The sequence below is a fragment of the Pelodiscus sinensis genome, chromosome 10 (genome assembly GCF_052426305.1).
Source record: "Pelodiscus sinensis isolate ZL-2025 chromosome 10, ASM5242630v1, whole genome shotgun sequence".
Classification (NCBI taxonomy): domain Eukaryota; kingdom Metazoa; phylum Chordata; order Testudines; family Trionychidae; genus Pelodiscus; species Pelodiscus sinensis.
Genome location: NC_143061.1, coordinates 4632631 through 4771345, shown reverse-complemented (window position 1 = coordinate 4771345; position 138715 = coordinate 4632631). Strand labels below are relative to the sequence as shown.

The window sequence follows — 138715 nt, the reverse complement described above, 5'->3', positions numbered from 1 at the left end:
TGCTACATCACGGCTGGGCTCTCCCAGTACATTGCCAATGAGAACTGAAGGAGCATGTTGATTGAGCTACCAACCGGCCCCCCTCGGAGCGCTTCTCTGGGAGCCAGGGCAGGATGCTTGGGCAGAGGGGGAGCAGAGGTACATACAGAATAAGTGACGTGCCCAAGGTCACACAGGGCAGCAGTGGCAGAGTGCAGACCTGAGCTCTAGCCTCCTGCACACGCACCTGCTGCCGTAACCACTAGGATAGCCTTCCTAGGTACAGCTACACCTAGGACAGGCTGCAGAGTGTAGACACCGCAGGTCCGGCAAGCACAGCAGCAAATAACAGTAAGGCCCAGTGTATGTGGGCAGACCAGAGGGTCCTACATGCCTGAACACCAGCGTATGAACCCTGCCTGGCTGTCTACATGCCTGAGCCATGGCACCCTTGCTCACCTTGCTGTTTTTAGCACTGTACTGTCTTGCTACCTTGCTGGAGCCGTTCTCCCATGCCAGAGCCGTTCATCGTGGCAGGTAGCTACATGTGTGGTGCCTGTATACCCCCCCCCCCCCCCCGCAGGCTTTGGATGGAAACAGAGAGAGGACCCTTGAAAGCCAGATGTGGGGCAGAGTGGGGTGCAGGGAGCCTGCAGCACATAGGGAGGCCCCCAAGAGATTGAGCAGTTTGTGTGGTACAGGGAACAGAGAACTACTGGGCCCTGCAGGGCAGGGGGTGGGCATGGCTGATGGGTGAACATTGGGGAGACTAGGCCTTGGCCCCTCCTCCACCCTTCCTCTTCCACCCTCCTCCCCCACCAGAGCCTGGAGCGCACATCCCTCTGAGGCAGCTCTGGCCCCAGACTGGTGGTGTGGCCGGAGTGGGCAGGAACGTTGGTGATGGTGGGGGGGGACGGGGGACGGTGCAGTCCCAACACCTCCAGATGGGGGAGCACCCCAACCTCAGCCTGCCTGCCCCAGTCTCTCAGCCACAGAAGAACTGGGAACTGGGGAACTACTGGCTGCAGGCAGGAAGGGGCCTGGAGGCAGAGGGTGGGCATGGCCACGCCAGGCAGTTTGGGGAGGCACAGCCTTCCCCTTCCAAGGCTACCCACTGCCCATGGGGGTGGGTCACAAAGAGAGGGAGCCAGAGGTGACTGGAGGCCGTGGGCTGCTGTGCCCCAAGGGAGGCCGGATAAGAGAGAAGGAAGAAATGGAGGGGTAGGGTGAAGGAGAGGCCTGTCAGTTAGGAACCCTGCCTCATCAACAGCGCTGAGGTTTGATTAAGACGGATGCTTATTTTTATGCACAAACAGTTTCAGGGGATGTGAATCAGCAAGGAAGCCACACGCTGGCCAGGGGTGTCTGTCTTTTTAAAGCTCCATTTATTCTGACGAGCAGCCATGAATGAGGTAGGGGCAGGCCTTCTACCCCCCCAGGAGATATCACCACTGGTACTAGAGGGGGAGAGTGCTTCCGTTTCCACGGCAACTGCCGGGAAGAGGCAGGGCGCCTGGACAGGGCTGGTAGGTGGACTAGGACGTCATCACACTTTCAGCCTCGTGGGCGGTGATAGGAAAGTCCCCTGTAGTAACAGCAAATCAGAGACTTTAATAAGCCCAGCAGTGACTCTGGAGTCTCAGGACGCGAGGAGTAATGATTTGAGTGTTGCGACTAATAACAGTGAGGCTGATTTCCATGACACCCACTTTTCTAAGGTGGGGAGTATTTCAGGCGCAGGGTCTAGAAAGAGATGCTGGGTTACTTTCGATCTGCGACAGGCACTTTTTTCAATCACCAGTTTGGAGATTAAAGGGCATTTGAAACCCATTACTTCGGGGGGGAAATAGAGTCAATTACCACGCTCCTTCCTCTGCAGCAGTAGCAGAGGCTGGGGGAAAGTCTGTTGTATCCACACCACATCTACCCCTTCTCGAAAGGCAGGCTTATAGGGGTACAAAGAAGAAAAGTTACAATGCGCAATGGCTAACTTCATGGGCATTTTACTACCATTCAAAAATACACTGAGATTTTCAGTCCAGCCTAGAGGATTTGGACACCTCTGCCATTAAAATAAATGGAAGGCACGTGTCTAAATCCCCTAGGCCGCTCTGAAAATCTTCACCAATAATACCAATAGAAGATGAGTGGGTACTATCACCTAAGTGTCAGAGGATAGCCGTCTTAGTCTGTGTCAGCAAAAACAACAGCTTCACATCCCACAACACTAATCCAGGAACTTATCCCTGCAACAAACCCGGTTGCCAACTCTGTCTACACATCTAGTCCACCCTAGTGACACCATCACAGGACCTAACCACATACACTAATGTGATCTATGCCACCATGTGCCAACAATGCCCCTCTGCCACGGACATTGGACAAACTGGACTGTCTCTACGCAAAAGCTTGACCTGCTGCTCACAAACAGGGAGGAACTAAGAGGGAAAGTAGACGTGGGTGGCAAGCTGGAAAGTAGTGATCATGAGAGGGTTGATTTCAGGATCCTGACAAAAGGAAGGAGTGAAGCAAAAGAGACACCCTGGAGTGCAGAAGAGCAGACTTTGACTCCCTCCGAGAACTGATGGGCAGGATCCCCTGGGATGCTAACATGAAGAGAGAAGGAGTCCAGGAGAGCTGGCAGTATTTTAAAGAAGCCTTATTGAAGGCACAGGAAGAAACCATCCCGATGCTCAGTAAGAAAAGCAAATATAGTAGGAGACGAGATTGGCTTACCAGGGAAATCCTTGGCAAGCGTAAACACAAAATGGAAGTTTATAAGAAGTGGAAACTTGGACAGATGACTAGGGAGGAGTATAAATATATTGCTCAAGAATGCAGGGGAGTAATCAGGAAGGCGAAAGCACAATTGGAATTGCAGCTAGCAAGGGATGTGAAGGGTAACAAGAAAGGTTTCTACAGGCATGTTAGCAATACCAGGGTGATCAGAGAGGGTGTGGGGCCCTTACTGGATGATGGAGGTAACCTAGTGACAGATGATGTGGGGAAAGCTGAAGTACTCAATGCTTTCTTTGCCTCTGTATTCACGGACAGGGTGGGCTCCCGGACTAATGCACTAAGTGACACAAGATGGGATGAAGATGGACAGCCCTTGGTGGGTAAAGAACAGGTTAGGAACTATTTAGAAAAGCTAAACGTACGCAAATCCATGGGTCCGGACTTAATGCATCCGAGGGTACTGAGGGAGTTGGCAAATGTCATTGAGGAGCCTTTGGCTATTATCTTTGAAAAGTCGTGGAGATTGTGAGAAATCCCGGACGATTGGAAAAGGGCAAATGTAGTGACCATCTTCAAAAAAGGGAAGAAGGACGATCCAGGGAACTATAGGCCGGTCAGTCTTACCTGGATTCCTGGAAAAATCATGGAAGGGACCCTTAAGGAATCCATTTTGAGGCACTTGGAAGAGTGGAAAGTGATTAGGAATAGTCAGCATGGATTCACAAAGAGAAAGTCATGCCTGACCAATCTGATTAGCTTCTATGATGAAGTAACTGGCTCGGTGGACATGGCAAAGTCAGTGGATGTGATATACCTTGACTTTAGCAAGGCTTTTGATACGGTCTCCCACAATAACTTGCTGGCAAGAATAAGGGAATGTGGATTGGATAAATGGACGGTAAGATGGATAAAAAGCTGGCTAGAAGGCCGGGCCCAGTGAGTAGTGATCAACGGCTCGATGTCAGGATGGCGGTCGGTTTCTAGCAGAGTGCCCCAACGTTCAGTTCTAGGACTGGTTTTGTTCAATATCTTTATTAATGACCTGGATGCGGGGATGGATTGCACCCTCAGCAAGTTTGCGGATGACACTAAGCTAGAAGGAGAGGTAGATACGCCTGAGGGCAGAGATAGGGTCCAGAGTGACTTAGACAAATTGGAGGATTGGGCCACAAGAAATCTGATGAGGTTTAACAAGGACAAGTGCAGAGTCCTGCACTTGGGACGGCAGAATCCCAAGCATTGTTATAGACTGGGGACCTACCAGCTAAGTAGCAGTTCTGCAGAAAAAGACCTGGGAGTTACAGTGGGTGGGAAGCTGGATATGAGTCAGAGTGCCCTTGTAGCCAAGAAGGCCAATGGCATATTAGGTTGCAATAGGAGGAGCATTGCCAGCAGATCCAGAGATGTCATTATTCCCCTTTATTTGGCACTGATGAGGCCACATCTGGAGTATTGCGTCCATTTCTGGGCCCCCCACTATAGAAAGGATGTGGACGTATTGGAGAGTGTGCAGCAGAGGGCAACCAAAATGATGAGGAGGCTGGAGCACATGACCTATGAGTAGTGATAGAAATGTAGCCGTGTTAGTCTGGTTGTGACAATTTTCTTCCACTATTTGATCTGAGGAAGTGGGTCTGGCCCACGAAAGCTCATCACCTAATAAACCAGCGTGTTAGTCTTTAAAGTGCTACATAGTCCTGTCTTTTGTATGACCTACGAGGAGAGGCTGAGGGATTTGGGCTTGTTGAGTCTGCAGAAGAGAAGAGCGAGGGCGGATTTGAGAGCAGCCTTCAACTACCTGAAGGGAGGTTCCAAAGAGGCTGGGGAGAGGCTGTTCTCAGTGGGGGCAGGTGGCAGATCGAGGAGCAATGGGCTCAAGTTACAGTGGGGGAGGTCTAGGTTGGAGATTAGGAAAAAACTATTTCCCTAGGAGGGTGGTGAAGCTCTGGGATGGGTTCCCGAGGGAGAGGGTGGAATCTCCATCCCTAGAGATGTTTAAGTCCCAGCTTGACAAAGCCCTGGCTGGGTTGATTTAGTTGGAATTAGTCCTGCTTTGGGTAGGGAGCTGGACTTGATGACTCCTGAGGTCTCTGCCAGTCCTAGGATTCTATCAGAAGAATAAAGGGTCACAGATCAGACATTATGAACAGCAACATACAAAACCCAGGGAGGGAGTATTTTAGCCTCTCTGGGCACACAGTTTCGGACTTGCAAATTGCCATTCGCAGACAGAAAAACTTCAGAAACAGGCTGCAGGGAGAAACTGCTGAGCTGGAATCCATATGCAAATGTCACACCCGAAACCACGGTCTAAACAACCACATGGAATGGTTCTCACATCACAATCGGTAATTTCCCATTCAGGTATTCTCAGCTTCTCACCACTGTTGGAGATGAGCCACATCCACTCTGGTTTAATTAGCAGTGATGTCACAGGGCCATCTCTGCATCTGTTTTTTTTCTATGTTTCTTTTTCTCGTCAGTCTCTGAGGCTCTGTCTACACTGGGAGGTTTGGCAACATAAGTGCTGTTGACATGCAAAGGTCACCAAAAGTGAAAGCCGGTCAAACCAGATTTTTCTGCCTCGCATTGTCAACATTTTGTGGCCACATAGGTAGCTCTCTGTGCACAGAGAGAGCAAAGCATTGTGGGTAAGCATCCCAAAGTGCAGTGCTGTGGGAATGCAGAGCTGATCCCTGTGCTTTTTGGGATGCCCTCCTAGCTCTGGGAGTTCTCTGTGCTGAGGAACGTCAAAGCAGCAGCCGTCTCTCCAGTCCTCCCCCTGCAGCAGCAGCCTCCCTGCCGCTGTGTTCCTAGCAGGGCAGAACAGGAGCATTCCAAAGATTTGCTCTTTGATTGTTCCCCAAACAGAGCAGCTCACTCAGCTATCAGATACTTCCCGGAACTTTGAAAGGGAAGGGGCACGGGCCTGCAGGGCCACAGAGATCACGAAACACTGAGCAGAGCCATCGGGGCAGGCATTGTGGGACACTGATGGAAGCCAATTCTCTTGACTAAACAAACAGCAGAGTCCCCATTGGCTCTTTGTGGACAATAAAGGGAGGGGAAAAGACAAAAGTCTCTCACAGGGCTGGAAGTGTTTTGTCGCCACAGCTGTGTTTTTCCCGACAAAAGTTGCATTCTCATTGTTTTGTTGCCAAAAGACAGTTTTTGGTGACAAAACGTGCCGGTGTAAACAAGGGCTCTGTTGTAGCTCATGAAAGTTTACTCTAAAACCCTAATAGATGTGTTAGTCTTAAGTGCCACGGAACTACTTGTTTTTACTATAACCTAGCAGTGTTATCAGATCTGCCCAATACTCCGAGGTATGCTCATTGATTAGGGTTACTCTGATGGGGCTGGGGGGAGGTTCACAATTCTATCCGTGTGCTGCTTGTGCTTACTTGTGCTCTCATATGGAGCCGAATTTTCCCTGCTGCCAATTCCCCCTCCCACTGGAGCTTTCCTGCAGGAACTAGGTTCCTCAGGACGGGTTCTTCCCACCTTAGCAACACACCCAGACACTCACACCCGCTAACAGAGCGCGTCTGAGAGGACTGGGTACTCAGCACTCACACGCTGACCCCTCATATGTCCCTGGACTCAGCAGACTGGTTTAACAGCAATGCCACACTGCACCCTCCTGAGCCTTTGGACTCAGTGGGTTGAATTAAACAGCACGTTAAGCTGCCATCCTCATACGCCCCCAGGTTCAGCACCCCCTATCCCCACTTTCACCCCACAGTCATTCACTGGTCAACCACACGATGAGCAAACCCCACAGGATTTTGGGCACTACAGGGATCTGTAACTTGGGTACATGAAGCGTTGTTGCAGAGCAAATGGGGAAGCCAAAACACCCCTTGAGGAAGAGTGAGCGAAAGAGAGAGAAAGAGAGAAGCAACCAGCTTAACAATGGAAGTTATTATATATACACACTAGCCAATTAGCCCGTCATGAGATGGGATTTTCAGATCTCTCCTCCTCGTCAGCCTTCTCTCCTGAGCCTCCGGTCTCTCGCTGCGTCTCTCTCTCCTCCTGCCTTCGGCCCGCCCCTCAGCTCTCCTCCGCCTCCTGCCTCTCTCTCTCTCTCTGCTCTCCTCTATCTCTGTTGGGGATGCATGCTTGTCCAGGCCCCGCTCCCTGGGTATGTACGTCACCGCCCCACCCCCCCCTTCACCTCCCACCGTGGCGCTTGGCTGACTTCTGCGCCACTCAGCGGGGCTGCTGCGCAGAAGCAAGCGGCTGTTTGGGCCCCGCGCTCCCCATGCAGCACCCCAGCGCTGCATGGGGAGCACGGAACCCAAACGGCCACTTACACCGCTTGCTCCCGCGCGGCGGCCTGGCTGAGCGGCGCAGAAGTCAGCTGAGCACCATGGCGGGAAGCAACTGTGCTGCCCAGAGGGAACAGCCAGCGTTTCAGCATTACAGAGTCACAGACATTGGGCTACTATCTATCTATCTATCTATATATAGAGAGAGCGCCAAACACACAGAACAGTTACCATATTAAATCTAAATTGAAACTGATTACAAATGTTAGGGCTAGCTAACCATATAACAGTTTACATAGGGAAGAGTCAGGAGGCTGGGCTTGGAGGGGAAGGGGGGGGGAAACGGAGAAGGGGGAAGAGAGAGAGAGACCTCACCACTCTGTGGAGCTTGCACTGATTGGGGTTCCCAGATGGTGATGGGAGCCGGGGTCCAGAGGGCAGGAGACAAGCAGGACAGAGCCCCCCGCACGATCAGACAGGAGATGAAGAAGTCTCAATGGAACCGATGCAGTTTAAATCCAGGTATCAGAACAGTTTTTCTTGGGCAAGAGGAGGAGTTTTGATAGGGCTAGGACAATAGTTCAAAGAGAGACACTAGAGACGGATCACCCTGGTTCTGGGGGATGTTCCTTGAACGAGCTCACAATGCAACTGGGCAGTTTGAGTATTTTGGATGTCAATAGGATCGTTACTAGAATTGGTCTGATAATGACTAATTGGGGTGTGAGCAGGCCTGGGTTCATTAGCATCTGGAGCAGGGATTTCCCATCAGGCAGTGCTTCTCTGCTTTCGGTATCCCATAGTTCAGTGCGGTTCCTGCTTTGGAAGAGCTGCTCTCCATTCTGTATGCTAATGAGATGTCCCTCTGTTCTATCTTCAATGCAAATGAGGCTGGGGTGTTTCCTTAATTACTTTCCTTGCTTTGATTCTAGCAGAGGGCTGGGGGAAGGGGGGGGGATGGTTTTCCATGAATGTCACCCCCTGACTCCCCAAGAGCACAGGGCTGGGGTAACAGCAGCCACAATTTGTATCAACTACACCAGGGGTTCTCAAACTTTGTGATACCACGACCCCCCTAAAATGCTAAATACATTTGTGACCCCCCCCCCCCGCCCTGGGTCGCTTCCTGCCCCCTTCTCACCAGACTTCTTGCCCTCCTGGGGTTCCTTCACGGCGTTTGCGGACCTCAACGCCCTTCCCCCTGCAGGCTCCTTCCCCCCATCTCTTTCCCCTCTGTGCCTCTTTGCCGCTCTGCATCCCGTTGCTTAGTTGGCTCCTTCCTCTCCTCTCCTGTGTCTCCTCTGCCTCCTCCTCTGACCCCCACGTGCCCTTATAGACCTCCGGGTCCTCTGCCCCCATCCAATCCCCATCCCTCTGTCTGAGGGACCCCGCCCTCTCCCAGCTGGAAGTGTTCGGTCGCCCGGCCCCTCATGCGTCCGCTCCTGCGCCGGCCTCACTCTCCCGCCGCCTTGCCTCCTGCTGCAGCTGAATCCTGGAATCCCACAGCCCCGGCCACGCTGAACAGCTTGCCAGCGGCTGCCTTCGGCTGCCCTGCCGCTCTTCGCAGCCCGGGGGAGAGGGGTCGCATGTGCCAAACCGAATCCAGCTGTGACCTTCCTCTTAGTTGCTTGCAACCCCCCCGGGGGCCGCGACCCACAGTTTGAGAAACGCTGGGCTACACGATTAGTCGATAAGGGAGACTGAGCAGTCCTGGCTTGTGCCAGGTCCCGGAGTGCTGCACCTCTGCCTCCCCAGCGCACCCGCTCCTGTTCCCTCCTCCCTGCTGTCTCTGATATCGAGGCAGCAAGGGGGGGAGGCGAGTAGTTGACTCGACTACCCGAGAATCGACTAGTCGACGACTCTTTTACATTCCTCCCATCTCGTCATTTGCACAGACCTGTGATCTTGCATGCCACGCGCATTGTGTAAAGGATCAGGGGGACAATGAGGAACCACCGAAAGTCACGGCTCAGGCTAATTCTGCCTGTCTTTAGAGCGTGTGTGACTATGAGAAGTGAGAGTGTTACTGTCGCGGGGCGAGTCCGCCTGTTCCCCTCAGGGGGGGCGTCAGGCCTCTGAGTCCCCTCCTTTGGGGCTCAACTCTGGTCTCCTAATGTCCAAAGTTAGTGGCGCCGCTTGTGACGGGGTGCGGTCACAGACGACCCCTCGGGGGCACCTCCCGGGGTGCTGACATGGCCACTGCCTCTCGCCTTCCCATTCTCCGTGGCCCCTCACCGCCCGGTCCTGCTGGGCCAGCTCCTCTGGTCTCCCCCAGCCCAGGCCCCGAGCTGAGGTCCCTGCCCCCATGGAGACGCAGCACAGACACTGAACCTCCTCAGGTCCAAGGAGAGTGCCGTTCAGGGCCCAGCCTCCGGAGAGACACTCCCCAGATGGGATCAGACCCCTAAGAATTAGGTGAGCCCCCTTTAGCAAGGAAAGGGGGAATGTGCACATCGGTTGCCCCCCCGCCGGTAACAATCGCTTCCACTGGGTTTGATAGAAAATAAAAGTGGTTTTATTAAGTTGAAGCAGCAGGATTTCAGTAGGAATAAGTGAAAGTCGGCAGAGCAAAGTAGGTTACAAATCAAAAGACACAAAACCGCTTGACTAATTCGCCACTGAAACCTCAGCGCAAACTTAGTCAAACTCACCCTAAAACCTCTTTCCAGCTGCCCCTCCAAACCAGGGCTCTCGCCCCCACCCTGGGGCCCCTGGCCCCTTCCTTCAGGTGCAGCCCAGCCAAAGGACCCCGGCATCGCCTTTCCTATTCCTTTTGTGAAGGAGTTGAGGCCTCTCCCTACCAACCACTGCTCGGACTGAAGGGCAAAGATTGTTTAACAGGGGCTCAGCTAGAAGTTGCAGGTAACACCCTCCGTGTCTCCCATTCACACATTGGAAACTCACCGAGTATTCCCCACTCCACGTGTCTGATTTTACACACACAAATGATACATACAACAGAGTAAGATCAACAGAACCAGCAGGTCATGACATGAAGTTCGATGGGTTACATGAAATAATTCGCTCAAACCACCTTTGAGTTATGTAGATTCATGTCCATGAGTCCATTTCATAAACCATGGGGGTGGGAAGAGGGGGAATCCATCACCGCTCCCTTGCCTCAGGGCAGTGCGGCCTAGCAGCCAGAGTCAATAGTACCGCTCCCTGCACACAGGGCAGTGCGGCCTAGCAGCCAGAGTCAATAGTACCGCTCCCTGCGCAGAGGGCAGTGCGGCCTAGCAGCCAGAGTCAATAGTACCGCTCCCTGCGCAGAGGGCAGTGCGGCCTAGCAGCCAGAGTCAGTAGTACCGCTCCCTGCACACAGGGCAGTGCAGCCTAGCAGCCAGAGTCAATAGTACCGCTCCCTGCGCAGAAGGCAGTGCGGCCTAGCAGCCAGAGTCAGTAGTACCGCTCCCTGCACACAGGGCAACAAGGCCTAACAGCCAGAGACAGTAGTACCGCTCCCTGCACACAGGGCAGTGCGGCCTAGCAGCCAGAGTCAATAGTACCGCTCCCTGCACACAGGGCAGTGCGGCCTAGCAGCCAGAGTCAGTAGTACAGCTCCCTGCACACAGGGCAACAAGGCCTAACAGCCAGAGACAGTAGTACCGCTCCCTGCACACAGGGCAGTGCGGCCTAGCAGCCAGAGTCAATAGTACCGCTCCCTGCGCAGAGGGCAGTGCGGCCTAGCAGCCAGAGTCAATAGTACCGCTCTCTGCACACAGGGCAGTGCGGCCTAGCAGCCAGAGTCAATAGTACCGCTCCCTGCGCAGAGGGCAGTGCGGCCTAGCAGCCAGAGTCAATAGTACCGCTCTCTGCACACAGGGCAGTGCGGCCTAGCAGCCAGAGTCAGTAGTACAGCTCCCTGCACACAGGGCAGTGCGGCCTAGCAGCCAGAGTCAGTAGTACAGCTCCCTGCACACAGGGCAGTGCGGCCTAGCAGCCAGAGTCAATAGTACCGCTCCCTTGCCTCACGGCAGTGCGGCCTAGCAGCCAGAGTCAATAATACAGGAAAGGCTAGAGCCCCTTGTGGGGTTGGTGCACAAGGGGTAGGGGGACCCGGGCCCACCCTCTCCACTGGGTCCCAGCCCAGGGCCCTGTCAGTGGTGGAGCAGACCACCACTCGCTCAGCAGGGAATCCTGCCAAGACACGCCAAGCACCCATGCTACAACTCCCCACCTTGGGCTACTTCCTGCCTGTCTCCTTCGTCGGCTGCTCCGTCTCCCTCCTCCAGCCTGGGGGCCTCTGCGGCGGTTCCCTGGCGACAGCGTTGGGGTGCACCTCTGCTTCTCCTGCGGGAGCTCCCGCGGCACCTCCTTCCTCAGCGGCGGCAGGCCTAAACTGAGCTGCTCCACCAGCCTTTATAGCCGGCCCCCAGCTGGAGCATGCCCGGCAGAGCTGTGGGGCGGGGCCTTCTCAGCCAGGTCGCCCGGCTTAACCCAGTGCGGGGTCGGTGCACCCCGTCCCTCAGACAATTCCCTGATGCCCCTGCATGAGGCCACACCGGGGGACTTGTTCAGCCTTCCCTGGGGACTCAGCAATGCCCACCAGACACGCTGGGCTTGCACCCCCCAAGGGACTGAGGTTACAAAGGTGAGCCCAGGAGTTCCAGGCTGGGCCTTTCTCCTTTCCCCACCTATGCTGCAAGCCACGAGGACACTCAGAAGACTCCAGTGGGGGCGACTGGCCTAAATTTCCAGTCTGGTTGTGGGTTCGAGTCCTACCTCCCCAGGGTCAGGTCAGGATGGGACAGGACAGGTCAAACCTGTGTCCTACACGCTGCAATATCCAGTGGGGTGAGAAAAAACAGATTCATCTAGGCCCGCAGTTGCCCAGTTGAATTGGATGGAGAGTTTAGAGCCTGTGCGCTTGTATTTTATTTCTTTTGGGAACTAGCTAACCCTGACTTTGTGCCTGTCCCTTACAGTCACTTCAATCTTGTTTGCAGTCAATACATGTGTTTTACTCCTGATCTGTACGAGGGAGCATGCCTGAAGTGCTTGGTAAATCTGCTCAGGTTTGCACAGGCTGGCGTGTATCCACCGTCATAAGAACGGCCACATTGGGTCAGACCAAAGGTCCATCTAGCCCAGTGTCCTGTCTGCTGACAGTGGCCAACGCCAGGTGCCCCAGAGGGAGGGATCACAACAGGTAATCCTCACATGATCCCTCCCCTGTCACCCATTTCCAGACAAACAGAGGCCAGGGACACCATTCCTACCCATCCTGGCTAATAGCCATTGATGGACCTCACCTCCAGGAATCTATCTAGCTTTTTTTTGAACCCTGTCAAAGTTCTAGCCTTCACCACATCCTCTGGCGAGGAGTTCCACAGGTTGACTGTGCACCGAGTGAAGCACAATTTCCTTTTGTTTGTTTAAAACCTGCTGCCTATTCATTTCATTGGGTGAAATGAATCATTTCCACCGATGAAGTGGTGAACCAATGAATACCTTTGCACGGCTCACCTTCCACAGTGCAAGGTCGTATCTTCCTGAGCTACAGTGCTGGGGGGATCTGGCTGGTGTCCCTCCCCCTCTCCCCCCGTGCCATTCAGGAGTGGCTCTGCGATCTAGCCGGGCATGGGCTTCCCATGTGGTTGTGCAGAGCGATCACAACTCCTGGAGGGGTATGCTGCTTGTCACTGTGGGAGACAGCCAGAGCCAGTCACCCCAAAGAGCCCAGCCCAGCGTATAGAGTTAGCCTGCCAGCACTTCGGGGCAGGGGCGGTATCTTTGTTTGGCTCAGTGTCTGGCTCACGCTAAGGCACCGCATACACGCTATAGACACGCATGTCTCGGAGGGCAGCCGTGTTAGTCTGCAACCGGAAAAAAATATTCAAAACAACGGACGGTCCTGCAGCACCTGAGAGATGAACAAAACATGCCGATGGGCTCGTGAGCTTTCGTGGGCCCAGCCCACTTCCTTCGGTGAATGGAGCAAGGGGTCCCCAGGGACAAATAAACCGCAGAAACAGAGGGGAGATGGGGAGGGAAAGAGAAGGAAAAAGACTCTTGTCAATGAGAGTGCCCCTGCTAACCGAGCGGGCTGTAAATGCCCGATACTGGATGTCAGAACCACAGAAGCATAGCACGCTAGAACGGGAAGGGATCTCGAGACCCACCAAGTCGTCTCCTGCCCTCATGGCAGGACCAAGCACGGTCTAGATCAGGGGGAAGGGGGGGGAGGGAAGTGCCTTCGTGGGCTGGATTTGCCCCGAAAAGCAGATGGATCCGGCCCACAGAGGCTCTGCTGCTCCTTTGCCCCCAGACCAATTAAAGCCGAAGCCTTCTCGACTCTGCCCCCATCCTGCGAGGAGCCCGGGCACTTCAAAGCCCATGATTGGCCTGGGGGTGGGGGAGCGTGCCAAGCATCTTTCAGGGCATGGGTGCCTAGTGGGAAGCGGGGACAAAGGGGCTCCCCCTCCCCCAGACCAATCATGGTGTGGGGGTGGGGCAGCTCCGCCCCTTCTGGGGTGGCCTGGGGCAGTGGCCCCCAGGTAAAAATTATTGCCCCTGGTCTAGATCATCCCTGTCAGGTGTCTGTCTAGCCTGCTCTTGTCCTTAGGGCGTTGAATGTAGCGGCAGATCCAGTTCATGTCTTTGTTCAGCCCTTGATGACAAGGGTGAAATTGGCAAATGCTAATCTATGGCCCTCTAAAACCCGGATCAGCGAGAGAAACGGACAGGTGCCCGGGGCTGTAATGCTGCCAGTTTCTCTTCCCATCCCTACGGACCTGGGGCTTGCGGGCCCCACGACGGGCTTGCTCCCTGGCCCACGCAGAGACCATCGGCCCACGGGTCTGTTGCCGGGATCAGAGGGGGAAATTCATGTCCCGGGCTTGTGCCAAGTTTTGGGTTCTGCTGTAGGCAAGGCTGAAGGCGAGTCTTGCCCTCTGGGAGAGGGGCTGTGCGTGGGGCTTCCATGGGGATGATGGCTAACTGGCCAGGCCTTTCCTTCCTCCTAATGCCACTGATCAGTTTATTATTGTCCCCCCGGGCTCCCCACATCCAAACACCGGGGGCTAGATGAACCCATGCGAAGAAGCCCCGCTCAGTGTTTGCTTCCCTGGCGTGCTCTCGGCATTACAAGGAAGGGCTGGGTATGGCGAAGACCGTTCTCACCCAGACACAGCGTGCGTTAGCTGCCAGAGCACATCAGTTTCCACTGTAGGAGGGAGACGCGTCTGTCTGGGGCCCATGCTCTGGCTGCAAAGGTCAGGGCGCTTTGCTGATCACCCGTGGAAGTTTGGCTCTGGGGGGTAAGCGCTCTCTAAGGCAGACAACACAGCCCGTCTTTGCCTGATCGCTCCCCTGTCCCTATTGGCAGTGGCATCCGAGCCCCCAAGGAAGGGTCCTCTGGGGCTTGTCATTGGGTGCAGGGGCTGCTGGAAAAGGATTGGTCATGGGAACGTCTAGAGTTTCACACTCTGTTGTTGGGGTCCTGTTCTGGTGTCCGTGACTCGCGTGTCCCGGGAACGGCCGCGGGGTCCCTGGCGTCCCCCCAGACCGTGGCAGGAGCTCGGTTTGGGGCCGGGGCGTCAGCTACCAGTGCCACTGTGAATTCAAGGAACACGCTGAGCAGGGGAGAGGGAGGTAGGCGGTGTTTTGTCTGGCCTGTCGTGGAAACAAGGGGAGAAAGCGAGCAGCCCACAAACGGCTCTGCCCCGGCTGCCAGCGTGGAAAGTCTGTTTCAGGGCACAGCCCTCGAAAAACAGCTCCGGGACTCGACGGGACCACATGAAAGGCTCCGGCAGCCAGAGAGCGAGAGCTGGGGCTGGCAGCAGCCGGGGATGTACACGCTGGGGGTTAACAGCCTCTCCCCGAGCAGCGAAAACAAGGCAGCTGCCCGCCCCTGCTATGGAGAGCGCCGCGCGGGGGAAAGCGGCAGGTAGAACCCGTGAAAGGGGAGCAGTGAGCATAGCCAAGCCCTTCGGGAGAGAGCTGGACTAGGGTGCGTGCGGAAGATTGCACGCGAGGAGCCCTCCTGGGGACGGACCGTCCCTTTGGATTGAGGCTCTGGCTTCCTGCAGCCCTTTTGTTTCCACCCAGGATGCGTCTACACCGCAGCGTGATTCCGGAATAACACCGCGCGCGTCTACGCGGCCATTCCGCTATTTCGAAATGGATCCGAAAGGACGGGCGGCTGATTCCGGCTTCGGAAAACCTCCTTCCACGAGGAATAGCGCCTCTTCCCAAATAGCGATTTCGGAAGAGCCGTAATGTGGACGCCCCACGGCTGCTATTTCGAACTAGCTCCTTCCCAGGGCCATTCAGAGTAATGACTCTACGGCACCTCCTAGGGCTCTCAATCGAGGTAGCCCGTCCACATCAGGGGAGCCGGCCTTAGACTCATTTTGGGCATGTTTACACTTGCACCCCCTTTTGAGAGAGGGATGCCAATGAAGACATTCGAAATTGCAAATGAAGCCGGGATTTAAATATCCCGCCCTTCATTTGCATAGTCGCGTTATGGCGCTATTTCGAAATAACAGACGCTGTTGAGACACGGTTATTTCGAGAGAAAACTCTCCTCTCGAAATCACCGGTAAACCTCAGTGTATGAGGAATAAGGGTTATTTCGAGAGAAGGGTTTTCTCTCAAAATAACCGCGTCTACACAGCATCTGTTATTTCGAAATAGCGCCATAACGCAAATATGCAAATGAAGCGCAGGATATTTAAATACCGACTTCATTTGCAATTTCTAATGTCTTCATTGGCATCCCTCTCTCAAAAGAGGGTGCAAGTGCAGACATACCCTAAGATACTTGCATAAATAGGAAACACCCTTACGGAGGAGACCCGTCCCCACCTAAGCATGAGTAGTAAACTTCTGCTTTTATCTACTCTCCCTGGACACCCTAAAAACCCTGCACTGAGAGGTTTCATCCCTCCAGAGCTGCCCTGCTGTGTGCTGCTTTCCAAACACATTTCAAATTCAGCAGGACAGGCGCGGCAGCATGTTCCCCCTCCAGCCCTCCGCTAGGACTGTCGCAATTGTTTCCCGGTGCCTGTGCGGCACCCGGCACAGGGCAACTCTGTGCTGCGACTGAAGACGCAAGTCACGAGTGCAATATGAACATGAACAAAAAACAACACCCCACGGGGAAGAAAAAAATCGTTTCCCCTGCATGTGTAACTTGTTGGCCAGGTTTTTGCTTGCTCATAGGAATGATCCTAGAGAGAAGGCTGAGGCCAGCCAAAGACATTGCATTTCAAAAGGAAATGTCATTGGTTCCAGGCAGCGTTTCCTCTATTTTTTTCCAGCTATGTGCAGAATAAATTTTACTATGTGCACCGATGTGCGGATGTGCACCACCAGTAGAAACACAGCCTGCCAGCTGGGGGCGCTCTGCTCATTGGAATCTCTCTTGGGTGGCCGCCCAAATGCTCAGCATACAGAGGACACAGGGCAAAGGTCCCTAAGAGATGGGCAGGATCAAAATGGCAGCGTCAGGCAAGACGTGGCGGAAAGGAACATGAGATGCAAACAACATTCTGGTAAGAACCTTTGCAAGGCATTTGTGGCGGGGGAGGGGAACGACCCTAAGAGGTTATGGAGGTAGGGAGGGGAAGTCGTAACAAGAGGTGATAAAGGATGAGCCACATAGCCAGTGTTGGCCTACGGAGATTATGCACCTTAGCTTGGGGTGGACAAATTTGTAGGAAGTGGGTTAAAACAAAATGAAACTAGCAAGGAACGGAGTGAGGGGCGTTTGCTGAGTCCTCTCCTGAGTGTCATCTATCTTGATTGTCAATTCTTTGGAGCCGTGTTTCCTCTTACCTTGTTTCCATATCTGTGCAGAATAAATGTTGTTATATGCACTGAGGCATATGCAGATGTGCACCACCCGTAGAAACACATGCTGCCAGCTGTAGGTACTTTGGGCGTTTTGCTGATCAGCTGGGCGCCATCTGGGTGGCTGCCCAAGTGCTCAGCTTGCAGGGAACACTGGCAGAGGTGCTGGAACTAGAGGTACAGGTGAGTGCTGAGCTGACGTGGGAAACACACAGAGGCACAGTGAGACAGACCCACCAGCATGCACCTCCACTAATTCACAAGAACATCAGAACAGCCAGACTGGGTCAGACCAAAGGTCCATACAGCTCAGTGTCCTGTCTGCCGACAGTGACCAATGATCCCTCCCCTGTCACCCATTTCCAGCCTCTGACACACAGAGCTGAGGGACATCATTCCTACCCATCCTGGCTAATAAATATTGATGGGCCTCTCCTCCATGAACATATCTAGTTCTTTTTTGAACCCTGTTAAAATGCTGGTCTTCACACCATCCTCTGGCAAGGAGTTCCACAGGTTGACTGTGCACTGCACAAAGAAAAACTTCCTTTTGTTTGTTTTAAGCCTGTCAGCTATTCATTTCATTTGGCAACCCCTACTTCTTTTGTTATGGAAGCAATTAAGTAACTTTTCCTTATTCACCTTCTCTACACCACTCATGATTTTACAGACCTCTATCCTATCCTCCCTTAAGTCTCCTCTTTGCTAAGCTGAAAAGTCCCAGGCTTTTTAATCTCTCCTCATTCCAAACCCCTCATCTTTTTTGTTGCCCTTTTTGGAACCTTTTCCAATGCCAATCGATCTTTTTGGAGCTGAGGCAACCACATCCGCCAACAGGATTCAAGAGATGGGCATGCCGTGGACTTATAGAGAGGCAGTAAGATAGTCACGCCTCCAAGCTGCAGGTGCAAAACCAGCAGGCACCTTCGGTGCGCTGTTCTCTGTTTGGTCACATTCTGCCGGGCTGGCACCCCATGGAGCCCTGGCAGTGTCACACCCCCTCGGGGTGTGGCTCCGTATGGCGTGGACTTTGTCTTGGGAGCAAAGGTCCACCTTCCCGACACACCCAACTTGGTTCTATGCCACGGGGTGGACTTTTTTGCTGGGAAAAAGACAACAACCCAGCCACAGACGTGGAAGCCACAAGCCAAGAGACCCCATTTCGGTTTCAATTCCTTTCGCCGATCCCTGTCACCATCCAGGACCAAAACCAGCTTCACCGGCAGAGCGGGTAGGACCATGGAGCTCTGGAAGCAAATATTTGCTCAGAAGATTGAGCAGATGAAACCGGGGGACAGGTGGACTCTGAAGGAGGATTATAACCTTCAGTCCAACGACCTTGATCCCGGATGGAAGCAATTCCTGCAACAGCATGCATTTGCCAGGTGAGGGGGAGGTAGTGGGCGACAGGGTTAGGAAATGGCTTTTTGAACCGCTTCATCTTCCTTCTGCCGCACTAACAGAGGCGGTTAAGAACCGGTTGAATAATAAAGAAAAAGCTGGTGGCAAATCTTCCTCCTCGCTGATTATTTGAAAGGAAGTGGCTTTTTGGACTGAATGGAAATGCTCATGAAATATGGCGGGTGTTTAAAAATCTTGGAGGGTTTTCCATCAAATCAAAAATGTTTTGTTTTTTTCGACACCCTCTTAAAATTTTTCACGGGAGGGGTGGGGTGGGGGGGGGGGGGGGGGAATTTGCCTGTTATCAGCTCTAGCACATAGATGGTCACTGACAAAAGTTGTGGGCGTGTCGCACCCCTTTTGTTGACATTTGTGAACTTTTCCGGCAAGAGTAATATTCTTGTGACTAGGGACTCCAGGTTCCATTTCCTGGGAAGTGTGCGTGGGGGGGGGGGGGGGGTCACATTATTCAACACCTGCAAATATCTGCACCCCTGATGGGCAGGTGTCAAACTGTGTGTGAGACCCAGGAGTGTCCTGAGTCGTCACCTGAAACGTCACACCTGCGCCCGATTGGTTGCCTGCCTCTGCTTTAGAGTGCTCGCCATCCAATCAGGGAGCTGAAGCAATACGGTGCGGCTCAGAGGGTGGCAAGTGGGTGAAAGCGTTTCAGGGGGCAGAAAGACTTTTAGGGTCAGGGGCTGCTGACCCACAGGAAAATCAGTCGGGGGCTGCACCCACGTGAGAAGCCCGAAAAGACCCTGCCCACATTCCCCTCACACTCCAGAGCCAACGGAGGCCCAGGTTAGTAGATTTCGTGCGTTCCAGCCCTGCGGGTGGATGGCAGGAGCGCTAGTGCGGACTCCCCATTGCTGAGCTTTGGGGGTCTGAGTGCTGCATCCAGCCCCCGGGTCTGAGGTTCCCCACCCCTGGTTTAGGCCAGACTATTAGGTGAACTCTTACAAATAGGGAATCAGTGGGGTTGGGGGGGGGGGGGATGTAGGATCAGGTTATGAATGATTCACTAACCAAAAAAAAAAAAAGCCGTCGTTGATGGTGCATAATCTTCAGGAATAATGACGTGACTGATGCTAGGTACCTAAATATTTGCAGTGCGGCCATGGTGGTCGGATCTGGCTGCTGGGTTTTTATGGCAATCAGCGAGTGCTCTGGAGTGTGCTAGGCCCGAGAAAGCCCTGGGAGGCAGGGGGAGAAATATCTTGAAATCTGTCTCAGGGCCTCTGAGATTTTCATCCCCTGTGGCTATTTCCCCATCCCCAGGGCTCCATGCCTACAGCCTTATGGAGGCTGAATTAGGCTGAGCTAGCTCTCCTCGGGGTGCCCACGGAGGCACCGTGCCCCAGCTGCGTCAGTTTTGCTGCCGACTCTTTATGTCTCAGGGCCAGGCATGGCTTGGGAAGGAGAGGATGCTCCTCAGGGCTAGTGTGGATCATAGAACATAAGAGTGGCCAGACGTAGTCAGACCAATGGTCCATCCAGCCCAGTGTCCTGTCTGCCCACAGTGGCCAATGCCAGGTGCTCCTGAGGGAGTGAACAGAACAAGGAATCATCCAGTGATCTCTCCCTGTCACCCATTTCCAGCCCCGACTCATGGAGGCCAGGGACATCATCCCTACCCATCCTGACTAACAGCCATTGATGGACCTAAGATCCCTGGCTGTGTCTAGACTGGCCAGTTTTCCAGAAAATCAGCTGCTTTTCCAGAAAAACTTGCCAGCTGTCTACACTGGCCGCTTGAATTTCCGCAAAAGCACTGACTTCCTACTGTAAGAAATCAGTGCTTCTTGCGGAAATACTATTCTGCTCCCATTCGGGCAAAAGTCCCTTTTGCGTAAAACTTTTGCGCAAAAGGGCCAGTGTAGACAGCTCAGATTTGTTTTCTGCAAAAAAGCCCTGATCGCGAAAATGGCGATGGGGGCTTTTTTGCGCAAAAGCGCCTCTAGATTGGCCACGGACGCTTTTCCGCAAAAAGTTCTTTTGCGGAAAAGTGTCCGTGCCAATCTAGACGCTCTTTTCCAAAAATGCTTTTAACGGAAAACTTTTCCGTTAAAAGCATTTCCAGAAAATCATGCCAGTCTAGACACAGCCCATGAGTTTATCTAGTTCTTTTTTGAACCTTGTTAAAGTCTTGGTCTTGACACCATCCTCTGGCAAGGAGTTCCACAGGTTGACCGTGTGCTGTGTGAAGAAAAACTTCCCCATAGAACAAGGGACAGGTCAGCAGGAGCCTGGGGCTGGTAGCTGTGGCCATGCAGCAGCCTCAGAGCGGCTTGCGGAAGGGATTCTGGGAGCAAATACGGAGGCAGCAAACAAGACGTTGTTCCACTGAACACTAAGAGGATCATTATCATCAGCGCTCTACTCTGCGCTAATTAGGCCATGGTTGGAGGATTGTGTCCGGTTCTGGGCACCGCATTTCAGGAAAGACGTGGAGGAATTGGAGAAGGTCCAGAGAAGAACAACAAAAATGATCAAAGGATTCCCTTGTTCTAGGCACTCTCCAGCCACAGAGCAATGAATCTCTGCCCTAGAAAGCGTTCATTAGACTGGGCCAAAGGGGATGGTTAACCCATTATGATTGTTAAGCCATTGGGAGGCACTGCTCGGAAGCCTTCTTGGAACCGTTGCTTTGGAGGAGGGTTGTGAAGGTGGCCAAGGGTGCTGTGGTGCCAGACACAGCAGGGGCCTGGCATGCGGCGGGGCTGGTCACGGACCGGTCTTCATTTCCTCACCCTACTCCCAGCACGTGGGTCAGGGTTGCAAAAAGTCATGTGTCGGGTCAGGATCCAATAGCTGCTGCTCCAGATCAGGAAGGGAGGGTAGGCATTGTCCAGAGGCCACTAGACGCCGTGGCAGTCGGATTGTCGGACAGCTGTGGCTAACAGCAGCTCTCAGCGTCCATCATCTGGAGGAGCAGGAGCAGTCTGGCGAGAGTGGCCTCGTGCCGGAAACCGCTGGTAGGGTATAACAAGAGCAGCTGTATTGACCCTACGACCGCATGAACAGCGCTATACATTCCTCAGTGCTAGTAGATGGAGCTCTCCAGCCACATCTCCTGCAGACAACGCTCTGCAACCCATCATAGAATCCCAGAGCCCTCAGGAGTCATCGAGTCCAGCCCCCTGCCCAAAGCAGGACCAACCTCAACTCAATCATCCCAGCCAGATTCCACCCTCCATAGAGAACCCAGCCCAGTGCTTCCCACCCTCCTAGGGAAACAGTTTGTCCTAATATCCAATCTTGACCTCTCCCATCATAGAATCACAGAACCCTAGAACTGGAAGGGCCCTCGCGAGGTCATCGAGTCCATCCCCTGCCCTCACGGCAGGACCAAATACCATCTAGATCATCCCTGACAGGTGTCTGTCCAACCTGCTCTTCAATATCTCCAGAGATGGGGATTCCACAACCTCCCTGGGCAATTTATTCCGGTGTTTCACCACCCTGACAGGTAGGAAGTTTTCCCTAACATCCAACCTAAACCGCCCTTGCTGCAATCTAAGCCCATTGCTTCTTGTTCTATCCTCAGAGGTCAAAAACAATTTTTCTCCCTCCTCCTTGTTACAACCTTTTAGGTACTTGAAAGCTCTCACGTCCCCTCTCTGCCTTCTCTTTTCCAAACGAAACAAGCCCAATTCTTCCAGTCTTCCCTCCTAGCTCATGGTTTCTAGACCTTTCATCATTTTTATTGCTCTTCTCTGGACCCTCTCCAATTTCTCCACATCTTTCTTGAAATGCGGTGCCCAGAACTGGACACAACACTCCAACTGAGGCCTAATCAGCACGGGGTAGAGTGGAAGAATGACTTCTCGGGTCTTGCTCACCACCCTCCTGTGAATGCAGACCATCCTGTGGGTAGAAGCTAAGATCTCAGCTTAGCCGCTGCTGCTGGTTCAGGGCTTTGACTCTGGGTTAAGTTTTGTCTCCTGCTTTCTCCGGTTAAGTTCCAGTGCTCACAGTGCTGGCATGCCTGGCAGTCAGCTCAGGTGAATATTCTCTTCCACATGCACCTGGACCGGAGGCAGAGTCGGGGCTGGGTGAGGATGAGAATCTTCAGACAAGAGTGCAAGAAATGCCTCCTGCCGAAACTGGAGCAGCCCGAATTCAGCCAGGAGCACGTCACAAGAGTCGTGGAGAACCTGGTGCTGAAGATCAGTGGGAAATGCTACAGGGATGCCATCCATCCCAAAGAGCTGTCCAAGATCATCGTGGAAGATCAGACGACTGGGCCCCACGACAGCGCCCACTGTGAAGCTTGCCGGCTGGGCATCTGTTTCGTGAAAAATGAAGCCCAAGCACCAACCAAGCCCTTCTTTAGGGCTGTTTCCCTCTTCCCACGCGTCTTCCCTGCCCAGCAGGACTGGAGCGACGCAGAGGGGGAGAACAGCTCCGGCGGGGAGAGCAGCTGTAACTGGCGGCGTTGGTGTTGCTACAGTTGCTGTGTGGTCATTTTTCTGGCACTGCTCATTTTTGTTCTGCTTTACTTCACAGCCAAGTAGCGTCAAGTCAGCGCTCACCCCTGCCCTGAAGGGAAGTGAATTGCAATAACCTGGATAATAATCGAGCTTTCAAGGATTAAGGTGTGATCTGTAAATCGGTACATGCCCATTTTCACCACAGACAAAAAGCCAGTGAAAAAATATTTCCATCACGAATTGAAATTGATCAATAGGCAATGGAAAAACAACACAGCTCGAGACTATAGAATGTGATTGCAGGATATTTCCTTGGTCTGTTTCGGCACAAGAGGTGGACAGTTTGTGCTGTCTCAGTGACGACGTTTTAACTTTTCGAATTGCAGTCTTGGCTTTTGTCATGATTATGATTATGAGAGAGGGTCAGCAGCCTGCGGACTAAGGGGTTAACTACACCTAGCCAAGTGGAGTGGCCAATAGGAATGTAGGTAGCACTTTCAACGGGGACAAAGGAATTTGGGTTTTCCCTCCTTGGTCTCTGTGAGTTCCTCTGCAGCTAGAGAGAGAGAGACATGTTTCTCTCTCTCCAAGACACAATTCTTCACTTTCTGTAAGTAGGGTAAAGTTTAGATAAATTCGTTAGGCTTTATTGTTTTAAGGATTGGTTATGGGATCTGATGTCTCGCGCTGCTTAAAAGATGTTTGGCTTTTCTTTTTAACTAAGTTCTAGCCTATGGTGTAATTCCTCCATGAGTATATTTTGTGACCTTTCCATCTGCTCATGATGCTTGCAACAGGAATATTGCTGTGATAATAAAAGTTTTCTCTTTTCTTTTTATTAACCTGGCAGTGGTTAATTGTGTGCCCTGATTTTTATTTTAGGGGTGAGATTTCCCAAATGATCTTTCCCCTGAGTGCTTTCTTAATATTTGGGGGGTGGTAGCAGAAGTTTTATTCCCAAAATCTAGGTTTTGAAGATTTTGGGGGGAAGTTTTATTCCCATGTGTGGTAGATAAGGCTTTGGGGTGCACTTGCTGGCCCTCACTTCTGCATTTATCATGCCAGAGTGGGGAAGGAGCCATGACAGCTTTCATTAAATATTGACTGCTAGACTCCCCGCTTACTCAACTGCCTCAGAATTTCCGAGAACGATGAACATGTAAATCAATAAAAATGCAGGGAAAAAGCCTCACCCATTAGCTACGTCTAGACTGGCATGATTTTCCGCAAATGCTTTTAATGGAAAAGTTTTTCTGTTAAAAGCATTTGCGGAAAAGAGCGTCTAGATTGGCACGGATGCTTTTGCGCAAAAGCACTTTTTGTGGAAAAGCGTCCGTGCCAATCTAGACACGCTTTTCCGCAAAAAAGCCCCGATCGCCATTTTCACCATCCGGGCTTTTTTGCACAAAACAGTTTTCAGCTGTCTACACTGGCCCTCTTGCGCAAAAACATTTCTGGAAAAGGGATTTTGCCCGAATGGGAATGTCAAAGCATTTGCGCAAGAAGCACTGATTTCGGACAGTAGAACGTCAGTGCTTTTGTGCAAAATCAAGCGGCCAGTGTAGACAGCTGGCAAGTTTTTGCGCAAAAGCGGCTGCTTTTGAGGAAAAACTTGCCAGTCTAGACGCAGCCTTTATGTTTTGCAGCTGTGAAAACGTATAGAGATCAACGTACACATAAAAATAAAAAAATCTTAGTAATAAGTATGGATATTTTCTATCAACGTTCTATAAGCGTAACCTACACACCTAGGGATGTGTCTAGACTGGCAAGTTTTTCTGCAAAAGCAGCTGCTTTTTCGGAAAAACTTGCCAGCTGTCTCCACTGGCCGCTTGAATTTCCGCAAGAACCCTGACGATCTCATGTAAGAAATCCGTGCTTCTTGCGGAAATACGATGCTGCTCCCGTTTGGGCAAAAGTCCTTTTGCGCAAAAGGGCCAGTGTAGACAGCTCAGATTTGTTTTGCGCAAAAAAGCCCCGATTGCAAAAATGGCGATCGGGGCTTTTTTGCGCAAAAGCGCGTCTAGATTGGCCACGGACGCTTTTCCACAAAAAGTGCTTTTGCGGAAAAGCATCCGTGCCAATCTAGACGCTCTTTTCTGCAAATGCTTTTAACGGAAAATTTTTCCGTTAAAAGCATTTGTGGAAAATCATGTCAGTCTAGACGTAGCCCTAGTGTGGGTCACTGCTCTGGGGAGTGGCACCTAGACAATTTACAGCGAGAGAGCAGAACAAGGGAGCTCCGCAGGGCCAGGGAGTTAATCCCTGTGGGCGGGGCAGTCCGGCCCCAAAGCAGATCAGCTCCCTTTCACTTTCGTTTCTCAGGGACGGAGGGGAAGGTGGCAGACCTGGGAGCCCTGCCTTGCAGCTGGCTCCCTTATGTAAATCACTGAGTTCCTGGCTCAGACAGTGACTGCCCTGCCCAAGGGAGGCTGTGAAGGGGCAGGGGAGAACATGGAAACCTGGCAGAGGATGTTTGCGCAGAAGATGGCCTGGGAGAAGCCCAGAGACAAGTGGTCGCTCACCCCGGAGGATAACCTCAGTCCACGAAACCTTGAGCCTGGATGGCAGCTGTACCAGCAAGGAAAAGCATTTGCCAGGTGAGGGGGGAGCAGAGAAGCAGGGCAGTGAATGATGCACAAAGGCATGGGCGGGGTAGGAACCCCCTTTAGGGAAACTAGCCCCGCCCCCACAGCCTGAGGCCCCGCCCCTGCAGCCTGAGGCCCCGCCCCCGCAGCCTGAGGCCCCGCCCCCACAGCCTGAGGCCCCGCCCCCACAGCCTGAGGCCCCGCCCTTCCGCCTCCCTTGCCTGCCAGAGTCCTGAGGCCCCACATTGAGGCTGGAGGAGCCCCAACCAAACCATCCTGAACCCTAGTGAGCCCCCACTGGCTTTGGAGGAGGGTGAGCCAAGGGCGGAGCATCAGGGCAGAGCGTGGGCAGGGCCCTGGCCTGGGTTAAGGGAGGCATAGCCTGCCCTGGCCTTTGCTACCAGCCGCCCATGCTCCAGATAGGGTGGCCAGGTGTCCGGTTTTGAACCGGACAGTCCCGTACTTGAGCTTTCTGTTCGGGAACCAAACGGAGAAAATGGAAATGAGGAAATAGAACTGTCCGGTGTTTTCTAATTGAGATGGAATGGCGATTGTGATGTCACGTCAGGCACAGGCTAGCCCGGGATTTCTGTTGGAACCATCTGGCAGCCCTAGCTCCAAAGTGAATTCTACCCAGGGCTCGGAGCAGAGCTTCCGGGAGGAAGGAAGCCGGGCGGGCAGGGCAGAGGGGTAGGAACAGGATCTGTTGGGCTAGCCCCAGTGATGTAGCAGTACAGCTCCTGGCCCTGAATGCCGATGAGTCACCGGGAGGGTCCCGCACATTGGCCTCCTGTTTAGTAGCATTTTCCACCCCAAGCGCGGAGGAAACGTCGTTGCACTGGAGTTTTTCCCTGGGGGAGTCAGTGGCCAGAGAAAGGGCTAGCTATTAAGAGCACAACTTCATGGAGTCCAACGGGGACACTGGTGGAAGCTGCCCATCTGCTCCATCTGCTTGGGGGGCAGAGTTAAGGTGATTGTGAGTTACTGCTGTTAGGACAAGGCCATACAGGGGTTCGCCCCTGAGTGCTGAGTGCTGCTGGGAGGTGCTCAGAGCCTTGCAGGATGAAGCCCAATGTCAGTGGCTGATGGGTCTCTCCTCATCGAGTTTGGGGCAAAGGTGTGGCCAGAAGGACTCACCTGGGTGGGCCCCAACTCTGGGCGGGTGGGCAGTGATGGGGACAGGGGTAAGCCCAGGATCTATGGCCTCATATCCCAGCTGCAGTGCTGGGCGGGCTGGCAGGTGGCGGATGCAGACGCCTGGTGGGCGCCCGGCTAAACGCCCCCTCCTTTGCTTCTGCAGGTTTGAATGCTCCGGCTGCTCCCGCCGCTGGCCATCGGCGCAGGTGGTGCTTCTCTTCCAGATGCACCTGGCGCAGAGGCAGGGCCGGGTGAAGATGAGGCTGTTCGGCCAGACGTGTAAGAAGTGCTGGGCGGCTCGGTTCGAGAAGCCCGTCTTCACCCAGGAGGCCATGGAGAGGATCCTGGACAACTTGGTGCGGAAGATCCTGCAGAAATGCTACCGGGAATCCCTGGCAAAGCCCAAGTTCTCTGAACCCCTGGTGGAAGAAGAGGTGGAAGGGCCCCACGACACGGCCCGTTGCGAGGCGTGTGCTCTGGGGGTCTGTTCGGTGAAAGGCTCGTCTGCTCGTGCGCCCCTTGCCCCCGCTTCTCTGCATGGCCGCCTGGCGGGGCGGGGAGCCGACACGGAGAGCTGCTGGAGGCTCCTGTGTTACGTGCTACCCATCCTGGCTGCTTTGCTCGGGCTGGCGGTGCACTGGAGTGGGCAATAGGAGGATCGGCGCCCGGAATGACGTGGGGGGGAGGGAGGCGGTTATTGTATTATCCAGACGGGCGGCTCATGCACCTTCCCCTCCTCAGGAGGGAAAAACGCCCCGATCGGCGCCATGGGCCGGGGAAACCGGCCCCTGCTCAACGGTACCTTGCAAAGCTGTCGAGAGGCCCGTTCAGAATTCAACAGGGGAACACAGAGGCGGAAATAACAGCAGGCGGGTGCATTAAGCCGCCTCTGGGCCCCTCCTTGTGGGTCTGGTCCAGCGCCCCGTGGAATCCCATTGACTCCAGCGGGCACTAGATCCCCAACAGACCCTCCTGCTTCATCTCTGTGTCCTGTGCCCGCTGGGACAGGCCGTCCCTAGAAAGCTGGGCGCCCCGCAGGGGAGGGCTGCGCTCCGGGCCACGGGGGCAGGAGCGGTGGGGGGCAGAAGCAGGGCTGGGAGGCAGCAGGAGTCGGGGGATGGAGCTTGGGGGGAAAGGTGGGATTGTCCCTGCTCTCACCGCCGTCGGGAAGTGGAGTCACACGGCTGGGAGCCGGCAGGGTGGAGCGGGCTGGTGCCAGGTCACTCCGCTGCCTGCTGCTGCTGGTGAGTGTGGGGGGACCAGCCCCCCATCTCCAGGGCCGCATTGCTTGGAGGAAAGGGTTGATAGAGGGTATAACAAGATGCACCCTGGCTCATCCGCAACTGGAGGGCCACTCCCCTGTCCTTCCTGGTGTGGCGGGAAGGGAAGGCCACGGGCCAGAGTCCTGTAGCTCCATTGGCCACAGTGATGGGGGCGTCTGCCCCACACTGGCCTAGCGAGGGTTAAACCCGGGCCTGGGAGAGGGCTGAGACATGGAGCCAGCTGCTGAGGCACGTGGCAGCCAATCAGGGCCCAGCTTGGGCTGTATAAATAGGGGCTCCTGGAGGGAGGAGAGGCCAGTCTGGCTCCAGCTGGGGAGCAGGAGGGACGTGGCTGCCAGGGGAGCTACAGAGGGTACCTGAGGCAGAGCAGAGCTGGGGAAAGGCAGACAGAGCTGGGGGGCTCTGGCCAGGGAAACTCCCAGGCTGAGGCCTTGCTCTCAAGGCCTGAGGGGACTAGGGCTGCAGGGGGCTGCAGAGGGCAGCAAGTCCACCCCCTTGCCAATGAGGAGTGACCATGTCAAGCTGCAGTTTGCCCCTGAGGCAAGGGTCACTGAGGCAAGGTGGGCCTAGGGGCTGGGGTTCCCTGGGAGGGGAAGGCCCTAGGGTGCCGGGGCACTGCTGTGGGATAGTACCGGGAGGGAAGGGATGCAGGGCCTGGACCGGGGCAAGAGGCAGGTAACCGAGGGTGAGACACCGGCCAGGAGGAGGCGCCGCAGCGCTGAGTTACGCCCCTGTTCCAGCCACAGTGATGCGCTGTTGATTTCACCGAGGGAGGGTCTGTCCCCCGGTAACTTGTCCCCTTCCACAGGGGAGGGGCTGATATAAGCCTAGACGGGGAGCAGAACGCCCGGCGGGGAAGCTGGCCTACTAGCAGGCTGCAAGCCTCAGCCTGGGCCATGTTCGCCGATCACCGAGTTCAGATCCTTTCTACCTGGGTGCTTGCGTGGCAGGGAACGCGGGTTGGCGTGCCAGTCCTCGGCGACGTGCTGCCCCGCAGCGTGCTTTTCTGTCCCACTACTACGGGAACCCTGGGCCACGCAGCGGTCTGAAGATGGCGCGTCTTGGCCCCGTTCAGACGTAACGGGAAAGGCAGTTCTGCCTGTGTCCCTGTTGAAAAAGGGCGGATTCTGGTGCCTCTGCAACAGAAGGACCCATGCTGGCGGGAGCAGTCTTTTCCCCTGCAAAACGCACGTTAACCGACCGGTACTTGGCTTTGTGTCAGTTCAATAAAACATCACATTGAAATTGAAATTGAAATTTCAGGGGAAGCAGTGGTGTTTCCCTCTCTGCTGGGATGCTGTGAACCCCGACAGCCTTTGGGGGGGCAGGAATTCCCCCAACGACCGCCCGGTGCACAGCTCGATCCTAGCACCTGTAACCCCCTTTTTCCTCCCTGGGTCACTGGGGAGCAGGTCACACTCACAGGTGTGCCTGGGCGCCTGATGTTTTAACCCAAAAGAGATCCTGAGCACCCCAGCGGGGATGGTGTTTAGCTGGGGAAAGCCCTATCCACCCCCTTGCTGCTGTCCCTTGCTGGCAATGAATGTAAAGTGGCGGTGCCTCTATCTGGCTGGCCTTGTACACACACTGGTGCCTTAAGAGCCTCCAGGAATATCCTCATTCCAACATAAATCTGGATCTAATTCCAGAACAACTACAAATCATAGACATCTAATGGAACACTTTAAAATAAACCATCTTTCCTTAACTCCACAGGGATTAACAGATTAGCAAGGAACAGCATTAACAAAACACATCACAGTCACTGAAGCTTATATAGCCAGACAACAGTGACCCCACCCCAGACTGTGCACACCCCTGGACTCAGTCCCAGACTTGCTTGTATGGGCGCGCTGATGTTGCAGCTGTCCTGAGGGTTTGGTCCAGGCTAAACAGCAGCTCTGTCCCAGGCAGCCTCTTCCAGCAAGGCGCAAATTTACTGCCTCATGCTGGGCCCATCGGAAGCAGCCTGCTAACTCCCAGTTCCAACAGGCATCCGGTAGCTGCATCCAACAGCCCCTGCACTGGGTCAATGTCCTGGCAGCAGCCTGGCTCCCGCTTCGGTTCCAAACTGCAAGGCAGAGTCCCAGCCTGCCAGGCCTCTTCTTCAAGCACATGGAGCGAGCCTCCTCTCTCCCACAAGAGTCCTTTCTTCCTGTCTTTTGCCCAAGGGCTCATGGGAATTGTAGTCTGGATTGTAGCACACAGGGTCTTTTCAGAATAAAACAGAGGCCCCTTAAGTAAGGGGACTACACACCTTGATTAGCCTGGGCACCCCCCAGGGCTGTGGCAAACAGTAGCCACGCGGGGGGAGTGCAACAGAAATCCCAGGTATCCGAGAGGAAGCTCTACATCCACCCAACACTCACAGCCTCTGCCCTCCCTCCAGCCTCCTCAGTGCCTGGGGAGGGAATTTCCTTCCCTTCGGGCAGTGGCTGGTTCTTAGGTGGGCTGGGGGTGGGGGGCAAATGCTCAGGTTGCCCTGCTGTCCCTCCCAGCTCAGGCTTTGGTTGGGCTGGCTTTGTCCATAGAATCCTAGGCTGTAAGACAGTGGTCCCCAACCTTTCGAGGTTGTCGGGCGCCAGGGGGTGTGGCCGTTCGCCCGCCAGGGGGCGGGGACACTTGCGCCCTGGGGGCGCCCCCCCCCATACCGCATGCCCGGGGGCGCCCCCCCCCCCCCATAGCTGCATGCCCGGGGCCGGCGCTCCCCCCGCCATGCGCCCGGTGCCAGGCCAGCCCTGAGCACCTGGCGGGCGCATGGAAATGAGCACCTGGCGGGCACCGTGTTGGGGACCACGGCTGTAAGAGATCTCAGGAGTCGTCCAGTCCAGCCCCCTGCCCAAAGCAGGACCATCCCAACTCAACCATCCCAGCCAGGGCTGTGTCAAGCCGGGACTGAAACATCTCTAGGGATGGAGATTCCACCCCCTCCCCAGGGAACCCAGCCCAGCGCTTCACCACCCGCCTAGGGAAATCGTTTTTCCTAATATCCAACTTAGGCCTCCCCCACTGCAACTTGAGACCGTTGTAGTAAGATGAGGGCCTGAAACGAAAGCCCCCGTAGCACAGGCCTGGTTCGAGGCCTGAGGCCTAGCTAACAACAGACAACACTTGGCTTAAGGCAGGTCCCTGCTCATGGAACTGGCATGAACAGAGCTGAGAGAGCAAAACATTAACTGGCAATAGGCCCAGGTATAGACCAGTAATTGGAGTCCCAGTCAACCTGTGGAACTCCTTGCCAGAGGAGGCTGTGAAGGCTAGGACTATAATAGAGTTTGAAGAGAAGCTAGATAATTTCATGGAGGTTAGGTCCATAAAAGGCCATTAGCCAGGGGATAGAAATGGTGACCCTGGCCTCTGTTTGTCAGAGGCTGGAGATGGATGGCAGGAGACAAATCGCTTGATCATTGTCTACCCTCCGGGGTACGTGGTGCTGGCCACTGTCGGCAGACAGGATACTGGGCTAGATGAACCTTTGGTCTGACCAAGTACGGCCGTTCTTATGTTCTTATGTTATGTAATTGGTGCTGGGCATAGGTTGAAAGCACATTGGTACCACTGACTTGGTACCCACACTCCCCACAGATACTGACCCAGGTTCGAAAAGGGTCTAAACCAACAGCGTGAGGGATACGGGGGATCTTCTAATCCAACCACCAAGTGCAGCAGAGGGTGGTAACCTGACATGTCAGGCGAGAGGTGTAACTTGTTGTATCTGTATATAAATTGGTGTTTTGGAGAGGCTGTCTTTGTGTGACCTACGGGGCAGTGAGACCTCTCGCCGACTGAGCCGAGGGCATTGTTACGGGGTACATGTGCGTAGTGCTTGGGTAGAGTCTCACAGCTATGACTGTACTTCTCTTAACGATAAACCTGGCCAGGCACCTTCGGCCCTTCTCTGATTTGGGGTCTTTGGGGTCTTTCTCAGAGTCTGCTGTGGTGACTAATTGCACAAGTCGACAGGGCCCATGTGACTGAGCACACCCGCAGGCAGCCTTCTGGTTCTCATCACCGACAGAGCAGGAGAACTGTCACTGACTATTACAAGCATTGCTCCACAGTCTGAGATCTGCCGCACTGAGAACAGCCTCTCTCCAGCCTCTTTGGAACCCCCTTTCAGGGAGTTGAAGGCTGCTCTCAAATCCCCCCTCACTCTTCTCTTCTGCAGACTGAACAGACCCAAGTCCCTCAGCCTCTCCTCATAGGCCATGTGCTCCAGCCCCCGAATCATTTTGGTCGCCCTCCACTGGACCCTCTCCAATGCGTCCACATCCTTTCTATAGTGGGGGGCCCAGAACTGGACACAATACTCCAGATGTGGCCTCACCAGTGCCGAATAAAGGGGAATAATGACATCTCTGGATCTGCTGGCAATGCTCCTCCTAATGCAGCCTAATATGCCATTAGCCTTGTTGGTTACAAGGGCGCCCTGTTGTCTCATCTCCAGCTTCTCATCCACTGTAACCCCAGGTCCTTTTCTGACAAACTGTTGCTTAGCCAGTCGGTCCCCAGCCTGTAACAATGCTTGGGGATTCTTCCAAACATCACCCGATTTCTTTTGGCCCAATCCTCCCATTTGTCTAGGTCACTCTGGATCGGATCTACCTCTCCCCATAGCGTCGTGTCACCTGCAAACTTGCTGAGGGTGCAACCCATCCCCTCATCCAGGTCAGTCATAAAGATGTTGAACGAAACTGGCCTCGGAACCGACCCCTGGGGCACTCCACTTGAAACCGACCACCAACCAGACATCGAGCGGTTGAGCACTACCTGTTGAGCCCAATGATCTATCCACCTTACAGTCCATTCATACGATGGATAGAAAGCTGGCTTGATTACTGGGCTCAAGGGGTAGTGATCAACGGCTTGATGTCCAGCTGGCACATGCCCATTCCTGCCGTCTGAGCAGTCCCTCCTGGAATGGCAAACCCACTCTCCAAACAGTGGAGAGCTGGCAGCAGGAAGCAGAGGAAGGAGTCCTGCAAGCCAAGGTTGGAGGGATGCTTCTCTTATCTGTCTGCCCTGTAGCTAGACACGGCTCCGGTGCATAGTTGGCCCTCCTGGTGCTGCTGCTGATTGGTGGTGTGCGGGTTCCACAGATCTGTCACATCTAAACCGAAATGGCTGAGGTCTGGAACTAATGCAATACATTGAGGTCTATGAACTTCCAGGCTGCCCACTGGAGAACAATGAAGGATCCCTGGCTGTGTCTAGACTGGCCAGTTTTTCCAAAAAATCAGCCGCTTTTCCAGAAAAACTTGCCAGCTGTCTACACTGGCCGCTTGAATTTCCATAAAAGCCCTGACTTCCTACTGTAAGAAATCAGTGCTTCTTGCGGAAATACTATGCTGCTCCCGTTCGGGCAAAAGTCCCTTTTGCACAAAACTTTTGCGCAACAGGGCCAGTGTAGACAGCTGAGATTTGATTTCCGCAAAAAAGCCCCGATCGCGAAAATGGCGATCGGGGCTTTTTTGCGGAAAAGCGCGTCTAGATGGGCACGGACGCTTTTCCGCAAAAAGTGCTTTTGCGGAAAAGCGTCCTGCCAATCTAGATGCTCTGTTCCGAAAATGCTTTTAACGGAAAAGTTTTCCGTTAAAAGCATTTCTGGAAAATCAGGCCAGTCTAGACGTAGCCTCTGTGTACAGCACGTATCTCTCCCATCATGCCCTACTAGCACATGAGAATGTCGTTATGGGGATCTGCCCGCTGTATTCTTCATGCATTAACTCCCTGAGTAAATTCGGGCCCTACCAAAGTCATGGTCCATTTTCACCAATGTCAGGGTCATAGAATTCTAAAACCGTAAATCTCATGAGTTCAGCGATTTAAATCGGAAATGTCACGTGTTTTTAACGGAAGGGTCCTAACCGTGTGGGAGAGGGGAGGGTGTCGTAGGTTGTGGTACTATTCCCCTTACTTCTGAGCTGCTGCTGGTGGCAGCGCTGCCTTCCAAGCTGGGCAGCTGGAGAGCGGTGGCTGCTGGCTGCGAGCCCAGCTCAGAAGGCAGAGCTGCTGCCGGCAGCACTGCAGAAGTAAGGGTGGCATGGTATGGTATTGCCACCTTTACCTCTGTGCAGCTGCTGGCAGGGTGCCTGGCCAGCAGCGGCTGCTTTTGGGCCACCCAGCTCTGAAGACAGCACAGAAGGAAGGGGGCAATATTGTGACCCTCTCTAAAATAACTGTGCAACCCTCCCACAACTAACTCTCTGTTAGGTCAGGACCGCCTGGCTGGTCTCCCCCTGTGGAATCTGCATAGCGTAGGCTAAAAGCACACAAAAGACAGATTTCATGGGCCATGCCACATATTTCATGGCTGTGAATTTGGAAGGGTCCTAATCACAGAACAGTTGGATTGTTCCCAACAACCCCCAGAAACTCAGGAAGCAGATTGGCTCGGGAAACAAAACTCCTTTCAGTTTCATTTCTCGCACCCACAGTAGCTGGCTGTTTGTCCGGTATCTCTAGCAGTGAATACAAGTGGCAGGACAAGGAACTCCAGTGCCCATCCTGCCACCCAGCAGGTGATGAGACACAAGGGAGAAATAATCCATTGGAAACTCCATTTGCCATCTGGTACCCTCTGACTGTCCACACGGCCGTCGGGCGAGATGCAGACGCTGACCATGGATTCTTGGAGAGAAATGTTTTATGAGAAGATAGATGAGGTGAAGCCACAGGACAAGTGGGACCTAACGATGCACCAGGACCTGGATTACAATGTCCTGGAACCGGGTTGGGTGCAGTCGGTGCAAGAACACGCATTCGCCAGGTGAGGAGAAGCGGTTGTTAGGGCCGCTGGGAATTCCTTTAAGACTTCACACATACCACCACCTCCTTAGTCATTAACAAACGATCTGCATTCAGTGACGCATGCCACGTGTGTGTGTGTGTGTGTGTGTGTGTGCGTGTGTGTGTGTGTGTGTGTGCGCGTGTGCGTGTGTTTGTGTGTGTGTGTGTGTGTGTGTGCGTGTGTGTGTGTTTGTGTGTGTGTGTGTGTGTGTGTGTAGGCGTAGAAGCAAATATATGAATGCTTTAATTCTGTCTTGGAATTAATGATGCCTTTAAATTAGGGGTGGAGAAGCTAAGGGGCCGGATGTGGCCTCCGACTTGCCTGGATCCAGCCGCCAAGGTTTAGAACTCCTCTCTCAGCATTGTGATCTCGCACTGGTACTCCTGCCCTCCCCCATCACCTCATCATGGGGCTGGAGCACACAAAATCTAGTAGCCTGCCCCCCCGAGGCTCTGGTGTGCGGGGGAATATGGGAAGTGTCTTTCTGCTTCTCAGTTGGGGGTCACATCAGGTGTTTTTTTCCCTTTGCTTCTCGCTTGTGTGCAACCCTCGACTCATTTTTCTGTGGGTCAGAAGCCTCCAACCCCAAAAAGGTTCCCCAGCCCTGCTTTAAACACAACCTCTGCTTTCAAAATTGCTTCCTTTTCTTTTCCAGCCACCACCCGCCCCTTTCCTCCCCACCCCCATCTCTGCAAATGGGGCTGCCATGTTAGCAGTTTACTTTTTGGTTGGGGTTCTGTAGCCTCTCTCGCGCATGCTATTTGGAAGCTGCAGTGTATTGATGCAGGCCAGCAAGCCCAGCAGTGCATACATTGTAATGAAAGGAGTGGGAGAGGGCGGTGCAGAGCAGGATGGGAGAGGGCGGTGCATGGGGTGGAGCGGGATGGGGGAGGGCAGTACGTGGGGTGGAGCGGGATGGGGGAGGGCAGTACGTGGGGTGGAGCGGGATGGGGAGGGCAGTGCGTGGGGTGGAGTGGGATGGGGGAGGGCAGTACGTGGGGTGGGGTGGGATGGGGGAGGGAGGTGCAGCAGGATGAGAGAGGGTGGTGGGGAGGAGTGGAGCAGGCTAGGGGAAGGCAGTCCAGTGGGGTGGAACGGGCTGGGAGAGGGCAGTGCAGTGGGGCGGAGCGGGCTGGGGGAGGGCAGTGCGGTGGGATGGAGCGGGATGGGAGAGGGCGGTGCGGTGGGATGGAGCGGGATGGGAGAGGGCGGTGTGGTGGGACGGAGCGGGATGGGAGAGGGCGGTGAGGTGGGACGGAGCGGGATGGGAGAGGGCGGTGCGGTGGGACGGAGCGGGATGTGAGGTGGGACGGAGCGGGATGGGAGAGGGTGGTGCGGTGGGACGGAGCGGGATGGGAGAGGGCGGTGCGGTGGGACGGAGCGGGATGGGAGAGGGCGGTGAGGTGGGACGGAGCGGGATGGGAGAGGGCGGTGCGGTGGGACGGAGCGGGATGTGAGGTGGGACGGAGCGGGATGGGAGAGGGTGGTGCGGTGGGACGGAGCGGGATGGGAGAGGGCGGTGAGGTGGGACGGAGCGGGATGGGAGAGGGCGGTGCGGTGGGACGGAGCGGGATGTGAGGTGGGACGGAGCGGGATGGGAGAGGGCGGTGCGGTGGGACGGAGCGGGATGTGAGGTGGGACGGAGCGGGATGGGAGAGGGTGGTGCGGTGGGACGGAGCGGGATGGGAGAGGGCGGTGCGGTGGGACGGAGCGGGATGGGAGAGGGCGGTGAGGTGGGACGGAGCGGGATGGGAGAGGGTGGTGAGGTGGGACGGAGCGGGATGGGAGAGGGCGGTGCGGTGGGACGGAGCGGGATGGGAGAGGGCGGTGAGGTGGGACGGAGCGGGATGGGAGAGGGCGGTGCGGTGGGACGGAGCGGGATGTGAGGTGGGACGGAGCGGGATGGGAGAGGGTGGTGCGGTGGGACGGAGCGGGATGGGAGAGGGCGGTGAGGTGGGACGGAGCGGGATGGGAGAGGGCGGTGCGGTGGGACGGAGCGGGATGTGAGGTGGGACGGAGCGGGATGGGAGAGGGCGGTGCGGTGGGACGGAGCGGGATGTGAGGTGGGACGGAGCGGGATGGGAGAGGGTGGTGCGGTGGGACGGAGCGGGATGGGAGAGGGCGGTGCGGTGGGACGGAGCGGGATGGGAGAGGGCGGTGAGGTGGGACGGAGCGGGATGGGAGAGGGCGGTGCGGTGGGACGGAGCGGGATGTGAGGTGGGACGGAGCGGGATGGGAGAGGGTGGTGCGGTGGGACGGAGCGGGATGGGAGAGGGCGGTGAGGTGGGACGGAGCGGGATGGGAGAGGGCGGTGCGGTGGGACGGAGCGGGATGGGAGAGGGCGGTGAGGTGGGACGGAGCGGGATGGGAGAGGGTGGTGAGGTGGGACGGAGCGGGATGGGAGAGGGCGGTGCGGTGGGACGGAGCGGGATGGGAGAGGGCGGTGAGGTGGGACGGAGCGGGATGGGAGAGGGCGGTGCGGTGGGACGGAGCGGGATGTGAGGTGGGACGGAGCGGGATGGGAGAGGGTGGTGCGGTGGGACGGAGCGGGATGGGAGAGGGCGGTGAGGTGGGACGGAGCGGGATGGGAGAGGGCGGTGCGGTGGGACGGAGCGGGATGTGAGGTGGGACGGAGCGGGATGGGAGAGGGCGGTGCGGTGGGACGGAGCGGGATGGGAGAGGGCGGTGCGGTGGGACGGAGCGGGATGTGAGGTGGGACGGAGCGGGATGGGAGAGGGCGATGCGGTGGGACGGAGCGGGATGGGAGAGGGCGGTGCGGTGGGACGGAGCGGGATGTGAGGTGGGATGGAGTGGGATGGGAGAGGGTGGTGCGGTGGGACGGAGCGGGATGGGAGAGGGCGGTGCGGTGGGACGGAGCCGGATGGGAGAGGGCGGTGCGGCGGGATGGGAGAGGGTGGTGTGGTGAGATGGAGCGGGATGGGAGAGGGCGGTGCGGTGGGACGGAGCGGGATGGGAGAGGGCGGTGCGGTGGGACGGAGCGGGATGTGAGGTGGGACGGAGCGGGATGGGAGAGGGTGGTGCGGTGGGACGGAGCGGGATGTGAGGTGGGACGGAGTGGGATGGGAGAGGGTGGTGCGGTGGGACGGAGCGGGATGGGAGAGGGCGGTGCGGTGAGATGGAGCGGGATGGGAGAGGGCGGTGCGGTGGGACGGAGCGGGATGGGAGAGGGCGGTGCGGTGGGACGGAGCGGGATGGGAGAGGGCGGTGCGGTGGGATGGAGCGGGATGGGAGAGGGAGGTGCGGTGGGACGGAGCGGGATGGGAGAGGGCGGTGCGGTGGGACGGAACGGGATGGGAGAGGGCGGTGCGGTGGGATGGAGCGGGATGGGAGAGGGAGGTGCGGTGGGATGGAGCGGGATGGGAGAGGGCGGTGCGGTGGGACGGAGCAGGATGGGAGAGGGCGGTGCGGTGGGATGGAGCGGGATGGGAGAGGGCGGTGCGGTGGGACAGAGCGGGATGGGAGAGGGCGGTGCGGTGAGATGGAGCGGGATGGGAGAGGGCGGTGCGGTGGGATGGAGCGGGATGGGAGAGGGAGGTGCGGTGGGATGGAGCGGGATGGGAGAGGGCGGTACGGTGGGACGGAGCGGGATGGGAGAGGGCAGTGCGGTGGGATGGAGCGGGATGGGAGAGGATGGAGTGGAGCGGGCTGGGGGAAGGCGGGGCGGTGGGGTAGAGCAGGCTGGGAGAAGGTGGGGCATGGGGCGGAGCAGGATGGGAGAGGGCGGTACGGTGGGACGGAGCGGGATGGGTGCAGCGGGATGAGATAGGGCGGTGGAGCGGGCTGGCAAAGGGCAGTGCAGCAAGGTGGAGCAGGCTGCCAGACCACTCCAGCTCCCACCACCAATGTGGTGAGTGCAGAGGGTGACTCCTGCTGTTGCCTTGCACCAGAGACCCATCATCCCCTGGCACCCTCCTGTCCATAGGACGGTTGGGACGGCCACTCTGGGGCCCCCAAAAATGCAGGGGCTGGGGAGGGACAGCTCCGCCCACCATAGAAGAGGGACACTGATTGGAGAGGGCTAGCGAAGAGCCCCAAGAATGATTAAAGGGTTAGCAGCCACAGCGGCCAGTGGCACAGTTGCAAGATCTCCACCTACGTAGCTTTACAAACTATTTACACAGGGAACAAATATTTACCACGGAGGCCACTGGAAGAGAAAGCTCCAGCATGATCCAATGGCGAGAGCCTGGAGCTCGAGCCAGACCGGAAATAAGATGGAGACATCTTTAACACTCTGAATAATTGACCATTGGGACCACTTGCCCAGGGTGGTGGTGGACTCTCCATCGCTGCCAATTTGGAGATCACGCAGGGAAGGGTCCCTAAAAGCTCTGCTCCAGGAATGATTGTAGGGCCCCTCCCTGGCTCGTGTTGTACAGTTCATCAGGGCAGATGCTCACAAGGGTCCCTTGGACATATCGGAACCTGTAATGACATTGAAATGCATTAAAAATAAGGCCTGGTGGATGCAACCTGGGGAGTGTGACACCTGCCTAGGCCAGATCTGAAGTTGGCCCCATGTTTTTACTGAGCTTTGAGTTTGGTAGCAGGGGCTGCTGGTTGGTTGCTGTAATGGGGTCAACAAGTCCCATGCTGAGCTTAGGCAGGAGGGGTAGGAGGACTTCTCTGGTCTGCAGGCAACAGCTCCCCCAGCCAGGCACCTGCTGGAGCTGCCAATTATGGAGGCAATTTTGGGAGGTAATAGTTGCCTTTATAAGACAACTCCCCCAATATCGGGACGATCCCAGTAATATCAGGACGCCTGGTGGCCTTATGCATGCTGTATCTCCTTCCTCTTTTTAGCTTCCAGTGCTCTCGCTGCTACCATTCCTGGTCATCCGCTCAAGTGGTGGTCCTGTTCCACATGTACCCGGACCCGCACAGGAGGAAAAGTCGGGTGAAGATGAGAGTCTTTCGACAAAAATGTTATGAGTGTTCTGAGGGCAATTTAGAAAAGCCACATTTCCAGGAGGAAAGCGTCAGGAGAATATTGGCGAACTTGGTCAACAGCATCAGGGAGAAATGTTATGGTGAGTTCGTGGACCACAGCCAGCTAGCTGAGGTTATCGTATCAGGATGGCCCCATGGACCGCATCGGAGCGACCATTGTGAGGCGTGCTGGTTGGGAATCCATCAGAAGCCTACACACTCGAAGCACCATAGAAAACCCAAAGGCACAGTGCATCATGGGACATCCAAAGACACAATGCCACTAAGTCAGCTCCCATCCAACAATTTACTCGAGGGCCCGAATTGCTGTTCAGAGTTTTGTTGTGTTCTCTGCGTTATTTTCATGTTCATTTTTATTTATCTGATGACCTCTCAAAGTTCCTTCCGGTTCTAAGAGTCTATGATGGAGCTGGCCACATAATGGGGATCATCTCCTTTCCCCCACCTGATTCATGAATCATTGTTAATAGAGTCAGCTAGCCGGGTTATCGCTGCTTGATGAGTTTGCATTGCCTAGATAATTGCTGGGGATTCAAAAACATGATTGGAAGTCCCCCAGACGTCACGAATTCTGGCGGGAATGAGTGCCTCTGAGAACGGCAGTCACAGCTACAGCCTTCCTTCCTAGCTTTTCTCTAGGGGTTGATCTCCTGTTTGAAAAAGTCCAGTTGGCCAATCAAGGAGCAGAAACAATACCACATGACTTCTTTTGGGATATGTAAAAATTCGGAGGGGTCTGGAATAATGCAGCCACTGCATTACTCTTTAAACATGCTTTTTTCTCTTTGTTTCTGTAGTTTAGAAAGATACATTAAGAGTCTGTCCAAAACCAGTATTATCCTTCCTGATGTATAAACATGCTCTTTCCCTTCATTCCTGTAGGCTAGGAAACCAGAGAAGTATGTAGCTGTTTTACTTTGTTGTGTCTTTGGTTTATCCTCATTGGCTCTGTATAAAATATTTTCAGGGTGAAATTTCTCGTAATCTCTGTAACTTGCTGATTTAGAAGGTTTGTAGTGTAGAAAAGTGTTGATTTAATTAGACACTGTAAATAGTAATTAGGGGTGGCTATAACGGTATTCATTATTTGCTTATTAATATTCATTGTATGGTAGTTAACATTACTAAATAAGGTTTTAGGAAAAGTAGATAAAAGGGTATAATTGGTGCCAATTTGTGGCCATTCAGACGTTGTGTTGAGTGTCCAAGGTAAACGTATGTGAGCAATCAAGCAGTTCCGTTAACCTCATCCGCTCCTGGGTCACCTGTTTCTTCTCTAACAACTTTGGTGACCAACCACACACCACGAGGCACAAATAGCTCCCGCGAACCATTTGGGTACAGAGGCGGAAATTATTTGTCTGGACAATTTGGCCCATCCCAACAACAACTGCGTTAGATCTATGAATCCAGAAAGGTGCTACATTGATAACAGACATTATTAGCTGCGACTGATTCTTCTGGATCTGCTTGTTACCTTCATGCTCAGTGAGGTATTTGACCGTGAAAACGGGGATGTAACAACCCAACTGTTTGAGGAAAGATGAGCCAAAGGAGATGAGCGAATGCAGAAGAAAACCATGGAAATGTCCGTCTGGAGAGGCATGCAAGAGGTTTTCCTTAGTACATCACAATTGCCACAAACGAAGCCCATGAATTGTCCTCCCTCGCGTGAGCATGGAGAATAATTGATCACTGTCCTCTTGCCTTTGGCATTATCACGTCCTCCCGCGGCTCTCTCTTCTCCAGACTAAACGTGCCCCCAAACGGCGGCTGTAACTTTGCCAGAAATAAAGCGTGTCCCTTTCTCTGCCGTGCATTTGGTTACCTCTCGTGTTTGTCACCCCTTGTGTGCAAGAAGTGAATTGTGCTGTCAGTACTGTTGTGTCTCTTCAGCAAGTACCTGGAAAAACCAACATTAGTTGCTGTTGCTTGAAAGGCCATGAGGCAAGGTTGGGTTAGTTACAAAGCCACATGTGTTATGTTGTGGTTAACAGTGAAGCAACTCTCTGGGTTGCCCGTGAAACCGGTTGTTCCTGGTGACTAATGCAGGCTGCCTAGCATGCTGATATTTTAACCTACCGACAATATATCTTCCAATCATTTAATAAGCCTGTTATTAAGCATTAATGCAGCTGTTGTGTAATCCAGGTTGGCCCGTAACTTTCTTCCGATCCTTCTCACTTATGCTACATGGCCCATGACACTTCGCACTAGAGGAAATTAACTTTGGCCCAAGTAGATGAGAAAACTCTCAGTATTGGGACATACGACCATTTCCTCATAGCTACAGAGAGGGAGTTACCCAGCCAAGCCTGTTTACCTTGGATTTGGTCTGCAGGGATGCCTGCACACCCCTTGCCACCTGGAAAGCATGTGATCTGAAAAACAAAAGAGAGAGGGGTGCACCATGGTACTGAGAACAAAGCAGGTGCAACGCTGATGCATAAACTCTGGTTTCAGGTGACGTGTATGTACCGGCGTTGGCTATAAAAATGGCTGGAGGGGTGTGACTTTGGGGACACGCCCGGTATGGGACTGCTCTTTGGAGACGGATACAGTTGAGAACCTTCCTCCTCGCCCAGTGGTTTTGAAACTAGGGGTTGCAACCCAGCACTGGGGGGTGGGAGGTTGGGCACTGGTGCTTGGGGCTGCAGGGGGAACAGGTGAGCAGTGTGGGGGCTAAGGCAGCTCCCTGCTTGTCCTGGCACTGCCGACTGCGCTGTGCCCCAGAAGTGGCCACAGCAGGCCGGCTCCTTGGGGGCTGGGGGGGGTGCACAGGGCTCCGCGCACCGGCCATGCCCCCAGCACTAGCTCCGTACATCCATCGGCTAGAACTTGCTGCCGGCTGGTCTGCAGTGCCAGGAGAGGCAGGAAGCTGCCTTAGCCCCCGCACCTCACTGCTGACTGGGACCCACTTGAGGTCAGCCCCTCCTGTCCCAGGCCCCCCACCAGCCAGAGCCTCCTCCGACATCCCAAAGCTCCACCCTCAGCCCCACCCCGCAGCCCCCACTCCGGTCACGTGATGTGGGGCGCGGCATCGATTTTCTTCAACTGGGTCACGAGAAAAAAAGTTTGAAAACGGCCGGCCTAGGCCATGTTATTGCACCGGCGTGACGCTGGCCAGGGAGTCTCTTGAGTCTAGTCCCTGGAGAACTGAAGGGTGGCCCGGCCTCCGCCCACACAGTCTAGTTCCTGGGATGACTTTGGTGCTTCAGTTCAATGGTTCCTCCCCTAGGGAGCCTCCCCTGTCCCAGGACCAGCGTCTTCACGGAGTGAGGAAAGGCCGCGTTAGCCTCGCTGGCTTCTCAGCCTGCTTCATGCCCCCACCCCCAGCCAGCATGCGCACTGCCGGAAGCAGAGGTCCTTGGGGGGCGAGGGGACAGCACCTGGCGGTGACTTTCCTGCCTCCCCCTCACAAGCCCCCACTTCCATCACCTCCATCCCACGGGAGGCTGGGGAGGAAGTGGGCTGTGCCCTGGACCAGTGGCAGCATCAACCCAAGAGCTGCACTCGGCCTGTGCCTGCAGATGGCGCCGTGCCCCCTTAGCCGGAAGGTTTTGTTCCTCTGAGCACTTTGAACCACCCATCCGCTTTCCAGGACCGTGGCTGACTCAGGGGCCGATTTCACCCCTAAAAGCCGGGCTTGGTTCAACCTCCCCCGGGGCCGGTGCTCTTGGAGTAGGAGGCAATGAATGTTCCTTCTCTCAGCTCATCCGATGTCCCTTGGACGCTGCCAGCCAAAGCCAAAAGGAAATTGAGAACATCGAAACAAACAGAAACCCTAACCCCGAACAGAGATTTTTCCCCTGCAAAGGGAGAAATGCCGTAACGTCCACTCTGGATTTTGCTGTTGCTATGGCTGGTGCTTGGAAAGCAATCGGCTGCTACAGTTGTATAAAACTCTGTTTGGGTGCGTCTAGATAGCGGCGCTGTTTCGGGATTCTTCCAGTATCCCCAGGGATGGCCCGTGACTATAGGCCGACTTGGCCATCGCCTAGGGTGCCGCCTTCAATGGTGCCTGATGACATTACGTCATTGACGGCCGTGCAGGCGAGGGCACCGATCGCGCGTTCCGCTTGGGGTGCCAGCTGCCGCAGCTGGTCTCAGGCCACTCCTGGGTATCTCCAAGTAATTATTCTGCGTCTTTAAACGCGCCTGTTATTTCAAAACCTATTTCGAAATAACGGGTGCGCTATTCCGGCATCCCTGTTACCCCCATTCCACGAGGGCTAAGGGATTTGTTGAAACAGCACCGTATTTCAAAATTTGGCACCTTGCAGACAGCACCAAATTTTGAAATCAACTATTTTGAAATCACCTCAAAATAAGCTACGCAATTTGCGTAGTGCAAATTGCGTAGCTAATTTCAAGGTCAGGGTGCTGTGCAGACACACCCCTAGAGAGAGAGTCTCCCTCTGAACTTTCTGGAACGTTGCATAGAATTCATCCTGAAACAACCAAGCCTGCATTTAGTCAGACATATCACAGGCCTAATTTAAAGGCTGCTGAAATCTCACCTGTATTTTGCCTGGCAGCCAGCTAAGGTGTTTGAACGGGACTCGTTTAGCTGCGAGAAAGCTGCTGTGGTTGAGCGTTCATTATCCTGCTTGCTTTCTGCTAAACCCCGCTGCACGCAGCTGGGCATTTTAACGAAGCTGGCTTCGTTTGTGGTTCAGTCTTTCAGGCCAAAGTGACTTTCTGGCTGCTAAAAAGCGGTGAGGCGCTTCCCACAATGCCTGTCTTTGTCTACCCTGTTTCTTAGCTGTCGAGCTTTGAAAATACACCTCCCGTGGAATAGAATGGACCAAAGTAACCCCGGGGAAATGCCACTGGTGCCAACGATTTTGGCTATTCCGCTGTGGCCAGGACTGGAATCCAGCCCCACGTTGGCAGCCGGGACTTGGGTTTTTTAGGGAGGAGCAGTTGTGTTCCTTGTTTGCACAAATTAATGTGTTTACCATTGTGTTTGTGGGTGTGGACTGACCTCTCCTGGCAGTGCTTGCCTGCACAAATATGTACACACACTCACACAAATACACCCCTTCCTCCCCACACACAGGTGCACATGGTTCATGTACGTGCAGAGGAGACAGGAATGACATGACACTAAGAGCTCTTACTGGGCCCTATGCGCCCGTGGCCCCTCTGCACCTCCCCAGCAGTGTTCCCTCTAATCTTATCCATTCGTGTGCAGTTTTGCCATCCATGTGTGGAATACATTTTGTTACGTGCACCGAGGCACCTGTGAATGTGCACCACCAGTCAAAACAAACCTAGCTGTGGGTGCTCTGCTAATCAGCTGGGTGCCACTTGAATCTCTCCTGAGCGGCTAATCCCACCATATCCTGTGACACTCCGGAGATGGAGGCTAGAGAGACATACCCGCGTCACCTCAGGGCCTCGTTTGCTTGGTGAAGAAATGTTGCTCCCCATCAGAAGAGATTTTGAAAAACACCCTGTTTGTTGCTGCATCTCTGCCACCGATGTTCGGGGTGACCTTGGCCATGTCACTTACTCTCTGGGGAAAAGGAAGGGGGATAATCGCTGCTTTGGGACACTCTTCATCGACACGGCGAGTGCTTCAGGACCAGGCCCGGCTCTGGCATTGTGCTGGGACAGTTCCCAGCCCAATCTGTAATCCAGATCATAACCATTCTGAGCTCTGCCGCAGCAGCGGAGCCCTAACCTGCCTTTCTGCCGCACTTAATGGGTCTGTCGAGAGGCATGTTTAGGGCAGTGTCTGTGCCCCGCGGACTGTCCATGGGATCAGAGCCTGGCTCTAAGTCCTTCCCACCCCCCTTTTAAGTCTCAGCTCCCTTTGGCAAGCGGCCCAGGAAAAGAATTTGGTTTCCTTTGAAGTAAAGCTCCCGTCCCCTCCTTCTGCGCAGGAATCCCCGTTAGGCATTCTCTGTTCTTTTCCCTTGACTGAGTTTACACAATAATTGAGTTGTGAAAGGAAAACAGCAGGGATTCCTTGCAGTCCCTGTGGCTGGTAAGACCGGCTCATTATGAGACATAAGAACGGCCACAGTGGGTCAGATCAAAGCTCCATCTGGGCCGGTGTCCTGTCTGCCCTCCCCTGACATCCATTCCCAGCCCCTGACACACAGAGGCTAGGGACACCGTCCCTGCCCATCCTGGCTAATAGTCATTGATGGGCCTGTGAACGTATCTAGCTCTTTTTTGAACCCTGTTGATGTCCTAGTCTTCACACCATCCTCTGGCGAGGAGTTCCACAGGTTGACTGTGCGCTGTGTGAAGAAAAACTTCCTTTTGTTTGCTTCAAACCCGCTACCTATTACATTATGAGAAATAGATCAGAGTTTTAAAAAGTTATATTACTGAGCAGTTCTCTGGGCCTTGATATTTTTGGGGCACAGGGCAAGCATTCCTGGAAGATAGAATTATAGAATCAGAAAAGACCTCAGGAGTCATCAAGTCTAACCTCCTGCTCAAAGCAGGAGCAACCCCAAGTCAATCGTCCCAGCCAGGACTTTGTCAAGCTGGGACTTAAACACCTCTAGGGATGGAGATTCCACACCCACCCTGGGTAATCCATCCTAGTGCTTCCCCACCCTCCTTGTGTTGACTCCATTTTGCAGATGGAGAAACTGAGTCACACAGTGGTAATGAAGCACTGCAAGAAGGGGAACCCATCTCTGGCCCTGGGAGGGGAGTGAAGATTCAGAGCAGCAGGTGCCGCAGATCCATGCTCTTATCTAGCTCTTCTGCTGAAGCACAGCTCGTGTGTGTGTGTTTGTGTGTATATGTGTATGTGTGTATATGTGTGTGTGTGCGTGTGTGTGTGTGTGTGTGCGTGTGTGTGTGTGTCTGTGTGTATATGTGTATGTGTGTGTGTATGTGTGTGCGTGTGTGTGTGTGTGTGTGTGTGTGCATGGCAGGATGGGATCGGAAGTGCCCTCTGTACTTCCCAACGTTGTGCCTGGTCTCCCAGCTATTCTGGGCCTATCGCTATGTAGCACGCAAGGCTGCCCCTGTCTGATGGGCAGGACATGGGGGAGCCAGGCTGCCAAAACCAGGGGGAGGCCAGGCAGGCAGGTGAGGGGGGGATGGAGCTCAATGCAGTGATCACATGACTGCGGTGTGACTCAGTTTCTCTGTCTGGCTCTACAGCATTGATGAGGACCTGTGCTGATCACTCCGCTGCCCGCTCTGGTTGGGCCCCTCCATCAGTGGCAGCCAGTGCTTGCTGAGTTGGGGGGGCAGGAAGGGCAAGAAGGGGGCACCCCACTTAGCAATTCAAATGTTGGAGGGCATGGGGGCACCTCCCGAGTGGTACCACACATCACCTCGGATGCAGCAGCCAGAGCCCGAGAAGCGCCTGCCGGGGTCAGCAAAGGGGCTTTTCCTTTTCTCATCGGCCCCCGATTTTCTAACCCCCCCCCCCAGGCAGTGATCAGAGCACAGAGGTGCCTGCCCGGAGGGAGGCGAGGCCGGAAGGGCTGCCTGTCCAGCCTCCGCAATGAACCGCAGAGCTAGCAGAGGAGAGGGGGAGAAATTCTCGGAGCAGCGCTGGATCCGCTCCGGCTGGGTGCTTGTCGCCCGGTAGCTGTCACAGCGCAGAACCTGCGGCCCGCAGGGCGGGGAGGCTGGATGCTCCGGGAGCCAGGCTTCCATTTGGGTCTTTGCAAAGGAACGAGTTTCCCGTTTGCTTTCCAGAGCGTGTCCAGCGCCGGTGCCGAGAGGGGCTAAAAGAGCCAGAATCGCTCTCCCCTGCTCTCCTCTGCCCGAGGTGTGTCCAGAGTAACTCCCGCAGTGCAGCGCTGAGGAAAATTCGGGCTCCTCTTGCTCGAGAGGATCAACACCCCATGTGCTGGCCCCTGGCTCCAGGCCCGTGTTCAGAGCCGGCGTTTGCGGCTCAGCTCTCTCTCCGCAGGCCAAAACCACCCAGCCTGGAATATGGGAAGGTTCGGGTGCCGATGTGGATTTTGAGCATCGCTCAGGGCCCCCTGGAGCGTTTGCTGCAGGGATTTGGGGCGATCTGGGGCCTGACTCTGCTCTCGCTCACCCCCGGGGAAAGCCAGCCCCCGTGAGATCAGGGTCAGGGCCGGGACACTGGGCTCCCAACTCAGAGCTCAGAGCCGGGTTCTGCTTCGGCCCCGTTTCTCCCACTAGTGGAGACCCAGAGGAGTGTTGTCCGGGGAGCCTGACCTGGCCCGGGGTGCGTTTGTCCGAGCGGGGATCTCACACCCCACAAGAGGTCACCCCGTTCTTCCCGGCTGCGCTCTTTTCTGGGAGGTGGCCCAAAGACCTTCTACTGCCCGTCACCTCCCCTCCCTCCACATCCCTCAACCGCCCCATCCTGTCTCTGTGGGGAGGAGAGCCGTCGGGTTGTATCGCCAGGGTCTCTCTCAGAGGCCAACGCCCGGCCCACGCCCCATTCTACAGCAGAGAGCTGAGCCCTCAACGCACGACTTCGCAGGTCTGGCCTACGAGGAGAGGCCGAGGGATTTGGGCTTGTTTAGTCTGCAGAAGAGAAGAGTGAGGGGGGATTTGAGAGCAGCCTTCAACTTCCTGAAGGGGGGGTCCAAAGAGGATGGAGAGAGGCTGTTCTCAGTGGGGGCAGATGGCAGAACGAGGAGCAATGGGCTCAAGTTGCAGTGGGGCAGGTCCAGGTTGGATATTAGGAAAAACTCTTTCCCTAGGCGGGTGGGGAAGCGCTGGGATGGGTTCCCTAGGGAGAGCTCCCAGAACTACGAGGGCATCCCAAGAAGCACAGGGATCAGCTCTGCCTCCCCCCCCCACTGCACCGTGGGATGCTTACCCACAATGCTTTGCTCGCTCCGTCCACAGAGAGCTAGCACCGCGGCCATGAAGTGTCGACCATGGGAGGCAGAAAAACTGTTTTTCACTTTTGCCGACTTTTGCGAGTCGACAGCACTTCCCTGGCCAAACCTTCCCCGTGTAGACACAACCTTTCTCCGGGTTGCTCCTGGAAATACTCCCAGGCATACTACTTAGAAAGCTCCTATCAGCATCCCAGAATGGAGCAGCCAAGTCTTTGCCGCGTCGGGCCCTTTGTTTGCATAGCACCGGCTGCCAATTAACTAGAAACGCTTGACAAATATTCAGTGGTCTTGAAACTAATCATTTGGCTTACGGAGAAAAGCGACCTTTGCAGCGTTTCACACCAGAGACGTGTTCGTACCCCACCCCCAGCTTTTTTTTAAGGACCCCCAAACTGCAGCAGCGTTCCCTCCCGTCTAAATGATTAGCACGGCACTGGGTTTATCCGGCGTTTTACTGCCAAACGCACAGTTACCGCGGAATTGCAGAATTGTCCTTCTCTTGAGGCCTGGAAACCAAGGGCAATTGGTTTATCCCTGCAGGATCAGCTGTGGAGATGACTCAGCGCTCAGAGCAGCTCAAGGGGGTGCAGGAATCCAGTCCAGGCCTTTCCTGTCGCTCTGCCCAGAGGGAATGTCCGCTCTGAGGCAGGCAAAGCCTCTCCCTGAGGTGGCTTTTTGGCAGAAGACACTGGAACGACCCGTTTACGTGCCACGGGCAGAATCGTTCCCCGCAGAACTGGCCAAGGGGGGGAACCGCAGGGAATTCAATATTCCACCCCGGTGATCTGCTTAATCCAGGCCACGCTCTTGAGCACGCTGGAATACACGCCATACCGATCGTTCTGCCCGCACCCGTCTCCCCAGGACACCGTGCCGATCAGCTGCCAGTGGTTGTTCTGGTGGCTCAACGTGACCATGGGCCCCCCAGAATCTCCGCTACAAGCATCTTTTCCTCCTGCGGGGAAGAGAAGGGAGGTCATGGCTGTGGCGTCTTGTAATCCCCAGGGACCCAAACACTCCACCGACTTTGCAAACTGCCTGTGACGAGGTGGACTAGGCCCCGAAGCCCCCTGCTGGAGGCGTGGGGCCTTGCCACATCCCGCCCGGCAAACCATAGAGATGTCCTCCAGGAAAGCTAGAGTGGCACAAAGGCCACGACCAATCAGGGCCCAGCAAGCTGGTTAAAAGGAAGCTGTTGGGCCAGAGTGAGGCAGTTCCTCCTTGGAGCTCAAAAGGCTCAGACAGGGCTGGAGAGCTGGGACGCAGGAGGGAAGCTACAGGAGACACAAAGGGAGTCAGAAGGACCCAACCATGGGCGGTGGGTAATGCAGGCAAGGGAAGGCATTGCCTTCCTAAAACTGCCTACATTGGGCTGGGGCTGTGCTACACAGTTCCCCGCCAGCCGGGGAAGGCTGGGGCCATGCCACACGGCAGTCCCGGCCCTCAGCTAGGGTTGGTAGGCTTGGCTGGGCGGGGCGGGGGGTGTTTGGTTGTTTAAGGAGCATAGTCTCAAGGGAAGGGGTGTGGCTTCAGGCAGAAGGGGCGGGGCTTCATCTTGCCTTTCCCAGCTGGGCCTTCCCCCACTGCCCATGGGCCCAAACTGAACTTTGGCCAGGACACCAGAATTAGCACCCTAGGAGGCGGAAAGTGGCGTAGAACCATCTGTGACCACACATGGCCCCGACCTCGGTTTGATGGTACATGCAAAGCAGGGTGACCAGATGTTCCCATTGTATAGGGACAGCCGGGCAGTCAGGGCTTTGTCTTAGATAGGTGCCTATTCCCCCCACGCCACCCTGATTTTTCACACTTGCCGTCCGACCCCACTAACCCCAAGCCATCCAGCGCAGGAGGAAAGACGGAGTGAACTGCTCCAGCTGGTTTCAAGGGGAAGACGTGACCGTGTCTTACCGGGCAATGGCCTAGCACCGTATGGGTGAATCTGTCTGTCCAGAACCAAACCAGATACCAAATCCCCCTCTGAATGCCTTGCAGGAGCTGAATGGAGTGAACCCCTGTCCCTAAACCCATCCCCACCACAGAGCTTCCCATGGAGTTCATGGGCGGAAGGCCAGACGGTGACCGGTCAGTCTGATGTCTGGTCCGACGCAGGCCAGGCGAGCTAACCTGGGGATTCCTGCTGACAGCCCAACAATTTCTGGTTGCATGAGGCCAGAGCTTTTCAAAGAGTGGGCCTGACCTCCTGGGAGGTGCAAGGGCCCGACAAGGCTGCCCGGAAGGCCCAGGGTCAGCAGGGGGATCTGTCCGGGTGTAGGTAAGTCATCGCGGCTGCCCCATATCTGCCGGACAGAGCCCCTTGCAGGCTCCAGCACAGCCTGTGGGCACAGACGTATCCCCAGACGGACAGCATCTGCCCAGGGGAAACAGGCGAGACCATACTGAAGGGCTCCTGCGTGAGACAGGTCAGCACCAAAGCTGGCTTAGCTAGAAGGGAGCGGTACCTTCTTTCTCTCCAGCACAGATCATATCATCTGTCACCTTTTTCTTCAGCCTCGCGTAGGCTTCCCGGCACAGTGCATGGTCCATGAGCGGGATCTCAATCTGCAATCAAAACAGTTTCTTGTTTGCAAGCGAGGAAAACCAGTCACCAGGCGCCCCCCGGCTCGCGGGGCCTGCTGTCCATCGGGCGGAAGGCGCCGATTGTGAGCAAGAGCTGTCCACGGTCGACACACCAACCGCACACAACTCAAACCAACAGGGACCTATTTCTGCTGGAAGCAACTGAAATTGGCACAGAGCCCGAGGCCGAAAAACGCTGCTCGAGGACGTGTGAGCGTTTGAGTCGAGGCTAAAACGTTGACAGCGGATGGTCACGGTTTGAATTGTGTAACGCTTGTAAACCCTCCTCTCTCAATCCGAACTTCTACCAGCAGAAAGCAGCTGTTGGACCCCCGCTTTCGCCTGACCCCAACCCCCGGGATCTCCCACGCCTGTGAATACTGAAATTGAGAAAACATTGAAAAACCCACGGCTGTGATCTCTTGAAATAACAAAAAAAGAGCAGTGCAATTCTGCCAAGCACTTTACCCGCCCTCTCTCTCTAATACCCTGGGACTGGCACAGCGACACCTACGACAGCCAGTCTGCAGCAGTGAGCAGGCACGGGGGTAGCTGCACGGATCCCCACGCCGGCTGTTCTCTGCAGGTTTCCAGGCCAAGCACCCGGCAGGACCCCTAGCACTCCAACAGCCTGACCCGACGGCAGCGTTTCCTGCTTCGTTCCCCACGTGACACAAAGCCTAACTCTTGCACTGCAGCTAGAAGGCTGCCAGCCCCAGGGCCCCCAAGTTCCAGTGGCAGGAGCAGCGAAACGGACACGCCTGAGGTTGCAGAGGACGCCTGGGTCAGAGACAGGACCCCAGTCTCCACCCCGAGGCGCAGGCCCCCAGACCCTGCTATTTGCAGGTGACTAACAAAAGCCCGGTATCACCTCCATCAAGGCTTCGGGGAGTCTTTGCAAGAACTGCTTCCCCCATCCGCTGACGACGACCATGCCATCTGAAAGCAGAAGACAGACGAGGCTGCTAGCAATGGGACATGCAGGGGTGGGGAGAGGACTCTGCTATTAACGAGACCCTGCCGAGTACCGTAATGGATCGGTCCGTTTTAACGTCTGTCTAAGCCCCTCCCCCAACTGGCCTGTACCAAGGCAACCGTTCGCTCCCTGGAAGCTGGTTTGGGATCCGAGCTGCCCGGTTTGCTTGACAAGAGGCATCAAAGGCAGGTACAGAAAGTCCCTTCATGCAGCCAGCTGCACCCTCAATTGCCCCTTCGATTAGTGGCTTGTGGTGCTGCTCCCAGCTTGGAAGTCCCCAGGAATGAGGTGCTGGGCGGCAAAGCAAGTGGCCTTGGACATATGTGGGGCTTGGCGAGGCGGCTGCCTGGGGAGACGTGAGGCTTGTGCACACAGCGAGCAAGCCTGGCGAGAGTGTGAGCATGACTCCATCGCGGGCAGAGGAGGGGCCTTGGCACTGTCCTTTATCCCCTTTGTGGAGAGGCAAGGGAGGTCAGTCGCAGCAGCCAGGAGATCCAGCAAGAGGGAAGACGTGAGGATGTGAAGGCCAGGACTTTAACAAAAAAGAGCTAGATCAGTGTTTCTTCAACTTTTTAAGACCGAGGCACACCAAACAATACTTTTTTTTTTATGGGGAACACTAAGGATTTTTTGTTGAGCAAAGAAATAGATAAATAAAGGTCGGGGGGAGGGGAGAAGGGTCAGGGGGAAAGTTATTGAGAAAAAAAAAGGTCGCCTACCCCTTTAAGGGCAGCCATTTTGAATTCTGTTGTTCTCCGTGGCACACCGCCGACTGCCTCGTGGCACACCGGTGTGCCACGGAACACAGTTTAAGAAACACTGAGCTAGATCCATTCATGGAGGTGGGGTCCATCAATGGCTGTTAGGCAGGATGGGTAGGGATGGTGTCTCCAGCCTCTGTTTGCCAGAGGCTGGGAGTGGGCGACAGAGGAAGGATCACTTGCTGATTCCCTGTTGTGTTCACTCCCTCTGGGCACCTGGCATTGGCCACTGTGGGCAGACAGGACGCTGGGCTAGATGGGCCTTTGGTCTGACCCAGTGTGGCCGTTCTTATAAAACACTCTGGGCGTGAGTAAGATCAAAGAGTCAGCTGGGTCAGAGCTGAGCAGCTCTCGGGCATTTCTCCATCCTGAGCCTGACCTGAGATTGTCCCTGTGGCATGTTTGCTGGGGCTTTGCCCAGCAATGGACACGAAGGAACATCTGGGGGAGACCGCGCCATCGCCCTACAAGGGACTGACCACGGCTAGGCTGGGAGTCGTCAATCTCTCTCTGCCCTTTGGATCCACTTTGCCCTCTGGCCTCTTGCTCCTAGCCCCTTGCAGCTCCCTGACCGTGTCCTCTCCCCCGGCCTGGGGTCTCCGCCTCGCCCAGGTCTTTGGGTTACCCCATCCATCGTGGTTTGGGTCTAGCAGGGCTTGATGGCCGACTTGCAGCGGGAGCTGCCGGCCAATTGGCAACGCGGCGAAATCAGCCCCCGGATCTCCCTCGCCGTGGCCCCGTTTGTGGCCCGTTTCTGAGCGGGCCCCGCACCGGCCCTGGGCGGGGAAGGGGAAGGAGCCAGCCCTCGCCTTTGTGGTGCGAGCCATCGGGAAAGCAAACGGGCATCACGTAGTCGTTCAGCACGGCCTGCTCAGACAGCTCCACCAGGCCCAGGTCGTACTCGAAGGTGGCTGCCCGGTAGGAGGGGTGGAGCACGATGGTCTTTGGCCGCCGTTGCTGCTCGGTGTCGTCTTGCTTGAGGGTCCGGTGTTTCCCTGTGAAGGAAGGAGGCCAGGGAGGTGGGTGCAGCCATGGGAGGCCGTCGCCAACGGGCAGTGACTTCCCACAAAAGGCGTTCGGGGGCTTGGAGAAGCGTGTGGCCCAGCACAGGACACGGCCTAGTGCCTGGCAGAGCGGCTGGGTCCCCCGGCACAGCTGACCCACCGTGCTGCCGCAGCAGGGAGCCCGGCTCGGCGGAGAGGAGCGACCGGGAATGTCAGAGCCTCGAGGGAAGGGGAAGCCCGTGTGGGAAGCAAGAACACGCACAGCAATGGCGCAGGGGAATGGCAGAAAGGGTGCAGGCCTGATCCCATCCAGCCTTCCATGACCTAAGCCATGGGCCACGGCCCGCCTGGAGGGCCCGGTGGTCAAGGGCCTGTGTCTGCCCCTGGATCCTGGGAGTTCATTGCTGGCCACGTACCCAGGGTTATGCTGAAGGAGGAAGGACTGAGAATGTCTGAGCTGCGTAAAACGGGGTTCTCCGGGTCCAGCTCCTCATGGAGGCAGTGAGCAGCAGTGACAATCCACCTGGTTCCTGGGACAGAGAAGAGTCAACACAGCTGTCCAGTCCAGCCCTGCTCCAGGGCAGGGGATCACTCACAACACCCGTCAGCCCAAGACCCACACGTGAGATCGTTCACAACACCCATCCGGCTCAGGACCCACATGTAGGATTGCTCACAACACCCGTCAGCCCATGACCCACACGTGGGATGGCTCACAATACCCGTCAGCCCACAACCCACATGTGGGATGGCTCACAATACCCGTCAGCCCACAACCCACATGTGGGATGGCTCACAACACCCGTCAACCCACGACCCACACGTGGGATGACTCACAACACCCGTCAGCCCAGGACCCACACGTGGGATGGCTCACAACACCCGTCAGCCCAGGACCCACACGTGGGATGGTTCACAACACCCGTCAGCCCAGGGCCCACACGTGGGATGGCTCACAACACCCGTCAGCCCAGGGCCCACACGTGGGATGGCTCACAACACCCGTCAGCCCAGGACCCACATGTGGGATGGTTCACAACACCCGTCAGCCCAGGACCCACACGTGGGATGGTTCACAACACTTGTCATCCCGTGCTCGGAGGGACTGCTCCACAGCCGCGGGGCTGGGTGCTGAGCGCAGGCGAGAGACCCCCGAGGCCCACGGACCTTGAGGGATGTCCTGCTCTCTGGGCCCTTCAGGAAAGAAGCCCTGAGACCCACCCTTGGGTGGGCAGGTGGCAAAGAGCCACTGAGCCACTAACACCACCTCGGGGTCATCCTTGCTCCGCATGAGGCTCTCTCCTTCTGCCCCCGGCCCTGCGGCAGCGCCCGCCCGACCCAGCCACCCCACTCCTGGCGGCATTTCCCACGGGGAGGGAGCGTGCCCCGAGTCTTTGCCAGGAAACCACGGGCGGCACCAGGTCGTCGTGGGAGCCCTACATGAGCTCAAGGCTGGGTGAGCGGGTGGCAGCAACTTCTGCACAGAGGGGTCCGTCCCCCGGCAGGCCTGGGCCTTGCAAGATCTGAGCAGGGGCCGGGCCTCCCTGACTTGGTCCTACCCCTGCTCCTCAGCAGGCTAATGAGGCTCGGGGCTGCTCATTCCCCTCCGAGGCGTCCCTGGGCAGGATCGCTCCGGGCAGCACGGCTGAAAGCAAAGCCTGACTCCGGGATAGCCCATCCCCAGGCAGCGCATGGGAGGAAGTACCCGGGCCTGGCTCACTGAAAACTGGGGAGGTGTAGGTGGGCTAGTAGGAAAAACGATTTCCCTAGGCGGGTGGGGAAGCGCTGGGCTGGGTTCCCTAGGGAGGGGGTGGAATCTCCATCCCTAGAGGTGTTTAAGTCCCGGCTTGACCAAGCCCTGGCTGGGCTGATTGAGTTGGGTTGGTTCTGCTTTGGGCAGGGGCTGGACTCGGTGACTCCTGAGGTCTGCCAGCCCTGGGAGTCTATGACAGTACTTGTGCCTAGCAGGCCAGTCGGTGCTGGGTTCATTATCTTACGTGGGGACTCGAGACCATCCCCACCCTGACGTGAGGCTGTGAGAGCTGCCTTTGGGGCAGACCGATAGCCCGCCACGTCCACGCTGCCGCCTGCCCGGCTGGAAGTTAAAGGTCACGCTGAAGATCTCCGGGGAGAACCCTTGCGTCTGCCCTGAGCTTCCTTCTCCCGGTAACACAAACTCCGCTCTCCCAGGCTGAATAGGACTTAGTGGCTGCTTCCCCAGTCCCTGACCGTGCAGCGTCTAACTCCTGGCTCCACAAAGCTCGCCACGGTCTCTGGAAACGCGGGAAGCGTTGTGTGAAACCAGATTCCATTCCACCCTGGGCCCTCCGGCTCGCCGGTCGACCCGGGCTGGCTCCTTGCCCTCCTAATTCCGCCTACTGCTGGACCAGAGCGCAGCTGCTCCAGTCCCCAGCTCTGCAAGAGTCTTACCCAGCAGGGAGCCTCCGCAGAAGGGCTGACCTCCTCTCTGCAGCATGGCGATCCAGGGAGATATGCCTCGCTGGGCGTAGCGACCGCTGGAAATCCGGGCCAGCAAACTCCTGGAAAACTTGGGCTTCCCACACACTGAAACCACAGGGAGTCAGATCAGGAGCAAGAGAGACACGGGCGAAACCCGCCTGAGAGGCCAAGCTGTCTAGAGTAGCCGGAGGCAAATCCCCAGAGTGTTTTTCCGAGTTAGAGTAAAACTGGAGGGAAGGTTTCCTCAGGAGCTCGGGGCTCGGCCTAATCAGACGTTAGTATAAGCCATCAACCCAACGTTGTCTCTAATTGCCCCCAAGTCCTGTGATGCTCCATTCGCCCCCCCATCCGACATCATTTCCCTAAGTCTGTGTGATGGAGTTACTAGGTTACCACCGAGCTAAACAGGGCCCTTTCTCACCCGAGAGCAAGCCAGGGGACCACAGGTCTCCAGAGAGAACGGCTCCTGGAGCAACTCACTTTGCAGTCTGTATTCGTTCGATTTTGGAGGGGTTTTTAATTGTAGCCGGACTTTGGGACAAGTCCCCAGCTCTGTGGCTCAGGGATGTTAACGGGTAACCGATTCACCGGCGGCCCAGCCTGAACAGCTCCCACCCTGAGGCATGGCGTGGCACGGCGGGTCTGGGCCGCGCCTGCCAGGCTGGAAAGGCCCCCACCTCCAGTTAACCGGAATGTTTAACGTTCTGTTTAACTGGGAGTTTGTTTACACCCCTACTTATTCTGCAGGCAAGTTGCTAAGGAAGCCGACGGCCGTAGGCGGGGCCAGTTCCAGAGGTGACTAAGTGATTGAGAAGCATAAATAACAGTGAAAGTCAATGGGACTTGTGTTCCTAGATCACCGGAAGTTTGTCTTGCACTGCACTGCCAGCCGGGCTCCGAGGGACTTGTCACAGCAGGAATTGGGTTCTGCCCTCCCCCTGCAGCAGGATCTGGGCCCTGTGCCCTGAGCACTCCCTGCTCTGAATCAGCCTGATTTGAGTGTGGACAGAAAGGCAGCGAGGGCCCACACCTGGGTTTGAGTCTGGATTTCGTGTGCACTCAGGTTCGATACTTTGGAAATCCCTCCAAACGGAGTCAGGGCTTTGGGAGCTGGCTTTTTAAAAACGCTCTTGAGCAGCCTGGCACGTACAGGGCAGCACGGACCCTACCTCCGGCGTGTGCCCCGTTCGTGGTCTCCGCCCGCTAGTCTGTTTAAAGGAAGGCAGGTTTGGAATCGTAGGCTTGGCCTGTGTCGGAGAGGACTGCCCTCAAGGAATTAGCCACTTTGGAAGATGGACTAGCTAGGACAGTGGTGATGCGTGGGCACGGCACATGCCAGCTGGGGATGGTTTGGCATCACAAGAAAAGCTCCAGTTCCCTGCAAGTTGAGCACTTGGGTAGCCACCCAGGAGAGATTCAAACGTTGCCCAGCTGATTAGCAGAGCACCCACAGTCGGGAGCAGGGGTTTGTCCTGGTGGTGCACATCCGCACGTGCCTTAGTGCACAGAACAAAAATGAGTCTGCACACAAGTGACAACATTGGAGGGAACGTTGTGTCTAACACTGAAAACTTTGAAGGCAGCCTTCTAGTTGGCTCCAGTGTTGACACTCTCGTGTCCCTCTGTTTTATCGGAGGGATGTTTGCATGGGGGTTACGTGGTTGTTTCATGAGTTCTCTGCTGCTTCCTAGATGGGGCTTGGTCCTGCTTTGAGGGCAGGGGACTGGACTCGAAGACCTCGCGAGGTCCCTTCCCGTTCTAAGGCTCTATGGTTCTTCTCTGCCCAAACACATCACCGATGGTTTCGATGCAGAGGGCGTGTTTCCCAATATGCTGTTTTCAGCAAGGAGAAGACCTAGTAGGTTGAATCCTACTAACGCACTTCCCTGATTGTGGTCAGGCAGGAATTCCCCACCCAGGGGCACACTGGCAGGATCCGGAGTGATCTCACTTCCCGTTGGGAACAGGGATTGTCTGCCCGGATCAAACAGGTGTGTCTGCTTCTGGCTAGCTCCTTGTGGCCTTAGGAGCTGGGTGAGGATGACCGTCATTCTATTTATGACTGGAGCAAGCAGAGGAAAAACCTCGGGGCGCCCACGCTTTGCGAGGGGGTGCGCATCCATAAGGAGCCCCCCAGTTGGGGACGGGGGAGCGGCACGGCCCAGCAGTGCGAACGCAGGGTGCGGCAACCCACACACAGTCCCACAAACCCGTCTCCCGGTTAGAACAATGCAAGGGTCAGCAGGCCTGCTTTGTACGTAGCATGGCTTTATTTGGTTCCCGGTAGGAACGATACAGCCTGCCCGTACACCGCGCTCGACAGCTGACCGGATGGAGTACAAAAATATAAAACAGACGCGATCCTCTAGCTACGAGGCAAAAGCGGGAGTGCAGGCTGTAGCTGGTGTGTACCATAGATACGTTCCTTTGGACTCTGGACAATCTTGCTCCTTTTAGGCCGTGCTCAAACGGCTGCGGGTCAAAGGCGGAGGTTCTCGCTCAGCGTTTACTCAACTTTTACCCAGGGGAAACTCGCCGGGTCTGAGTAAAACCAAGCCAGAACGGCAAGGTTTGGCCCAGCAGACGTAGCCCTCAGAGGACAGCTCCCCTTCCGTCTTTTGCTAACGGGCACGGGGCTTCCCAAGCACCCGGCGGAGACCAGAGCCGCATGCAAGAGGTGGGCTAAAGGCCTAGCGAGCGAGGCACGCCCGGAGTGTGTTTCCTCAGCCTGTAAGAGTCTGTAAGTCCCTCGAAGGGCTTTGGCTGGAAGTAAGTGACACTTGGCTCCCAGGAGGCGTCCGGTCCCTGGGTGCCACCGGCCCGGCCCCTGGCAGGCGCGGTACAGAATGGGAATGTGGCCCGGACACCCTCCGAGAGGGAGAATCCCACCGTTCCCGCCTGTGCCCGGTGCCGGCTCAAGGCCTGAGCCTCAGGATGGGGCAGGCGGGTACCGACCAGGCGCGGTCAGCAGGGCCGTGACGCCAGCAGGGAGTCGTCTGTGAGCCTGGGGTTCCGCACAGTTCGGGGGCTGGGACGTCAGGCTGAAGCCATCCCACCTCGGGAATGTGAGGCAGCTCCCATAGGTAACCCCAGGAAACATGGGAGATTTCACTCACCCTGGGGCCCCTCCGGCTCAAAACAGCAGGGGTCACACCCCCGGGGCAGGGAAGTTCAAGGGAAGGACGGCTGTGAACTCAGCCTGCCAAGCCACACAGCTCTGGAAGTAAAAAACCAGCACTATGGAGCACTTGAAAGACTAACAAGTCTTTAAAGTGCTACCTAGTCCTGTTTTTTGCTTCAGCTACACCAGACTATCACAGCTCTGGAAGAGAGAGAGAGAGAGAGAGAGTGTGTGTGTGTGTGTGTGTGTGGGGCGTGGATGCAAGCCCCCTCCCCTGCCTGGCTTTGTTGTGTGTGTGTGTGTGTGTGTGTGTGTGTGTGTGTGTGTGTGGATGCAAGCCCCCTCCCCTGCCTGGCTTTGTTCTGCTCCACCTTCGGCCTGTCTTGCTCTGGGAACATGCTGGGTTTGCTACCAAGAGGGATGCGGCGTCTGGCCAGGCTCTGAGGGTGGGGAGCTCCCAGGTCATGGGCACATGGGGGGCTGCCCCGCTCTGAGATAAAGCTCTGGGCTGGGGGGCGGGGGGTTAAAGCAAAGCCAGGGCCCTGTACATACAGAGGTCTCATCACTGCACCTCCGGGCCTGGGCACAGACTTCGCACAGATGTCCCAGGTGTGAGGGGCAGGACGATGCTAGACGAGGACAGGGAGCCAGGACACCCCTGCCCCCCGGGGAAAGGAGCGGGATGGGTTCACACCCTGTGTGCCCATGTGCCCGCCCCGAGCAGCCAGCCCGGTGCGGCTCTACGCAGTCCCAGCGCAGAGAAGACGGCGGCAGGTACAGCAGGGGCAGACGGGCAGCTGCCAGGGCAGGCCTGAGCCACACTGGCCCTGCCATCGATGAGGAAAGCCTGCCCCTGGTCTGGCTCACCGGTGGGCTCGATTCGGGACTGGCTTGTGCCGGTGAACCTCACTCCTGAGGTTGCTGAAGTGGAGTGACTCTGGATCTACACCAGTGTAAATGGTATCTGGATCCGGCCCGCTGGCTCGGCCTCACTCGCCAAATGTGCTTGAGACAATTACAAATGGCAACGAGACGCTCGTGTGATTAGTGGGATCAGAGCACGGGCGTCCGCGGCCAGGCTGAACCCATCCCCGCTCTGGAGTGTGATGCGGTTTCCGTGGGCAACCCGGCAGGTTTGACTCCTGCCTGTGGGAAGCCTCCCTCGAAGCAGCCTGGGGCCCAGCCGGCGCGGGAGAGAAGGGAAGATGCAGGCCAAGCAAGAGGCGCCTGCCTTCGAGGCCAGGCTGAGGCGTGGCAGCCGAGCCAGGAGCACGCCCCGCGCTGTGGTGACCGAACGCGGCTGGGCGGGATGCCAGGGCAGGGCCCAGGGAGGGCTGAGGAGAAGCCGGACCCAGTGCGAACGCAGGGTGGGAGGGAGCCGGGTCCAGAGGGAGGCTGCCCGACGGTTTCAAAGCAAAAGCACCGGAAACGGCCGATGCGCTTGGCCCTGAGCGTGGCGAGAGGGGTGGGGGGCGTGAGGGGGGACAGGCGCGTGCAGGGAGCCGCCAAGCGGGGAAGGCTGAGGAACGGCGGTGGGGGGAGGCGGAAGCTCACAGCTCTCAGAAGATGGGGCGGGGGGGGGGGGACTATCTGGTTTCTCTCTGGATTCGGGTTACTGACGGCTCCCTGGCGCTGAACGAGCTCCCCCGCCGGAGTTTGGTTTGAAAATACAGCAGGGTCCCGCGCTCTGAAGAACCCCGCCTCCTCCCCGGTTACGGCTCCGGAAGAGGGGCCCGGAGTCAGGGGCCCTGTGTTGTTACCGCCGGGTTTTCCTGCCCTGCCCCACCCCGGAGCAGTGGCAGAAGCGGGGGCAGCACAAAGGAGTGTCCTGGCTTGGCAGCCACGGGTGCTGAGGGCCTTTCTGTGCCCAGCCAGGCAGCGACCGGGCACGGCTTTCCCTACGAGCGTCCTGGCCACCCTGGTAGGCAGAGGTCCGTCGGCACAGCCCCACCCGCTCCTGGGCTCCTCCGTGGCGACGCCAGCCCAGGGGCCAGGCCCCGGGGGGTATTTTCTGGGTGACTGTGACTCCTGACCTGCTGAGGCGCCTGGCCGAGGCCCGCCAGCTCATTCCCGTGGGCCGCCGCGCGGGCACACCCCTGAGAGCGCCTGAAGGGGCAGACCCCGTGAAATAAGGCTGGGGAGGGGATGCAGGGGGGGAGGAGATTGGGTGTTGCTGCTATTGGTGGCAAAAGAGCAGAGTCGTGCCTGCTGGCTGGGGGGAAGGGAGCTCATCTCTCCGGCTCAGGATCCTGGAATGGCCCCTTGAGCGAGGACCCCATCTGCTCCTCCACCCAGTCCACGTAGTTGGACACTTTGGTGTACACCCCGTACACTTGCTTGCTGCCGCACTCCTCCGGCCCGCCCCACGAGACCAGGCCTTGGGCCACCCACCGCTGGGTCCCGGGGTCCTGGATGATGAAGGCTCCTCCGCTGTCCCCCAGGCAGGTGTCCTTCCCGCCTTCGTAGTAGCCGGCGCAGAACATGTTCTCGGTCACGCTGTAGTTCCCCGAGCGGGACTCGTAGCTGGTCTTGCACTCGGCGTGCAGCACCACCGGCAGCTTGACGTACTGCAGGGTGTCCGACAGCGTCCTCATCCCCGAGCTGATGAGCTCGTCCACGGTCACGTTGGGGTTGGAGATGCCCCAGCCAGCCACCAGGCCCACGGTGTGGGGATGTGGCCCCTCCAGCTCGTGCGCGAACTGGGGCAGGCAGACGGGCATCACGTGGGGGCCCATGGTCACTGCCTGCGTCAGCTTGACCAGGGCGATGTCGTGGTTGTAGTTCTGGATGTCGAACCCCTCGTGCAGCACGATGGCCGCCACGCTCCGGTTGGCGGCGTCCTGCTTCTGCCGCACGTCGTGCAGGCCCAGGTAGACGGTGACGTGCTCTTTGGACACGGGGATGACGGTGTTGTCCCGCCGCTGGGAGCGGAGGACGTGGGCTGCCGTCAGCACCCAGGAGTCGGAGAGCAGGGCCCCGCTGCCGAACCACTTGTCGTTGGGGACCCGGGACGTGTCCTCGACCACGATCAGGGCCTGCCACGGGAAGAAGCCAGGCTCCGCGTTGCGCCCCCCGATGATGCGCTTGATTATCCCGGGTAGGGGGCGGACGGGCTGGCCACACACTGGGGAGAGAAAGGACAAGGGAGTTAATCCAACAGGGTCCGCACCTCCACAGGAAGCAGCAGAAAAGGGATTCTCCAGTAGATTATGCCAGTGCGGCTCTGTCTCCTAAGAACCACGGTCTCTTATTTCTACGCCCACGGGACAGTCCTCGTTCTGGAGGACACGTGTGCTGGAAAAGACCCAACGTCCCTGCAGGTCCCTACGATGAACGCACCAGGGTGCGGAGCAGGCTGGGTTTTAACGACAGTCCCATGGCCCTCTCTGTTACCTCCGGGAGAAGGGCACGTGCGGATTTTCAGCCTTATGTCAGTCCCTAAAGGTGGTCCCTGGCTCCATCGCTTGGCACCTTCCTAGCCCCGTGGAAGGTGGAGGCGCGTGGGCCGGGAGGGACCCCTAGTGGAGCATCATGGGCCGTGCCTCTAAAGTTGCCACAGGGATGCCGCAGATCATGGCGGCCTGGCATGGCCAGAGTCTCCTTCTGCTGCGAATGTCAGACAGGGCCGACCTGGGCTGCTTCAGTGCCTGCTGAAACCTAGGGGGCTGCCCCGCATCTGTCTCCAGGGCTGTGCAGGCCAGCAGACAGGGCACTGGAAGGCACCTCAGGAGACCTGGGTTCTAGTCCTACCCTGAGTGGTGGGAGAAAGGAAGGCTGGGGGAGGCAAGCTCTGCCCCCAGGGGAGCCAAGGCCCCCACCCTACAGTTAGTGTCCTGGGCGTGGAGACTAGGCAGGGCCAGGCTGGCAGTGTGGGAAGGCAATGCCTTTCCCTGCCTGTGATCCTGGGCACTCAATTTGTGCCTCAGTTTCCCCTTCCCCTATTTTTTGGGCTTGTCTATTTAGACAGTGCTGGAATGAGACCCGGGTGTCCTGACTCTCACGGCCTGGCCTCTTGGTCATCTGCTTTCCCTGGGCAGCCTCCAAGCTGCACGTATTTAATGAACTTAACTCCCCTTCCACTCTGCTACCAATTCATGCGTTACCCCTGCCAGCCTCGGGCAGGGTCTCCTCTGAGTGCACGTCTCCCGCTGCAGGAAGGACACGTGTGGCGCAGGCCTGTGGCATAATCTACCCGCAATGATGCATGCACGCCGCCTCGCGCTATCCATCATTGCCCTTTCGAAGCCCAGAATACCTGCATGGGGGGCGGGAGGGGAGGCGGGAAGAGTTTGAACACTCTCCACCCGCTCAACGCCCCCCCTTCGCCCCGAACCATGGAAGAGTCCCGCCGCTAGTGCCCCCTGCCTGCCATTGGAAGGTCTTCGGCTCCAGCTGGCAAGGAAACAGAACAAAAGCAAGTCGTCCGATCCCCGCCCCGCCCTGGAGCCGGCTGGCGGATCTGTGGGACTCGACAGCCCCCGTGTTTTCCATTACTGGGCTGGGCAAGCCCAGCTGGAATTTGATGCCCGCGCAGATGAAGTCGATCTGATCCCAAGACTGGCTCAGGTAATGGGATGGACGTCGTTTCCGTCTGTCCCCATCGGAGACCTCAGGGCCAACCTCTGTGGCTGCAGAAGCAGCGCTGGTTTTCTGGCAGGAAATGCATTCAGCTCCCTAATGCCTATCGCTGGGCTGATGGCCAAAGAGCCTCGGAAAGGAGGTGCTGCCTGACCCCGATCTCGCCGGCCCGGGTCTGGCACTGATGTGACTCAGTAGATTTCACAGGGCCAAGCAGCCAAGCAGCTAAGCCTTAACCACACCGGAAAGCCAACGATTTCGCTCGGGGTTTGCTCCTGTGTCATTAAGGGCAGCATCAGGGTCTTTGTCAGCAGACCACGGACGTGGGGATCATCCCACTTATGCACGGACCCCAAAATATCAGGCCCTTGCCCAGCCCGGCCATCCTCTGTGCTTCAGTGACAAACCAGGTTGCAATTTAAGTGGGCATCGTGACACGATGCTTTAATTGGTGCTGTTAACAGGACAAGGGTAAACTGGTGCGAAATAAAGACCCCACCCAGCAAAATAAATACAGAAATAAAAGAGAGAAATAATAAATATGAATAAGCAGCAGGTTTAAGACAAATATAAGGGAGCATATCTGGCCACAACACACCGTTAACCTGTGGAACTCCTTGCCAGAGGATGTTGTGAAGGCCAAGACTATATAACAGGATTCACTTGATGATTCCCTGTTCTGTTCACTCCCTCTGGGGCACCTAGATTGGCCACTGTGGGCAGACAGGACCCTGGGCTAGATGGACATTTGGGCTGACCCAATATGGCCATTCTTATACTCTGATAACAAGGGGTGCTCTAGCCTAGCAAGGCTCTCCTCTGTGCTTCAGTGACAAATCAGGTTGCAATTTAAGTGGGCACCGTGACACGATGCTTTAATCGGTGCTGCTAACAGGACAAGGGTAAACTGGTGCAAAATAAAGACCCCACCCAGCAAAATAAAGACAGAAATAAAAGAGAGAAATAATAAACACGAGTCTAACTCTGGGATTCAGATACAGACGTGTACTTTGGAGGGGGCGGACTGGCTACATAAGCAGATGAGGTTGATTCATGGCTCACAGCCACATCCTCAGCCCAATAGACAGCTCTGCCTCTCCAAAGAGGTCCCCAGCGGGTAAGGAGGGACAATAGCATCGAGCTGCCTGATATGGACCAGGGACTGATCAGTTTCATTCCACCGTGCTGCCTAATTTGTTACCCCAGCCTGAGCTTGTGCTGTCTGACACCCACCGGGGAAAGGTGACTTGTAAAGATGGGCCTTCTAGAAGTGGCTCTGTGTGTGTGTGTGTAACAACCACACCGGAAAACAAATCCGAGCTGTCTTCACTGACCCTTTTGCGCAAAAGTTTTGCGCAAAAGGACTTTTGCCCGAACGGGAGCAGCATAGTATTTCCACAAAAACACTGACACTCTTACATGAGATTATCAGTGCTTTTGCGGAAATTCAAGCGGCCAGTGCAGACAGCTGGAAAGTGTTTCCAGAAAAGCGGCTGATTTTCCAGAAAAACTGGCCAGTCTAGACACAGCCTAGGTGTGTGGGTTACATGTGTACGTGTATGTATGTTCGCATGCACATGCATATGTGTACACGCATGTATGTGTATATGTGTGGGCATGTGTGTGTGTACACGAGTATGTGTGTGTCTGTACTGCACGCACATATATGTGTGTAGCTGTGTGTGTGTGTGGACATGCATGTGCGGATATGTATATGTGCGTGTCCACACGTGTGTCTGTACAGGCACATGCATGTACAGGTGTGCACATGTGCATGCATGTGAGTACACGTCTGCACATGGGTGTACACATGTATGCACATGCATCTGCATGCGTGTGGACATGCATGTGTGTGCGTGCGTGCGTGTTTAAGTTCTCTCCCTTTTCAAATGCTGTCAGGAATACAAAATGCACTTAGCCAAACAGCGCTGGCCAGCTGTCAGCCTGCCGGAAAGCGGCCTTCCCCCCTAGGGACATGGCATAGGGTTAGCGGAAGCTGCTCCTGCCAAATATTTATTCTAACGAAATGTAGACCAAGCCCTGAAGGCGCTGGCAGGGCTCTTGCTCACGGCAGCTGGAGGGTGCGGCGCAGCGGCCGGGGGGCGGGGTTACGCGCCGGTGGGCGACTGGCTTGAGGGAAGGGGGAGGGAGTCTGAGGCCGGCTGAACAGCTCGCTCCCTCTGTCCGTCATGTCCCCCGAGGGGATCAGAGACGGGAGCCCCTGGCGCACGGAGGCTGCCGGCATCGGCTCGCCAGCCCCATCGGAAGCCCCGATGACTAAAGGCAAAATGTTTGTCACCTCAGGCCAGAAGGAGCTTGCCACAGTCCTGGCCACAAGGCTGGTCCTCAGTGTCCAAGGGGGAGCTTGCCTGGGGACCGTTACGGCCACTCACTGCTGGAAATGGTTGCCTAGGCAAAGCCCCAGGCCCGGCCATTCCCATGGTCCCTGGGGTGCTGAGGAGAGGTAACTACAGAGCCACAACATCCTTTGTTCTCTGCCTTTGGGATACAGGCCACAAGCATCCTTAACGCCCCCGCACCAGGCCCTCCATCTCCATTGGCCAGGAACCCTTGGGACTCCCCTGGGGGGCTGCATCCCTTTCTGTGGAACAAGGCCTGGGTCCCCAATGAGACTGCGGTGCCCAGTTCAGGGAGGGGACCGGCAACGGGACAGGAAGCTCTGAACTCAGTGTAACTACCAGCAGGCAGATTCAAACCTGGGACCTCAGCGTAGGGCCCTCTACAGCCTGAGCTATAAGCCAGCCGGCTCTCAGCCCAGCCTGTCGAGCGCCCGCACTCTTGTCTCTCGCTGTCCATGGTCTGCGTGACACTCCACGGGGCAGCGACCCACCCCCGGCAGGAGTGGGGGTTACCCCCGCTCACCCCGGAGGGACCGAAGCGACGTCAGCCTGGGTTCGCGGGAGGCGGGAGGTCAGCCTAGACGTCCCAAAGGCTCCTTTAGGAGGCTTCCGGCGCACGTGTTCCCTGCCCATGCTGGGGCCAGGAGCGGAGCTGGTTACGATGGAGTCAGGGCACTGGAGCCAGCAGGAGTGGGAGCGGAAGCTGAACCCCGCAGAGGAGAGGGAAGTTTCTTATTGCTGCATTTATTGCTACCTGAAAGGCCTGGGCACCGGAGCCCTTGGCCCCTCCACGGAACAGGCACCGCAGCAGTGGCTGTGGCAGGAGACTGGGCCGCTGCCATGGGGTGGTGGCAAAACCCGATGCGGATCCTCGCCTCGCAGCTTGGTCTTGCTCTGGATCGAGCGGGAAGGGTGAGCCTTTGAAACTTGCTACCCCTGCACTCTCTGGGCAAGGGGCGATTCGCCAGCCAAGCCCCCATGGGACTAGTCTTCCTGGCCAATGTCCCCGCAAAGTTTCCCCGTCGGTGTGTGGAATGAATTTTGTTGTGTGCACCAAGGCATGTGCAGATGTGCACCACACATAGATGCACATGCTGCTGGCAGTGGTCAGCTCTACCAATTAGCTGGGTGGGACCTGAATCTCTCCTGGACCGCCGCCCAAGTGCTCAGGTCACAGGGAACCCTGCTTCAGTCCTAGATGAGCGTACAAAGCCTTCATACAGGAGTGCAGGGCTGCAGGGTGTTTGAACAACAGTGAACTTGGCCTCGCAGCCCGACCGCACAACGACGCCCAGGACAAGACCATGAAAGGAGTCTGGGAGACCTGACGGCGCGGCAGCAAACAGCCCGGAAGCTGTGTGTGGGGGCTGGCCCTGCAGCCGGTGAGATCTGGGGGCATTGTGAGAAGCAGAGGGAAAGGGGAGGAGAGGGTTTCTCTAGGGCAGACAGTGCGGCCCAGCTGAGCCATGTGACGAGCTGGCAGGCCCCGGGTGGCAATAAGACAGCACCTGTCGGAAATGTGAAGTGGCTTTCAGCGCTGGGCAGGCGCGGGGGCTCCGCCTTTCCCAGGACAAAGCAGCGGCGAGCTAGAGGAGTGGAGATGGGGGAGGACCCGAGACATCCCCACGTTTTGCTGCCTCTCTCTGTGGCTCAGACTCTAGGCTTTGAATCAGGGGTGGGGGACCTAAGGCCGGATGCGGCCCCCGGATTGCTTGGATCCAGCCCCCGAGGCTCAGGGCTCCCACAGCACTGGGGAGCTGGTGCTGGCACGCCAGCCCCTCCACTGCCTTTCCCCCGTGGGGCTGGGGCCCACGAAAACTACTAGCCTGGCCCCCCCAGGCTCTGGTGTGCGAGGGGAAAGTGAGGAGGGTCTCTCTGCTTGCGTGCGGCCCCCAACTGATTTTTCTGTGGGTTACTAGCCCCTCTCCAAAAAAGCTTCCCCACCCCCGCTTTCTAAATGCGCCTAACACGCTGCATTCCCGTGGGTCTACCCAGAGAAAACCTGTTACCAGCCACCGGGGCTAGGTGACTGGCCACCTAATCAACAGCGCGAGGTGGCCCGAATGCAGACATCGGAGCTAGGAGCCGAATTCCCCCCTTGACACTGCCTCTCTCTGTGGCCTGTGGCCTGTCCCTTAGTGACTCAGCCACAGTGTCGCCAGCGGTATAGCGGGGCTAACGAGGACCCACCGGCGAATGGGTGCAGAGCACGGGGGCCATTGGAGAGCACGCCTAGAGGGGGACTCTCTTGGGCCAGTATTTAAAGACCCGCCCTGCTGGGCGTCTGATTTTTGCTGGGCTCGTGGGAGGCTGCCCGAGGCGGGTTCTAAGGGGCTGTCCACCCTGGGCCACGTCCCACCAGTGCAATCCCGCGGGTACCTGCAGAGGCTGGCGGGGCAGGGTTTGGCCACCGCAATAGAGATGGGCCCCGAACCCACCCCTGGAGCTCAGCTCCTGTGGCGTGTGGGGTGGTCGGAAGCCAGCCCCCCCGTGGCACACAGCCCTGCTCGTGGCTCTGCCCTGCGTGTCCCTGCCGGCCTGACCAGCCCCCGACCCTCGTCCTAGCCCGTACCAGTCGCATCGCGCCCTGTTACCCCTTGTAGAGCGAATGCTGCTCCGGCCGACGCCGGCACAAGCCACCCCCTCCCCAGCGGCGGCTCCTTACCTGGGCGGCACGACGGCAGCGCGGTCCCCAGCTCCTCGCTCCTCCACACCCCCGTCGCGTCACAGGTGTACCTGCCTGGAAGAGAGCAGCCTGTGACCCGGGAGCACGATGCACACCCGCTCCTCCGGCCGCCTGTTGCCTGGACCACCCCACAGCCACAGCCTGCGGGGTTACCCGGGTTAGTGGCACCGCCGGCTGCGGCTGTCGGTCTGGCGCCCAGGGGCGCACGCTCCGCCGACAGCCGGGGGCCATCTGGAGTCTGGGAGCCAGCCTGGGGCCCGGGAGGTGTGTTGGGGGGGAGTCGGATTGTGTGAAAGGCCCCTCCACTGCTCCCCCTCCCCCCGATGATTTTCCAGGGCAGGGAGAAATGAAGGGCATCTGCACGCCCGTGTGTATGGGGATTTGCGCTCCCCTGCCGGCCTGTCCTGCCCCTGCTGGCCATGGGCCCATTTGCTTCTCCTTCCCAGGCTGTCAGGCCCTGCTAACATAATGCAGGACAGATGGGCTGGGCTGGTTCCCTGCAGGCGCCCGCCATGCCAAAGGTGATTGCGCACTCGGGCAGGGCCCGGGAGACGGGGGAGCAGCGGGGTCCAGAGCAAGGGGGCTGGGATGTGAGCAGATCCTGCCGAGCGCCACGCCTCCCCCGGAGCGGCCGGGCTGGGTCTCTGGATGGGTCGGGGGCAGCCTCTGAGCCACGTCCCCGGATGCCGGAGGGGGGCTGAGAGCGCAAACGCGGCCCATGGAAGTTTGCAACGCCGCGCGCCCCGCGAGAGGCCGGGCGGAGCGTGGAAAGCAGAGCCCTGGCGTGCAGGAAACCCATGGGAGTCAGGCACCGAAAGGCACTTGCAATGCTGCTCAGAGCAGGCCGGGGCCAGCGGTGGCTGCAGACATGGGCGGTGGTGAAGGTAGGGCCAAGCAAGCCCCCAGCCCCGCCCCTTCTGCCCCAGCTTTGCCCTTTCTGCCAGGGCCCCGCCCCCTTCCCAGGCCCCGCCCTCCACAGAGGCCAGCCCCGCACGAGGAGGTGGAGTGGCCCTGGAGCACAGGGAGGGCAGGTGCTGGGGGCAGCAACACTCCGCCCCAGTGTGCCTCCAGCCGGCATTCCGGGGGCGGAGTCTGGGCGGGGCCAGGCTGGCGGGTTGGGAAGGCAACGCCTCCCCCTGCCTAGCGCACCTGCCACCGCCGGCTGCAGACCCTCCCCGTAAGGGGAGCCGAGCTGTGACCTGGCTGCCAATGGAAGTGGAGCCCTGACCACAGGAGGTCTGGCTGTTTGCACCCAGCAGGCAAAGACCCTCAGCCCCGCTGCTCCCAGCCCGGGACAGCTGACTCCGGCTGGGGTCTGGGCTGTATAGGGCAGCGTAGATGCTCGGGCTGGAGTCCTTCCCCCTTGCGGGCTCTCAGCGCCCAGGAGGTACACGGGAGCATCCGGTGTCTGACCGGGACGCCCGGTTGAAAAGGGACCTGGCAGCTCTGGGCAGCCCCGGGCTGCTAAAGTCCGGACGCTGGTGCCGGGGGGCTCGGGGCTCCCTGGCTCCGCAAGACCCCTGGAAGTTCACCCCAGGCTCCCATTGGCCGTGGTTCCTGGCCAATGGGAGCTGTAGGGTGGCCCCTGTGGGCGGGGCTCCCTGTGCTTAGGACTGGACATGCCAGCTGCTTCCAGAGGTCAGCACCGCCTGGCCAGAGCCCGCCCCTGAACCCCGTCCGGCACCCCAACCCCCTGCCCCAGCCTGGAGCCCCCTCCGCACCCGGAGCCCCTCATTCGTGGCCCCACCTCCTCCCATCCCCCACCCGCCTGCCCCAGCCCAGTGAAAGTGAGCGCGGGTGGGGGAGAGCGAGCGACGGAGGGAGGGGGCACGGAGCCCCTCCCACCCCTGCCTGGCCGCAGCCCCTGAGCCCCTCCCCCGGCAGCGGAGAGCCTCACCAGTGATATTTGGGGCCATCTGATAGTAGGGGTGCTGGCAGGCGTACTGGACCCCGGAGCGGTACGTGGTGAGGTTGTTTCGCGTGGCGAAGGTGACAGACCCGTGCTCCAGCTCTGCGGGGGCTTTGCAGTCAGCAACTGAAAAGCCGCAAGGAAAGGAGAGTTTAGGCGCCGGCGGGCAGATCCCGTCTCCGCAGGCTCCGCCCACGGCCTCTGTGCAATATCGCTGCAGGGGCCTTGCATGGCTTGCTCCTGGGGGCGTTTCGAAGGGGCCCATATAGCCGCCGGTCTGCCAGCGCTGCCAGACCTAGCCCTGCTGCAGGTGGGGATGCGCACAAGTGAGGTTATTTTAACCTGTCTGCAATGGTCCCTTTAATTTTTCCATCCATGCACGGAGTACATTTTGTTGTGTGCACCAAGGCATGTGTGGATGTGCACCACCCACATGAACGTGCCACTGGCAGCATTTGAATCTCTCCTGTGTGGCCACCCAAGCACTCAGCTTACAGGGAACACTGCCCGTCAGGCTCTGAGGCCGAGTATGTCTGGTTTTAGTTCCTCGTCTTTTCCTTTCCTTCCACCAGCCACCCTAAGCCTTTCCCCGTGGGAATCTGCCCTTCCCTCCGCATTGAACACCTGCCTCTGGTAAAGTCAATGGGAATTTGGCACTGATTTCAACAGTATCATTGTATCCTCACACAATACCCTGCAATAAGCCCCAAACCAACCCTTCCCTTTGTGAGATCACCCCCTCTCCCCCACGCAGGGATCCGGTAACGAACCGTAACTCCGGCCAGGCTGGGAGTGGATATGACTGTGTCTAACCAAATCCAGTCCAGGTCACTGATGTGATGCACTAGCCAGTGTGTATGTGCACCACTGCAACCAAGGCAGCTCACCCATGTGTCATAAGACTATAGTGTCCATAGCTAAGGGAGATTCTCTTTTAGCTCCAGTGGTAGAGTCCAGCCTTTGGGAAGAATGTCAGTTCTAGCCCTGCTGTTGCTGTGAAAGTCTGTGTATCATAGTCACTGACATCACTAGGCAGCGATGGATGTGGACGGTTCAGTCCTATACGTTATAGCTCGGGAATCGTAGAATTGTCATGCAAGGTCATGATCTCGCGAGGGCCCTTCCAGGTCTAGCGTTCTAGGATTGTTTCAGCAGCACCTCCTGCCGTCTTCCACGAACACCACCTGAGACGGGGCCTGCCCCAAGGAGTGAACCCGCTGAGTAGGAGACAGATCGATCCAGCGCGGGAGGGGAGCAGCGGGAAGAAATGCCCGGTACAAAGTCAGTTGGGTCAGGGACAGGGAGGGAATGTGCCCTGGCTCCCAGCCCAGTGCTCTGTCTCAGCCGCCCATTGCTGCATGGATTGATGGCTTTGCTTTTGTTGCGCCCTGTCCCTCGCTTTGTCTCCAGCCTTCCCGGCACGCTGTCCTGGAAACCGACACCCCCGCTCGCTCAGCAAGTGCCCCGCCAGCCAGGAAATGCTGGACGGAGCAGAGCCGTAGAGCTTGCCCCCTGCTTCCAGCCGTGAGTACCAGTTTCCACACACGTGCTATGAGCCTGAGAGCGGCCACGCTGCAGAAGAACCCGGGGGCTGCCCAGAGCCAGTGGGCGAGCCGCTGATGTGTTCGCACCAGCTGTTGCCACATGGTCATGGGCGGCGGGTGTAAGAGGCAAAGGAAGGCATTGCCTTCTCACGCTGCCGGGCATGGCCCCGCCGCGGCCACACTCCACCCCCAGAATGCTGGAGTGGACTTGGCTCCGGTGCGGGGGCGGGGCCTCAGGCAAAAGGGGCGGGGTTAGGGGCTTGCTTCCCCCAGCCCGATGTTCACCCATGTGCCCGTTGCATTACTACAAAAGAACAAAAGAACGGCCACACTGGGTCAGACCAAAGGTCCATCCAGCCCCGTGTCCTGTCTGCCCCCAGTGGCCAATGGCAGATGCCCCAGAGGGAGTGAACAGAGCAGGGAATCGTCTAATGATTCCTCTCCTGTCATCCCTTTCCAGCCTCTGACAAACAGAGGCTGGGGACACCTTATCTACCCATCCTATCTAACAGCCATTGATGGACCTAACCTCCATGAATTTATCTAGTTCTTTTTTGAATCCTGCTAAAGTCCTGGTCTTCACATCCTCTGGCAAGGAGTTCCACAGGTTGACAGTGCTCTGCGTGAAGAAAAACTTTTTGTTTTAAACCTGCTCCCTATTCATTTCATTGGGTGACCCCTAATTCTTATGTTATGGGAACAAGGAAATAACTTTTCCTCATTCCCTTTTTCCACACTAGTCATGACTTTATACACCTCTTTCACATCCCCCTTAGTCTTCTCTTTTCTAAGATGAAAAGTCCCTGGCTTTTAAATCTCTCTTCATAAGGGGCCTGTAATCATTTTTATTGCCCTTTTCTGAACCTTTTCCAGTACTAATCGATCTTTTTTGAGATGAGGCGACCACGTCTGCACTCTGTATTCAAGACGTGGTCGTGCCGTGGTTTGATAGAGAGGCAAGAAGATACTCTCTCAGGGTATGTCTACACTACCCTCCTAGTTCGAACTAGCGGGGTAATGTAGGCATACCGCACTTGCAAATGAAGCCCGGGATTTGAATTTCCTGGGCTTCATCTGCATAAGCGGGGAGCCGCCATTTTTAAATCCCCGCTGGTTCGAACCCCGTGCCGCGCGGCTACACGGGGCACGAACTAGGTAGTTCGGACTAGGCTTCCTAGTCCGAACTACTGTTACTCCTCATTCCACGAGGAGTAACGGTAGTTCGGACTAGGAAGCCTAGTCTGAACTACCTAGTTCGTGCCGCGTGTAGCCGCGCGGCACGGGGTTCGAACGAGCGGGGATTTAAAAATGGCAGCGCCCAGTTTATGCAAATGAAGCCCGGGAAATTCAAATCCCGGGCTTCATTTGCAAGTGCGGTATGCCTACATTACCCTCCTAGTTCGAACTAGGAGGGTAGTGTAGACATACCCTTAGTCCCCATCATGTTGTGGGTAGTAGATGGGGCAACAGAAAGCACTTGACAACTTCTCCACCCCCCACAACACTACACCCAGCTCTGCTTTAAGGCCCCCCCTGAATTGAAGCTAGAGAGGGACCTTACTCTGGTTGTATCTCGAGCTACCACGCAGGCAAGCCCTGTGAATTCTTCCACCTGTTCTCCCAGACCAGGTCTTTGTGTTGTCTGCGAGCCGCGCAGCGCATTGTTCACATTGTATGAACAACAGTCAGGCAGAGGGCGGCGGTTTTGCTGTCTGGACTGGGGAGACACGTGATCGCCATGTGAACATCACACAAACCCTGCATCGTTTCAAAACGTCCGCCCCCTGCTGTTTTCTTTGCTTGCCTCTCCCTGGCTGGGCCTTTGTCATGTTGTTTTGAAGTGTCGGCATGAGGCAGGCTGTCCAGCGACTCCCATTGCGGCTTGGATTGCTGCGTTCGCTTAACGGTGGGCTTTTGTTGTGTCCCGTCGCTCGCCTCGTCTCCAGCCCAGCCCTGCAAACTCTTGTTACGACTCGGAGGCTAATCAATCTAGGTGATGCCCTGCTGACGAGGCGCAGTAACTCCAGGGTGGCTTAGGAAAGGCTACAGGAAATGCATGGGTTGCTATGAATTACCTAGGAACCTTAGTCACCAGCTAGGGTCCAGCTGTGCTAGGCGCTGGACAAACACAGAAGCGCCTGTAATTTCTAACCTGGGTAAACACACATGTCGAACTTGTCCGGCTCCTAAGCACAGAGCTGTGCTCAGCCCCACCCAGAGGTGCCTCCCCACAGCTCCCATTGGCCAGGATCTATGGCCAATGTGAGCTGGGGGTGAGGACAGCCGGACATGCCGGTCACTTCTAGGAGCTGTGCAGCGCTCTTTTACCTGGTAAGCCTCAGGTACCTGCCAGGAGGGGGAGCGGGAGCTACAGGCCCAGGCCAAGATGGACACTGGCTCAGTCTCTTGTACAATTGATTGGCTTTAGGAAGGGGCTCTGATTTACAGGTGAGCACAAAGCCTCTTGGGCAAGAATAAGCAGACAAGGGGTCAGGTGGTATCATCTGGGCATCTCTTTTTGAACAGACACACTCTGCCATCTGCCTTCTGGGGCGTTAGAACCACTCCGCCTTTGCGTGTGGCTCTCCTGGATCTCAAAGCCCTTTGGGCTGAGACTTTGTGGCCAGAAAGCCCTAACCCTCGAGCGTCAGGAATTAGAGGGGACCCAGAGCATGATGGTTGTGTCCCTGACCCTTTTGACAAAGAGCCATTGATGGACTCACTCCTACTATTGGCCTTCACAACATCCCCTAGCAAGGAGTTCCACAGGTTAACGGTGCATAATTTTTGTGTGTAAAGAAACACTTCCTTTGGTTTGTTTGCCTGTTCATGTCTTTGGGGGACCCCCTGGATGCTTGTGTTATGTGAAGGGAGTAAAGAACACGTCCCTGTTCACGTTTCTCCATACCATTCATGGCTGTATAGACCTCTATCATATTCCCCCTTTGTCATCTCTTCTACGCTTAACAGTCCCAGTCTTTTTAATCTCTCCTTATATGGAAGCGTTTCCAGACCCCTAGGTGTCTGTGTTGCCCTCCACTGTCCTTTTTCGAATTGTGGTGTATCTCTTTTGCGATGTGTGTGCGCTAGAGCGAAGGTGATGGGGCCAGCCCACGGCAGGTATAATCAGAAGTGTGGGGCTCTCACAAGGGGGCAACTTTGACCAGGACAGTGAATTTGGCCTGCGGTGAAGGTAGCTATGAATTCTCTAGCTTTCCTTCTGTGAGACCTGCAGCTGCCAGACCCCACAAGAGGGAAGATGAGACAAATGTGTTCGTCCTCATACGTGGGGCAGGAGACGGGGGCCTACAGTAGAGGGAGGGAGGGGAAGGACATGCCCCATGACACTGGCGAGTTGGAAACATTTGCCAAACTTCCGGAGCCGCTGCCGATTGGCCTGTTGCAGATTCGCAGAGCCCCAGGCCAGGAGGGGCCGGTGGGATCCGGGTCTGTCCTCCTGCCTAACACAGGCCAGAGACCCTTCTCCAAACCCATCCCGACGTGGCTGTAAAAGAGCCAGTGACGGAGAACCCTCCGGGACTCTTGGCCAATGATCCCAGGGGGAGTGACTCTCACCGTTAAAACGGTAGGCCGCCTCCTGCCAAGCCAGCAGCCTCTTTCCGATTGTCGCCCCGCGACTCCAGCCCCCCTCTTTCCCCTCTCTCTGCTGGCTCCAAGCGCCTCCCCTCAGCTGCTTTTCAGGGGCTGACTCGTCCAGCCCTGTAGCGCTCCCTTGAATTGCTCCCCTTCTCCGAGGTCCGGTTCCTGTCCCAGCCCTGCTCACTATGGGCCTGTGCCCACATTTCCAGCAACTTCAGAGGACTTTGGCTCACTCTGGGCATGGGGTCCCATAGCTTTCTACTCCAGGACCCCAACTTCATCCATTCCCCCCCCCCCTCATTTCCCCTGCCTGGCCACTACACTTCCACCTACCCGTCCCTCCTTTCTCTGCTCCTTCTCCCAGCTTGCTTCTTTTTCTTTCCCCTTCCTGCCCCCAGCCCAGCCCTTCCACAATTCCTTCCAGGCAGTGCCCTCTGGCCCTGGGAGTCTCTGCTCGACCTGGGACAGGTGGAAGGAGACGGAACCCCCAGCATAGAGCCCCGGAGAGTCCAATTAGTGTGAGGGTGTTGCCGTGGGGAAGCAGTAGCCGAGTAGGGATCTAAAATCCCGTTGAACGAGTTAACTGGTTAACTGCTCTATTTAACAGGTTAACCGAGTAAACAGAGGCAGCTGGGGGCTGCTCCGACCTGGTGCTGGCCACCGTCGGCAGACAGGCTACTGGGCTGGATGGATCTTTGGTCTGACCCAGTACGGCCGTTCTTATGTTCCTTATGCCGCCCATCGTGGGCCCCAGAGGGCTGGAGCAGCCCCCCCTGCCTGTGGTGGTGGTGGTGTGTGTGTGTGGGGGGGCTGCTCCAGTCCCTGCCTGTTAACTGTAACTGGTAAGTATCACCTGGGAAGGGATGATATTGACCAGTTGACTGGTTAACCATTCACATCTCCATAGCAGAGCTGGCAAAAGCAGGTTGAAGAGACTTGTGATCACACCCAGGTTCCTTGTGGATCTATCTTTTGTAAGTGGCTTTTAGTCCCAAAGGAGGGGTTGAAATGCCCCGGAACAGGCTGACCGAGGTTGGCTTTTTTTGCCCCGATTTTTAGCCAGTGGAAGGGACGTTTCTTATTCATGCCACTGAAATAGATCCCCCGATCCCAGCGAGACAAGGCAGCAAAGAGTTCAATCAAAGTCAGCAAACAACACATGCCCAGACAAAGCCGCCAACCTTTGCAGAAGGACTTTCATTGAGGTGGGAGCAGGGCGGAGAGGCGGGGGGAGGAGAGTGCAGGTCCATGATGCACCGGGAGGACATTATAACTCCCAGCAGTCTAGCTGTTGTTTTTTCAGCAGGGGACTTGCTCATTTGCATGTGTTTCAGGTGTGTTTTTCTTTCCCTTTCTGCACCCCAGCTGGAGTTAAGCGTGTGCTGGGCGGGATGGGGTTAACAGAGCACAGCACCGTCCATACAGCCGGGATGGATTCCAGATCAGGAAGGGTTGCGGGGATGCCCTGCTGGCTCCCTGACACATCAAAGAGACCCTGTGCCCACTCTAGGGGCTGTGGCTAGATGGCACTCGGGATCATGCGGCCGTTTGGTCCAACTCAGCTCCTCTTTCTGGCTGGGGGTCGGTTGTTTCCGCAGCTGCACCGAAGGCAGAGAGAAAGGGGGAAAGAGGAAAGCAGAGAGAGAGAAAGCAGAATCAGTGGACGAGCAGCGAAAGTTCATGCAGGAAACGCAGCCCAAAAACACCAGAAATAGTTAATGATGCACGGTTTCAATTCAGCAAGCGTGAAAAGCAAGTTGGGTTATACACACCGACCGTGCTGTGCTCCGGGGTTTGCGCACAGAGATCCTGTTAAAAATCAGCAGGTGCTACCATGCAATGGAACCAGCTTGAAGGGAAACTGCCTTAGGGGAGTAAAAGTCTTCTGTTGCTTCAATAGGCATTCTCATTCCTTGCACCTTCCGTGGCCTTCCTGTGCTAAATTCTACTCTGGGATGCAGCCCGCACCAGCTTGGCTGGCTCCTGTTACAATAAAATTCTCCTCACTGGGCACAAATTAAGTCCTCCATCAACATTAATTAGTGGTCATTCAAAAAAATCTATATTTATTGCCTGCCAGATGGTTCAGGGGAAAAGTTTAATTTTTGTGCAATTGTTTTGTCATTTATTTCTTTGGAGGAATTTTAACTCACTACAGTTCCCCTCCTCCCCTTTTTGACAGCCCAAAATGTCTTTTTTCAACAAAATCTTTAAAAGATTTTGATGAAAATGTCACTTTTGTCCAAAAGCTTGTGGAGAAAAAGTTTGTGAGGAAGACTTGAAACCAGTTCTAGTTTTTATACTGTCTCCGCTCAAGCAGAACATAAGAACGGCCACACTGGTCAGACCAGAGGTCTACTTAGCCCAGTGTCCTGTCTGCTGACAGTGGCCAATGCCAGGTGCCCCAGAGTGAACAGAACAGGCAATCATCCAGTGATCCCTTCCCCGTCACCCATTCACAGCTTCTCAGAAACACCATTCCCACCCATCCTGGCTAATAGCCATTGATGGACCCGTCTTCCATGAATTTATCTCTTTTTTGAATCCTGTTAAAATCCCGGTCGTCACAACATCCTCTGGCAAGGAGTTCCACAGGTTAACTGTGTGCTGCATGAAGGAAAATCTTCCTTTTGTTTGTTTAAAACCTGCCACCTATTCATTTCATTTGGTGACCCCTTGTTCTTATGTTAAGGGAGAAAGTAATTAATTTTTCTCTATCTACTTTCGCCACACTGGTCATGATTTTATAAACCTCTATCTTATCCCTCCTTAGTCTCCTCTTTTCTAAGCTGAAAAGTCCCAGTTTTAATAAGCTGTCCTCAGCTGGTGGCCGTTCCAATGCACTAAGCAGAACTTCAAATGAAATCAATGGGCGATTGGTTTGGTAATAGGGGAATAGGAAACTCAGCCGTTGGTTTAATTAGGAGGATTCCTTTGTGTTTTATGGTGGTCGCTGTCCCGCATACACAGGACAGGACACTATTTACCAAGTCTAGCAGCATCACCCTTTTCATCCTCAAGGAGAGCTACAGACCCAAATGAACCCTTACAAACCCCCGCATGAGGGCAGGCACATTTGGGTTGAAGGCAGGGGTGGGCAAGCAAGTGGATCTGGCCCGCGGACGCCCTGCCACTCCCCCGCCTCCAGGGCAATCAGGGCCTGGGGGCAGGAGGAGCGCGCTAAGTCTCCTGCCCTGCAGGGGGCGCACGGCTCTTAGAGTGAAAGCGCCACGAGCCCCTTGCAGGGTGGGGGCAGGGAGCAAGAGACTTCATGCACTCCTCCTGCCCCCGGGCCCGCATTGGCCTGGGGGTGGGGGAACGTGTAAAGTATCCTCCTGCCCTGCCAGGGGGCGGGTGCCTAGAGGGAACCACCAGGTGTGGAGCAAAGACTTCATGAGCTCCCCCACCCCCAGATAAATCAGGGTCTGTGGGTGGGAAGCGCAGAAGTGTCCTGGCTCCACCCTTTCTGCCCGAGACCCTGCCTCTTCTGCAGAGACCCCGCCCCTTCCTCCTGAGACCCCACCCCTTCCTCCTGAGATCCCGCCCCTTCCTCTTGAGACCCCACCCTTCTGCCTGAGACCCCGCCCCGTCTGCCTGAGACCCCGCCCTTCCGCCTGAGACCCTGCCCTTCCGCCTGAGACCCCGCCCTTCCGCCTGAGACCTCACCCATTCTGCCTGAGACCCTGCCCCTTCCAGGGCAGACCAGGGCCACTTAAAAATTAGTGAAGTGCCCCCCATCTAAAATTATTGCCCACCCCTGGTTTAAGGGGTCTAAACCAGTGTTTCTTAAATTTTTTAAGACCAAGGAACACCAAACAATTTTTTTTTTAGGAGGAACAGCAAGGATTTTTGTTGAGCAAAAAAAGAAAAAAAGTTTGGCAGGGAAAAAGGGTCGGGGAGGGGGGAGCTATTGAGAAAAACTGGGTCAGGGGAAAGTTATTGAGAAAAAAAAAAAGGTCGCCTGTTCCTTTAAGGATGGCCATTTTGAATTCTGTTGTTCTCTGCGGCACACCTCCAACTGCCTTGTGGCACACTGGTGTGCCAGGGAACACAGTTTAAGAAACACTATCTACACATTCCCTGACCTGGAAACGCCAAAGCAGGAAGCCCGTGCAAAAGGCAGACCTTGGCGGCTGGAGAAAAGAAACGAGTGTCCGCCAGGGAAACGGAATCGTGATGGCAGCTGTAAATGGCGCGTTCATTAGCTTGATCTCAGAAACAGGGGAACTGGGACAGAAGACACAAGAAGGGATCTGAGGCCGGATCTTCCCTACAAAGTGAGGGTGACCCAAGTCCCCTTGGTGGACCTGTGTAAGCAGGTGTCTATACTCAGATTTGTCTCTGGCTGACATAAAGGCCCTGCTTTGGTGATGGAGTAAAACTCTGTTCCCAAGCGGCGCTGAGCCCAGCTTGGTGAGCCAGGCACCTTGCCCGCTCTCTCTTGTTGCATGCGAGCAGTGGGAACACACGCACACGAGGGACCAGCTGGGCGCTGATGTAACTTGTGCCGACCCAGGTCTGAGCGTAGACGTGGCACGACTCTTCCCTCACCCTTTCAAATGGAACGGGGTTTTTTTTTTTTGAGGTTTGCAAAAAATAGTTGGCCGACTTTTCTAATTTCTTTGGCATTTCCTAGCTCTGGGCAGAGATAGGGCCACCCCAAAGCTGGGGCTTGAACAGCCTCAAAGCGGCAGGAAATTGAGAGCTACATTCCGATTTGACCAGGAGTCCTTATTTCGAAAATGGGCCAGGTAATCACATCCCCCCACCCAGCTCCAGAGCCATGCCACGCCTTGGCAGCTGGAAGAGGCGACAAACGCAGGAGCTGACCTATTACAGCAAAGGAGCTCCACCCTGTTGAAAGACGTCCTGAGAAGGTCTTACTCAGCATCTGAAGCTGGCCCTAGTCCCCCACTGATCACGCATAGCTCTCGGGCGCGATCCAATTCCAGCAATGTGAACGGGAGCCTTCCCACAGACGTCAACGGGCATTAGATCAGGCTCTTAACGCCAGGCCAAAACGTACTCACACGAGCCAGGCAAGGGCTTGCTTGGCAGTCGGAGACAGGAGAAAGCCAAGTAGGTTGGAAAACCAATTACATTTGTAAGTCGCCCAAGGGAAAAAATGATTAGCATCCGGGCTGTGGAATGAGGCCCGGATCCTGCTCTTTCGGGGCCCGGATCCTGCTCTGTTCCAGAGAAAGTGCCCACCCCGTTCGGCAGGGGGGTAAATTAGAGCTTGGCAGGGGAACTCCATTTAGCACCCAGCGGGCGACCGCGGGACTTACTTTTGCAGACGGGGATTTTGTTGCTCCATGTGCCGTCCTTCAGGCACTCGATCTGGACGGAGTCGCTCTCCACGTTGTCCTGAGAGGGAGGGGCAAGCGAACACCGTGAATCAACCAGCCAAAAGGCCTCCTCCGCGCACGGCCACCCCCCATCCGCCCAGGGCCCGATTGGAACCCCGACCGGACCTTACAGAGACGCTGCTCGCTGCATGGGCCAGCCCTGGGAAAGGGAGGGTCCTCGACATTGGGACCTCCTCCGTTGAGTCTGAAAGTATTGTAGAAAACCAGCGTGGGTTGTTTTTTTTTTGCAGATCGGCTGTGTTAAAATCTAGCCCAGCGGTTCCCAACCTTTTCCAGATGGGGACCCATTTTGACAATTCAGGACGACTTGGTGACCCAAAGCAATTCAAAAACGGGGGAGCAGGAGGGACAGAGCCACCCGGGGAGACACTTGTCGACTCTTTTGAAGGTGACCCATATTTGGGTTGCGACTCACAGGTTGGGAAACCCTGATCTAGATGGACGGATGGGGCAGCCTATCATATCAGTGTAGTAGCATGTAAAAGTGATGCTAGAGCCAGATTAGAGAGAGCGAGCGAGAGATCATGGTATGAAGCCCTAGTGATGGGGTGGGTAGAACCGAGGGCGGCTGATCCAGAGGTAAGAGCCCCACCTAACGACTCATCAGCACTTCCTTCAGTGAACAGCTGTTCCGTGGAAGTCCCCTACCACAGGACCAGCCCTGCTGAGCCTGGAGAGTGTGGAAGGGCCTCACAGACAGAGAGGAACCTGGTGCCTCTGTCTTTTGGGACCACGCCCAGCCTTCCATCTGGCTTCTTGGCGGGCAGTTAGTTTGTGGGCGTGGGCACGGCGTGGAGCTGGCGGCTGGGGGACGTGCTGCGTTCTCTCTCTCCTGCCATGTCTTCAGAGGGGCGTTTGTGGCCCTACGCCTGTCATGCCCTTGGGGATAGTCCATGCTCCGGGAGGGTGTGATGGGCTTTCGCTTGCTCCCTTCCCAGCACTGCTGGAGGCCTGGAAATGCTCTCCCAGAAGAGCCAACTCGCAGGGAAGTGAAGGGATCCTCTTGCTCTCGGCTCGCCTAGCGGCGAGGGCTTGCGTGCGTCTCGCTGAAGCCGGGCAGAGCACCACCGCAGCCTCTTTGTGGCGGAGCTGGGGTAGTTTCAGATTGTTGAAAGGGGAAGGGATCCTCCGCTCAGCCCATCATCCCGTGCCCGTGTTTGGATCGATGGCACCGGACGCGGGCCGCGTCCTGACGTAAGGACACGCCTCTGGCTCGAGCGCCAGACATGTGGCGCTCCCCCGTACAACCGAGTGACTCCGGGTTCCCTCTGGCGCGAGGGAGATGAGAATCCGCCCCCCCACCAGAGACCAAAGCCAGAGGCGCCTGTACCTTTAGCACGTTGTAGCCGGTGTTGCAGCTGATGACCACCTGGTCCTTAAACGTGTACTTGGCTTGCGCCGGCTCGATTTTCCCATTGATTGGTGGCTGCACCAGTGGGCACGGGTTCCCTTGGGGGGGGGGGACAAAGAAAGACCACACTGACTCACTGGTGAGAGTGCGGGAAGGGGGCGCAGGGAGCCCCAACCCACCCAGGCTGCTCTGTATCCAGTACCCATGGCCATTCATTAGCATCACTGTGCCCATAACTCATATACTCAGGGGCTGTGTCTAGACTGGCAAGTTTTTCCGGAAAATCAGCCGCTTTTCCGGAAAAACTTGCCAGCTGTCTACACTGGCCGCTTGAATTTCCGCAAAAGCACTGACGATCTCATGTAAGATCGTCAGTGCTTTTCCGGAAATACTATGCTGCTCCCGTTCGGGCAAAAGTCTTTTTCCGAAAGACTTTTGCGCAAAAGGGCCAGTGTAGACAGCCCAGTGCTGTTTTCCGCAAAAAAGCCCCGATGGCGAAAATGGCGATCGGGGCTTTTTTGTGGAAAAGCGCGTCTAGATCGGCCACGGACGCTTTTCCGCAAAAAGTGCTTTTGCGGAAAAGCATCCTGCCAATCTAGACGCGCTTTTCCGAAAATGCTTTTAACGGAAACCTTTTCCATTAAAAGCATTTTCGGAAAATCATGCCAGTCTAGACGTAGCCAGGGACTCTTGGCACACGAGAACTGGCAGGGCCTCGAGAGGCTATCGAGTCGGCTATCAGAGACAGGATCCTGGCCCAGGCGCAGCCTTGGTCACTAGCCACGGGGCCAAGCCCCCACGCACAGCGCAGGGAAGAAGCCAGAGCAGTTACCGATGGCCGTGTAGGATAACTTCCACCCGCGGTTCTCGCCGGAGCTGTCGCTGTGGAACAGGATCTGAACACTGTTGCTTTGGGTTTCCAGACGCCCTGGGGATTTTTCCCCACAGAAAGGCCCAAACTCCCTCTCGCCCGCTTTAATCTGCCAGGAGAAACAAGAGCAGATGGCACAGAGAGGTAGGATGCACCGGGTGTCTCGCTACACCCTCAGGCTGGCGCGTGGGTCTCCCTACGCCCTGAGGCTGGCGCATGGGTCTCCCTACGCCCTGAGGCTGGCACGTGGGTCTACCTACGCCCTGCGGCTGGCGTGTGGGTCTCCCTACGCCCTGCGGCTGGCATGTGGGTCTCCCTACGCCCTGAGGCTGGCGCGTGGGTCTCTCTACGCCCTGAGGCTGGCGCGTGGGTCTCCCTACGCCCTGAGGCTGGCGCGTGGGTCTCCCTACGCCCTGCGGCTGGCGTGTGGGTCTCCCTACGCCCTGCGGCTGGCGTGTGGGTCTCCCTACGCCCTGAGGCTGGCGTGTGGGTCTCCCTACGCCCTGTGGCTGGCGCGTGGGTCTCCCTACGCCCTGAGGCTGGCGCGTGGGTCTCCCTACGCCCTGAGGCTAGCGCGTGGGTCTCCCTACGCCCTGAGGCTGGCGTGTGGGTCTCCCTACGCCCTGAGGCTGGCGTGTGGGTCTCCCTACGCCCTGAGGCTGGCGCGTGGGTCTCCCTACGCCCTGAGGCTGGCGCGTGGGTCTCCCTACGCCCTGAGGCTGGCACGTGGGTCTCCCTACGCCCTGAGGCTGGCACGTGGGTCTCCCTACGCCCTGCGGCTGGCGTGTGGGTCTCCCTACGCCCTGAGGCTGGCGCGTGGGTCTCACTACGCCCTCAGGCTGGCGCGTGGGTCTCACTACGCCCTCAGGCTGGCGTGTGGGTCTCCCTACGCCCTGAGGCTGGCGTGTGGATCTCGCTACGCCCTGAGGCTGGCGTGTGGGTCGCCCTACGCCCTGAGGCTGGTGTGTGGGTCGCCCTACGCCCTGAGGCCTTGCAGGTATCCGTATGTCTTGGGCTCTCTGCGACATGCCTTGCAGGGGGCCATCTCTCACTTGTCTCCAGTGAATCTTTGCCCCAAACGTAAAGGCCCCGCGAGGTCGCCCACCGGCCAGGAGAAACCCAGCATGGACCCTACCCCAGTGGTGCCTGAGGGCTCAGGAATGGGGGGTGCTGGCAAAGCTGGAGGGGTCGCGGAGGGTGCCAGAGCATGGAGCTGGTCATGGCGGGTGAGCCGGGGCCCCGTTCTGTCTCCGAGCTGTCTGGGGCGGAGCAGTGGTAAATATTTCACCCCCCTGGGAGTTTTCCTAGTACTTTGGGCAGGAGGTGCGGGGTGCACGCAAGAGGCCGGGGGCCAATGCAGCCCCGCTGGAAGCAGGCTCAGGGATCTGTCCGGCTGGACCCCCCGGGGGTCTGGGGCGCGGGTGGTCGGAGGAGGTCGGGTCCTGCGAGGCCGGTCCCAGGAGGCCCCCCCCCCCGCTCACCTTGACGTAATCGTAGGGGCAGGACACCTCCGGGTGGTCCTCGACGTCGAAGGCGTCTTCGAACTGCAGGCTGACGAGGAAGCCTTCCTCCAGCTCGATGCGGTAGCGGCAGTCGGAGCTCTTGGGGTAGGGGCCGGGGAAGTCGGCGCTGGCGATCAGGCCGCTCCGCTGGGTGAAGAGGTTGTCGCTGCACTCCACTGGAAGGCACACAGGACGCCTCAGCCGCCGGCCTCGACCCTCGGCCCCGGGTTCAAATCCAGCCGGCTGCCCCGACAGAGCAGCCCACGCGCCCGCGGGCCCAGCGCTGTCTCCTGGCCCCAGCCCTGGGCTGTCTCCCCTTCAGAACGCCTCCCCCCGCCTCGCTCACAGGGCCGCCCTGGCCCGGGCTCTGGTCTGCGCCCAGCAGCGCCCCTCGGGACCGGCACCGCCCAGGGTGGGGTCGCGCTGGTGTAAACCTGGTATGAGCCAGTGGGGCATCGGGCCCGGCGCCGCTTCGGGGACAGGCTCGGCGCCTCCTGAGTACGAGGGCGGGCTCAGGGACCCAGGGAAGGACGGCTCCACGCCCAGGCCGCTTGGCTGTCCCAGCCCCCTTGCGGCTCCAGCCCTCACGCCTTCCCGCCGGCGGCCGGTGGACTCGCGCCAGCTGGGCCGGCCTTAGCGAAAATGGGAACATGTGTGTTGGTGCCCCTGAGCCCTGGGGGCATAGCACCCCCGTTTCCCCTGGCACTCATGGGCTCCCCCCCACTACCGCTAACCCTGCACTGCGCCCCCAACCGCAGCCCTGTGCTTCCAGCATGTCCGGCCCCTTGACCCCCATTGCACAGTAACACCCATGCCCCGTTGCCCCTCGCCCTCCGGCACCAGCGCCCTGGGCGTGGGCCCCATTTGCCCAGCCCTACGGCTGGCCCTGGGTGTCATTGTGGGTCTGCTGGCCTGGCCCCGCTGTAACCCACACAGGCTGGGTGGGAACCGGGACCCCCTTGCAGGGTGCTCGGAACAAGCCTGGTGAGATCCGCGTGCGCAGTGGACACAGGCCGGGAGCAGGACTCTGTGGGCCACAAGCAGAGGTGACCCTGGCCACGCCGCCATGCTGGCCCACCGCCCCAGCGCTCCCCAGGGCCCCGCTGGGGGGGGGGAGACGTCCCGGGCGCAGCAGGGCGGACGTGCCCGACGGGCGCGCTCCAAGGCCGGGGGAGAGCGCAGCGCGAGCGGTGCCGGCGCCGGGCCGCACCTCTGCAGGTCCTGTTGTCGGAGTGCAGGAGGTAGCCGAAGCGGCAGGAGCAGTAGTACCCCCCGATGTAATTGTGGCAGTTGTGGTCGCAGGCCAGCTCCTCGTCGCTCTTCTCCAGGCACTCGTCCACGTCTGCCGGGGGAGAGAGGCGAGCCAGGCGTGAGACAGGCCGGTGCCGAGCGGGGAGCCCCCCCGAGGACGCGGCGCAGGTGGGGAGCGAGGTTGCGCGTGGCTCGCGTGGCGACAGCAGTTCGGTCCCGATTTCATGGCTCGTCGGTTCCGGGGATGGGGGGAGAAAGCAAATGCCCACGTCTGCCCGACCCACGATGTGTTCGCGCGGGGCTGACTGGAGGGAGAAGGGGAGCCGCCCTGCCCGGCTGCGTAGGGCTGAGGGTCAGGGAGTCACCATCCTACAACTCTGCACCTCCCGCCGTCCACACACAAGAACGTGACAACGGCCGCACTGGGTCAGACACAGCCCAGGGTCCTGTCTGCCGACAGGTGCCCCAGGCGGAGGAGACGGAACAGGGAATCATCACGCGCTCGCTCCCCTGTCGCCTGTTTCCAGCCTCTGACAGCTCCCTCAGGGTAGCTGGGAACCCTAGAGCTGTGTGTGTGCGTGTGTGTGTGTGTGTGTGTGTGTGTGTGTGTGTGTGTGTGTGTGTGTGTGTGTGTAATTCCCCTGCAGGACTGCTGGGCCGGGGCCCCTAGAGCTGTGTGTGTGTGTGTGTGTGTGTGTGTGTGTGTGTGTGTGTGTAATTCCCCTGCAGGACTGCTGGGCCGGGGCCCTAGAGCTCTGTGTGTGTGTGTGTGTGTGTGTGTGTGTATAATTCCCCTGCAGGACTGCTGGGCCGGGGCCCTAGAGCTCTGTGTGTGTGTGTGTGTGTGTGTGTGTGTGTGTGTGTGTAATTCCCCTGCAGAACTGCTGGGCCGGGGCCCTAGAGCTCTGTGTGTGTGTGTGTGTGTGTGTGTGTGTGTGTGTGTGTGTGTAATTCCCCTGCAGGACTGCTGGGCCGGGGCCCTAGAGCTGTGTGTGTGTGTGTGTGTGTGTGTGTGTGTGTGTGTGTGTAAGGGTCATGCTTGTCTCTGCTTCTCCTACTGGTCTGATCACCTTCTAAACCCTTAGGGCCAGATTCTGCTCTCCGCTACCCTGCATAACTCTGGAGTAACTGCATGGTGTCCCCCTGGTGTAAGCGTGTCTCAGACGGCTGAGGGAACCGTTTCCTTTAAAAGGCCTCTCCCGCTCCCCAAGCCGGCAGCAGATACGCAAGGATGGATTAAGGGGTCTAGAGCCTGGTCTGCAAAGCTGAGGGCTGACGGCGGGACCATTTCACTGGGGTTCCTTAGCGGATGAGGCGTGAGGTGATGCTGGGCTAGCCCTGCAGTGTAGGAGCTGGGCTGCTATATCCGCCGGAAGCTTTGATTCCCAGAATCTGGGGGCACTTTGAAGAGAGACAGACCCCGACCGGACCGTCTTCAGTTACTCTGCAGCAACCTGCCTGGAACTTAAAGGGAGGTTGCGGGGGGAAGAGTTAGGAAGAGGCACCAGCACATGGCTGGAATGCCAGCAGCTGTTGGAGACACTCCGGACATAGTTCTCCTAATAAGGAACCAAGGAGTCCTCCCATGTTGTCACCCAGCCTTGTGCTGCCCGCAACAGACTTTGCTACCTCAGAGGACAAGACTAAACCAGAAGAGGATAAAGGAGAGACTGAGAGAGGGCCAGGGTGGGAGGAGACCCAGGGACGGTGATAGCCGAGCAGCCTGGGCATGGAGCGGTCTTTCCCTGGGTCTCCTGAGCCCGTCCTTGTGCTCTCACGTTCGTTCACAGAGCGCGCCACGTCTTAGTACAGAGACTGTGTCCGGGATGCCTCTCCTGCCACTGGCAAACCCCCAGACCACGGCCCTGCCGCTCACAGCGCCGTAATGTCTCTGGAGAAAGCGCCGTCATTGACAAGTAACATTAGGAAAAGAGTGTGCGTCTTTAACTGCCTTGCATGCAGCTCGGTGGGAAGAGAACCCAGCACCACGGGCCCAGCCAACGTTCTGCCCACCACCAGCAGTTTGAGCAACCGCTGCAGCATGTCCACGTATCACAGCAGCCGGCACCCCGCATCCTTCTGCACCACCCGGAAAATGTCTCATGATGCCGCACCTTTGCCCCCAGCTCTGCTAACACTCAGCACTTTCCTGCGGGACACCCAGCTGCCATAGGCCCTGCACTGCTAAGAGCCGATGGAGATTCTCCTTGTCTCTGTGTGTTTGGAACCGCAGAATCTGAATTCTGTCCCCTCTTGAGCTACGAAGCTCAACACCATCCTCAGGGTGTGTCTAGACTACAGGGTTTTATCGAAAAAACGTCACTTGCGTCTAGACGGCAGCTGCGTTCTTTCGAACGTAAATTGAAAGAACACGGCAGTTTTTTCGATCGTGGTAAACCTCATTTTGCGAGGAATAGCACCTTTTTTCGAAAGTACTCTTTCGAAAAAAGGCGCTATTGAGGCTACGTCTAGACTGCAAGCCTGTTTCGAAAGAGCCTGTTTCGAAAGAGAGCATCTAGACTATAAGCAGATTTTTCGAAAAAGCGAGCTGCTTTTTTGAAGGAGAGTCTAGATGCTCTCTTTTGAAAAAGCACAGTTTGCATTCAATAGCGCCTCTTTTCGAAAGAGTACATTCGAAAAAAGGCGTTATTCCTCGTAAAATGAGGTTTACCACGATCAAAAAAACTGCTGTGTTCTTTCGATTTACTTTCGAAAGAACACAGCTGGGCTGTGTCTACACTGGCAAGTTATTCCGGAAAGTTATCCGCCTTTCCGGAAAAACTTGCCAGCTGTCTACACTGGCCGCTTGAATTTCCGGAAAAGCACTGACGATCTAATGTAAAATCATCAGTGCTTTTCCGGAAAAACTATGCTGCTCCCGTTCGGGCAAAAGTCTTTTTCCGGAAAACTGTTCCGGAAAAGGGCCAGTGTAGACAGCAGAGATTTGTTTTCTGCAAAAAACCCCGATCGCGAAAATGACGATCGGGGCTTTTTTGCGGAAAACCGCGTCTAGATTGGCCACGGACGCTTTTCCGCAAAAAGTGCTTTTCCGGAAAAGCGTCTTGCCAATCTAGACACGCTTTTCCAAAAATGCTTTTAACGTAGCCCTGCAGTCTAGATTCAAGTGAAGTTTTTCGGAAAAAAGGCTACTTTTTTCAAAAAAACCCTGTAGTCTAGACATACCCTGAATGCAAACTGTGCTTTTTCAAAAGAGAACGTCTAGACTCTCTTTCGAAAAAGTGTCTCGATTTTCTGAAAAATCTGCTTGTAGTCTAGATACTCTCTTTCGAAAGAGGCTTGCAGTCTAGACGTAGCCTCAGAGCCATGGAGTCCTGCGGGGCTATCGGCGTGTGGCAATATCGCAGAGTGCTTGTTTCTAGTACTTCGCTGCCAAAGGGCTACTTACCCACGGCTGTGTAATGGGCATCAAAGCCGGTGAAACGCTCTTCGTTGGAGAAGTCGGATCTGAATGTAAGGCCCATGTAAGAACCTCGAGACAACACTGCCTGTTGCCCAGGCGCCTGCTCTGTGTCTGTCGTCTCCCTGCCACAGAAAGTGGCCAAGACTTGGTCTTCAGCCTCGATCTATTAAAAGCCAAAGAAAGACTCCGTTGACACAAGTCATGGCTGGAGACGCACCAGTCAACCCAAGTGAGCCAGCCAGCATGATGCACAATATTCCCTGTTGATGCTACTCAGGGCTCAGGCCACCAAAGGGCATCGACAAGCAGAGGGAGTAGGTTTGGAAGTGTGGGCCGTGAGGTCGTTCGTCAAGCCTATCTCACGGCAAGGTAGACTTCTTCTGAAACCACCCGGGTCAGAGACACTAAGACCAGAAGGGCCCACCATGATCAGACCAGGAGTCCCCTGACACTGCACAAGTCATGGAACGTCATCAAACAGTTTCTGGAGAGGAGGGCGCTTTCCCCTGCGCCAGGGTAATTAACGCGACTGAACCCAGGCACGTGTGGTTGAACGTTGAGAAAGGCGTCTCCAGGCCATGAGGAACAGATTCGCTTTGAAGCTGGCCATTTGGCCACTGCTCTTGGGAGCATGTCCTGCGGCCCACGCCCATCCTGCAGCTACATGAAGCCCCCCTCCCTGGCTGTGTCTAGACTGGCAAGTTTTTCCAAAAAATCATCTGATTTTGCAGAAAAACTTGCCAGCTGTCTACACTGGCCGCTTGAATTTCCGGAAAAGCACTGACGATCTCTCGTAAAATCATCAGTGCTTTTCCGGAAATACTATGCTGCTTCCGTTCAGGCAAAAGTCTTTTTCCGAAAGACTTTTGCGCAAAAGGGCCAGTGTAGACAGCATAGTACTGTTTTCCGCAAAAAAGCCCTGATGGCGAAAATGGCGATCGGGGCTTTTTTGCGGAAAAGCGCGTCTAGATTGGCCACGGACGCTTTTCTGCAAAAAGTGCTTTTGCGGAAAAGCATCCTGCCAATCTAGACGCGCTTTTCCGAAAATGCTTTTAACGGAAAACTTTTCCGTTAAAAGCATTTCCGGAAAATCATGCCAGTGTAGACGTAGCCAGCCTGTGTAACGCACATTCTGTTTGCTGCGGCGGGAGGCGAGGGCCATCTCTCATGCAACCACTTGAAACGTTTCAGCAGGATGTCTTAATTAGCACGGCCGCGAAACAGCGGAGGGATGACTCTCTGGCGAGGTATGGGAAACAGTTTCCCTAGGGGTGCTATTGCTGCTTTAATTTACAACACTAGGTCTGCATTTGGCAGGAGAAAGAAATGGTGAGGAATGTCAGATTGACACAGCTCCCTCTCTATCTGCACAGCGTCTGAATGAACTTCCATTCGCCCCCAACCCCGCTGGCGCGCCAGGGAGCAGACGGCCTCCTGGGGACCATGCGGGATCCGTTTAATTCTAATCTCTCCACCGAGCCTGACAACAGGAGGCTTGTAGTGGGGCGGCTGCCCCCGCGCAGAAGATGGCGGGTTAAAGCAGCCCTTAGGGTGGCAGCGCAAAACCCAACCAATGGGGGGAGGTCTTGTAGAGAGCCAGTCAGGAGAAGGCTTGTTAGAGCAGCCAATCGGAGCCAGGGAGGGCTATATAAGAAGGGCTGCTAGGCAGGCAGTCTCTCCTTGGAGTGCCGGGGGGAAGATCTGGCTGCTTTAGAGGAGTAACTTCGGTTTAGAGGAGTTACTTGGGTAGGGTCAGGGCGCATCAAGGCGCTCCAGCCTGAAGATTGCCATGCGGAGGCCCCTGATGCAACGGGCGGGGAAAATGTTGGGCGACGGGGAAGTGGCCCAGGGAAACAGGCGGCGGGAGTTGGAGGAAGGGGAGCACGTGGCTGCTGGCTACAGCGTTTGGGTCGGGGCCCACCCCTCCGCCATATCCCCCACTTGCCACAGAGGGGGGTGGCTAGCACCCGGGCGGCAGTTTGCCCCTTGAGGTGAGGGGCTGGACCAGCACGCTGGGATTGACACCGCCGGCTCCGAGCGCTGCCAGGCCCTCCGTGACAACCGGCCCCGAGAGACCCCAGGCAAACGCTGCCGTGGCCGGGCTGTCCTGGGGCCGGCTCCGTGACCTCTGCCAGCTGCTGTGTACGACCCCCGCCGGCGCGGCTAGGAGCGTGGAATAGGAAGAGCCCCGCGTGGGGAGGGGGCGGCGTGGGACTGTGGCGTCTCACGTGGATTCTATTAAGGGGACGACTCAAGGGGCCGGCCCCCGGGGCCCAGAGGATCGGTCAGCTCTGACTGCCGGGGGGGCTTTCTGCTCTTGGGGTTTGGGTCCCCCGCCCCCAGGAGACAGCTGGGCGTGCCGCTCGGTGGGGGCCATCCGGACTGTCCTGGGAATGGGGGCTGGCGGCAGCGACCGGGCCTGTTTCTGTCGGGAGATGGAGGGGTGGGGGCCACATGGGGGCCTGCCCCAGCAAAACGAAGAGGCCTGAGAGGGCAACGGAGGTGAGAGGCGAGTGAGCGGGCGAGGGGTGTGTGTGTGTGTGACAAGCCTGTGTGTGTGAGGCGAGTGGGTGTGTGTTCACAGCAGTCCTGGGAACGGGTGCGGGTGGGGGTGGGTGTTGTGAGTTGGACAGGGCAGTGTTTGTGTGAGTGAGAGGTGTGTGTGTGTGTGTGTGTGTGTGTGTGTGTGTGTGTGTGTGTGTGTGTAAAAACTGTGAGCGTGACAAGCCTGTGTGTGAGGGGAGTGTGTGGGTGTGGTTGTGTGTGTAAAACCTGTGAGTATGACAAGCCTGTGTGTGTGAGGCGAGTGGGTGAGTGTGTTCACAGCAGTCAGGGGAACGGGTAGGGGGCAGTGGGTGTTGTGTGTTATGAGTTGGACAAGGCAGTGTTTGGGTGAGTGAGAGGTGTGTGTGTGTGTAAAAACTGTGAGCGTGACAAGCCTGTGTGTGTGTGTGCGTGTGTAAAAACTGTGAGCGTGACAAGCCTGTGTGTGTGTGTAAAAACTGTGAGCGTGACAAGCCTGTGTGTGTGTGTGTGTAAAAACTGTGAGCGTGACAAGCCTGTGTGTGTGTGTAAAACCTGTGCGTGTGACTGGCAGGAGGTTTCAAGTTGTTCCTAACACCCCAGCGAGCAGAGCTGCGAAATCCCCCCCCCAGTTAACACCACACAGGCGGAGGGAGCTGCCATGCGGAGGTGGTGAGCGTGGCCTGGCATCCGTTCCCCTCCCATCTCTGCCGGGCCAGGCCTGGGGTCTCAGCGGCCCTGGGGGCAACCCCCTGGCCTGGGTTGGAGAATTTCACTGCGGTGCCCCCCTGCCCCCAGCCTCGTGGCTTCGAGCCCCTGCCTCGCACCTCCCCTCCCATCCCGGGGTGCCAGGACCCACGTGGGACATAGGCCCCCATGCACGGCCCATCCTGTCTGCCATGCGGAGGCAGCGGTACAGCTGGGCCAGGGCCCACCGGGAAAGGGGGCAGCCCATGGGCCTTCGTGGGTTGAGACTCCTGATTACATCAGGGCGGGGCTTTGGGGTGGGGGCCACTGACCCGCTGGAAGCCAGTCGAAGGCCACACGAAACACAACAAACCAAACCCTCACTGATGTGGCCCCGGCTGAGGAGTATTCCCCTCGCACATCAGAGACAAGGGGGCCAGGCTAGTACGTTTTGTGGGCCCCCAGGCTCAGGGGTGGGGCCAAAAGTGAGGGATTCAGGCTGTGGGAGGCGGCTGCTGAGAAGCAAGTTTGGGTGGAGGGTCTGGGGGGAGGCAGGGTGCAGGAGTGGGTGGGGTGGGGGTCTGGGCGGGAGGCAGGGTGCAGGAGTGGGTGGGGTGAGATTTGGGGGGAGGCATGGTGCAGAAGTGGGTGGGGTGGGGGTCTGGGGGGGAGGCAGGGTGCAGGAGTGGGTGGGGTGGAGGGTCTGGGGGGAGGCATGGTGCAGGAGTGGGTGGGGTGGGGGTCTGGGCGGGAGGCAGGGTGCAGGAGTGGGTGGGGTGAGATTTGGGGGGAGGCATGGTGCAGAAGTGGGTGGGGTGGGGGTCTGGGGGGGAGGCAGGGTGCAGGAGTGGGTGGGGTCTGGGGGGAGGCAGGGTGCAGAAGTGGGTGGGGTGGGTGGGAGGCAGGGTGCAGGAGTGGGTGGGGATGTGGTGTCTGGGTGATGGGCAGGTGCTTAACTGGTGGAGGGGTACAGGGTTTGACAGCCAGTGCGGCTCCCCAATGCTGGGCGGGGGAAGCTCTGAGCCTTGGGGGCCGCCGGATCCAGGCAAGCTGGGGGTCGGATCTGGCCCCGGTTGCAGGGTCCCCGCCTCCAGAGTAAACGAAGAGCAAATGTTTCAAGGGGGAGCCGCCAACAGCCCTGGATGGATTGGACCCGGACTCGGGCGCAGGCCCCACGCCGGCGGCAGCAGTGCACGCACAGTCTCGCAGTACGGCGCCCCGGGCCCTGCCGGCGCGGTGTCCGACTGACCAGCGGCAGACCGGGCCCTGCGCAGAAGGCAGGCAGCCACCCGCATGGGGCATGGCTCCCGCAAGGCAGGGTTAACACTGAGAAAGAAAGCTGGCAGGAAACACTCCAGCGGGTACAACATGCGGCCGGCCGGCTGTTTGCCAACGCAGGCACCGTGAAGGCATCACCCGGCACTTTGCTCTCAGCACTGCTCACCCGGCCTGTGCCCCAATACCCCAAAGCCCCCTGGAGATACCAGCTGGGAGATATCACCACGCCCTCTGCAGCAGTCACCTCCACAACAGCTCCACGGTGCTGGAACAATGAGTCTGCCTGCCACTAGGGGGAGGGTCACGTGTATCAGACACAGGAGCCGTTCTGGGAGTGGGGTGTAACCTGGGGAACTCACTTCCACAGGACGGGAACACCAGCGGAAATATTGACGCCTTCCCTCCCGGCCACCAGATTCGAGCGATGAGTGAAGACAGGTCCCCAGCCTCAGTTCTGATCCCAAACTTTCCTCCCAGCTTCGAGGGGGTGAAGATCTGGTCTGGTTCTGCAGCAGAAGTGAGAACCTGTCCCCCATCCGTCGGTGCTCAACCTGCCTGCCGAGACTAAGGAGCTTGGGTCTCATGTCCCCAAGTGGCTTCATCCCTAATAATCACAGAATCCTACAACACTAGGACTGGAAGGGACCCCAACAGGTCAAGTCCCCTGCCCTCCCGGCAGGACCAAATACCATCTAGACCATCCCTGACAGGTGTGTGTCCAACCTGCTCTTCAATATCTCCAGGGATGGAGATTCCACAACCGCCCTGGGCAATTTATTCCGGTGTTTAACCACCCGGACAGGTAGGAAGTTTTTCCTAATGTCCAACCTCAACCTCCCTTGCTGCAGTTTAACCCCCTTGCTTCTTGTTCTATCGTCAGAGGCCAAGGAGAACAATTTTTCTCCCTCCTCCTTGTCACACCCTTTTAGGTACTTGAATAATAAGAAGCATCTTTGATCATTCTGCCAGGGCCCTGCATAATCTGTGATTCAGTCGGTACGAGGAGGCCGCACACGTTCAGAGCAGAGAACCTTGGCAGCAGACGTCCCTCTCCGATCTGTCCGTATCGCCCCCTCCTTGTGTCATGGTCCCAGCGAGCCTTCAGCCCTGCCCTCGGCCTGGTCCGCCTAATGAGCCGCTCGCATACATTACCCGCTGTATGTTTTGCTCGCCGCAATCCAATTAGTGCATTCCTGGGCGGGCAATGGCAGGGGTGAAGGGTGCGTCTCTTTACTGCCTGCTTTGTCCTGTTTTCCTGCCGGCGGCTGTTCCCAGTGCTGAGCCGAGCGGCCGAATTCCATTTGGAGCTTGTGAAATGTCATGCCCTTGGGGCTTTCGACACAGCTCTCCCGGCTGGCACGGCCCTGGTTCCCCCCACGCCGGTGTCCTACAAAGGGCAGGCTCGGCCAAACCATGCTGGCTCTGCCGAGGAGCGAGGGCGGCTGACGCCAGTCGAGGCTCCGGCCTGGACTAGGAAATTCAACGGCGCACAGGCGGCACGTCCGGGTGTGCCCCGGGAGGCCCCGTGTCCTCTGGGCTCCCCAACAACTGTCCACGCAGCAACCTCACGGCGCTCCTGACCCGGGCACAGGGCTGTGAGTCCCGGAGGCCAGGGGCCCAATGGGAAACGGGCCGAGCCAGTTTTGTGGTCCAGCTTGGAAGAGGGGTTGACCGCCGTGGCTCCGCTTTCAAAACAAGGAAGATGTTCTCTGCTCCCATTGATGTTTCCCGAAGGGACGCATCTTCTCTAGTGAAAACGTTGACCCCGTGACCCCGGACGGGGAGATTCAAACAAACAGCCGAGATTTAATTACCAGCCGGCTCTCGGGATGTAAATGATCTATGAAAAAGTACACAGTCCTCCGCAGCGGCAGCAAATATTAACCAGGGATGACGACCTCTCTGTTTATGTTACTGCCAGAGGCCTGTCACTGCGCCATGGGCTGCAGGGGATGGAGTCCAGCGCAGAGAAAGAGGCCCAGAGACCGTCAACGAGGCCGCTGCTGGGTGCTCAGAGCCCGGTTCTGCGGTGCTGACTCACATGGGAGGAGCCCCGGGGAGAACCCGGCATGCAGGGAAGGGGTCCAGATCCTGGCTCCGCGTTTGTGTCTCTAGCTACCCCAGTCTACTCCTGCCTCACCCCTCTCCAGGCTCACCCTCCGTCCACTGCCTGGCTTCTGACTTTGGTGCTAACCCTGGGCCCTGGCATCGGGCCTCTTGCTCCAGCCCTGACTTCTGCTCTAGCCACTGGGCATTCCCACCCCCTCCCCGGCACTGACCTCCGAGTGGCCATGCTGGGCCCAGCGACCTGTCTTCTGAGACTGGCTGGTGGTAGATGCTTCGGAGGGAATGCCCAGGGTGCCTGGTCCTTTAAGACGGGCGCGAGATTGTGCAAAGCTGGTGCTTCCGTGCATGGCCAAGATCCTGGAGCGTGCAAATGCACACGCGCAACGTAGGCAGCACGGGGCCCATTCGCCACCCAGGTCGGCGGCCACGATTCCCTTCCACCCGCAGGCCCTTTGGCCCATCGTTCAGAAAACGGCTTTAAAAAGCTCGATAGGCAGAGCCGGGTTCTCCAGACTGCAGGCTGTGCTCGTTGCAAGGCCAGGCTGGGAGGAAAGGCGCAGCGGATGAGGCGGAAGATGCACAAACCCGGAGCCAGGAATAAAGATAGAGCCACTCTGTCTTATCCTGGCGGGTAATGGCCTGCAGGGTCATTCCGGCAGGCAGGGATCAGTCAGATGCCGGGGTGTCCTCTGCACCCCTTGGGCTGGACCACCGAAGCTGGTGGCCTGTGTACGTGGGTGGGTGTGTGGGGAGTCATACGACAGTGCCCGTATGCCACTAGAGGATAGCCCTCTGCTGTCGGAATCTCCACTCTCGGCGTGCCATGAATCTGAGCACACGTTGCAGTCGAGCCTTTCTGGGAAGGTTGTCGATTGCATCACATGGTAAATACGGATGTCCCTTTCCCATAACACCAGAACTAGGGTGACCGGGTGAAATGGACAGGCAGAAGGTTTAAAACAAACAAAAGGAAGTTTTTCTTCACTCAGCGCACAGTCGACCTGTGGAACTCCTTGCCAGAGGATGTGGTGAAGACCAGAACTTTACCAGCGTTCAAAAAAGAACTTGATACATTCATGGAGGGCAGGTCCGTCAATGACAATCAGCCAGGATGGGTAGGAGTGGTGTCCCTAGCCTCTGTCAGAGGCTGGGAATGGGTAACAGGAAAGGGATCATTGGATGATTCCCTGTTCTGTTCACTCCCTCTGGGGCACCTGGCATAGGCCACTGTGGGCAGACAGGACACTGGGCCAGATGGAACTTTGGTCTGACCCCGTGTGGCTGCTCTGATGTTCTTATGTAGCGCTGTGATCTGAGCCCTGTGTGGAGGCATCCGTAAGGGGGGGCCCCCGAGCGCCATGCACATGTGCAGAGTGGTACGGCTCGGGGCTGGGAAAACACTCACCGTCACAGGCAAATCCCCAAGGGTCCTTTCACGGCAGCACGTCGCAGTCTCATGGTGACGCGGGACAGCGACACCCCCTGATGTTCTCCGGCTCCGTGCGGCTGGAGCGTGGCACCAGACGGATCCATTTCACGGTGTTGCACACGCTTGTGAAAACATGCCACTGGGGCGTCGTTTGGTCCTCCGCAGTCCAGCCTGGCCTGCGATATGCTTTACCGGAGACATCTCTCGGGAGCTGGATCTCCACCAGTTTCTTCCACATCCTAGGGACGGCACACTCAGAGCTGGAGCGCAGAGCTCGAATGGCCCCCGGCCGATGCTTTGCATCCCAGGCTCGGGATAAAGCTCCTGTCCTCGGGGCAGTCACGTAAGTATCACAACACAACGAGGGTGTGACGTAGTGGGGGTACCTGGCTGGTTTCTATGCTGCTGGCTCTGGGGTAACCCCCCCTGTCTGCCGTGGGTACCACGACCCAGCAAAACAGGATGAGTCACTATGCAAACTAGTATTGCCAGACACCCCCATGGAGAGGAACAAAGGAAGGTGGAATGATGCCCTGGCTGGGGGGCAGGGCTGGGAGAGAGTTAGTTGCTGGCTGGAAGCATGGAGGAGACAGCCTAGGGAAAGGGGCTGGAGTTTAGGGGCCCAGTCTCCCCCATCTCAAGGGGGCCTGAGGCATCCTAGCCCAGCTCTGTGACCAGATTACATCCGTGCTGTGCTGTATCCTGGAGAGGCAATAAACTTCCCCTATTCCACCGGCTGGTGCAGTCTGTTTGTGCCATTTCGGGGTGCAGGAGACGGGGGACCCCCAACGCGCCGTCACACAGGCTCGGGATAAAGCTCCTGTCCTCGGGGCAGTCACGTAAGTATCACAACACAACGAGGGAGTTCCCTGATCCAATGTGGTTTTCTCTGTAATGTCCAGGCATGTCAACATGCGGCAATGGATCTGAACAGCTAGTGCGGAATAAACCTGGGGAGGGCACACGTCCTTTTGGATCCAGAGTGACTTCTGTTCCACAACAGAGTGTTCACATGGGGAGCAATCCCAGAAAAGTTAGAGCAGACCTCAGAGACTCTCCTTGCCCCGTCTACAAGATGCGACCTCCAGAAAGCAACTAAGCACTTGCTAACATTTCCCTGACTCCAGTGGCCCTTTGTAGAAACTTAAAGAATTGCCTGAATTAGGGCTGGTGCCAAAACAGGGGAAGGGACGTGGCTCAGACTCAGGGCATCCAGCGTGTGATGTGATCGCCTCATTCAAAGGGGTGACCGTTAATTAGAATAAAGAAAGTCCCAGAATAAAATCAATGTCAGGAATGTCTAAGCTCAGCCCTGCCCCTGCCAGCTGGTGTGCCGGGCTAGCGCCTGTGCCAGAAATCCCTGGGGTGCGCACAAAATTGCAGGAGCATGGGGAGATTTTCAAACCCAGCCGAGGGCTTTGGATGGAATCCCTCTCTGGCACATCCCAATGGGGCTTGTGCGTCTAGGCGGTTATTTTAAGCCTCAGCGGCTCGCTGGGACCCTCCACCCAGCAGGGTAGGTCCCAGGCCCGTTGCATGCTGGGATTGAGCCGGGCTGCTGGCCAGCCTGCTGAACAATTTACTGGCAAGGGGGGTGGAAATGCATGTAGTCTGTAGCATTAATTTATGAGCTTTTGCTTATCGGTCAATCAGTCGACTGCACTAGTACACCCTCTAGAACCCCTAGAGGACCAGCAGAGTCTGTGGAGCTGGTAGATGATGGGATCTTGTGGGATGATGGGGCTGGCAGGATCCCAGGGGTCTGGCAAAGCCCATGGTGGCAGGACCCTGGGGGGCTGGAAAAGTGTGTGGGGTTAGCACTTTTGGGGGGTCACCCAGCAGCTGGGATCCATGGCTGGAGGAGCCAGCAACGGGGCCAGCCTCCAGGTGCGGGGAAGCTGACTGCAAAATCTCGGGGTGCTAGAGCCCCTCCCCCCGCACTCCTACTTTCTGCACCCATGTTGGGGCCCTGTTTATAGAGGCCCGGGGCACTCACAGCTACCACTGGAGTCAACGCTGTGAACATATGTATTGCTGAATAATGCTAAGTACTCTGCAATCTCACCTCCTGCGTGGTTCAAATTGGCCCCCCCAGGTTAGAGAACACCTGTGACCGACATAGCTCCGTGCCTCAGTTTCCCATCTGTGCAATGGGGGCAATGGCACCGCCCAGCCTCATGGGCGGGCTGTGAAAATATCCACTATGAACGTCCGTGAAGCACTTTGTTCTAAGCCCCCTCCTGGGAGAACCCGCAAGGAAAAGTCATCTGTCCTGTCTGACGAGCCAATCAGAAAGCAGAGATTTGGAACTGGTCTCTGATTGGCTCGGAGGTGATTCATCCTTTGCCCTGAATTCAGCCGCTGGCGGTCAAGGGGCCTTCACCCAGGTCGGCGTATTGGCTAACACGGCGCCGTGCTGACTTCTGGGAAACGAGCCACGTGACTTTCTTCTTCCTGTCCTGAGCCAGGGTGTTCTCCTGTGTGAAAGTGCGGGGCACAGTGTGTGTGCGCAGGGTGTGTGTGCGCAATGACGCTCCAGAGCGCATCGGGCAGGGCGCAATCCAGCACCACCAAGGGAGAGTGTCCAACCGGCCTGTAGAGCAGAATCCACCAATGTTGGCAGGAGCCGGAGAGGACGGAAATCTCTGCAGAGTCACACAGCCGCTCGGACACTCTCCTGACTTCTTTCTCGCCAGGTCCCCTGGCTCGGGACGCTGTCACAGTGTCATCCGCGCACGCCCGGATCGTTTTCAGGCCCCCGTCGAAACAGCCCGGTGGACGCATCTGAGCGTTTCAGAGCAAGCATGTCATTCCCTGGCTGAGGCTCGGCGGCTAGATTTCAGCCTGGGGTGCATTTATACAGCTGGGCGCGAAATCCCTGGGAAACAGGCCAGCTTCTTGTGGAAGCCCAGGGGCAAGGAGTCTTCTGCGGCCCCGGGGCCCAAGAAAAAGGCTTGTTATGAAGGGAAGGTTGGGGGAGGGAGTAAAGGGAAAAGCTTGGAACGGGGGGGAGGGGGAGGTTCAACAAATTCTCTCGTCAAGCGCATTGGCTTTTTGTAAAATTACTTGCGGGGGGGGGGGGGCACGTCTAGACTGTGGGGATTTCCGGGATACCGGAGATAGCCCAGGAAAACTCGGCCGCGTTCAGGGAATGCGCTTGCTCTTCTGCTTTTCTTTTTGCAGAACAGCGAACATGCTCTGTCGGGGAGCCCTGTATAGCTCGTTCGACGAGGAATAAAGGCTCCGCCGAAAGAAGAGGCTTTCCCGCCCTTTGGCACCATCTAGACAGGGCCAAATGGTGGAAAAGTGTCTTCTGGAAAAGCAATCGGAGCGCAATTTGCGTAGCTTTTTCCAATAAACGGGTGTAGTCTAGACCTAGCCTGTCTGTGTATGTGTATGTGTGTGTGTGTATGTGTGTTTAGGTGTGTGTTTGTGTGTATGTGTGCATATGTGTGTATGTGGGCATATGTGTGTGTACGTGTGTGTTTGTGTGTGTGAATATGTGTGTGTAGGTGTGTATGTGTGTGTGAGTATGTGTGCATATGTGTGTGTACGTGTGTAGGTATGTGTTTGTGTGTGTGAGTATGTGTGTGTAGGTGTGTATGTGTGTGTGTGTCTATGTGTGCGTGTGATCTTCGCTCTTGGGTGAGACCCAGGAAAAGCAGAAAGGACTAATCAAACAGCAGCGCATGCTGTTAGGAAGGAAAACGGTGCCAGCCCGAAAGAGGCAACCACTAAAGTCGGAAAAATAGAATGCAAACGTTTCTGTGGTGTGTTCCCAAAGCAGAAATGTAAATCAGCTGAGACGGGGGCGAAGGCGTGAAACTCAGCTCCTGATCCGCCGTCCTCCCGCCCAATGATCCATCCGTGGGGGTTGGAACTGGAGGTTGGGTTTGGCCTCATCTCTGCTGACACCCGACAGCGATGGTGACGTAAGTCCAGGCTGAGCACAGAGCTGACTAGTGCCATATTGCCGTGTCTGGCGCGCTTTGGCAGTGTTGATCGGCGAGCCCCGGACGGGCTGGGGACACGCCAGGTGGCTGGAGAGGCTCTTTCAGAGGAGGTGTCAGCCCAAAATCTCTCATGGCTCAGGGCTTATTAGAGCTCCCATAGAGAGATCTCCCTCAGAAAGTCCTACCGACAATTGGGTGACTGTAAAAGACAGCCTGGAAGTCTGGATCTAAACGCTACCAGCCAATCTCTGCTCCTGTAATGGGCCAGACGGGGTGGGGCAGATGTGCTAGGCAGGGGGAGGCGTTGCCTTCCCAACCCGCCAGCCTGGCCCCGCCCAGACTCCGCCCCTCGAATGCCTGTTGTAGTTGCACTGGGGGCTCAGTGTTGCTGACGCCCAGTGCCCACCCTGCCCGTTCTCTGGCCTGGGGAAGCTGGGAGCGTGCTTGGGTGAGGGGGGATGTGGCGTGCTGTCCCTCCTTGGAGTGTGGGGGGAGGAGCAGGAGGCAGCTTGGTTTCTGTGGAGGCAGGGCCTTGGCAAAAGGGGCGGGGCTGGAGGCTGGCCTACCTGAGCCCTGTCTTCATCCACCACCCTTGGGCCAGACAAACGTTTGGGCCCGATGGCCTTTGGGCAAGTCTGGGACCAGAGTCAAGCTTAGCAGCTCAAGTCAACGTAAGAACATAAGCATGGCTGTACTGGGTCAGACCAAAGTTCCATCTAGCCCAGTATCCTGTCTGCCGACAGTGGCCAGCACCGGGTGCCCCAGAGAGGGTGGACCGAAGACAATGATCAAGCGATTTGTCTCCTGCCATCCCTCTCCAGCCTCTGACAAACTGAGGCCAAGGACACCATTTTATCCCCTGGCTAATAGCCTTTTATGGACTTAACCTCCATGAAATTATCTAGCTTCTCTAAACTCTATTATAGTCCTAGCCTTCACAGCCTCCTCTGGCAAGGAGTTCCACAGGTTAACTACACGCTGTGTGAAGAAGAACTTTCTTGTATTAGTTTTAAACCCGCTACCCATTAATTTCATTTGGTGTCCTCTAGTTCTTCTATTATGGGAACTAATAAATAACTTTTCTTTATCGGCCCTCTCCACACCACTCATCTCACCACACCGTATCTAATGACTTGAACTGAGTCTGGTCTGAAGTGGCCCCAGGATTCTTCTTCCCCAGAGGCAAAGCCTGCAAGGACCAGTGAGCCGTCGCCATGGAGAGCAAGGCACCGGAAAAACCTTTCCAAATGAAGGACATTTTCCAGGCATGGGTCTCCAGTGCTGGGCCTTAGCGGATGCCCGGGCTGCCTTTGCCACCTGCACGAGCCTGACACATTTACCACCACAGGGTCTCCTGAGTGAGCAGCACAGCGCACTGGCCTTTGGGCTCAAGTTCACACGTGGGGTCTACAGCCAGTATCTGAACATCCTGCCTGTCCCTCCCCACCACATCGAATCACAGAGTCACAGAACACTGGAACTGGAAGGGCCCTCGCAAGGGCATCAAGTCCAGCCCCCTGCCCTCCCGGCAGGACCAAGCACTAGAACATCCCCGACAGGTGTCTGTCCAAGCTGCTCTTCAATATCTCCAGAGATGGAGATTCCACAACCTCCCTGGGCAATTTATTCCAGTGTTTCACCACCTGGACAGGTAGGAAGTTTTTCCTAATGTCCAACCTCAACCTCCCTTGCTGCAGTTTAAGCCCCTTGCTTCTTGTTCTATCCTCAGACCAAGGAAAACAATTTTTCTCCCTCCTCTTTGTAACGCCCTATAGGTGCTTGAAAGCTGCTATAGCATCCCCACTCAGTCTTCTCTTTTCCAAACGAAACAAGCCCAATTCCTTCAGTCTTCCCTCCTAGCTCATGGTTTCTAGACCTTTCATCATTCTTGTTGCTCTTCTTTGGACCTTCTCCCATTTCTCCACATCTTTCCTGAAATGCGGTGCCCAGAACTGGACACAATCCTCCAACTGAGGCCTAACCAGCGCAGAGCAGAGCGGAAGAACGACTTCTCGTGTTGTGCTCACAACACTCCTGGTCATGCAGCCCAGAATCCTGTTGGCTTTTTTTGCAACAGCATCACACTGTTGACTCCTATTCGGCGTGTGGTCCACTCTGACCCCTACATCCCTTTCTGCAGGGCTCCTTCCTAGACAGTCGCTTCCCATTCTGTGTGTGTGAAACGGATTGTTCCGTCCTCAGTGGAGCACTTTGCATTTGTCCTTATTAAACTTTGTTCGTTTGTCTAATTAAGAGCATCCCCGATCTACTTTTGCCATTGGCTGATATGCGCCAACTCCGTTAGTTTCCCACTTGGAAAGGCCACTCCTGTGCCCTGTGAACATGAAAAGATCCCTTCCTACGCCATCGCCACACTCCCTCCTACCCGGGCACCCTGCATGCCCGTCTGGTCCTTGCTTTGACCCAGTCCAACCACGGCACGGAGCGCTTGGTGCATCTTACCTTCACGTAGTCGTATTCACAGAGGTAGGACGATTCCAGGTCAAAATGCATGAAGTAGAGTTTGATCCTAAATCCGTCCGGCACAGAAATATTCCAGGTCACTTCAGAGTCACTGGGGTAGGATTCGGGGAAGTTCGGGGACTGGATCTCCCCAAACATGTCCGTCAGCTCCACGGCACCCGCATTGGCAAGCAGGAAGGCACAAAGGGACCAGGCCAGAAGGTACCTGCAAAACACCATGAAGATCAAGTTAATGTTTCCTCATGCTGGACGCCATCGATCTGGGTTGTCCCATGTTCTGGGAGGTGTGTGTGGGGGGGGATCTATTCTAGACCAGCTCTCTATGGCTGCAGGATGGGCAGCGAGAACGGTTTTTGTGGATGTGGTTTGATCACATGGACACGTCTCACGTAGCGGTCCCCTGCCAGTGCGGGGGCCTTAGTGACACCTCGGTCTCCCCTCCCTGTGGCACCCACTTTAGTCTGCCGTGGCATGCCAACTGCCAGCCCGTGGGCCCGACCCAGCCCAGGGAACGACTCCGCTTGCCTCTGAAACGCATCTGCCTCCTCGGCAGCCCTGCTCTCCAAAATGGCCACCCTGAATAGAGCCACCTCACTCGCACCGTTGAAGGGCGCCATTTTGTAGCGCACGTCCTTCCGCACATGGCCCCGGGTGGTGCACGGCCCAACGAGCAGCCAGCTGGGGGCACCGCAACAGTGGAATCACCCCTTGAGCTTAAGATTGGGGTAACTAGGTAGAACGTAAGAGCCGGAGCTGAGAGGCGAGGATCACACGGTACCTGCTGGCTCCTCTCTGAAGCCAGGAATGGCTCCCCCCTTTAGCAGTGACTCCGGTGGGACCTCATCTCACCCAGCCGGCGGACACTCACGGAGCCTGACGTCCCCTTCTCCCCATGCTGGAGGGAGTGGTCAGTGCTGACCCACACCAGGACTCAAGTCTCTGAGAAAGACACAGCGCGCCGGAGCAGTCTCCATAGGGACTAGTCAGCCACGTTGCAATCTGGGCACACGGCCTCCTCCCAAACCCAGGGCCCCAACTCGCGGTGAGGAACAGTCGGCTGCGCACTGAGGCCGCTGAGCTCAGGAAATTGAATTTAATGGAAGAATAAACGTCCGGCAGCGTAATGAAATAACGGAGCCTGCAAACGGACTTAATGAAAGAATCGTGGCTCCCATCGCGAAGCGGCGGATTGTTTGCCCTCGTCTGACGAAACCTGGGCCAGCCGGGGGTTGGACTCCCCTCAGACCGCTGCAGCGCGGATACCATCGCCACTGGGGGGTGTCTCTCCTCAGGGTAGGTAATGTACCTCATACGCAGGCTGTCTCTAGGGCCGTAAAAGAATTCTTCTGCTGACCCACTGGGGACTAGGGTGGCAGTGGCTTCATGTTGCAGGGCTGTGGATTTCTCCCACCTTTGAGAGGCACAGCTAGGCCAGGGGAAAGTCCCGGTGTAGATCAAAGCTGACTCTCTGAGCTTATAAATCTCCATTACTGTACTGCAATGAACATGCTCTTCATGTTACATAAGGGGAGAGTAAAGTTAAATTCCTTTCTTTCTTTCTTTCTTTCTTTCTTTCTTTCTTTCTTTCTTTCTTTCTTTCTTTCTTTCTTTCTTTCTTTCTTTCTTTCTTTCTTTCTTTCTTTCTTAATAAAGTTACATTCTTGTCTATTCCTTCCTTCCTTCCTTCCATAGGCATTATCCTCAATTTACAGAGGTGGAAACTTGCACACTCTGGCTACGTCTAGACTGCAAGCCTCTTTCGAAAGAGGCTTTTTCGAAAGCTACTTTTGAAAAGGCCTCTTTCGAAAAAGAGCCTCTCGACTGCAACCAGTACTTTCAAAAATGCAAGCCACTTTTTCAAAAGAGAGTAGCACCTAGGCAGTCTGGATGCTCTCTTTCAAAAAAGCACAGTTTGCATGACATAGCGCCTTTTTTCGAAAGAGCATTTTCAAAAAAAGGCGTTCTTCCTCGTAAAACGAGGTTTTCGGCGGTCGAAAAAACTGCCGCGTTCTTTTGATTTCCTTTCAAAAGAACGCGGCCGCAGTCTGGACGCAGGGGAAGTTTTTTTTAAAAAAGGCCACTTTTTTTTGGAAAACCCCTGTTGTCTAGACACACCCTAGAGAGGTTAAGGTCCAGGTCCTCAAAGGTCAGTTGGCACCTAAATTACTCTGAAATCAGTGGAAATTAGAATCCATTTCTCAGGTTTTTTCTCTGGTGCTGGCTCTAGGGGCTATGTCTAGTCTGCAGTTTTCCTCTGGGATACTGGAAAAGCAATGCTACATCCAAGGAATGCGTCCGCTTTTCCAAAAAAACTTTCGGAAAAGCGGACACATTTTTTTTGCCATCCCTGCGAGCCTCGTTGTGTCGAAAGAGGAGGTTTTTCCGAAATTTGGCCTCTCTCGAAAGAAAAGCAGAAACAGAAACGCAACTTGCGTATCTTTTTCTGACTTTTCTTTGTAGCATAGACGTAGCCTAGGTGACTTGTCCAAAATCACAAGAGCGTTTGGATTCTATGTCTGTCCCAGGTCCCAAGACATTGCTGCTAATAATCCCGCCAACCTGATGCTCAGTCATGTGCTTCTTTTCTGGCACAAACATCTTACATTCGTGTGAGTATTTTTTAAAACAAAACCAGTGAAAACAGATCTGCTTGGCCTTAGTCATTCTGCCTCTACCGTTCTTGACACTGACCAGAGACAAAGCAGTTTAATTCCATTAGCCACATGAATAAAAAGCATCCATAAAGGCAGCAGGTAAAAAAATCAGATCAATTAAAATATTGTTTCAGTTGTAAAAACAAGGTACTCAGGTCTTGTCCCTCACAAGCCAACGGAACTATTTATGCACTAAGTGTGTATAAGTGTTTGCAAGATCGACACTTGAGTTGGCTACGACCGTGAAGAAATTAAAACGATCTCTATGGATTATTTTTAACCTGATGGTTAAACCTCTTCAAAGCAGAGTGGTAGATATCTGGGGATGGTCACTTTCCTCAGCATTTGCTGAGAAGCGGAGAAAGTTAAGGCGCACTGAGAAATCGGGATCAATTTTTCTCTCAGTGCCAGTGAGTTTTAACATGCAACTTTCTGATGGCTTCTTCAAAAACCACAAAAATGTGCAAAGGGAAAAATCTGTTTCTCTTCTGGTAAGAATAAATCTGTGAGGCCAGATTCACAGCTGGCGCAAACCAGGCAGCCCCACTGACTTTGATGGAGCAATGCGAATTTGCACCCGCTAAAGATTTGGCCTGTTATGTCTTTGCTTTCTCGGTAACGGAGGAGGAAAAAGAAGATCAAACTTCTAGGCCATGCCAGGAAAGTCTTATTCTCAGGAAAGGGAGAGAAATGACTTTGGTGTGAGCCGAGAAACAGAAACATGTACAGTATGTCACGCCTTTGCTGAAACTCACACTTTTCAGACACTCAGCAAACGCTGTGTAAATAAAGCACTCTGCAGCAATAATATCCCACGCTTTCTTTGCACCCCCCAAAAAACCAGCCTGCATCCCCCCATCAGCTAGAATTCCCGGGGACTCCAGCATGCGTTCCCAGCACTGGCATGAAGTGGAGATGCGGGTCATGTTTTACTTGCTGCTGCCCTTGCAGACGAAGCAATCAAAAAAAAGCAATCGGCAAAGTATTTTCCAGCGGCAACCCCCCCTTCCTTGGCTCTGTCCAAATAGCGTGGGAATCTCTTTGCTTGTCAGTTTCCCAGATGGGCACTTACCTCATTTTGCTGCTGCTGGTGTTTTCTGATCTGCTCAGATCGAGGGTGTTTTTGGTGTAGGCTTGCTTGTCCCAAACGCGCCTGCGGTCTGCCTTATCTTTGTTCCACAGAGATGTGTATGTGTGTGTGTGTGTGTGTGTGTCTGGCATTCTCCATGCAGATCACGCCTTCCTTTGCTTGCTACAGTTCTACACACACAAACCTGACTGGCCTGAATCTATCCTCTGCTCAGCCCGGCTGGCCTCCCAGTCCCTCCTCTGACTCCGCAGGGCTGTCTCCCGGAATTCAACAAAAGCCACCGGGCGCAGCTAGGTTGGTGTCTTTCGAAATCTGCCAGGTTGTGCGTATGTGTTTGTGTTGGCCGTTTTTTTTTTTCCAGGCAGCCGTGCCAGATGGCTAAAATTGCTTCTCCACAGGGCACGCTGCAGAGACACCAGCCCCGTGCGAGCTGGGAATGTATGAAACACAAAACTTGCCCAACAGAAATAACCGAAAAGAGACTTGGGCCCCGGTGCTGGAATCCAGATCTGGGGGTCTGAGACCGGATTTCAGCCTCTCTTGCAGTGCCAAAGCAGCTTGCAGTTTGGGGTGGCACTCTGGTTTCGGAGAATATCCCGATCATGACAGTCAGGCCCAGGCGCAGATCCGGGTGTCCAACCTCCGCGAAGCTCTGGAGGCGTTGCTCTGGGGTTAAAGGTAACATTCAGGCTGGATTCGGTTCTGGATTTAGAACCCCTTTCAGCGGAAGGCTGTAAGTCTTTGACCAGGCCGGCAAAAGGAACCATTAAAACCCAGGATGCTTTCTCACCCCACACGGCTGCATTTCCCCCTTGCTCTGAACAAAAGGAACGCTTTGCTTCTCACAGATACGGGGAACAAAGTCGAGGCAGGCTGCAAACAAGGGGACTGTCAGCCAGGAAGCCAAAACAGCACCCGCTCCTCTGCCAGACGGGATGCCCTTTGACAGTTTCAGAGTCCAGTCTGAATAGCAGCATCCGCTTAATCCAGCTCGTGTAAATCCTGCCGACACCCCGAGGCAGGCCTGGGGACATACGCTGCATGTTAAATACACGCCCAAGCAGGGATGTGTTGGCAACACTTATGCTAAACAGCATGTTTCTCAAACCTCCCAGGACTTTTCCAGCGCTCTGATGCAGGGCGGTGGCGCTGCAGTTAAAGGGGCCCCGGTTGGTTTAAGGCCCCTACGTTTGCCTGAAGGGCCGGTGTCTTCTCCAGCTCCCGGCCACCTGGAGGATGGTTGCAAATGAAGACAGGGGAGTATTTTTGCTCTGCGTTTGGCCATGTTTCCTGTCAGTGTGTGTGTGTTTGGGGGGGGAGGAGGCTGTCAGCTTCGCTGCTGCCCTCTGTTGTTCGTGTGGGACGTCTCCGCCGCCGCAGGGGAAGAAATAACGTTTTTCATTAAAAAAGAGGAAAAGGTTATTGTAAAAGTCACAAAATGTCAGGGGGAGGGGTTCTGAGTGAGGCTCCGCGGCTGCTATTTCCCTCCCAATCGCTGGTTTATTTTGGAAGTTCTAATGGGTCATCAGGACACAAGTCCCCCGGGATCCGCCACACAGGATCCTACAGCCACGGGCGGGGGGCCAAGGTAGGGCTGGGGGAGGCAAGCCCCTAGCTCCGCCCCCAGTCCTGCCTCTTGTGCCCAGGCCACGCCCCCATCACGGGGAGGTGAGGCGGCGCTAGGCCCAAGCTGCCCCAGCCCAGAGTACAGGGAGGGAGCGGGGTGGGCAGCCCCAGACTTGCCAGCCCGTGAGCACAGGGAGGGTGGGGTCTAGAGGCAGCAACGCTCCGCCCCCAGTACTCCTACAGCCTGGGCCTGAACAGTGACCCCGCAATTAACAGCCCCTTAGCCGGAGCCCCATGAGCCAAGTCAGCTGGCCCGGGCCAGCCACAGGTGTCTAACGAAACCTACCCCTGGCTTGGGTTCCCCAGACCGGAAGGGGAGCTCTGCAGAAGCTGAACAGGCTCGTGTTTCCGCTAATATTTTTCATCCATGGGCGGAATAAAGTTTGTTACACGCACCAAGGAAAGTGTGGATGTGCACCACCAGTAGGAACACATGCTGCTGGGTTTGGGTGGCTCTGGGTGGTCTGCTCCTCAGCTGGTCAGCACCTGAATCTCTCCTGGGCGGCCGCCCAAGCGCTCAGCATACAACGAGCCCCGCTAACAGCTTGCCTTTCTCGACAACAGAAGCTGGCCCCATGAAACAGATTCCCTCCTGGTCGCACTGTGGGCTGCAGCCCCCAACCCGCAGGGCTGTGTCATGATGCCTTGCTGCTGTAGCTCCCATCCCAGCCCCTTTCGACCAGCCAGACAGCACGCAGGTCACCCCAGACACACACTGCCTTCCACCAGCCTGGGTCATCACCTGCAGGGAGACCCCAACACGCTCCCAGGCCTGAATCTCCCCCGCACGTGTGTGTTCTGTGCTCTCCAGCCCTCTCCTGGACAATTTCAGAGAATCCTAGAAGCCCAGGGCTGGCGGGGACCTCAGGAGCCACCGTGTCCAGCCCCCTGCCCAAGGCAGGACCAGCCCAACTCAACCAACCCAGCCAGGGCTGTGTCAAGCCGGGACTTCAATACCTCTAGGGATGGAGACTCCACCCCTCCCTCGGGAGCCCGTCCCAGTGCTCCCCACCGCCCCGATGAAATATTGTTCGTTCTGCCAGCTGCCTTTGATGCTGATGGCAATGAGGTCACTTCCGAGTCCTTGGACCAACCCATAAAGGGTCCGTAGCTGGTTCTGTGCTGAGCCGCGGCGGTGCTGGGACAGGCCGTGCATTCAGTGCTGTGTGTCGGCAGGATGGGGGCTGCTCCGAGCACTGCTGGGGGCCTTGGGGGCCACGCTGGCGGCTTCGCTTTGCCCCCCGGGGCTGTGACGCGCAGACGCCCCACCGGAGCGCCAGGCTGGGGGACAGCACGAGCTCCTCTGGGCAATGCATCAAAGCCCCTGCTCTGTGACTCCGGGAGGCCAGGGAAACGGGGAGCGGAGGGAAAACTTCTGGGTCAGGCTCAGTCCGGGATGGGGGATGCTGAGGCCGGCGGGCAGGGGGAACGCGCCCGCCCCATGCAGCCCAGGGGCAGCCATACCCAAGGCCTGGGTGCTTTCGGACTCTCCATTGCACATAGACTCACAGAGGCATCCGTGCTTATCATGCCTCCCCTGGCTTAGCTGGGCAGCTGCATCCTCCCCACCCCACTCCTGTGTCGCTCCCACCTGCTCTGCCTTCTGCGGGCCCCATGGGCCATCTGCTGGATGAACACCAGAGGCTAATACTCCGCACCAGCTACCAACCCCAGGCAGGGCCAGCCCCTTCCCAGGGGCCCCAGGGCGTCCCGCTCAGGCGGGGGATGCAAAGAGGGTCTCCTGGGAACGGCCGTGGGGCAGAGAGTGGCCCAGCCAGGACCCCATTTCCAGCCCTTCCCCGATGCCGGCACCCGGCTGCCAGAGCTGCGGGGCACACAGATGTGGCCGCGTGTAATTTGGAGCCTGCCCCCGCGCAGGGATGCGAGCAGCCGTCGGGGTTCCTGTAGGGGCGGGATAAGGAAAGTTTCACACAGTTCGGGTCTGAGGCCTCGTTCGCCTGCAGCTCTCTACCTGTGCCAGCAGGGGGCGCCGTGACCAGGTTAATCCTTCCTAGAGCCACCTTGCCTGAAAGTCAGCCGGAGCCGGAGCCGGAGCCAGGCAGCTGCAGGCGGCTGCCCCTTCCCCATGCCCGTAGGTGCTGTGTGTGAAGCAGCAGGTGGCTGCAGAGGCCTGGAGGTCACTGTGCGTCGGGGGCAGATCAGGGAGCAGCGGGTGCCCCCGTTGCTGACCTGGATCATGTTTGAATAGAAGCGTCTCCCGGATGCAAAGCACGGGCTCGTTTTGCCCTGTCGTGGGCAGCACCGGGGCCTAAGGGTAGCCCCCCAGATCTAAGCAGTCGGGCCATGTGGCTCATTAACCACCGAGGATGGGACACCAAGCAAAACTCCCTACTTGTCAGGGGGTGAAACACTGGAATAAGTTGCCTAGGGGGGTTGTGAAATCTCCATCACTGGGGATATTTAAGAGCAGGTTGGACAGACACCTGTCAGGGATGCTCAAGCTGGTGCTTGGTCCTGCCGTGAGGGCAGGGGACTGGACTCGATGACCTCGCGAGGGCCCTTCCAGTCCTAGTGTTCAATGATTCTGTGATTTCTCCCCTCTGGGCCGTCAGAAGGCACGCATGCTCTTCCTGCCAGGGTGCAGCAGGGAACGGGCAGAGAGAAGGGAACAGGGTGGCAGCTGGTGTCCCTTGAAGTCAGCTGAGGATCCAAACCAAAGCTCCTCTTATTGGGAAGCCCCAGTTCTGCTCTTGCAGCAGGTTTGTGGTTTGCCCAGGGCCCTCCATGAGGTTGTGCCTAATTCACACCGTTGTGGGGCAGAGGGAAATCAGGCCCTAGAAGTTAAAGGAATTCCTGAGGAGGAACACCTGGATTTACTAAACAATTCGCACGCGTAGCTGGGGGTTTGTGGTGCCCTTGTAACAAATTTCATGTCAGATCCGTGGAGCATGAACTTTTAGAGACACACAGGAGTGATGCATCATGGGGGCTTCTGTTATCACTTAACTCAAACGGCCAAGCAACGCTTCGGCAAAAGGCTCTCGTTGTTAAAGAGTGATCTAGGCCACGAAGACCGACGAAGCTGCTGAAATACATCTAGGCCCTCCAGCAAGACCAGGACAATATGACTCAATATTTCTGGTATTTCCTAGGGCCTATTGCTAAATTTCATCTGGCCCACAGGCACACACACCCGCTTCTGCAGAGCCACAAACAGCAGCTTGCCCCACCAAGGAGGGAGGCTGTGCACAGAAGCATGGGGACAAGGGGTGCAGCACCCCCAGGTTTTTGGGGGGGGTCCCCGCAGCCTGGGTTCTGCTTCCAGCCTCAGCCCTCTTGCCCCTGACAGAGTCCCACCACTCAGTGCTACTGCCATTCAGTGCTGGGTAGAGCGGGTGGCAAGTGTTGGGGGGAGGTGACCCCTGCAGCCCATGCCAGCCCCCCGGTATCCCTCAGGTTGTGTCATTGGAGGAGGGGGCTTGGGGGAAGGGGCAGAATGGAGGTGGAAGGGGGCAGAGCAGGGGCAGGAAGAGGCAGGGTGGGGCCTGAGGCGGAGGAGGGGGGGTTGGCCTGAGCCCCACACTCCCCTAAGGATGGCGCTGCCCACCCCTGATCTAGATCAACCCTGCCAGGCGATCCCACCCCCGAGGCAACTTAACCACCCTGACAGGTAGGAAGTTTTCCCTGATGTCCAGCCTCAACCTCCCTTGCTGCAATTGAAGCCCGTTGCTCCTTGTCCTAGCGTCAGTGCAGAAGGCAAATAACGTCTCACCCGCCTCTTAATAGCCACCTGTTATGCACGAGAAGTCTGAACCCATGTCCCCACTCCGTAGTTTCTCTGGCAGACTAAACAAACCCATGTCTTTTTCAGTCGGTGCCCTTAATCATTTTTTCTAGACCTTTACTCTTTTTTTCCCCCCTTCCTCCGGACTTCCTCCAATTTCTCCACATCTTTCCCAAAACTGGTTGTGAAACATCCCCAGCTGCAAGAAACCTCACAGTAAGCAGATGGTGGATAATTTGCCTACGGTGTTTGGTCTCCTTGTCCTTGCGTTACAGATTAGCATAAATCCTGACGCAGGTTTAATATCTCTGCCAAAATTGTTGTTGGAGGCAGGGTGGTTGTGGCCATGTTGGTCCCAATATATCAGAGACTAGGCCGGGGGTGGGGAATTGGGACTGTGAACCAAACCACCCTTTTATTCACGCGACTGTAACAATCTTTGTACAACTACAAAGTATGCCCGGTGATGTATCAGATGCAAACTAAGAACATAAAAACAGCCACACTGAGTCAGACCAAAGGCCTATCTAGCCCAGTCCCCTGTCTGCCCGCCATGGCCAATGCCAGATGCCCCAGAAGGAGTGACCAGAACAGGGAATCAAGTCCTTCTTCTGTCACCTATTTCCAACTTCTGACAAACAGAGGCTGGGGACACCATTCCTACCCATCCTGGCGAACAGCCATTGATGGACCTAACCTCCATGAATGTATCTAGTTCTTTTTTGAACTCTGTCAAAGTCTTGGTCTTCACAACCTCCTCTGGCAAGGAGTTCCACAGGTTGACACTGCATGAAGAAAAACTTCCTTTGGTTTGTTTTAAACCTGCAAACTATTCATTCCATTTGGTGACCCCTAGTCCTTATGCCACGGGAACAAGTTAATAACTTTTCGCTACTCACTTCCAACACACTGCTCGTGAATATCATTATGAAATGTATGTTCATAGTTATGAGTTATGAACAGAAGCTGAAATCCTGCCTGAACGGTGTTTCCCAGACAAGTCTGGGGAAGAAGGAAACCTGCTTTTCCAAGACAATGTACCAGCTGATGTTTTTAGCCAGATATCATTAAAGTTGATTGGCAATACCCGCTTGTCATAACCATGAGGGCTGGCCAGCACCTGGGAACTAAGGGGTTAACTATATCTCCTGGCTCTAGCCAGGTATCTGGTCAGCCAATAACAATGCAGGTAGGGATTTCAAACTGGGACAAAGGAATTTTTAATCCTTCCTTTGAGTCAGAACAGTTTTCTTCCAGGTAACAGGGAGATGGGAGACTCTCTCTCTCTCTCCAAGAAAAGACTTTTCACAATACGTAAATAGAGTAAAGTTAGTTAATCCACCAGTCTTTATTGTTTTCCTGGTTTGGGAATGTGGAAATGATGTCTGTGCTGTTAAAAGTGGGGGTTTCCTCTCTTTTGTAACTAAGTCCTGAGCACAGGGGATTCCCCTGAGTATCTAGATTAATTGGTGGCTCTGTTCATCTAGCCATGTTATTATGCTTGCAACCTGTGGAACTCCTTGCCAGAGGAGGCTGTGAAGGCTAGGACTATAACAGAGTTTAAAGAGAAGCTAGATAATTTCATTGAGATTAGGTCCATAAAAGGCTATTAGCCAGGGGGTAGAAATGGTGTCCTTGGCCTCTGTTTGTCAGACTGGAGAAGGATGGCACGAGACAAATCACTTGAACTTTGTTTTCAGTCCACACCCTCTGGGGCACTTGGCGCTGGCCACTTTCAGCAGACAGTCTAGTGGGTTAGATGGACCTTTGGTCTGACCCAGTACGGTCGTTCTTATGTTCTTATGTTCAACTAAGGTACATAAGAACGGCCGTACTGGGTCAGACCAAAGGTCCATCTAGCCCAGTAGCCTGTCTGCCGACAGTGGCCAGCACCAGGTGCCCCAGAGAGGGTGGACCGAAGACAATGATCAAGCGATTTGTCTCCTGCCGTCCCTCTCCAGCCTCTGACAAAGAGACCAGGGACACCTTTTCTATCCCCTGGCTAATAGGCTCACTGGGAGAGGTTTGGGGGTAGCTGGCTAGTGGGGAGTGGGACTGGCCAGAAGTGGGTTGGGGGGGTGGGGCTGGCCGGGGGGAACCGGCCAGTGGGAAGCAGGGCTGGTTGGAAGGGGATTGGGGGGAGCAAGGCTGGTTAGAGGGGGGGAGAGAACTGGCCGGCAAGGAGCGGGGCTGGCCAGGAGGGATTTAGGGGTAGCAGGGTTGGCTGGGGGGGCGGGGGTGGAACCGGCCGGCGGGAAGTGGGACTGGCCGGGAGGGGTTCGGGGGTAGCAGAGTTGGCTGCGGGGGGAGGAGGGAACTGGCCAGTGGGAAGCGGGGCTGTCCTGGGCACACGCAGATCCGGGGTGCTGTCCATCCAGTGCACAGTCCCGGCGGGATGCACGGGCGAGTCTGGACCCGGGGATTCCATCCCGCCCCGGTCCCACCCCTCTTCTCTCTGCTGCGTAATTGCGTACTGCCTGGCTGGTAGACACGCTCGCGCAACGTGACTGATGCAGGGTGAGCGTGTCTACCAGCCAGGCACTACACAGCTATCCACTGATACTCCTGATAAGAATAAAACGTACTTCATGAGAAAATACCCGACATTTCTATCTCCAGTATTTTCTCCATTTGCTTCCCGGACAGAAAACGCAAATACCGGACTGTCCGGTTCAAAACCGGACACCTGGCAACCCTAGGCAGAGCCACCCAACTCCCATGGGGGCCCATGTCTCTGGGATCCTAGGGCTGTCTAGCCAGCTCCTTTCCCCAAACTATTCGGAAAAGAGTTTCCTGCGTTTGCTTCCCTCCCTTCTGTTTCCGGCTTCTTCCTCCTCGTAACTGGGCTTTGCCAGAGCTGCGGGTTCACGGCTTCTAAAAACGTCAGGCACGAGGTCATGCCAGGAGGCCTGAATCTTTTGTGGCACGACACTTGTGTCTTTTGCCCACTAGATGGCACTTGGATCTCTCTTTACAAAGCCAGGCTGTCTGCACCCTGCCTGGACCCTAGGAAAGTGGAATAGTGATAGAAATGTAGCCGTGTTAGTCTGGTCTTGCTGAAACAAAATACAGGACTATGTAGCACTTTAAAGACTAACAAGATGGTTTATTAGGTGAGGCGCTTTCGTGGGCCAGACCCACTTCCTCAGATCAAATAGTGGAAGAAAATTGTCACAACCATATATACCAAAGGATACAATTAAAAAAATGAACACGTATGAAAAGGACAAATCGAATTTCAGAACAGAAAGGGGATGGGGGGGGGGGGAGGTAAATGTCTGGGAGCTAATGGTATTAGAGGTGATAATAGGGGAAGCTGTCTTTGTAATGGGTAAGATAATTAGCGTCTTTATTCATACTTAGGTGTAAAGTGTCGAATTAAGCATGAATGACAGTTCAGAGGATTCTCTTTCAAGTGTAGTCTTAAAAGGCTAGGAAAAGACACCTAGGAAAGTGGGTGTCTCTCCCTGACTCACCCCGGCTAACAGCTGCTCCAGCCCCCCCCCATTTAATGTACGTGCTAGTCAGATCGTGAAAATCATCCCAGGACTCACCAGTGTCACCCGCCATGACGGGGCCGCTGGTCGGATTTCGCCGGTGGAGCAGAGGCATCGGTTGGGGGGTGGCTGGGAGACGTGTAGGAAGAAAGGGGGGTTGGTGGCCCAATTTCCCAAGATGGGGGGAAGGGATGCTGTGCTGTGGGACTTATCTCTCACTGGGGCGGTGTAAAATGGAGGGTCACATTGTTGGGTACAGGGTGTCCCCGCTATCAGTCATCCCGGCACACGTCCGTTCCGCACCAACGTCGTGGACGCCTGTAGGAACGGATGCGTTACAAGTCCTCCCGTTCCCTGCTCGTAAATCACGCAAAAATCTCACAAACGCCCAGTTTGCGCCCATGGAAGTCATCTGCGGAAAGACATTCCCCCGCTTTACGTGGTATCGCTAGAAGTCCCCATTTTTTGGACCGTATCTTGGACTTACAGAGAGGACACACTGTACTGTGGAATTGTGGGGCAGTTGTTCACAGCTGCCACGTTTTACCCCAGAGATGGCTGCATTCCGGAGGTAGGCCTAATGTTTCTACATAGGGGTGAGTCTAGACGGCAGGGTTTTTCCAGAAAAACGGCCTTTTTTCCGGAAAAACTTCACTGACGCCCACACTGCAATCGCGTTCTTGTGAAAGAAAATCGAAAGAACGCAGGGGTTTTCCTGACAGGGGTAAACCTCATTCTACGAGGAAGAACACCTTTTCCGAAAGAGCTCTTTCAGAAAAAGGCATGTCTGGACGCAGAGGAGGGAGTTTTTTCGAAAGAAGAGGCACAGGTGCCCACTCCGTCCATAGCAATCACAGCTTACATGCGAGAGAGTGTCCAGTCAGTGTGGACGCTATCTTTCGAAAAAGCAGATGGCTTTTTCAATGCGCATTTGAAGTGCAGACGCTCTCTTTCGGAAGCCGTTTTTTCGGAAGCTCTCAGTCTAGAGGTACCCTCGGTGATTTGTAAAGCCGTTGGGAGTCCTTGGGGCTGACAGGATGGCTCTTACCGCCATCCACAGGCGCTGGCTGACAGGACAACGTGGAGGACTTCTGGCTCAGATGGGCTTTATCGAGTCAAGAGCAAAACGCTTTGTAAAAAGCGGCCCCCACACACCGTTAGCTGTGAACACGCAGGGCTCTCTCCAGGGCCTGCAAACCCTCCTAGCTCAGAGAATTGTAACCCGAGGCTTGTGCTAGCCAGCAGGAGGCGCTGTGACACATCCGTAAACACAGCCGGGCCAGCATCCCAGGTGGGCTGTGAACACACATGGTGCCTTGCCCAGAAGACACCCATTGGTACAACCCAGTGCCCCAGCTGTGCACGCAGGGACAGCTTCGACCTGCTGGAGGAATTCAGATAGGGAACGGGGGGGTAGCAGGCATGATAAAAACTCCAGGGCGTTACTGCAGCAGAATTCATTGAGCCTGCCCGGGGCTTAGCATCAGCAGCTGGAGCAATCCTTCCGCCTCGTCTACCTGAAATCTGCCTCCCTTTTCATGTGCACAGCTCTTGGGTCTACAGCCAGGCCAGCTCTTGGCCTGCTGGGCGTGTGGGGAGTCTAGCCCCGCCCTGGGTTCGTGCCCTTGGCGCTACTAACGGGGCAGGGAAAAGGATGACCACTAAAAGGAGAACTGTGGACAGATGCAGCGTCACCCCTCCGCCCCAAGGGGCTGCCATTGCGCAATGCCGGACTCTCAGTGACATTTCTTCCTGACCCCCGCTGCTGCCTTGAATCCTGAGGCTCGCTCTCCCTGGTCGCATTCACCCCAGTGAGCGTAACAACGGAGGCGTCTCTCAGTCGCAGAGGTGCCTGAAATGTACTGCCGGAGCTCTCGCACGTTCTAGGGCTGTCTGCAGCGCTACGGTGGCCGGCTTGGTCCCAGGACACGAGCGACCGGGTGGGAGAGGAAATCTCCTTGGCTGGACCGTCGAGTTCTGCAGGGGAAAGAGACGCTTTCGAGCTCTTCCGGCCTGAGGTCTCATAAAAGGTGTTGCCTTTCCCACCTGTTCGCTCTCACTTTCTAATGACGGATGTAATGCACATGTAACGCGACTGTCTAGGAAGGAGTACGGCAGGAAGGGATCTAGGGGTTATAGTGGACCACAAGCTGAATATGCGTCAGCAGTGTGATGCTGTTGCAAAAAAAGCAAACATGATTCTGGGAGGCATTAACAGGTGTGTTGTGAGCAAGACACGAGAAGTCGTTCTTCCGCTCTACTCTGCGCTGGTTAGGCCTCAGTTGGAGTATTGTGTCCAGTTCTGGGCACCACATTTCAAGAAAGATGTGGAGAAATTGGAGAGAGTCCAGAGAAGAGCAACGAGAATGATGACAGGTCTAGAGAACATGACCTATGCAGGAAGGCTGAAAGAACTGGGTTTGTTTAGTTTAGAAAAGAGAAGACTGAGAGGGGACAGGAGAGCCGTTTTCAGGTATCTAAAAGGGTGTCATAAGGAGGAGGGAGAAAACTTGTTCATCTTGGCCTCTGAGGATAGAACAAGAAGCAATGGGCTTAAACTGCAGCAAGGGAGGTTTGGGTTGGACATTAGGAAAAAGTTCCTAACTGTCAGGGTGGTTAAATACTGGAATAAATTGCCCAGGGAGGTTGTGGAATCCCCATCTCTGGAGATATTTAAGAGCAGGTTGGATAAATGTCTATCAGGGATGGTCTAGACATTAGTTGGTTCTGCCATGAGGGCAGGGGACTGGACTCGATGACTCTCGAGGTCCCTTCCAGTCCTAGTGTTCTATGATTCTATGAGAAGGGCCTGACCAAATTCACGGGCATGCAAAACATGCCCCGACTGTACACTCCGGTGTCCTCCCGTGAGGTCTGGCCTTTTGTGGGCTTTTCCCCTACACTCTACAGATTTCCTGGGGGAGAGCAGCGGTTCTCAAACTGGGGATCCGGGCCCAAAAGGGGATCACAAGGTTATTTTAGGCGGGTCACGGGGTGGCCACCCTGACTCCTGTGCTGCCTTCGGAGCTGGGCAGCTGGCATTGGAAAGTTGGCCAGATGCCCAGCTCTGCAAGCAGCGCCCGGGCAGCAGGGGTGCAGCAGTGAGGGTGGCAATACCAGACCCACGTCGCCCTTCCTGCTGTGCCGCTGCTTTCAGAGCCGGGGGGCCAGAGATGGCCGGCCACTGACAGCGAAGGACCTGTTCCTTTGCGCCAGTATTAAGCCAGGGATTAGCCTGATGAACTACAGGGGCAGCTACCTACTAGGTGAATTTGATCAGTCCCCAGGCTAACTCCCCTGGCTTTCTATGGTGCCCATCACCCTGGCGGCGGAGCATCTCACAGGCTTCAATGTACGATCAACCCGGCTGTACAGAGTGGCACAGAGAGGCTGTGGGACTTGCCCAAGATCACACAGGAAATCTTCAGCAAGGCAGGAAACTGAGCCCAGATCATAAGTCATAGGGTAGTGCGCTAACCATTGGGCAATACTCACATGCTCCCTCCCTCCAGTGCAACACAAGGGACAGGCTCAACGCTTCCCCCTGAACTCCTTTCTCATCCCTGCCTGGCACTTGGTGGCACGTTGCCTTGTCTGCCTGGAAAGTCCCTCCCAGCCTGGCCCCACCTCCACCATTGCTGTAGAGAGAAGCACCTTAATGCTTTCTGACAACCCGCATCACACCAGTTTCCTCGGCAGAGACATGGCCAGGGTGGAGGAGCATGGGGTGGGTGAGTGATGCTATTACACACGTGTCAGGGGCCCACAGCAAAGCCACTGGCTCGGCAGAAGACTGGATTTCCCTGCGGCAGATCATGCCGCTGCTAGTCAGCTCCATGGTTTTTTGCTCTGCCTTTCCTCTGGCAGAGAAAGGGGCTTCACAGAGACCCGCTCACATTCCCACCACGCACAGGCAGGCTGCTCCCAAGCTCTTGGGGGTGCAGAACTGCAGCCCTGGGCGAATGGGAAGACCAGGCTTGTGCGGATGCTCCAATGGAAAGAGGCCCGTTGTCACAGGGCGGTGTCCTCTAAGCGCAGCTGTAGCACCGACAGGCGGAACTGAACCGGCGCCCTCTGGAGCTGAATGCAGGCGCGTCTGTGGCTGGAGCTACAAGCCAGCTGGCGCCCAGCTATGGCTGTGGAGCAGACTCAGTCTTTCTCTCTCTGCAAGTGGTCTCACGCCACTAGCTGGGACGGTGCCCCGCACCCAACAGTGCTGAATAGTGCACAGCAGCCAGGGGGCAGGGGGCCACCTCTCTGCCCTGAGCGGTGGGCCCCAGGGCAGAGGTTCCTGCTGTTCGTGTCTCACTCCGGGGCCAGCTGTCGTCGGTCTCTGCCTCGGCATTCTCAGCACTGATGCCCAGGATGCAGCTGGTCCGGCAGTCCTGGAAGGGGAGCATGGGTCAGGGCGGCTAGTGTTGTAGAGATTGGGGTGCAGCGTGTGTGTGCGGCCCTGGACAAGCCAGCAAGACTGAGGGCAGCTGGAGGGATTTTCCAGAATGCCCCTGCAGATGAAAAATCTGGCCCTAGTTTGCTCCATGCCTCAGTTTCCCTGCTGGACAAGGCAGGAAAATCCTCAGCTCTGCCTTTCCTCTCTCACAGGGCTTCCTGGTCCCCGGTTTGCAATAGCGGAGCTCCCCTGTTTGGAAATGTATGGGCCACAGCCTGGAAGTGCTAAGCAACTCCCAGCTTCAAATCTGGAGTGTGCCCGTGCACCCAGCCGGCAGCGCTCTTCCTGATTTGCCCCTGCAGGCTGCTCTGACCCCCCCTTTCCGGTGCCTGGAACCCAGCCAAGCAGCCCCCCATTTCACACTTTAAACCCACTTTTATTTTTAAAAATAGACGCTTTCCTGCAGCCCCGTCTCCCGGCGGCTCTCAGGGGCACTTTAGAATAGTGATCGAAATGTAGCCGTGTTAGTCTGGAGTAGCTGAACCTGAAATAGGACGAGGTAGCACTTTAAAGACTAACAAGATGGTTTATTAGGTGATGAACTTTCGTGGGCCAGACCCACTTCCTCAGATCAAATAGTGGAAGATTGGAAATATGGTCGTGCCAATTTTCTTCCACTGCTTGATCTGAGGAAGTGGGTCTGGCCCATGAAAGCTCATCACCTAATAAACCAGCTTGTTTGTCTTTAAAGTGCTACATAGTCCTGTTTTTTGCTTCAGGGGCACTTTAGTTATTTTCTATTCTCCAGATCTTTAGGCGGCAAATTGGCCAGGACGTGGTCGGCTGGAGAGCAGCGAGCTGTGTATATTAGTGCCTTTCTCCCTCAAGGTCTCCCCCAGCACTTTCCCCAGTAATGAGCTAGATTCCGGTAATGCAGCGAGCGCGCCGAAGCCAAGGCACTCGGATGTTAGCTCCTCTTTGGCTAACCAAAAGGATGAGGGGGCTGGAGCACATGACCTACGAGGAGAGGCTGAGGGGTTTGGTCTTGTTTAGGCTGCAGAAGAGACGAGGGAGGGTACAACGAGACTGCGAGGATCTATCGGAAAAAGAGACACAAATTGCGCTCCGCATTTTGCGTGTCTTTTTCCGATGCTTTTGTCGGAAGAGGCTTTTCCGAAATGTGGCCCACCTAGATGGGGCCAAATTTCGGAACCCTCCACTCTTTCGAAAACTCCCTTCTCCCTTGTGGAACGAGGATACAGGGGCTTCCGAAAGAGCATGTCAGGAGTGACGGATGGCAGAACAAGGAGCAATGGTCTCAAGTTGCAATGGGGGAGGTCTAGGTTGGATCAGGGCCGGCCCACAACATTTTGGCACCCGAGGCGGGAGCTCAAATGATGCCCCCATGCCCCCTTTTCTCCTGCCTGCCTGTTACGTCTCTTGTGCCCTCCTTCCTCCAGCACAGCACTCCCCCACCTCTGGGCATCTAGAGCAGAGAGAATAGATACACACCAGCAGCAGACACAATTTTCTACACTTTGGGTCTTAGTGGCACCCCCCTACAGTCTGCCTGCCTTAGTTTGCCTCATGGTAAGGCCAGCCCTGGGATGGATATTAGCAAAAACTCTTTCCCTAGGAGGGTGGGGAAGCGCTGGGCTGGGTTCCCTAGAGAGAGGGTGGAATCTCCATCCCTAGAGGTGTTTCAGTCCTGGCTTGACACAGCCCTGGCTGGGTTGATTTAGTTGGGTTGGTCCTGCTTTGGGCAGGGGGCTGGACGCGATGGCTCCTGAGGTCTGCCAGCCCTGGGAGTAGATGAGTCTATGATCACAGAGGGAATGTTCTACCTGCCTGCTTGCGTGCCTTTCCTCACTGGAGTGCCTGGTACTTGCCCTTGGCCACTGGGAGGTAGGGCCGTGACGGTATGCAGGCGGGAAACTGAGGCACGGAGCGATGATGCCCCACACCTACGAGGGTATGTTAATTCCTCACATCCGTTGCAATCTAAATCCCGTTGTGGGCTTGATTGTAGGGGACGTTGGGACCCTTCCTGCCTTTCAGGAGCTGGGGCCCGATTACACGCATGCGATCGCTCAGAAAGCACGATGCTGAACTGGGAGCTGTGTGCTTTGCAAAGTCAGCCCCTGGCCTTCATCTGTCAGGCCACCCTTCATCACTGAGCAAGCCGTTTCTCGTGTGGACCTTGTGGCTTCTCAGGGCTTATCGCCTCCAATTAGCCAGCTCGGAGGGAGATTAATAAGAGAGGAGAGATTCGTAACACGGGGACTTTTCAGCTTGGAAAAGAGGAGACTCAGGGGAGATGGGATAGAGGTCTATAAAATCATGACGGGTGCAGAGAAAGTGAATAAGGAAAAGTGATTTCCTTGTTCTCATAACACAAGACAGGGGTCACCCGATTAAATTAATAGGCTTAAAAGAAACAAAAGGAAGTTTTTCTTCATGCAGCACACAGTCAACCTGTGGAACTCCTCGCCAGAGGATGTTGTGAAGGCCAGGTCTTTAACAGGATTCAAAAAAAGAACTAGATACATTCATCAATGGCTATTAGCCAGGATGGGCAGGGATGGTGTCTCTAGTCTGTTTGTCGGATGCTGGGAATGGGCGACGGGGAGGGATCACTGGGTGGTTTCCTGCTCTGTTCACTCCCTCTGGGGCACCTGGCATTGGGCACTGTGGGCAGACAGGACACTGGGCTGGATGGACCTTTGGTCTGACCCAGTCTGGACGTTCTGATGTTCAGATGAGGGCCCACAGCTGGGCATCTCTGCAGGTTAGCACCCACAATGCCCTGCAATAGAACTGGCTATGAACCTTCCCATCATTTCCTGGCTCACATAGTTAACGAGGGACCTATTTAGCTGTGCCCCCAAGCCTGTGTTGCTAAGCGGGGACACATTCGGCATTGTGACCACGTCCTTGTGTGGCTGGAGACAGGTCACTTATCTTCACCTTGCCTCAGTTTCCCAATCTGCCACTGGGGGGATAATAGCACTGCCCTGACCAGGTACTTTTCCATGGAAGGTGGGAAAAAGCACAAGGTCCCACCCCAAGTGGAATCTATAAAAAGAGGGGAAGCAAGCTGTCCCTTTGTCTGTGGCTGGCAGGACACACCCAAGGGAATTGTCAGGGACCCCGGAGAGAAAAAGATCTTCATTGGCTGGGAGGTTTGCCCAAAATAAGAACAGTTTTCAGGCAAGTCGGCGATAAGCTCTGGTGTGTTAGTCTGAGCTCCGGCTTTTCTTTTCTTTTAAAACTAGCCAATTAGCCCGTCATAAGACGGGATTTTCAGGTCTCTCCTCCACGTCGGTCTTCTCTCCTGAGCCTCCGGTCTCTCGCTTCGTCTCTCTCTCTCTTCCTCCTCCTACTGCCTCCCCCCCTCTCTCAGCTCTCCTCCACCTCCTGCCTCTCTCCCTGTCTCTCTCTTTCTCTTCTCCCTCTCCTGCCTCTCACTCTCTCTCCTCTCTCCATCGGGGATGTACGCTCATCCAAGCCCCACCCCCTGGGCGTGTACGTCACCGCCCCGCCACTCTTCGCCTCCCGCCATGGCACTCGCTGGGGCGGTGACGTTCACAGCCAGGGGGCGGGGCCTGGAGCTGCTGTCACACCTCACGTCACCACCCCGCCCCCCTTCGCCTCCCACCATGGCACTCGGTGGGGCGGTGACGTTCACAGCCAGGGGGCGGGGCCTGGAGCTGCTGTCACACCTCACGTCACCACCCCGCCCTCCCTTCGCCTCCCGCCATGGCACTCGGTGGGGCGGTGACGTTCACAGCCAGGGGGCGGGGCCTGGAGCTGCTGTCACACCTCACGTCACCACCCCGCCCTCCCTTCGCCTCCCACCATGGCACTCGGTGGGGCGGTGACGTTCACAGCCAGGGGGCGGGGCCTGGAGCTGCTGTCACACCTCATGTCACCGCCCCGCCCCCCTTCGCCTCCCGCCATGGCGCTTGGCTGACTTCTGCGCTGTTCAGCCAGGCTGCCACAGGGGAGCAAGTGGAGGAAGCGGCCATTTGGGCTCCCCCACGGCGGCCCAGCTGTGCGGTGCAGAAGTCAGCCGAGCGCCACGGTGGGAGGCAAGAGCACCCCCTAGAGGCAACTCGTAATGCTACAGCGTTACAGAGTCACAGACATTGGGCTACTATATATATGATTGTAATTCACTCGGCTCTGTCTGTTTTCACTTGCAACTGCCTCAACTCTCCTGCTTGTACTTAGTTACAGCACTTTTATTTCCTGTCAAGCCTGGTGTAAACAAGCGTTACCTGGGGGAGCCATCAGTGTGCACACCCATCTGTGATTGCTAAAGGGGCCGTGCCGGAGCAGGCTTTCAACGTGTGAAACACTCACACCGTGACAGACGGATTCATCTGGGGGTTCTGATCCCATTTGGGGCTTGGTTTCCCGGAGGCTGTGTCTGCACTGCTCTTCAGGGAGCTGCGATCTTAGCTCTGTGCCTGGGCCGGGGGAGACCAGGAGATCCGGCCCAGCCGGACAGGGCGGTGAGACCCCAGCGAGCAAAGAGGGATGAGTCGATGCGTTAGCAGCACCCCAGGAAGCAACCCCCAGGGGTCTTCTGTGATCACCCCCTATTACAGAGCCTTTCCCTGGGTTTTCCCCTGAAGCATCAATGTGAGCCAGGACAACCCCAGGCAAGGAGAGAGCAGACTTGGACAGGAGCAGAACGGATAGAGGAGAGGGACCGTACATGCCCTGGAAGCTGTTGCTTCTTGTCCAGGGGAGCACCGTGTACTATTCCAACGCCGACAGCTCACGGCCATCCCTCATCTCCGTCACATAGGACTGTTCGCCTGCTTGCTGCTGAGTACTATTGATAAACTCATTAGCTCCTTTCTCATTAGTAACCTGTTAAACGACTGCCAAGCGCCTGTCACGGGGACGGATGGCGGAACACTGTGAACTGCAGCCAGTGTACCGCATGTGCGGGCGGGGGGCGGGGGAAGCGGGGCTAATGATTACGAACCAGAGGGTGGGTTGATATTAAGGACCTATCTGCATTGATTGGGTCTCGTAGCAGGGGATTATGGATCCTTTCGTTTCCCCCGTGACAGGTTGCAGGATTTAGCATCTTAGTCAAGCTATGTGACGTGCTGCCTCTCCCCCCGCAAAGTAAAAAGCCTGGCATGAAAATGAGCCTGAAGATGAAGAGTGCGTTTAGAGGCAGAGAAATAGACAAGTGGCTTGTACTAATGGATGGTATCCCAAGTTATAGCCCGGAAGAGCAGTGTTTTCACTCCTCCTTCGGGAGTAAATTCTCAGCCGCACATTCCATCATAACAGAGCGATACTTTATACAGCAGCTTTCAACTCTAGGGCTGCGTCTACACTCGCCGCTTCTTGCGCGAGAAATATGCAAATGAGGCTAAGCATGGACACCATTTTTGCAGACGAAGCTCTTGTGCCCAAAGGAGCTGTCTAAACTGCCCCTTCTGGTGCAAGAAAACCCCTCTTGCGCAATGCCGCTATGCCGATGATTTTCAGGTAGAACGGCGTTGCGCAAGAGGGGTTTTTCTTGTGCAAGAAGGGGCAGTGTAGACAGCTCCTTCGGGCGCAAAAGCCTCTTCTGCAAAAATGGCGGCTCATTAGGTATGCAAAGGAGGTGTGGCGATATTCCACGCTTAGCCTCATTTGCATATTTCTTGCGCAAGAAGCCGTGAGTGCAGACATAGCCCAGGGCTGCATCTCCAGTGCATCCCTCTTGCGCAAAAGAGGTGCGCTTGGGTGGCCACCCAGGAGAGAGTCAAATGTCACCCCATTGATTAGCAGAGCGCCCACAGCCGGCAGCGGGTGTGTCTACTGGTGGTGCACATCCACACATGCCTCAGTGTGTGTCACAAAATTTATTCCACACAGGATGGCAAAAATGAGAAGGAACATCGGTCCCAGTGCATCTGAGCAAGGGGATGGGAATTCAGATTTGAGAGGCAATTGTGAACTGGCACTGGTGGCTTTGCAGCCTTAATGCTCATGTAATGTAGATTTGACAGATATTTATATTCCCAGCACAGTGGGGTACCTGGAGGCTACCATCATATACATAAAGAAAGCAAAACACGCCAGCCATAGCTAGCTACTATTCCCCGAAAAGCGACAGCTATCTTATACTAGGCTGCCGATTGTGTATTTTGTGTCTGTTGTGTCGGTTACTCAAATGGGGATCTGACGGTTAAATTAAGAAGTGAAGATTAAAAAAAGAGACAGGAACAAGGAAGAGAAGGAGACTGCCTAGGGAACGTGTGGGATCCATTTTTCAGGTGGCTGACTGCAGCTTCTCGGGGGGAGTTGTGGGAAAGTCGGGGTTACCCTGCCCTGGCTGGGGTATTAGCTTTGCTCCGCACATGAATGCACTAGGTTGCCTCGTCCAGTGTGGTTTGGATTGTCCTGTGGCCGTTCAGGAGTGTGGTGGGACTCAGAAAAGAATGAAACTTCGATAAGGCCCATGAGAACATCCAGGGAGAACTGGAAAAAAGACAGAACGGTGCATCGGAACCTTCATGCTTCAGGGCCGTTGGCCACTGCTTACTAATGGGGATCAGGAAGAAACTTACCCACATGGCACGTTATTCCAGAGCTGGCTGGTAGGTGGTTTCTTGCACCTCCCCCTAAAGCAGCTGATGCTGGCCATTCTTAGGTCTTCCTTCCCAGCTCATGTTCTCTAGACCTGTCATCATTTTTGTTGCTCTTCTCTGGACCCTCTCCAATTTCTCCACATCTTTCCTGAAATGCGGTGCCCAGAACTGGACACAATACTCCACGTGAGGCCTAACCAGCGCAGAGCAGAGCGGCAGAATGACTTCTCGTGCCTTGCTCACAACACACCTGTGAATGCAGCCCAGAATCATGTTTGCTTTTTTTGCAACAGCGTCACACTGTTGACTCCTATTCAGCTTGTGGGCCACTATGACCCCTAGATCCCTTTCTGCCGTACTCCTTTGTGAGGGGGTCACTCACCACCGTAGCGGGGGTCCGTCGTCTGTCCCCCGGAATCAGTCCATTCTGCCCGCACAGGCCTCCGCTCACGTGGCGTTTCCCCTCTGGAATCTTCCGGTCGCGTTGCTCTCTTCGCCACACTGCCCTCCGGCAGTGCCCAAGTCACTCGCTCCGAGCCCCCCTTCCGGGGGTTTGGTGTCTCTCCAGCAGGCCTTGCCGGCTGGCTGTCCAAGCGCCCTGGCCCAGCCTGCCTCTCTAGCCCTGCCCTAGCTCCAGAGAGCATCCTCCTCCCTCGGCAGCCAGGCTCACAGCCTTGCCGCAGGCCTAGCAGGCTGGCCGGTTGGCTTTCCAAGCACCCTGGCCCAGCTTGGCTCTCTAGCCCTGCCCTAGCTCCAGAGAGCATCCTGCTCCCTCGGCAGCCAGGCTCACACTGCCTTTGCTGAAGCAGCCCTTCCCTTTTATAGCTCCCAGCTGGGCCTTAATGGGCCAACACCGCCCAGCTGGGCTGAACTCCCCGGGCCTGCTCCAGGCTGGGGTTTGGCTCTTAAAGGGCCAGTACAGGGCAGCTGCCCTGCTACATCCTTCCAAGACAGTCGCTTCCCATTCTGTGTGTGTGAAACGGATTGTTCCTTCCTCAGTGGAGCACTTTGCATTCGTCCTTATTGAACTTCATCCTGTTGACCTCAGACCATTTCTACAGTTTGCCCAGCTCATTTTGAATGATGACCCTTCCTCCAGAGCACATGCCACCCCTCCCAGACTGGGATCATCTGCAAACTTTACAGGTGTGCTCTCTATGCTACCGTCTAAATCACTGATGAAGTTAGTGAACCAAAACTTGGCATCTTGGTATCCTGGCATCTTGGAACCATTGCATTACCTTCCTGGACAGTGCTGCTGCGATGTCTTACAGGTGGATGAGAAACATTTCACCAAGCCAAGCTGGATCAATGCACCCCCCTAGGAAAGTCTTAACCCTCCCTAGACTGACCTGGTCTTTTACAGTATTGTCTAGTAACGCTCATGGATTTGTACACAGCACTTCCTATAAGGCTCATGAGCCTCGTGCCTTTCAGCTCCACTTCTGCCACCGCAGACCACAACTCTGACCCCGTCTGCAGCCCCCACTCCACCCCTGGTAGGTTCTGAAGGCCTCTGCTGTTCCGCTTGCTCTCTGGCTAATTTCATTTCCCGAAGGTTTAAACGCCAGCCCGGACTGAGTCCTGTCGTTCATCTTCCATCCCCGCTTCAATGAATATTGAGGTGGTGTTTATCTCCAGTTAATATTCATGCTGATAACGAAATTACATCCATTCACTTTTAATTATGGCCTCCTTTGGTAAACAACTCAGAGCAATTAAAGAGCTTTCAGTGTGTGAAAAAACAAACTTCCCTTCCCCCCCCATCCCCAAGTGATCAATTCCCCTATCCCTGGCCTCCACCGTCTGGACCGGTGGCATGGTTTTAGGACTTCTCTGTGTTGTTTTTATCTTGCTGTCTTGTTTCCCTGCATGCAGAGAGATGGGGTTGGGGGAGGGGAGAAGAGGAGAGGGGAAGGCAGCTAATTCTGGGCTAAACTCAAGGGCTACATCTAGACTGGCATGATTTTCCGGAAATGCTTTTAACGGAAAAGTTTTCCGTTAAAAGCATTTTTGGAAAAGAGCATCTAGATTGGCACGGACGCTTTTCCGCAAAAGCACTTTTTGTGGAAAAGCGTCCGTGCCAATCTAGACGCGCTTTTGCGCAAAAAGCCCCGATCGCCATTTTCGCGATTGGGGCTTTTTTGCGCAAAACAAATCTGAGCTGTCTACACTGGCCCTTTTGCGCAAAAGTTTTGCGCAAAAGGGACTTTTTCCCGAATGGGAGCAGCATAGTAGGAAGTCAGGGCTTTTGCGGAAATTCAAGTGGCCAGTGTAGACAGCTGGCAAGTTTTTCCGGAAAAGCGGCTGATTTCCTGGAAAAACTGGCCAGTCTAGACACAGCCAAGGAATATTTCAGACGGAAGGGGCAGGTTCTAATCGGGACTGGACTGAATTGGGGAGGCTGGTTGTTTAGTGATGGCGTGTCACTGGGGCTTGTGAACGCTGCGTTCAGGTTCAGCTCTACCACAGACGCCTTGTGCAGCGCTGGACACATCACCTGTGCCTCAGTTTCCCCATGGAGTTCATACCATGTCCTTTGCCCTGTCTTCTGAGCTTGGAAACTCTTTTGGGGCCAAGGCTCTGCCTTGCTTCGCGTTGGTACAGCCCCCTAGCCGGCTGGCAGGTCTAGCTGCCCCTGCAATGCCGTGAATAAAAATGAAGTAAGTCGGGTCATGTTTAGACTGGCACTTTACAGTGCCGTCACTTTCTGGCTCACGGGTGTGAAAAAACACCCTCCCCTCGCAGGGCAGCAAAGTGCCAGTGTGAAGCAGGCCCTCGTGCTGTGAGCTACACCCCTTGCAGAAGCGGTTCACCTAGAGCGCTGTGCGCCGGGACCACGCGTCCAGCGTAAACCCATTGAAAACTGCTCAGTGTAGACAAAGCCTCAGCGGAGACTCCACCCCACTTTTCTTAGCTCAGCACAGTGGAGACACAAGTGCTCCGATAACAGGCAGGTGTGTAGGGTGCCACAGCTCAGGTGGGAAGCAGTGGAGAGCTGGCTCTCTCCAGCCAATGTTCCTTTACACCGTCGGTAACTGTCTCCTTGCCACGTCGATGGGTTGGGCCAGTTATTTCACGAAACCACTTGGCAGCTTCTGCAGCGCCCTCGGGGCCAGGGCCTGAGCTTGGGCCCTTCAGCTCTACTACATGAGTCCCTGCCTCAGGAGGACTCCTGCAACTGGAGAGCAGGCTGGTATGTTGTCACGTTACTGAATTTGAGGGAAGCAGCCAGATCACTGCTGCACCCAGAGGTGGGGGTGTTGGCCCCAAAAATGGTATAAAAGGGGCCATGTGGGGTGTTGAATAGAAGCTCACTGTCTGCTAATCCTATGTACGCTGGTCGTGTGGTTGTATAATGTCTGTGTGTGTAGTTAGGAATCTGGAATCTGTGTGGATACTGAATATTTCCCTGCATGTGGTTGAGCATTGGGCAGAGCCCGGCCTATGGACATGCTAATCAGTGAGGCCCTGTGGGACAATGGCACTCAATGGGCCAAGGACACACCTAAAGAATGAGGGATCTGTGGCTGGTTTCTTGGAACCGGACAGGACTTGTTTGGGGTAGGTGGGATTGGGTGCTAGGACCCCCCACCTGTGTATGAGGCCCGGGGCCATCTGGGGCACGGATATTGCTGGGGTGTCGGGGGGGTTTTGCTCGTGAGGCTTTAGGCAGGCAGCTGAAGCGCTCTGTGGGACTGGTTTGTGGCCTGTTTGGAGAGGTCACCAGTCTGGGGGCTGTAAGGAGCCCCGAAGTTGAGCAATTCGCCCTGAGCGGATGCCCTCAGCTGTGCTCAGACACGGCCCAGTCTGTCACATATGGTCACCAGGGTCAGCCCCTAGCAGGTGGCACAGTGTGTGCATTCGTGTGGGGCACTGGTATGGGACACTGAGCCGTTAGTGCTAGTGGGTCTAGAAAGCGACCTCATACAGGGAGAGGCAAAGATCTCAGTGACGTGTGAATTGGGGTGGCCCAGCTCGAGCTACCATAAGGGGCCTGGTTTTCAAAAAATGCTGAGAATTTGCCTTTAGAAAACCACACCCTCAGAGATACCTCAACTGTGTGTGTGTGGGGGGGGGGAGGGGCTGAAAGTTCCTGAAAGTCAAGATTTGTTTTGAAAATCTTGCCACTGTATTATACTTTTAGGTTCACTTTTCAGGGCCTATCAGACACCAGAGAGGATGCATGGTCCAATGGTTAGGCACCAATTTAGGACTGGCATGCAGGCCCCTTCCCTGCCACAGTCTCCCTGTGTAACCTTGGGCAAGTCCCTTAGCCCTGGTCTATACTAGGGAGTTATTTCAAAATACCCACCCCACTTACTTTGAAATAATAATCAGAGCATCCCCACTACCAAGCCTGTTATTTCAAAATAACGGGAGGGTTATTTCAAAATCTGTACTCCTGCTCTCCTCAGGGAATAAGCTTATTTCGAAATAGTGATTTCAGGAGTTGTTATTTCGAATGTAGTTAGTTTGAAATAATTTCCTAGGGTAGACAGCGCTAATCTTTCTGATTTTTCTTCTTCCCTGAGCAAACATCCAGCCTGGCATCCGGCTTTCCCATGCCTGTCTCACCGGGTTGGTGTCCAAGTAATGTTTGGTGTGGCTGATCATTAAAAAAAAATTCATTTCTGAAAACCATCACAGAACTGTAGGCAGGGTGAAAAAAATCTCTAAGGAGCCCTGTTGCGATCCACAGCGATGGTAGCACCTGGGTAATATGGCAGGAGATGAGGATGCCGTACTGTGGACTGAAGCATGCAGGAGTTTCACATACATTTGCAAAAGGCTTGTGAGTGGACTGTAGCAATAATTATTCTATGTATCACATCAGGAGCACTGTAGGTGAACTGCAATACTGTTATCAATGAGCTTTCATTATTACCATAATGACTACGAGTCCCAGTTGGGCCAGGTGCTGTACAAATAGCACACAAAAAGGCAGTCCTGGGTCCAAAAGGGTTCGTGTGATTTACTGGGTGTGGGTCACTATTCTCATGCTTAAATTCGACACTTTACACCTAAGCTTAAACAAAGACATTAATTATCTTACCCATTACAAAGATAGCTTCCCCAATTATCACCTCTAATATCATTAGCTCACAGACATTTACCTTTCCTCCTCCCCCATCCCCCTTCTGTTCTGAAATTCGATTCGCCCTTTCCATATGTGTTCATTTTTTTAATTGTATCCTTTGGTATATATGGTTGTGACAATTTTCTTCCACTATTTGATCTGAGGAAGTGGGTCTGGCCCACGAAAGCTCATCACCTAATAAACCATCGTGTTAGTCTTTAAAGTGCTACATAGTCCTGTTTTTTGTTTCAGCTACACCAGACTAACATGGCTACATTTCTGTCACTGTTCCAGGGAGTAGCACTTAGACGATTTACGGAGTGAAAACACGAGCCTGCTCTACAAGCTTAGCCGAGAGCTGGCTGGCTAGTAGCTTAAGCAGTAGTGGCTCCTGCTGTTAAGGCTGGATTCTGTTTTCCCTTAACATTGGGATTGCCGTGGCTTGTGTGAAAAATATAACCCTGAGTGCACAAGCACACACCAGGCCCTTCCCTTGTGCACGCATGCATTTGCACGGCTAGCTGAAAGGGCAGGCAGTGTTCCTCTGTTAGCAGGGCGCTTGTGCGGCTGCCCAGGAGAGATTCCAATGCCACCCAGCTGATTTGCACAGCACCTCCCCAGCAAGGTGTTTTACTTCTACTGGTGGTGCACATTCACACTTGCCTCAGTGCACATACAATTTTATTCCACACATGGATGGAAAAGTTTAGAAGAAACACTGGTGGCCGGTAAGGTCTTGTGTTTCTACTAAAGGATGCAACATGTTGGGTGACCCCTCGCAGGAGGGAGCTGGAACTCCAGCCCCATGGGGAGGACCACAGGGCTGGAGCGCCGGCTCCCTGCTACGGGGGGGAAGTCCTGAACTTTGGGGGCCAGATCCATGCAAGGCAGGGGCTAGATCCATCCCCTTTAGATTCTGGACCAGGACTGGGAACAACCAGGCCAGTCTGCACTGAGAACCCTTCCCCTGTGCCGTGCCGAGGCCAGGACATGCCAGAGGATGCTAGGAGCTTGGGTCCCGCTATTTGCACTCACAGCACTGACGTGGTCTATAAGGGGAAGTCTACACAGCCGCGTTATTTCGGAATAAGGGAGCGGGCGTCTACACAGCAAGCCCGCGATTTCAAAATCAGTTCGAAATCCCGGGCTTCTTACTCCGAATTCTGTCACTCTCCTTGTGCGAGGCCTGAGGGAAGCCGGAGGAAGAGCGCTCTACTTCGAAGCAAGGGCTGTGTAGATCTGCCCAGATTCAGAAGAATCGATTTTGACGTAAGTGACGCAAGGAGCGTTGCTCACATTGCGTAGCTTCTCTCAGGCTTAGCCCTGATGTGTAGACGCACAAACACTCCTAATTAAGTACCTCATGGGGAAGAGGGGCCAGGATGCTTCCAGGGCAATCCACTTCAAAAAGTTTTGCCCACCTATGGTCTTGAGTTAATTCCAGCGCTTTGCCGTCACCTCAGTCATCCTCCTCCTTTGGGCCATGGCTTTCTTGGCGGCCCCCAAAGCCGCTCCCGATTTTCTGCTCATCCTGTCAATTACCATGGCTGTCTCCCCCTGGCAGCCTCGAAGGGGGCTGCTCACATCTCGCTGTTTCGAATCCCGGCTTTCATTTGGTTCGCCAGAGCCGGGGATGGTTGCGAGGCAAACACGGACCATGCGCATGGGGAGTGTGACGGACCAGGCCGTGTCTGGGCACAGCTGAGGGCGTCCGCTCAGGGCGAATTGCTCAACTTCGGGGCTCCTTACAGCCCCCAGACTGGAGACCTCTCCAAACAGGCCACAAACCAGTCTCACAGAGCGCTTCAGCAACCTGCCTGAAGCCTCCCGAGCAAAACCCCTCTGACACCCCAGCAATATCCGTGCCTCAGATGGCCCCGGGCCTCATACACAGGTGGGGGGTCCTAGCACCCAATCCCACCTACCCCGAACAAGTTCTGTCCAGTTCCAAGAAACCAGCCACAGATCCTTGGTCAATTTACCCTCTGGACCTTACCCACAAATCACGCTGGGCCAATCCTTTAGAATCTATATCTAAAGGTTTATTATTACAATAAAGAAAAGCCTGAGAGTAAGATTGTTAAAGATTAGTACGTTACATTCACCGAATCTCCCAGTTCTCGATGCAGGCTCTAGCAGAGATGTTACAGCTGCTGGTTTAAAAGTTCTTGTTGCACATCCTATCATCAGGATGGGTTCACAGGTCTTCCGGGCTCTTCAATCCCTGCAATGCTGCCTCTGGGATGAAGTGCTGAGCTGAGAACAAAATGGCATCGACCACATGGCCTCTTTATACCTCTTTCCTGGCCTCTTCTAGTATGTAGCAGGTCACCTGGACAGAGGCCAATCTCTGTGTTCCCTGCTGGCTGCTCTCAGGTGACAGCCCCCATTCTTTGGGTGTGTCCTCGGCCCATTAAGTGCCATTGTCCCACAGGGCCTGGCTACTCAGCCTGTCCATAGCCATGCTTAACCACATTCAGAGAAATATTCAGCTTCTACGCAGATTACAGGTTCCTACCTACACACACAGACATTATACACTCACATAAATAGCATACACAGGATCAGCAAACAATAAGCTCCCATTTAATACCCCACATGGCTCCCTTTTATACCATTTTCTGGGGACAACACCCCCACCTAGGGGTGCAGCAGTGATCTGGCTGCTTCCCTCAAATTCCAGTAACGTGACAGGGAGGGCCCCTGAGGGCTGTTTGCCCGAGTCCACAGAGCTCAGCGCGGTGTGAAATCCTTCCTCCAAGACAGGGAGACGTGTGCTCAGGTGGACAGAGATGGTAATTTACATGACACCGTAGCTGAGAATTTTATCCCGTAGGTAATGAACAGGAAGGCAGCAGATCTGCCAGCTGATGGTGACGGGGGTCTAATTTCCATGTCACCGGTGGGTGGCATTTGAGAGGTACCGCCCGGTGTTTATACTTTTATTGTCACTCATGGAGCAGCCCAGAACAGCTCACCTGTGGGCCTGGCAGAATTCAATGCTTATTTTTTAAAGAATTTGGCCAGATAACACCAATGTTTATTTTAAAGCACAGAACTTTTTTAAAAGACTGATTGGAATATTCATGGCAATAGGGGGAGGTCAGCTTCACACGGCAAAGAATACAAAGTAAATAGCCTTAAATCAGACTCTAATAAGTTCTCAAGCTGCATTTTTTTTTACTTTGCCTTGCTGTAAATGTCAATGGTTGTTGATGGACATATTAATTTCTTTACTTTGTGTGTGGTCAGCGTGACCCAGGGATCGGTTCTGGGGCTGGTTTTGTTCAACGTCTTTATGAATGACCTGGAGGAGGGGATGGAGTGCACCCTCAGCGAGGTCATGGATGACACTAATTTGGGAAGAGAGGTAGCTACGCTGGAGGGCAGGGAGAGAATCCAGAGTGACCTAGACAAATTGGAGGATTGGTCCAAAAGAAATCGAATGACGTTCAACAAGGACAAATGCAGAGTCCTGCCCTTGGGACGGAAGAATCCCAAGCATTGTGACAGGCTGGGGACTGACTGGCTAAGTACATAAGAACATAAGAACAAGTTCTTCTTCACACAGCGTGTAGTCAACCTGTGGAACTCCTTGCCAGAGGATGCTGTGAAGGCTAGGACTATAATAGGGTTTAAAGAGAAGCTAGATAATTTCATGGAGGTTAGGTCCATAAAAGGCTATTAGCCAGGGGATAAAATGGTGTCCTTGGCCTCTGTTTGTCAGAGGCTAGAGAGGGATGGCAGGAGACAAATCACTTGATCATTGTCTTCGGTCCACCCTCTCTGGGGCACCTGGTGCTGGCCACTGTCGGCAGACAGGATACTGGGCTAGATGGACCTTTGGTCTGACCCAGTACGGCCGTTCTTATGTTCTTATGTATGTTCTTATGTTCTCTTTACTGGGCACTGGTGAGGCCACATCTGGAGTATTGCATCCAGTTCTGGGCCCCCATTACAGAAAGGATGTGGACGCACTGGCCAGGGTCCAGCAGAGGGCAACCAAAATGATTAGGGGTTGGAGACATGACCTATGCGGAGAGGCTGAGGTAGAGAAGCCAACCTCTATTCATGCCCCACCCAGGGCCAGCGGAGGTCGGAGAGCTTGGGGAACTGCACAGTCACATTTCGAACATCTGCACAACCTACCCTGAGCCGTGTCTCAGTTTGGTGATGTGCGTGGGTGGAGCTTATTTTGTGGGCGGAGCTTGGAAGAGCCCGGCTACGTCCCTCCCTCCCTGTGACTGCTCAATGTAAGTCCCTGACAGTGAATTACATCAGCACCCTGGCACCGTTAATCTGGGCTCCTCCCGGGGTTTTAGCCCCAGCTCCCCTCCCACTCCCGCAGAGAAACCCAGGTTTGGAAATGCCTGAGGCCTGAACTCGCGGTCATGCCTGGGAGGAGGAGAATTGGAGCTGGGCTTTGCCTTAATTTGGGCGAGGACCTGCCCCCGTTGCTGCCGAGACACAGGCTAACCCCTCCATGTGTTGGTCGCCCTCCAGGGCCTTCTCACCCTCGGAGAGAGACGACACAACCGAGTGTGCATGAATCCCAGAGCGTCCACACAGAGAACCCCCCTAATGCCCGGCTACGCAGAGTGAACGCAGACACAGGGCGTGGTTCGGTGCGAGGGCTTCGCTCTGGGGATGCTCACACCCAGGGGAGGCGAAGCCGGGTGCTCAGACCCAGGGGAGCTGCTCCTGGTGTTTCATGGGCTGCCTGCATCGACTCTCAGTTTCTGGCTGGAGAGTTTGGGGCAAGGTGGACGCCTCAGGCCCACCAAAAGGAAAGGGGTAATTGCCCTGAGGCCTTGTGATTCAAAGGGGCCGGGGCCCTGGCTCCTGTTGCTATGGCAGCGACGGTGCCTGGAGTCCTTTAAATCGCCGCTGGAGTGCCACCCGGGCGCTCCGGGCAGCTCTTAGGGCTGCAGGGGGAGGCAGGGGGTGCTGTGCTCCAGGCAGCTCTGGAGGGGGATGCTGTGGTCCTGGCAGTGCTGACAGCTGGCTGTCCTTAGCCCCGCCCCTTCTGCCTGAAGCTCCTCCCCTTTCGGAAGTGTGGAGCCCCTCCCACCTGGCCTAGGAGCCCGGTGTGGCTGTCGGCTCCCCTGCCCAGCACCCGTTACTCTGTTCTGAACTTAGCAGGCCCTGCCGTCATTTGCTAACTCTCCTCCATTGCACCACCCACGTGGCTGCTTCTCAGACCCCTCCCCGCGTCGGAGGTGCCTCCATCCCCTAACAATGAACAAGGGCGTCGGGATGCGTGGGGCGGTTAACCCGAGCAAGCTCAGACAAGGCTTGCCAGGGTGGTTTGGGGCGAGGGCGGCTCGAGGGAGCTCGATCTGGGAGGGCCACGGATCATTTCACCACGTCCCGTGGCTGCTGAGCGGCAATTAGTCATCGGCGCGGGGCAGGCATCAGGCACGCCAGTGGCTGCATTGAACGCAGGCGTTTGGATCGCAGCTGCGACGCGTGGCCATCCATCATGCTGTTCCATTGGCCGGAGTCGCCTTGGAGCCGGGAGCCCCTCAGGCGCGCCGGTTTTAGCTCTGGGCGCGAGAGGAACTGTCGAGCTGCGGGGGAAGGGATGTGGAAGAGGTGCGGGGGCCAATGGAGCAGCTGGGGGACGGGACCTTTTTTGGGTCAGGGGCCGCCGATCCACAGAAAAATCAGTCGGGGCCGCACAAGAGTGAAAAGCAAGAAAAAACCCCACGGCTGAGGAGAAAGACACTTCCCACATTCCCCTCAGAGCCGAAGGGTGCCTGGGTTACTAGACGTGGGCCCTCCTATGCTCTGAGGGGGGGCCAAAATGAGTTCAGTGTATGTGTTGGGGGGGCTGCCGGGAAGCGAGCTTGGGGTATGGGTGGGAGGGGGGCCATAGGGTTGATGCACTAGCCCCTCTATCTTGGGGGGAAGCCCCGAGCCTCAGGGGCCAGATTCAGGCAAGTCAGGGGCCAGATGCAGTCCCTGGGCCGTAGCACCCCACCCCGGTGATAGAGCGAGCAGCACACGGTGTCCCTGAAGGGCTGCTCCACCCAATTTACGTCTGGGAGC

The 138715-nt window shown here is 56.0% G+C and overlaps 4 protein-coding genes across 10 annotated transcripts; 3 read left to right on the top strand and 1 right to left on the bottom strand.

Moving 5' to 3' along the window:
- Positions 1 to 17734: 17734 nt before the first annotated feature.
- On the top strand, positions 17735 to 22714 carry RTP3 (receptor transporter protein 3). Its single transcript, XM_089780705.1, has 3 exons — positions 17735 to 18178; position 18396; positions 22160 to 22714. Exons 1-3 carry the CDS (start codon positions 18033 to 18035, stop codon positions 22712 to 22714), a joined length of 702 nt encoding a protein of 233 aa, XP_089636831.1. The 5' UTR covers positions 17735 to 18032.
- Positions 22715 to 23142: 428 nt separating this feature from the next.
- Positions 23143 to 31666, top strand: LOC102444714 (receptor-transporting protein 3-like). Of its 2 annotated transcripts, XM_075938222.2 has the most exons (3): positions 23143 to 23240; positions 24956 to 25230; positions 26519 to 30715. In XM_075938222.2, exons 2-3 carry the CDS (start codon positions 25085 to 25087, stop codon positions 27006 to 27008), a joined length of 636 nt encoding a protein of 211 aa, XP_075794337.2. In that variant the 5' UTR covers positions 23143 to 23240; positions 24956 to 25084; the 3' UTR covers positions 27009 to 30715. The 2 variants fall into 2 exon arrangements, with proteins under 2 accessions (XP_075794337.2, XP_089636830.1); XM_089780704.1 differs by lacking the exons at positions 23143 to 23240; positions 24956 to 25230 and adding an exon at positions 25454 to 26188 and having other exon boundaries at positions 26519 to 31666.
- Positions 31667 to 34065: 2399 nt separating this feature from the next.
- On the top strand, positions 34066 to 41216 carry LOC102444499 (receptor-transporting protein 1). The gene is made up of 2 exons (XM_025189585.3): positions 34066 to 34407; positions 39253 to 41216. Exons 1-2 carry the CDS (start codon positions 34247 to 34249, stop codon positions 39791 to 39793), a joined length of 702 nt encoding a protein of 233 aa, XP_025045370.3. The 5' UTR covers positions 34066 to 34246; the 3' UTR covers positions 39794 to 41216.
- A 7430-nt stretch (positions 41217 to 48646) lies between these two features.
- MASP1 (MBL associated serine protease 1) lies at positions 48647 to 108688 on the bottom strand. Of its 6 annotated transcripts, XM_075938224.2 has the most exons (16): positions 107704 to 108630; positions 103957 to 104182; positions 89542 to 89719; positions 86095 to 86226; positions 84864 to 85060; positions 83344 to 83491; positions 82491 to 82609; positions 81080 to 81158; positions 70636 to 70773; positions 68718 to 68792; positions 55964 to 56098; positions 53950 to 54063; positions 53339 to 53524; positions 51664 to 51731; positions 50675 to 50774; positions 48647 to 49167 (listed from the first exon to the last, which is right to left on the bottom strand). In XM_075938224.2, the coding sequence occupies exons 1-16, from the start codon at positions 107850 to 107852 to the stop codon at positions 48977 to 48979; spliced, it is 2235 nt and encodes a 744-aa protein (XP_075794339.2). In that variant the 5' UTR covers positions 107853 to 108630; the 3' UTR covers positions 48647 to 48976. The 6 variants fall into 6 exon arrangements, 5 of the variants coding, with proteins under 5 accessions (XP_075794339.2, XP_075794338.2, XP_089636829.1 ...); XR_016350333.1 differs by lacking the exons at positions 48647 to 49167; positions 50675 to 50774; positions 51664 to 51731; ... (1 more) ...; positions 53950 to 54063; positions 55964 to 56098 and adding exons at positions 58245 to 59392; positions 59466 to 62238 and having other exon boundaries at positions 107704 to 108688; XM_075938223.2 differs by lacking the exons at positions 48647 to 49167; positions 50675 to 50774; positions 51664 to 51731; ... (1 more) ...; positions 53950 to 54063; positions 55964 to 56098 and adding an exon at positions 59342 to 62238 and having other exon boundaries at positions 107704 to 108688.
- Positions 108689 to 138715: the final 30027 nt, after the last annotated feature.

What these genes read in the sequence shown, in the direction of transcription:
- RTP3 (XM_089780705.1), top strand. Translation starts at nt 18,033, where the DNA reads ATGGAGCTCTGGAAGCAAATATTTGCTCAGAAGATTGAGCAGATGAAA.
- LOC102444714 (XM_075938222.2), top strand. Translation starts at nt 25,085, where the DNA reads ATGGAAACCTGGCAGAGGATGTTTGCGCAGAAGATGGCCTGGGAGAAG. An exon ending in CAAGGAAAAGCATTTGCCAG is followed by an intron (nt 25,231 to 26,518) that starts GTGAGGGGGGAG and finishes TTGCTTCTGCAG; the next exon opens with GTTTGAATGCTCCGGCTGCT.
- LOC102444499 (XM_025189585.3), top strand. Translation starts at nt 34,247, where the DNA reads ATGCAGACGCTGACCATGGATTCTTGGAGAGAAATGTTTTATGAGAAG. An exon ending in CAAGAACACGCATTCGCCAG is followed by an intron (nt 34,408 to 39,252) that starts GTGAGGAGAAGC and finishes TCCTCTTTTTAG; the next exon opens with CTTCCAGTGCTCTCGCTGCT.
- MASP1 (XM_075938223.2), bottom strand. Translation starts at nt 107,852, where the DNA reads ATGCCAGACACACACACACACACACACACATACACATCTCTGTGGAAC. An exon ending in GTTATCCTACACGGCCATCG is followed by an intron (nt 82,610 to 83,343) that starts GTAACTGCTCTG and finishes CCCCCCCCCAAG; the next exon opens with GGAACCCGTGCCCACTGGTG. An exon ending in GATGGCCCCAAATATCACTG is followed by an intron (nt 68,793 to 70,635) that starts GTGAGGCTCTCC and finishes GCTCTCTTCCAG; the next exon opens with GCAGGTACACCTGTGACGCG.